Below are 144,179 nucleotides of genomic sequence, written 5' to 3'. Positions count from 1 at the left end.
TATGAACAACTGTTATCCTAGCAAAATCCTATATTTTCCTAAAAGTTGGTTACCAATCTGAAATGTAATGTAAAAGATGTATACTGAAAACCTGGTTATCTTTGTGAAAGGTATTAGTTTTAACACGTATATAAAACTAATAAGTACAAAGTAAACTAGTTACTAAATCCATTATTACGAACAAGTAAATCTCTGTTATCCAAATTGCGAGTTCCATAACCATACGATAGACTAGATATGTCAATAAGTAGTCCACATCACTTTATGACTTTTGTCACCCTTGAACCTTTCGGTTCGGCTGTAGCTAGCAGCCAGGTGTGGTGTATTCAGCCCCGTATAGATCTATACACTCAAGTCACGCTCCCTATCTAAGTGATTCTGGTTACAGAAACGGTCCTACACTCGCGTATCTCTGTGGAGTGTTCCCAAGGACGTGTCTCCAATTTATAGGAATAACAAATTTACTAGTAATAATACAGAAAGATCCTGTTACAAACGATGATCCTCCACTCGCGTATCTCTGTGGAGTGTTACCGAGGACAAAACATTGTACTAAGTTCATGTTCAAAGTTCAAAGGTTATGCTTTTAACTGTTATAATGTGGAAAACCATTTGTGAAATATAAAAGATAACATTTTATAAAGTTTTTCACAAATAATACGATAAAGTGTTCTGCAAATTCAAATGGTTGTTTGTTACGATTGTCAGTGTTAAAAGCATATGAAATATGAAACATAACACACATAAAACAAGTTTTGAGTAGTATTCCTTGTACTTTGCTTGTATTCCCCCCCTGAAAGCATTGAAAAACACTGAAAAAAGGGTTGGGGTATGAACTCACCAAGCGAGAAAACGTGACAGTTTGGATGCTAAGTGTCGGTTCGGGGCTTGATAACGCACGAGGTTCCTATATAATATGAAATGATATACAATTGTATCTAATTAGACTTTAAATCACTAATTAGATATGATAATACACTCCAAGACGCGAAAATACTTCAAATCAAGTGTTTGGAGTGACCCGGGTGACATCTACGGGCGTATAGGGCTTTGGATAATGTGTTTACTCTTCAAGAGTAAACTCCTCATGGAGTTTTCAGCCCTAAGATCAACTCCACATGAGTTCACAGCCATGAACTCATCGACGAGGGGTTTTATCGTGCTAAATGGTCAAATAACACTTGGGAAAAGTTGCTATGATTTAATCTAAGGCATAGGAATGAGTCTAACCATTAAGGACATTACCAAATGGAGTTTACGGCTGTAAACTAGGTGTTTACAGCCGTAAGCTCCTATGTGACCATTCCTTTCATGAATTTGTGGCCCTAGATCAGTCACGTATGATTCAAACCAATTATACAAGCCTTAGAATGAATTTAGGGCATCATTTGACTTGTATATGTGAGTTTACGGCCCAGGAACCCATTCTTGGGGGGTTTACAGCCGTGAACTCCAAAAGGGAAGGTTTTCATCATGTTTAGGGCGTCTAAATCGATTGTGGTTGGTTCTAGACTTTAATCCTAGGCTATTGGTGTGTTTAAGTGGCATTTAAACACTTGAAATTGAGTTTACTACCCATGATAATGTGTTCACGGCCCAAGAGTGTTCCAGGGCTGTAAACACATGAATATGGTCCTTTTCATAGATAAAACACGAATTTGAAGGCTAAGGATTTTAATCTATGAGTTAGGGTAGTTACCTTGATGATTTGGAGCCTTAATTTGATGATTTTGGACCTAAATCTTGGGTTTGAGGAGAGAGGTTAGAGAGAGAGTAGTGAGAGAGTGCAAAAGCTTCAAAATAAAGTCTTTTGGGCTTTAAATAGGTTCTATGTTCGGGAAACGGTGGAATTCTACCTGATACCGACGTTAGACGTGGCTTTTGGTCGTACCCGATTAAGTTGCCGTAACCCGATATGGTCGATTCTAAAAAATTTTCCGATTACTAAAATGGGGTGTTATTATGAGTTCTAATTGTGTTTGGACACCCATTAAGTCATATTAGCAAATCTCAATTTATGACTTAATTTAATGACGTAAACGGAACGAATTCAAAAACGACGAATTTATTAACGGAAAGGGTTACAAATGTTGAAACGAACTTCGGGTTGTCACATTATCCCCCCGTTAGAGGGAATTTCATCCCGAAATTCAGAATTAAGATACAAATCATGGATCTGGGAAGAGATGCGGATACTTTTGTTTCATCGAGTCTTCACGCTCCCAAATGAATTCTGGTCCCCGCTTGGCATTCCAGCGAAACTATCGGGATGCGAGTTTGTTTCGTGCGTTTGATCTCTCGATCCATGATTTCGATCGGTTCCTCCACGAAGTTCAATTTTTCGTTGATCTCGATCTCATCTAGGGGAATCACGAGGTTTTCATCGGAGAAGCACTTCTTAAGATTAGAGACATGGAAGACGGGATGGATGTTGCTGAGTTTATGGGGTAATCGAAGTTTATAGGCTACCAGACTGATCCTGTCGAGGATCTCGAAGGGTCCAATGTACCTCGGATTAAGTTTCCCATGCTTTACGAAGCGTATCATGCCTTTCCAGGGCGAGACCTTCAACAGGACACGGTCTCCAACCTGGAACTCCAGAGGTTTCCGTCGGTTATCAGCATAACTCTTTTGGCGATCTCGTGAAGCTTTCAATCGTTCCCGGATTTGGACGATCTTTTCGGTGGTTTTGAGGATGATTTCAGGACCAGTGAGAGCACTGTCGGGGACTTGACTCTTAGCTAGCTGCGTGTCCCCTACCTCGGCCCAGCACAGAGGGGATCTGCACTTGCGACCGTAGAGGGCTTCAAACGGGGCAGCCTTGATGCTAGTGTGGTAACTGTTGTTGTACGAGAACTCGATCAAAGGCAAATGTGTGTCCCACGACTTCCCGAAATCGATGACACATGCTCTAAGCATGTCTTCCAGGATTTGGATAGTTCTCTCACTCTGTCCATCGGTCTGAGGATAATAGGTCGTGCTCATGTCTAGTTTAGTTCCAAGAGCCTTCTGGAGAGACTGCCAAAATCTGGAGGTAAACCTGCTATCTCGATCAGAGATAATGAACGCAGGTATACCGTGCAGTCGGACTACCTCTTGGATGTAAAGTCGCGTGAGTCTTTCCATCTTGAATGATTCTTTGATCGGAATGAAGTGAGCGGATTTTGTCAAACGATCAACAATTACCCAAATGGTATCGTACCCACTCGGACATTTGGGTAACTTGGTGATGAAATCCATGGTAATCATCTCCCATTTCCACTCAGGTATCTCGGGTTGCTGGAGCAAACTCGAGGGTTTCTGATACTCAACTTTCACTATGGCGCAAGTCAAGCACTTGCCCACGAATGTAGCGATCTCGGCTTTCATGTTTGCCAACCGGTATTGTTTCTTGAGTGAGATCCAGGTACATCTTATCCGAACCTAGGTGAACAGAGTATCTAGTCTTGTGCGCTTCCTCCATGACAATCTCCCTGAATCCTCCGAACTTTGGGATCCAGATTCGGTCCATGAAACAGTAGACTCCGTCACCTCTGATCTCAAGTTTCTTATCCATTCCCCTCAAGGCTTCGCTTAACAAGTTCTCGGGTTTGAGGGCTTCCAATTGGGCTTCTCGGATTTGCATGGATAAATGGGAATGGATAGTCATCGTCAGGGTCTTCACTTTGCGGCTCGAACTTTCCTTTCGGCTAAGGGCATCTGCTACCACATTGGCCTTGCAGGGATGGTAACGGATCTCGCACTCATAGTCACCGAGTAGCTCTACCCATCGCCGTTGCCTCATGTTTAAGTCTTTCTGATCGAAGATGTGTTGCAGGCTCTTATGGTCAGTGAAAATCATACACTTGGTTCCGTAGAGATAATGTCTCCAAATCTTCAGTGCAAAGACTACGGCACATAACTCCAGGTCGTGGGTGGTATAGTTGACCTCGTGTGCCTTCAGCTGTCTCGAGGCATAAGCAATTACTTTTCCTCTTTGCATAAGCACACAGACTAAGCCCTGATTAGACGCATCACAATAGACAACGAAGTCTTCTGTCCCTTCGAGTAGGGACAGAACGGGCGCCCTGCACAAGGCTTTCTTTAATGTTTGGAACACAGTCTCTTGCTTTTCACTCCAACAAAAGGGTACACCTTTCTGTGTCAGAGTGGCTAGAGGTTTGGCGATTCTGGAAAAATTCTGAATAAATCTTCGATAATAGCCGGCGAGACCCAAGAATTGACGGATTTCTATGGGTGGGTGTCTTCGGTGCCGACCGATTCTCTATCGCTTCGATCTTGGATGGATCCACGTGAATACCCTCCTCGCTTACCACGTGACCGAGGAAAGTTACCTTCCGAATCCAGAATTCACACTTGGAGAATTTCGTGTACAACTTCTCGGATCTAAGGGTTTCCAACACTAACCTCAAGTGTTGTTTGTGATCTTCTTCGCTTCTGGAGTAGACAAGTATGTCATCAATCAACACAATGACGAACTTGTCCAGAAAAGGGCGACACACCCGGTTCATCAGGTCCATGAACACCGTCGGTGCGTTGGTTAGACCGAAGGGCATCACTACGAACTCATAGTGTCCATATCGAGTCCCGAAAGTTGTTTTGGAAACATCACTCTCATGAACTCGTAGCTGATGGTACCCTGACCGAAGGTCTATCTTTGAGAAGTAGCTGGCTCCCTGGAGTTGATCGAAGAGGTCATCTATTCGTGGAAGAGGATATCGGTTCTTGACGGTCAACTTATTTAGCTCACGATAATCGATGCACATTCGGAAGGATCCATCTTTCTTCTTTACAAACAGAACTGGAGCTCCCCAGGGTGAGGAACTCGGTCGAATGAACCCTTTGCTGAGCAACTCGTTAAGTTGGTTAGATAACTCCTGTATTTCTGCTGGAGCTAAGCGATATGGAGACTTGGATACGGGGGTAGCTCCATGAATTAGGCCGATGCGAAACTTAACTTGACGTTCAGGAGGAATTCCCGGGAGCTCTGCGGGAAAGACGTCAGGAAAGTTGCAGACTTCGGGGATGCTCGCGAGGTCTTTAACTTCCTGTTTCTCATTGATTACGTTGGGCTAGGAATGCTTGGCACTCTTTTCGCAGGAGCTTTTGAGCTTTGATACAGGAAATGATGCGAAGATTGGAGCTGAGTTTATCGCCATAGATCATGAGAGTTTGACCAGAGGGGAGGTTGAGACAGATGGCTTTTTTGTAACAAAGGATATCAGCATGATTGGGACTCAACCAATCCATGCCAATGATAACATCAAAGCTCTTTATGGAGACTGGCATAAGATCAATGGGAAAAGAATGGTCGTTCAGGGTAAGGGTAACCTATGAATATATCGCTAGCGTTTTCTTTCTCACCGTTAGCCATCTCGACAGTAAATGTTTTGGTTAATGATTGGGGATTATGTTTAAAGTTATGCTTGAACGAATGACTAACAAAGCTTCTTTCGGCACCCGAATCGAAAAGAATACTAGCATAAGAGTTGTCGAGAAGGAACGTACCCGAGACAACGGTGGGATCGGCGACCGCCTCTTCTCGTCCCATGGTTAGGACTCTCCCGGTGTTGTCAGTTGTTGCCTTCTTGGGGCAGTTTCTCTTGAAATGCCCAACTTCTCCACAATTATAGCAGGTGTGACCAACACCTGCTCTAGAAGATTGATTGGCTGGTGCTTTGCAGAATCGGATCGTGTGCCCCTTTTTACCACAGTTGGTGCATGACAGATCACGGAAGGGGGTCGGGGTTATGGTGGTATTTGCACTTTTCACACTGGGGAAGGTTACCAGCATACCTACTAGTAGGTGTTTGAGCTGTGGATCCCATAGCAGAAACAGCAGCAACAGGGGTAGTAGTAGCATGGACTGCTACAGTCTGTTGTTTCTTTGAGGATCCTTGAGAAGGTTGACTCTTCTTCTTCTTCTAAAACTTTCTTTTCTCACCACTCCTCTTGGTCGGTTCAGGAGTGGTTGTTGTTTCCTCAACATCATCACTGTGGTCAATCCGGGTCCAGGCTAAATTTTTGGCGCTGTCATATGTATCCAGCCTTGCAGCTAAGACATTTCCTTTGGTCGGTTGGGTCAGCCCCCAGATAAATCTCTCGATCTTTTTACTCTCCGAGGTAACCAATCCCGGACAGAGTAGCGCTAGGTCATCGAATCTGGAAGTATAGGCTACGATATCGGAACCCTTCATCCTTAGATTCCATAGTTCATGTTTCAATTTCTGTATCTCGCCCCGCGGGCAGTACTCAGCTAGAAGAAGTTCCTTCATGGCCTCCCAACCCATAGCATTAGCTATAGGTAGAGTTAAGGATTAAACTCGGCCGTTCCACCAAGTCAAGGCTTTATTAGTGAAGGTACAAGCGGCGAACTTCACCTTATCAGACTCCAAACAAGCACAGATTTCAAAGATAGATTCGATTTTCTCGAACCATCGGGTGAGGGAAATGACACCTCCAGTGCCATCGAAGGACGTGGGTTTCGCGTTCATGAAATCTTTATAGGAACACTCCTTTCGGTGTCCCTGGCTACCTTCCTGGTTTTGGGGCTGGGGACCACCTCCTGAACCACCGGGGTTCATTTGCGACATGGCGGCTGCTACTGCGGCAGTAACAGCTGCCTGGAACATTACATGATCAAATTGGGGAGGAGGTGGTGGCGGAGGAGGATTGTTGTTCTTTGAACTGGGTCTTTTTCTTGGAGGCATCTTGATCTATAAAGATCAGGAAAGAGAGGATGGTAAGTCCTCTGAATTAAATCAAGAGATATGACAGATATTGAATTCTATTAAGCGATAAAGCAGGGATGAGCTATCAAAGCAGATAAATTATCGCTAAAAGAATGATCGAGGAGCAACGTTGAAATGAGGATTTCTCTAACGAAGCTGGCACTAGAAATACTCCCATAGTATTTCGTGATCGCTGCGACGACGGCTCATTGTTTGGGTATTGGGTAAGTTTTAGGCATGCTGAACACTACAGTTACTCCCAAGCACATGTTGGCCGTGTCTTGAATGAATATAGTTGGCCAGGCTATATTAATCCTAGAGACGACTACATAACTGCTCAGGTTTAACCTCAACATACAACACCCATTTACTTATGTTTTGTTCTACTTGTAGTTACGGATTTCGACAGTTAGGTATACTTATATACTTTTTGAAAATACTTATATTTTAGAGTATACTTTTAGTTCAGAGCACTTAGGCCCCTTAGTGTTTATAGTCTTATACCATGTAAGGTTTGGTATACTTAGTTCACTATAAACAAGGGTTCTGATACCAATCTGTCACACCCCGAAACCCAGGGCGGAAACGTTCCGGGGCGGAGGTGACTTCATGTTAAGTATCATAACCAATGTACATAGTAAGCGAAGTAATCATAACCATTACATTACATAATAGAATTTACATTTGTTTCAAAGTAAAGTGTTACGAACCCAAGAAAATCAACATAAAGCTGGTGAGTTCATAAGCGGTTTTGTTTTCTAAAAATGTACAAGTTTCCTTTCGGTTTCTGAAAAAGTTTTGAATCCAAGAAAATCCCATATTTTCTTATATGTAAAGTTTGGTTATCTATTTGTTACACAAATCTGGTTATGAACAACTGTTATCCCAGGAAAATCCCATATTTTCCCAAAAGTTGGTTACCAATCTGAAATGTAATGTAAAAGATGTATACTGAAAACCTGGTTATCTTTGTGAAAGGTATTATGAAATGATATACAATTGTATCTAATTAGACTTTAAATCACTAATTAGATATGATAATACACTCCAAGACACGAAAATACTTCAAATCAAGTGTTTGGAGTGACCCGGGTGACATCTACGGGCGTATAGGGCTTTGGATAATGTGTTTACTCTTCAAGAGTAAACTCCTCATGGAGTTTTCAGCCCTAAGACCAACTCCACATGAGTTCACAGCCATGAACTCATCGACGAGGGGTTTTATCGTGCTAAATGGTCAAATAACACTTGGGAAAGGTTGCTATGATTTAATCTAAGGCATAGGAATGAGTCTAACCATTAAGGACATTACCAAATGGAGTTTACGGCTGTAAACTAGGTGTTTACAGCCGTAATATCCTATGTGACCATTCCTTTCATGAATTTGTGGCCCTAGATCAGTCACGTATGATTCAAACCAATTATACAAGCCTTAGAATGAATTTAGGGCATCATTTGACTTGTATATGTGAGTTTACGGCCCAGGAACCCATTCTTGGGGGGTTTACGGCCGTGAAATCCAAAATGGCAGGTTTTCATCATGTTTAAGGCGTCTAAATCGATTGTGGTTGGTTCTAGACTTTAATCCTAGGCTATTGGTGTGTTTAAGTGGCATTTAAACACTTGAAATTGAGTTTACTACCCATGATAATGAGTTTACGGCCCAAGCATGTTCTTGGGAAGTAAATTCAAGTTTACTCCCCAAAAGTTAAGTTCAAGGTGTTCTAAGTCCGTTCCATTAATCCATTTAGCCATATCTAAGCTCCAAAGGTGGATTGGAAGGGTTTTAAGGCTCAAAAACCCCATCTGTGTGTGTTCACGGACCAAGAGTGTTCCAGGGCTGTAAACACATGAATATGGTCCTTTTTCATAGATAAAACACGAATTTGAAGGCTAAGGATGTTAATCTATGAGTTAGGGTAGTTAGCTTGATGATTTGGAGCCTTAATTTGATGATTTTGGAGCTAAATCTTAGGTTTGAGGAGAGAGGTTAGAGAGAGAGAGTAGTGAGAGAGTGCAAAAGCTTCAAAATGAGGTCTTTTGGGCTTTAAATAGGTTCTAAGTTCGGGACACGGTGGAATTCTACCCGATACCGACGTTAGACGTGGCTTTTGGTCGCACCCGATTAAGTTGTCGTAAACCGATATGGTCGATTCTAAAAATTTTTCCGATTACTAAAATGGGGTGTTATTATGAGTTCTAATTGTGTTTGGACACCCATTAAGTCATATTAGCAAATCTCAATTTATGACTTAATTTAATGACATAAACGGAACGAATTCAAAAACGACGAATTTATTAACGGAAAGGGATACAAATGTTGAAACGAACTTCGGGTTGTCACAGTTTCCTACTAAAAGTATCCTTCTACCAAGGCATCTAGTATCTGTTTGTGTCTCTTGTAAGTGTGTGTACTTTCCCAAATCTGACTATCATTAACCAAAAATATAGCTTCTACATTACCGTGTATCGTGTGAATGTTTACGAAGTGAATGTAATGGGAAAATGAAATAGTACTATGGTGTAGTATCAAATAACTACAACCATACTAACTACTTTAAATCTATTGTAATTTAAAGTAACATGTGATTGACCTGTATCTTGCTACCGACTCTAGTAAAACGACGATGTAAGACGTCGTAAGAAATGACATTTGACACCTGTAGACTTGCAAGTCCCACTGTGGCGAGCAGCAAGGTGTAGGATAGTCAATCCAGTATAGATCTATACGCAAACTCATACGCTCCCCAAATTAAGGAGATTCGGGATACAAAAACTATCATGGCAAGAAGTGCCATGACCCGTTTAATGGTTCACATAACTGCATGAATGTACATGTAATGAATGTGCTACTGTAAAGTGTACTCTTTCTCTGTCTAGCCTGTATGTACTGTAATGTTCTGTGTGTGCTAGCTGTAATGTGTGTTCTCTCTCTATCTAGCATGTATAGAAATGTATTGTAATGTTCTGCGTGTGCTAGTTGTAATGTGTGATCTATCTCTATCTAGCATGTATTGACTCATGAATGAACTGACTCATTGTATAATTTTGCGTTCTAGTAATAATTCTAGTATCTTCCTGAACTACCCCTATAGTAGCTTGCTAGTAATATGACTTGTATGTATGAACATGAAGGGTAGCTACCCAAGGGTATTGAACTGACCGATAGAACTTTTATGACTATGTATGTACACATGATATATAACTAATAATTAAACGACTGTCGGACGGATACCCGATACCCTACCAGACCACATCCCTACGGGGAAAAGGAAATAAAGCGGGCTAGCCTTCCTAAGTCCTTTAAGCATTACTTATATAACTATACATATTTAGGCATGCAATTGACAATATTAAATTATAAAAGAAGTTTTGTAAAAGTATTTGACAAGTATAAGAGTTTGTAAAACAGTTTGAAGTGAAACAGTTTAGTAAATAGTTTGAACAGTAAGAAAACTACTGGTTTGGTAGTTATTAATCACATGTGATTGATATAATAACTATAAGTATTCAACTTGTATCCACCCCCCCAATAAAAGCATTTAAAAACATTTAAACCATTGATTAAGGGGTATGAACTCACCTGTAGTTGGTGGTTTGGATGAACTGATGAAACCTGGTTGCTAGGTGTCTAGTGAGGACTTGAACACACTCTATGATCCTAGTTAACATATAATACCACATATATGTATCCAATTAGTCTTTAAATAACTAATAAACAAAGTTAAGACACCTAGGACATGCTAAACACCTTATACAAGTGTTATAAGTCCCAAGGATTGCATCTAAGTGTTGTAGGGAAGGGCTAGTGTGCTTGGGGTTTAAGGAAAACTCCATTAGGGAGTTTACGGTTTTGTGGTCACAACCAAAAGAGTTTACGGTCGTAAACACTTGAGTTTATGGCCGTAAGCTCACACACTTTTGATCATTTGTTGTTTGAAGCCTTAAAAAGTCCTTAGAAGCTTTATCTACTTGAAGTATGTGTCTAAGGAAGGAACTAGGGCACCATTTCACTCCAATTTGGAGTTTACGGTTCCTAAACCATTTTCCTTTAAGTTTACTACTGTAAACTCATAAGTTTTATGGTATTTTGGGGGTTTTCAAGTCCTTAGCTCATCAAAGAATGGATCCATGTTAGTTATTAAGGCATAGGAAGGAATATGGGTCATATATACATACTTTGCATGTTTACGGTTTTGGGAGATCCCCAAACCGTAAACACATATAAAATGGGAGATTTTGGTGCTTTTTAGGTGCTAAAGACATCAAGGAAGGATTTAGACATGTTCCTAAGGCTTGTGAAGGACTAAGGCACCCTTTGGTACCTTTATTTGGTGTTTACGGTTCAAGAACTTCTTGAACCGTAAACACCTTGTTCTTGGTGTTCTTGGGACATTTTCTTGATGTATAGAAGTGTAACAAAGCTTGTAAGACTCTTGGATAGAAGCACTTACAAGGTAGAAGCTCGAAAAGGTCCAAAAGGCGAAGAACACAAGTGTGTGTTCTTGGTGTAGATTGAAGATTGACCCTTTTGGAATGATTTCACGGTTAGAAGTGTGTTAAAACACTAGATTAAGTCATACAACAACTTAAGAAAGCTAGAAACACTTACTAGATTGAAGATCTTGAAAAACATTTGGATGATACTTGAGAGACAAAATGGATTTGGATCTTGAGATTTTGGAAAAATGTAAATAATGACTAAATCTCATATATATATACTCCCAAATTTTGGGTTTTTGGCTGAAAATATTTTATTCTGCCAGTAAACTCAAATTTCTTGAAGTTTTGGAATAACAGTGTTGTACCATAACCCTAGGGCATCCTCTCTCCTGATATCACCCGAAGTGTAAATCCTAAATTACTCAAACTTGTTCCAAAAAGTTTGAAACTTAGCAGCAACTTTTCTGGCTTCTATTGAATTGAAGGGTTGTACAGAGTAGAAATTTCGGGTTGTCACACTTGAGTTCCACATTAGAAGTCTATGCAATTTAACAATGCTTTGATGAGTATTGTTTAGTTCTTGAGTTCCACAATAGAAGTAGTCTTCGTAATTTAGCAAAGCTTTGATGAGCATTTCTTTATTCTTGAGTTTGTGACAACCCGAAATTTTCATTTGTATAATTTCCACATCCAAACACTCCAAATAGTAGTAAAAAAAATTTAATACATTTTTGGCCGGATTTAAGTCAATTTGGTGTTTTATTTTTATTTACGTGAAACGATTAAATAAAAATAAGTGTCGTCGTTAGTAAAGTTTACCCGAGCAAAACAACCCAAAACCTTAACTAGGTGTTTACGGCCAAACATGGGGTGTTTGGACCGTAAACACCATCTCTCTCAAGACTCATGCATATAGCATGAGTTTACTCCTCTTGCCCTCATTCTTACACCTCAAGAACACAAGGCTTTTCTCTCAACTATCATAAATTCATCCTTCCAAATCCGCCAAAATGTAAGTTTTCTTCCCTAAATTCGTTCATACAACACTAAATCTAGTGTTTCTACATCATTTTCATCCATGGATTTTGATTTTTACTTAGATCTTCAAGCATCTTCAAATGACCAAGAACACACTACTGTTTTTGGGTCCTCAAACACCCTTACAAGCTTCCTCTAAGTATACCATTCCTATCTAGTTATCTTCTTGTTGTGCTTGCAAATCCATGGAATGATGACCAAAATCCCCTAAGAACAAGGGTTTACGATTTGGGAATCTCCCAAAATCGTAAACACCCTAAAAAGGGGTTTTGATGCCCCAAACTCCGTCCAATGCTTGGCTATTGAACTAAGGACTTGCATGAATGATCTAAGAACCCTGAAACATGAAATGGATGGGGTAACCATGAGTTTACTACCATAAACTCATGGGTTTACGGTAGTAAAATCCCAATGAATGTTAAAAAACCATAAACTCCAAAAAGAGTACCATTTCGAGCCCTAACCACTTCATAAGCTCTTGAATCAACCCCAGAACCTTTCTTTGTGAAGCATGAAGCTTTGAAGCACATAAATAAACCATTCCCATGAGTTTACGGCCGTAAACTCATGGGGGAAATGGTCCCTCAACCGTAAACACATATAGGGTGGTTATTTGAGGAGTAAACTCCATAGTGAGGCCATACACTCCTTAGATGCAACCCGTAGCACTCCTAGCACTTGAAGCAAAGTGTTTTCATGCATTAGAGTGTCTTTACTTACTTAATTACTGATTAAATGTCTAAGTAGATACAATTATGTATCACTACCTGTTACATAGGGTCCGCGTGTGTGTTCAAGTCCTCGTTTGACACCTAGCATCCTACCCGGAAATCCCATCCACTCCACTCACTGCAGGTGAGTTCATACCCCTTAATTAACCTTTCAAATGTTTTTAAATGCTTTTATGGGGGGAATACAAGTTGAATGTAACCAATTATAGTATCAATCACATGTGATTTGTAACTTGCAATCAAAAAGGATTTCTATACTTTTAACCGCGTTGCCATCAAATCTGTTTTAGATGTTTATCAAACTCATTTTTCGTGTTAAAACGTTATAAAAACTATTTCCAAACTCTTTTAAACTTCTTATGTTCCCAAACTATATCTACACCAATATACTTATATAAGTAAGACTTGAAGGACTTAGGATTGATAGCTCGCCTTATTTCTTGTTCTTGTTTGATTGTGGTGTTAGGGTATATTGTTATCTGTCCGACTGTCGTTGAATTGTTAGTTATATATTGTATATATTGGTGTTGGATATGAACGTCTTCACTCAGTTCAATACCTTTGTGTATCAACGACAGGCTACCAACATACTATTTAACTATAATAGGTATAGTTAAGGTTTACCGCTCCTTACTACCATTACTATGATGCTTACTATAGTTAGTGATGTATGAGTCTCTACATGTTAAAGTACTATATAAGAAGAATACTATATACTATACAAGAGAACACTCGATACATAATACCAAGAGGTACACTATACACTATACAAGAGAACACTCAACACATAATACCAAGAGGTACACTATACACTAATACAAGAGAATGTACCAAAACAGAATGTGACACACTATTCCTCTATACGGCACTTCGCGGTGCCTACGCCGTGTAATCAGAGTCTCTTGGAGGGAGAGCAGGCACTACGTGTATAGATCTATACAGGAAAGACACTCCCACATCCCGACTGCTAGCTACAGTCTGACTCGACTAGGCCTAGGGATGATAAAATCTTACCACACTATGTGTGACCTGAAGAGTCATTAGACATTCGATTGCCTATCTGCATGGTTACATTTGAATTTACATTTGGATCCCTAAATTAACAAATTAAGAAATAAAGGTAGAACAGACTCCCCGAGGTGTATTATATACTTATCGCTACCTAGAGTCTACAGTTTATTTTTCCCTTCAGTCGGCAGTAACACTGCTGGAATAAACATTATCTTCCCATTTACTTTACATGAATGAAGTCTAAAACTATATTTTTATAACTGAGAGTCTCATTGGGAAAAATTTTACACACTCAAAGGATCAAACCTACAAATAACCAAGTCCTGGCAAAAGACTACTTTTACTGGAAAATAGAGGATTTTTTAGAGATTCATACTATTTTCATACTTGTTAACAACTTTTATATTACACGATTGAAAACACTTTTATACAAATAATGACACTAAATGCTTATGAACTCACCAGCTTTATGCTGATACTCGTTTTCAAAATAACTTGTAATCTCAGATAATCAGTAGACAGGTACAGATGCAGCTTTTGAGAAGACTGAGCACATACAAGACTCCTCTTTACTTTGATTATACTTTTTGGTGTCTAACAAACTGTACAGAACACACTTGTATTACAATTACTATATTAATGCAATGGATGTTGTTGCTTGTTTTTACTATTATGCATTGGTATAATACTGTACATGACGTCCTCCATCCCAGAACGTATTCCGCCGTTCTCGGTTTTGGGGTGTGACAGATTGGTATCAGAGCATTGTTTATAGTGAATCAAGTATATCAACCCATAAAAGATATACGAACTATAAACACATCGGGATTAAAACACTCTGACCAAGAATATATATACTTTTAAATAATAAGATATTTAACTAAGTATATATATATATATATATATATATATATATATACACACATCCATTAATACAAAGGGGTCAGTATCATACTAGAACAGAACAAAAGTATTAAGATTGTTGAACAGCACAGTTAGGCTTAGAGACATATAGTCAAATCTGGGTGAATGTAGCCTGATCAACTACATTTTCCTAGGAGTGACTAGCATGTGCCTAAGAGTGGTTGTGATGTTGCAACAAGTCTAAAAACTTACCAACACTACCATAAGAACATTAGAACAAGAATACTATAGGAGTATTCTGCAATTCTGTGATTTAACTAAAAGGGTTGTTACGAGTAGGACAATAGTTGCTAAGTGGATACCCTACGGTTACATGTCATTAACTCTTCTTTCCCCATTCTCGTGTAGATAGCATGGTTGGCTTCCACCTTCCCGGCGAACCGTACTATCCAAACCAAGGCATTGGAGGATGGCTTGATGAAGAGTCAGAAGATGATCACCTGATCCCTTTGGATGATCACCGTGCATAAGGCTTTTCGGATAGATCCGACTCCGAACCCGAATTCAACAACCTACCCCTAATAGCTCCAAACCCCAACCCCTGTCCAACATTCCAAGGTCCCACTCCCATGTGGGCAACAACCTTGAATTGATGGAGCGATGAATAGGGTCAGCCTTTACCTTTCAATAGAGACCAAAGCTTTTACAACATAAGTGAGGGTGGCTCGACTGATCGAGCCCTACCCGTCATGGTCCGGAGGATTGCTAGAAACGTCGAGCAAAGCCATGTAGCCATAGGCAGAGTTGTGGAAATTGATACTAACTCTAACCTTAACACTGCTCGTATCCGCCAACTTGAAGAAGCTATGGATAGGAATAGGAGGACCAATGAGGCTCTGCAGCAACAGCTAGCTGCATCTTGACCTGAAGTCAGGGAACTCCGAGCGCGTTAGAGGGCTCATGAACGACAACTTCAGGAAGTCATACGTTAACTGGCTGATCTTAGGATTCGCCCAAGGGATACCCGTCGCCATTAGAAGATGTCAACTTATCTTCCTCTTTTGTTTAAGGAATAGCTTTTCTTTTTCTATGCTCGGTAGAGCACTTGTCTGTAAACATTTCTAACTCTGAAAGTACCTTATCTTGGGTCCTAGGCTGCCAACGTTTTCCCTTATGGTTTGATCTAAGACCTACTGCTAGGTCACTTTTCCTATACTCATATTACATCACTAATACCAGTAATATTGGCAGTTACCTACTCCATAGGAAAGTTTATACCTTTGTGTTTCCCTACTCTGTTGCTATGACTCTATCTGATAGTTGGACTATGTCGATTTAGTCCTTGAAACACTCTCATCATGTTTGCAATTGACTCTTACTATTGTCATCATCTTTATAAACTTTCAGTAAAAGATGCCTCTCCACAAGCGCCCGAAACGAGGCATACCTGTGACGCAAACTCCACCTCCACCACCTCCTCCTACGTAGTTTGATGCAGTGATGTTATAAGTAGCTGTAACCGCAGCTATGGCCTAAATGAATTCCGGTGATGCAAGTGGAGCTGGAATGGGCATCAACTCTAGACATGGTGAAATCCACCCGCGTGCACAGGGGTGTACCTATAAGGATTTCATGAACTGCAAACCAGCATTCTTTAATGGGACTGGAGGGATCCTTGCTCTGTCCCAATGGATCGAAAGAACTGAAGCCGTCTTCGAAATGTGCTCGTGCCCCGAGGAAAGCAAGATCAAGTTCGCTGTTGCCACCTTCACTGAAAGGGCCCTGACATGGTGGAATGGCCATGTCAATTCACTCTCTTTGGTAACAGCCAACGCCATGTGTTGGGACACACTGAAGGACCTTCTGAGAAGGGAGTACTATCCTAGGGGTGAAGTTCAAAAACTCGAGGAAGAACTCTGGAACCTCAAGATGAAGGGGAAAGACATAGTGGCTTATACAGCCAGGTTCTGTGACCTGGTAACCCTATGTCCCAACATGGTCTCTTCTGAAAGCAAGAAAATTGAACGATACATCTAGGGTTTAGTGCCCCCGTATCGAGGGAACGTTCTAGCAGCACACCCTGCGACCTTTGACAGCACCAAGGAATTGGCCCACGGGTTGATTGATCATGAAGTTCCTTCCACTCCATCAACAACAACAGCAGCTGCCATGGCACCGACCAAGACATCCGACAACAAGAGGAAACGGTGGGACAAAAAGAAGGGCAATCCAACTCAATCCTCTTCCAAAAACCAACAAACTGTGGCTGTCCATGCTGCCACTACTCCTGCTACCCCTGTACCAGCCAAATCTTATGCTGGAAACCTGCCCAAGTGCCCCCAAGTACCCCTTCCATCATAATGGCCCCTGCCGTGAATTGCACTGCACTAACTGCGACCGGAAGGGCCATACCACCCGATTTTGCAGATCTCAACCCAAACCCATTTCTCAGGTCCCCGGCTCGGGAGTAAGCCAAGCCTGTTATGGTTGTGGCGAGGTAGGGCATTTCAAGAAAAACTACCCGAAAGCTAGGAATGCGGGAGGAAAAGGGAGACTACTTGCTATTGGCCATAATGAAGAAGTAGCAGACCTCACAGTAGTCACGGGTATGTTCCTTCTTGATAACTCTTATGCTTGTATCCTATTCGATAGTGGGGCAGAAAGAAGCTTCGTAAACCAAAACTTTAAACACTTACTTAAACAATCCCCGCAACCATTAGAAGAAACCTTCGTCGTAGAAATGGCTAACGGAAAGACAGAGAATTCTAACGAGATCTTCATAGGTTGTACCCTCACGCTAGATAATCATTCGTTCCCAATTGACCTTATACCAATATCGATCAAGAGTTTCGATGTCATCGTGGGCATGGACTGGTTAAGTCTCCATCATGCCGATATCCGGTGTTTCAACGAAGCAATCCGGCTAAATCTACCGAATAACGAAACCTTATTAATCTACGGAGACAAACCCAGTACGAGTCTTCGTATCATCTCGAGTATGCAAGCCTAGAAGTACTTGCGTAAGGAATATTGTGCATTCCTTGCACACGTCGTCGATACAAGCCAGAAAACAAAAGACCTAAAAGACTTCCCCGTAGAATGTGACTTCCCCGATGTCTTTCCAGAAGAGCTACCAGGTTTACCTCCCCAACGTCAGGTCAAGTTCAGGATCGACTTAACTCCAGGAGCTACCCCCGTAGTCTAATCGCCCTATCGTCTAGCGCCTGCTGAGATGCAAGAACTGTCCGGTCAACTTAACGAGCTGCTCAGCAAGGGCTTCATTAGACCAAGTTTCTCACCCTGGTGAGCACCGGTGTTGTTTGTAAAGAAGAAGTACGGATCGTTCCGTATGTGCATCAATTACAGAGAACTCAACAAGCTGACGGTCAAAAATCGCTACCCTCTTCCTCGTATAGACGACCTATTCGACCAACTGCAAGGGGTGAGTTACTTTTCCAAGATTGATCTTAGGTTCGGGTATCACCAGTTACGAGTGCTTGAGGAGGATGTCCCGAAAACAGCTTTCTGAACACGTTACGGACACTACGAGTTCGTAGTGATGCCGTTCGGACTGACCAACGCGCCCGCGGTATTCATGGATTTAATGAATAGGGTGTGCCATCCTTACTTGGACCAGTTCGTCATCGTCTTCATTGATGACAAACTTGTCTACACTCGAAGTAAGGAGGAGCATAGCGATCATCTACGACGAGTCCTAGAAACCCTACGATCGGAGAGGCTATACACGAAGTTCTCTAAGTGCGAATTTTGGATCCAAAGAGTCGAATTCTTAGGGTGCGTGGTTAGCAAAGAAGGGATCCACGTGGACCCATCCAAGATTAAAGCTATTAAGAATTGGTCAGCACCGAAGACGCCTACAGAAATTCGTCAATTTCTAGGCCTCGCTGGCTATTACCGCAGGTTCATACAGAACTTCCCTTGAATCACAAAACCCATTACAACATTGACCCAGAAAGGCGTGGCCTTTGACTGGGGAGAGAAACAAGAGAAGGCACTCCAAACCCTTAAACGAGCCTTATGCACCGCACCGATACTATCCCTCCCCGAAGGGACAGAAGATTTTGTGGTATAATGCGATGCATCCAATTAGGGGCTCGATTGTGTTCTGATGCAACGAGGTAAGGTCATCTCCCTAAAGATCTGGAGACACTACCTGTATGGTACGAAGAGCACGATATAGACTGACCACAAAAGCCTCCAACACATACTCAACAAGAAGGAGCTCAATATGAGACAACGACGGTGGGTCGAGCTACTCAATGATTACGACGGCAAGATTCGTTATCACCCAGGAAAAGCCAATGTAGTAGTAGACGCCTTAAGTCGGAAAGAATATTTTGGTTGAAGGGTCAAGTCCTTAACAATGACTATCCATTCGCATCTACGCACAAATTAAGGAGGCTCAGCTCGAAGCCTTGAAACCTGAAAATGTGGCGGGAGAATCCCTGCGAGGAATGGATAAGAATTTAGAAGTCAAGGGTGACGGAGCCTTATACCTCATGGACCGAATCTGGACACCGCGACACGGTGGCTTTAGAGACTTGGTCATGAAGGAAGCACACAACACTCGATATTCCGTTCACTCAGGTTCAGATAAGATGTATCTGGATCTCAAGAAATCATATTGGTGGCCTAACATGAAAGCAGAGATTGCTACCTTCGTGAGTAAATGCCTTACTTGTCCAAATGTCAAGGTTGAATACCAGAAGCCATCAGGTCTACTACAACAACCGGAGATACTTGAATGGAAGTGGGAGCAGATCACTATGGATTTCATAACCAAGTTACCCAAGACAACAGGTGGGCTTAATACCATATGGGTCATCGTCGACAGATTGACCAAGTCCGCACACTTCCTGCCCATCAAGGAAACAGATAAGATGGAGAAACTCACAAGAACATACATTAAGGAGATCGTACGACTGCATGGTGTCCTTATATTATTATCTCCGATAGAGATAGTAGGTTCACTTCAAGATTTTGGCAATCACTGCAAAACGCCTTAGGGACGAGGCTAGACATGAGTACAACCTACCATTCGTAGACCAACGGACAAAGTGAGAGGACCGTCCAAACCCTGGAAGATATGTTGCGAGCCTGTGTGATCGACTTTGGTAAGGCATGGGATACCCACTTACCTCTTGTTGAGTTTTCCTACAACAAAAGTTATCACACGAGCATCAAAGCAGCTCCATTCGAAGCCCTCTACGGCCGAAAGTGCAGGTCCCCTCTGTGCTGGGCTGAGGTGGGTGACACCCAGTTAGCTAAAGGACGAGTTCCTGACAGCGCTCTCACAGGTCCGGAGATCATTCGAGAAACGACCGAGAAGATCATGCAGATTCATGAACGATTGAAAGCCGCTAGAGAGCGACAGAAAAGCTACACAGACAAACAGAGAAAACCCTTGGAGTTCCAGGTGGGAGACCGAGTCCTTTTGAAAGTCTCACCCTGAAAAGGCATGATACGCATTGGGAAGCGTAGAAAGCTGAATCCAATATACATAGGGCCTTTCGAGACTCTCGCTACAATCGGCCCCGTAGCTTACAAACTCAATCTATCCCGCGAGCTCAGTAACATACACCCTACCTTCCACGTCTCGAACCTGAAAAAGTGCCTATCCGACGAGACTCTCGTAATCCCACTCGACGAGATCGAGATCAACGAGAGCCTCAACTTTGTGGAAGAACCTGTGGAGATTATGGACCGAGAGGTCAAACGAACGAAACTAAGCCGCATCCCAATTGTGAAGGTTCGCTGGAACGCCAAGCGAGGACCGGAGTACACTTGGGAACGCGGGGATCAAATGAAACTTAAATATCCCCATTTTTTGCTTAGTTTTTGTGTAATAACATAGTTGTTGAACTCTATATTCGGGACGAAATTCCCTCTAACGGGGGGATGATGTCACAACCCGAAATTTTCATTTGTATAATTTCCACATCCAAACACTCCAAATATTAGTCAAAAAAAATTTAATACATTTTTGGCCGGATTTAAGTCAATTTGGTTTTTTATTTTTATTTACGTGAAACGAGTAAATAAAAATAAGTGTCGTCGTTAGTAAAGTGTACCCGGGCAAAACAACCCAACACCTTAACTAAGTGTTTACGGCCAAACATGGGTTGTTTGGACCGTAAACACCATCTCCCTCAAGACTCATGCATATAGCATGAGTTTACTCCTCTTGCCCTCATTCTTACACTCCCCACTCAAGAACACAAGGCTTTTCACTCAACTATCATAAATTCATCCTTCCAAATCCGCCAAAATGTAAGTTTTCTTCCCTAAATTCGTTCATACAACACTAAATCTAGTGTTTCTACATCATTTTCATCCATGGATTTTGATTTTTACTTAGGTCTTCAAGCATCTTCAAATCATCAAGAACACACTAGTGTTTTTGTGTCCTAAAACACCCTTACAAGCTTCCTCTAAGTGAAGCATGAGGCTTTGAAACACACAAATACACCATTCCCATGAGTTTATGGCCTTAAACTCATGGGGGAAATGGTCCCTCAACCATAAACACATATAGGGTGGTTATTTGAGGAGTAAACTCCATAGTGAGGCCATACACTCCTTAGATGCAAACCGTAGCACTCCTATCACTTGAAGCAAAGTGTTTTCATGCATTAGAGTGTCTTTACTTACTTAATTAGTGATTAAATGTCTAAGTAGATACAATTATGTATCACTACCTGTTACATAGGGTCCGCGTGTGTGTTCAAGTCCTCGTTTGACACCTAGCATCCTACCCGGAAATCCCATCCACTCCACTCACTGCAGGTGAGTTCATACCCCTTAATTAACCTTTCAAATGTTTTTAAATGCTTTTATGGGCGGAATACAAGTTGAATGTAACTGTAACACCAAGATTTCCAAAAATAAAATTTTCATTTAATTAATCAGTTTAATATTAAAAACACTTGTATAAAATCTTATTCACATTCAAATTACAAAACGTAGTTTCATTTCCGTTATAAAAGAAGACCAGGATCCTCCAAAACACAACTCTTTCTTCGGTGTGTACAATCGAACCGTTGCCATCCCGCGTTACTGTGAGAACCTGAAACAACGTAACATAAACAACGTAAGCACGAAGCTTAGTGAGTTCCCCAATATACCTTACACACATACGCCATCCGGCCCGGACCGTTCGGTCCACATAACATTGCCTTCCGGCCCGGATCTTTCGATCCACATAACATTGCCTTCCGGCCCGGATCTTTCGATCCACATAACAATTGCCTTCCGGCCCATACACATATATAACACATAATACAAATACTCTAACACATAAAGCACATATATCATATATCCCACCTGACCTTTCTGTCACATAATACCTTGCCTTCCGGCCCATATATAAGCATGTATATCACGCGTAGCAACTAACTTTCCATTCATAGCATATAAACATAACACACAACATACTTGACCTTCCGGTCACACAATCATACCCTTCCGGGTGAGGTATAGTGAGAAGACTCACCTCGCGGACACTAGAAGATAGCAACTCCTAAAAACCCTTGCACTTGATCCTCCGAGCTACAAGCTCCCTGTAACATCATATATCCCTTATTTAATACTTCTATCTTCCACGTTAACTGACCCTAAGAATCACACCAGTCAACTCTGGTCAACAGTCCAATGTCAGCTCGACTGGACTCGGCGAGTTCCCTGGCGACTCGGCGAGTCTGGTCGTCCTTCAATCCTCTGAGATTCCCCTTCTACTCGTCGAGTATCCTCTTTGACTCGACGAGTCACTCCTGGAAGAATCGCGGGGCCACCCCGACTCCACTCGCCGAGTCTGAAGAACAACTCGGCGAGTCCCAGTGAATCTTCAAGCTACTCGCCGAGTCTGATCATCCGACTCGGCGAGTCCACGCCATGCAGTCGATCCAACTGCTTCCTGAGATACGTTTTTCCCGAGATACACACTCATGGGACTTCTGGACCTCTAATCATCCTATTACTAGGGTAGAGACCTTTGTATAACAACATAATAATCCATCAAATCTCCAAATGGGTTTCATAAACCCTAAATTCGTGTACACATCAAAATAACAGGAATGATCCGAAACCTTACCTGAAAACATACTCTCTGTGTCCCCAAACCTCAGAACTCGACCTCCTTGCTCTTCCTTTGGCCAAAACCCTTCCTCTTCTTGCACCACAATTCCTTCAAGGTCAATAATGGCCTTCAAGTTTTGCTCCAGATGCCACAGTCGTCTAGGGTTCTCCACAATCGGCCAAAAGACGTGAAATGACGACATACAACCCTTAAATACGACCCAATACGAAACGGCTAGGGTTTCTGCTGAACAGCGTCGACTCGCCGAGTCCATACCTGGACCCGTCGAGTCCAGTCGCGAACCCGCGACCAAATCTGCGACCCTACTCGGCGAGTCTGGCTCCAACTCGCCGAGTCTCCCCTTTAAAACACCCCAAAATGCAATTTAACAATACTTGAGATTTTGGGCTGTTACAATTCTCCCCCACTAGAATTAGACTTCGCCCTCGAAGTCTCACTCTGAAAATAGTTCTGGATGCTGCTCCCGCATCACACGTTTCGGCTTCCCTAAACACTTCCGATATCTTCCGATCTCCGACGGCCACTGGCCTCCCGACGTAACACAGGTGCGCATCCACCTAATCGTTCTCTAGCAGAACCACTGCTGACCCATCCGCTATACACCTCTTCAACTGCGGCACATGAAAAGAATATATCATGGATTTGTCCCAATTCCGTTGACAGCTCCAAACGATAGGCCACCCTTCCTACCTTCGCACCTTCACGAAAAGACCCAACATACCGGGGCCCCCCATTTACCCCTCTTCCTAAATCGAAGCACCCGTCAGAAATACGAAGTCGCTGACCTGAATCACATACTCGTAACGGCGTCTGCCTGCATAACTTTCCTGTTAACTCTAAACGATCACTAACTCTCCTTAACCTGCTGAGTCTGCTCTGTCGACTGAAGCCCAAACTCTGTACTGTCCATCTCTCTCTGTAACCGAGAACCACCCAAGATGCAACTCTGCTCTTAAACCCCAACAATCACTCGACCAATAAGGGTTAGGAAGCCCTGAACCACCGGATCCCCGATCCAAAGCCCACTTTATCCATCCCAGACCAACTGAGAGATCCATTCTCACTCCCAGAGTAACTCTCACAAATTCTCCTCTTGCCATCATATACACATGCTGAACTAGCCCCAACACTCGTAGGTTGGAAGACCCGATACACTGATGATATCCTCGAACATCTCCCAAGATGAACCACTACATCCACCCTACACTCTGATCAGATTCACACTGAAAATTTAAAATTTTCTCTCTCCATGCATCCCTTCTGAGCCTCAACAGACATCCCAACCGGATGGGTTCCTACTCCACTGCCGCGAACACGATGCTCAGAACCATACTCGAAATACTCTAACCATAACTCTGCTCTGCAGCTTTCACTTTCGTGATCTTGCACCCCCTTCGGAGTTACATACCCTCCTCTTTTCCTTTTCCATGGAACTCTCTTGAACATAATGCCACTCCAACCGGTGCCACGGTGCTCGCCCCAAGCGACACCACCCTTTTTGCGTAACTGCTATTCACATACTCTGGTTCTCATTGCAGGGGCTCTCAATCCCATGCACTCTCTCCACTCATCAAAATCACTGCCTCCGCTAAACAAGATCAATAACCCAGGGCCAGACCTTCCAATGCAATCACACTGCAACATACGTGATCCGCAAATCTCAAACTAATCCAGCAATACCAACAGAGTCTCCAGTATGACTGGACCGACTCTCATAACACTTACTAGCCACTCGAGGCTATATCTCTGTGGGTCCGTACACCCAACTCTGCGAACCCTCAGGTTCTAACTCTAGGAACCTTCCGGTTCCAGCTCTAGAAACATGCACAACATAATCCCGTGGGATTAATGCAGTACCACCATCACGTACCTCAAACGTACCAATACTCTGATCGCAAAATTCCGTTTACTTACTCAAGCTCGATCCCGACCTCCTCTCAGGCCTCCACAATCAAATGCCCCAGGTCTGTATTTCGCCCTGCATACCCAACACTCGCTCTCGTCGGCCTATACTTTGCGCTGACAAACACTGCTGAACCCCGGCAGCTAAGCACCCTCACATACTCATCGATCTCCCGGAGAATTTTCTAATTCTCCCCCACTAAAGCACTGACTAACTGTCACCGATCGTCATTAACGACCTCTCAGAACAATCCTGCACAAAGAGAACATTTACCCACTGACTGCTTCCCACAAGCGTAAGCAACCCTCAGCAAAAACACATCTCCTCCCTGATCAATCCGCTCAAAAGAATCCGATCTTTCAATTATCCACTCCACAACTGCAGATGCTACCCGTCATTCAACCCAGTGCCGCACCTCCACTATCAACCCTCACGAACGATGACCAACGGATTTCCCAAGCAATAACCCATAACCAAACCCACAACCTGCCAAAGGTTGAATATCGCATCGAAAACCGCACAAAGTTACCGGCACTAAAACACCAGACTATAACCATACCAAACCATCAGGGAACAGCGAATGCCAAAACGAAACCTGAAGCACCAATCCATAACCATGCCAATCCCGCGAAACAACGACTACCGCATCGAAATCCACACTACCAGCACAAACAATACGCCACAAACAATGCAAGCTAATCAAGACATCAAGACAGCATCATACCCGCAGCTGCCTCCGGCACTGCTCCGTCTCCCTCTGCCGCAAGACGATAAGCACAACCCTGAGCCCTTGGGCTCTACTCCATCCTGTCCTCCTCCTGAACTCCTCAAGGTGGCCGGTGCTAGAGCCTGCACCGATCCTGCAAAAGCTGTGGACAGTTGACCCTCAAATGTCCAACCTGCCGACACTGATAACAAATCCTGGAATCCCGAATTGGCACTGACTGCCGACCACCCCGTGCACCATGCCCCTCCTTTCCGCACTCGCGGCATGCACCATTGGGCCAACAAGCTCCGGTGCCATCTCTCTCACACTTCCCACAAGTGTGACCGCTCCGATCCCCCATTTCAACGTCTACGGTCCTGAACCGTTTCGGCGCCGACTGCGACTGCATCGGGGCCTGTCCCAGCTCACGCAACTGCAACTTAACCTCTAACTCACGCCACATGGCGGCCTTCTGCAACTCCAACAGGGTCTCGCACCTCCGCGCAGACACGAACTGTCTGATACCCCCTTGAGCTTACTCGAATATCGGGCATCTGAGCCTGCTCCGGAGCGAACTCAGGGCGAAACATCGCCCTCCCAATAAACATCCTGGTGATCTCAGTCACCGACTCCAAATCCTGCTTCAGCTCAAGGAATTCCCGAGCCAATCTCTCCTTTTCATCTCGCGGAACATAGCGAGTACTGAACATCCCTCTGAATTGATCCCATGAAACCGCAGCCCTCTGCGCATCGGAAAATGACCTCGTGGTCAACCTCCACCAATCCTTCGCCCCGAGCCCCAATAGGTTCAGAGCACACCCCACCCTCTTATTAGCAGGGCATAAACTCGTGGAGAAACACCCCTCCATGTCTGGTAACCATCTCATAGCAACAATCGAGTCCTGAACTCCATCGAATGTGGGAGGCTTCGCATAATAGAAGTCCCGATACTGAAACCCCGACTAGTCCCTTTCTTTGCCGTTGCTACAGCCGCTGTAACCGCCGCGGCAGCCGTCTCTGCGAAAGCCGCATATCGCTCATCAAACTACTTCAATCATAGTGGTCCTGATCGACCCAAACAATTCTGGCGACTCAACCCGCAACAATGCAGCAACCTCATCACGCCGGATCTCGCGAATCCTCGCATCCCGCTCGCTCGTGCTCGTCCGATCGATAACCGGATAACAAGATAGCCACAAGCATCATCCACTACGAACCATGGTACTCATCCCATGACATCCTTCCTCAACATGCTTTGGTGTATGGTACCTGAACCATAGCACCATTCCTCAACCTGCTCCAATGTATAGCACTCGAACCACAACATCTATCTCAATCTGTTCCGATGTATGGTGCCCTGACCATAACATCACTCTGTATCCGCTCCGATGTATGGTATCCGAACCATAACATCACCCCTCAATCTGTTCCTTAGGACCTTCAGAATGCCCCCTGTATCAAGTATGGGTCCTCTGCTTTCAGTAGTACGGGCCCATACTACCTGCCACATCTACCCATACTTTCCACACGGACCATTCCAGAGTTCCTAAGTAGCTGATAAACCTGCTCTTTCACCAATCTCATCGCGCGTGCTCGCTTTCCAGCGAAATCCTCTACTCTACCAGCGCACTCATCTGACTAGGTTTACTCCCTAGTCCCTTCCGCTATCCTCCCACTTCTTTGCTATCAGCTGCTGAAGAGTTCCCAATGATGCCAGCCCTCTACCTCCTGAGTATCGTCATACTCACTTGGTAGCTGACTCCCATCATCGATAACTCCACAAAGCACAAAGCAAGCAGCATTCGAGCATTGAAGCATACATAGGACTCCCCATCTGTGGTAGCTCCACCTTCTCGGCTCATCCTCGGAAGTACCTCTGTACCCCGTAGCTTTACCCCTTGAGCGTTCTAACTAGATACTCTCACTCATCACATACACATAAAAGCATAACGCACATATAACAGCAAACCCTAGACTAAGGCATCACAAATCAGGCCACTCTAGTCCTAAGATGTGAGGTACCTAGCCTGTCTCTAGCATGCAATAATGTCTCATAAAGTGCATAATAGATATTTCATAATACAAAAGTAAGGGTATTTTGGGAAATCACCGTTTGGCTCTGGCTGATTGTACACACTGCTCTTTCTTGCTTTCTCTTTGAACTCTTATTCACTTTTAGAAAACCATTTATTTGGAAAACTTTTTCTTACTTCCTCAGTTTGAGTCCAGATTTACCCGTAGGCGCGTCCGAATCCCTCAAACCAAGGCTCTGATACCAATTTGTAACACCAAGATTTCCAAAAATAAAATTTTCATTTAATTAATCAGTTTAATATTAAAAACACTTGTATAAAATCTTATTCACATTCAAATTACAAAACGTAGTTTCATTTCCGTTATAAAAGAAGACCAGGATCCTCCAAAACACAACTCTTTCTTCGGTGTGTACAATCGAACCGTTGCCATCCCGCGTTACTGTGAGAACCTGAAACAACGTAACATAAACAACGTAAGCACGAAGCTTAGTGAGTTCCCCAATATACCTTACACACATACGCCATCCGGCCCGGACCGTTCGGTCCACATAACATTGCCTTCCGGCCCGGATCTTTCGATCCACATAACATTGCCTTCCGGCCCGGATCTTTCGATCCACATAACAATTGCCTTCCGGCCCATACACATATATAACACATAATACAAATACTCTAACACATAAAGCACATATATCATATATCCCACCTGACCTTTCTGTCACATAATACCTTGCCTTCCGGCCCATATATAAGCATGTATATCACGCGTAGCAACTAACTTTCCATTCATAGCATATAAACATAACACACAACATACTTGACCTTCCGGTCACACAATCATACCCTTTCGGGTGAGGTATAGTGAGAAGACTCACCTCGCGGACACTAGAAGATAGCAACTCCTAAAAACCCTTGCACTTGATCCTCCGAGCTACAAGCTCCCTATAACATCATATATCCCTTATTTAATACTTCTATCTTCCACGTTAACTGACCCTAAGAATCACACCAGTCAACTCTGGTCAATAGTCCAATGTCAGCTCGACTGGACTCGGCGAGTTCCCTGGCGACTCGGCGAGTCTGGTCGTCCTTCAATCCTCTGAGATTCCCCTTCTACTCGTCGAGTATCCTCTTTGACTCGACGAGTCACTCCTGGAAGAATCGCGGGGCCACCCCGACTCCACTCGCCGAGTCTGAAGAACAACTCGGCGAGTCCCAGTGAATCTTCAAGCTACTCGCCGAGTCTGATCATCCGACTCGACGAGTCCACGCCATGCAGTCGATCCAACTGCTTCCTGAGATACGTTTTTCCCGAGATACACACTCATGGGACTTCTGGACCTCTAATCATCCTATTACTAGGGTAGAGACCTTTGTATAACAACATAATAATCCATCAAATCTCCAAATGGGTTTCATAAACCCTAAATTCGTGTACACATCAAAATAACAGGAATGATCCGAAACCTTACCTGAAAACATACTCTCTGTGTCCCCAAACCTCAGAACTCGACCTCCTTGCTCTTCCTTTGGCCAAAACCCTTCCTCTTCTTGCACCACAATTCCTTCAAGGTCAATAATGGCCTTCAAGTTTTGCTCCAGATGCCACAGTCGTCTAGGGTTCTCCACAATCGGCCAAAAGACGTGAAATGACGACATACAACCCTTAAATACGACCCAATACGAAACGGCTAGGGTTTCTGCTGAACAGCGTCGACTCGCCGAGTCCATACCTGGACCCGTCGAGTCCAGTCGCGAACCCGCGACCAAATCTGCGACCCTACTCGGCGAGTCTGGCTCCAACTCGCCGAGTCTCCCCTTTAAAACACCCCAAAATGCAATTTAACAATACTTGAGATTTTGGGCTGTTACAATTCTCCCCCACTAGAATTAGACTTCGCCCTCGAAGTCTCACTCTGAAAATAGTTCTGGATGCTGCTCCCGCATCACACGTTTCGGCTTCCCTAAACACTTCCGATATCTTCCGATCTCCGACGGCCACTGGCCTCCCGACGTAACACAGGTGCGCATCCACCTAATCGTTCTCTAGCAGAACCACTGCTGACCCATCCGCTATACACCTCTTCAACTGCGGCACATGAAAAGAATATATCATGGATTTGTCCCAATTCCGTTGACAGCTCCAAACGATAGGCCACCCTTCCTACCTTCGCACCTTCACGAAAAGACCCAACATACCGGGGCCCCCCATTTACCCCTCTTCCTAAATCGAAGCACCCGTCAGAAATACGAAGTCGCTGACCTGAATCACATACTCGTAACGGCGTCTGCCTGCATAACTTTCCTGTTAACTCTAAACGATCACTAACTCTCCTTAACCTGCTGAGTCTGCTCTGTCGACTGAAGCCCAAACTCTGTACTGTCCATCTCTCTCTGTAACCGAGAACCACCCAAGATGCAACTCTGCTCTTAAACCCCAACAATCACTCGACCAATAAGGGTTAGGAAGCCCTGAACCACCGGATCCCCGATCCAAAGCCCACTTTATCCATCCCAGACCAACTGAGAGATCCATTCTCACTCCCAGAGTAACTCTCACAAATTCTCCTCTTGCCATCATATACACATGCTGAACTAGCCCCAACACTCGTAGGTTGGAAGACCCGATACACTGATGATATCCTCGAACATCTCCCAAGATGAACCACTACATCCACCCTACACTCTGATCAGATTCACACTGAAAATTTAAAATTTTCTCTCTCCATGCATCCCTTCTGAGCCTCAACAGACATCCCAACCGGATGGGTTCCTACTCCACTGCCGCGAACACGATGCTCAGAACCATACTCGAAATACTCTAACCATAACTCTGCTCTGCAGCTTTCACTTTCGTGATCTTGCACCCCCTTCGGAGTTACATACCCTCCTCTTTTCCTTTTCCATGGAACTCTCTTGAACATAATGCCACTCCAACCGGTGCCACGGTGCTCGCCCCAAGCGACACCACCCTTTTTGCGTAACTGCTATTCACATACTCTGGTTCTCATTGCAGGGGCTCTCAATCCCATGCACTCTCTCCACTCATCAAAATCACTGCCTCCGCTAAACAAGATCAATAACCCAGGGCCAGACCTTCCAATGCAATCACACTGCAACATACGTGATCCGCAAATCTCAAACTAATCCAGCAATACCAACAGAGTCTCCAGTATGACTGGACCGACTCTCATAACACTTACTAGCCACTCGAGGCTATATCTCTGTGGGTCCGTACACCCAACTCTGCGAACCCTCAGGTTCTAACTCTAGGAACCTTCCGGTTCCAGCTCTAGAAACATGCACAACATAATCCCGTGGGATTAATGCAGTACCACCATCACGTACCTCAAACGTACCAATACTCTGATCGCAAAATTCCGTTTACTTACTCAAGCTCGATCCCGACCTCCTCTCAGGCCTCCACAATCAAATGCCCCAGGTCTGTATTTCGCCCTGCATACCCAACACTCGCTCTCGTCGGCCTATACTTTGCGCTGACAAACACTGCTGAACCCCGGCAGCTAAGCACCCTCACATACTCATCGATCTCCCGGAGAATTTTCTAATTCTCCCCCACTAAAGCACTGACTAACTGTCACCGATCGTCATTAACGACCTCTCAGAACAATCCTGCACAAAGAGAACATTTACCCACTGACTGCTTCCCACAAGCGTAAGCAACCCTCAGCAAAAACACATCTCCTCCCTGATCAATCCGCTCAAAAGAATCCGATCTTTCAATTATCCACTCCACAACTGCAGATGCTACCCGTCATTCAACCCAGTGCCGCACCTCCACTATCAACCCTCACGAACGATGACCAACGGAATTCCCAAGCAATAACCCATAACCAAACCCACAACCTGCCAAAGGTTGAATATCGCATCGAAAACCGCACAAAGTTACCGGCACTAAAACACCAGACTATAACCATACCAAACCATCAGGGAACAGCGAATGCCAAAACACTTGAGGAAACTCTTGAAATAACACAAAAAAAAATGTCCAAGACACTTGAGGATGAAGAAAAAATGTCTATGCTTCATTAAGGAGCCATAAGAAGCATTAGTGAGCCATCAGAAGCATTAAAGTGTAACCCTAATCCACCAAAGAGTGATAAAAACGGCTAGGAGGCTTTATGAAGCAAAAAAGTAACGTTTTTAGCACTTATGAAGCCTTAAAATGTTGCCCTAGCTTTCATGAAACCCTAATTCAATTTGTGGGTTACCATGCACAACCTAACCATTGAGCCCAATCCACCTGCTAGCCCACTAGTAATCACTACTCCATCACATTTTGGGCTTTCATGATCCATGCATGGATCATCCCCTCCCCCTTTGAAAGGAATTGACCTCAATTCATCAAGTCCATCATCATCAAGATAAGGTGAAAGATCTCCCATATTAAAGGTAGCATGCACTCCATGGTCTCCTCCTAAATCTACCTTGTAAGCATTATCATTGACACGTGACACCACTTTATAAGGACCTTCAGCTCTTGGCATTAACTTGTTTTTCCTTTTGTTAGGAAAACGTTCTTTCCTCATATGCACCCACACCAAGTCACCATCTTGAAAGATACGTGGTTTCCTATGCTTTTTTAACTTCTGTTTGTACAACTCATTCACAACTTCAATCTTCTCACGAACTTGTTGGTGTAGTTTCATCATGGCCTTCAACTTGTCATTAGCATCCTTGTGAACCAATTCATCCTTTGGCAATGGAATCAAATCCAAAGGCATGTAAGGATTCACACCATACACCACCTCAAAAGGAGAGTGACCTGTAGCATAAGTAGGAGAACGATTATAGGCAAATTCAGCATGTGCAAGTTTGACGTCCCAATCTTTTTGAGTTTTGCTAACCAACCCTCTCAACAAAATACCCAAAGTTCTATTAGTCACCTCCATTTTCCCATCCGTTTGTGGATGATGGGATGTACTAAAAAGTAACTTAGTACCCACTTTCCTCCATAAAGTGTTCCAAAAGTAACTTAGAAACTTGGAATCCCTATATATTGTGGAACTGAAGAATCAAACAATGCTCATCAAAGCTTTGCTTAAATTGCATAGACTTCTATTGTGGAACTCAAGAATTAAAGATGGTCATCAAGGCTTTGATAAATTGCATAGACTTCTAATGTGGAATGCAAGAATGAAACAATGCTCATGAAAACTTTGCTAAATTGCATAGACTTCTATTGTGGAACTCAAGAATCAAACAATGCTCATCAAAGCTTTTCTTAAATTGCATAGACTTCTAGTGTGGAACACAAGAATTAAATGATGCTCATCAAAGCTTTGCTAAATTGCATGGACTTCTAATGTTGAACTCAAGAATTAAACAATGCTCGTAAAAGCTTTGCTTAAATTGCATAGACTTCTATTGTGGAACTCAAGAATAAAGAAATGCTCATCAAAGCTTTGCTAAATTGCGAAGACTCCTTCTATTGTGGAACTCAAGAATTAAACAATGCTCATCAAAGCTTTGCTAAATTTAATAGAATTCTAATGTGGAACTCAAGATGAAACAATGCTCATGAAAGCTTTTCTTAAATTGCATACACTTCTATTGTGGAACTCAAGAATTAAACAATGCTCATCAAAGCTTTGATAAATTGCAAAGACTACTTCTATTATGGAACTAAAGAACTAATCAATACTCGTCAATGCTTTGCTAAATTGCATAGACTTCTAATGTGGAACCCAAGAATGAAACATTGCTCATGAAAGCTTTGCTAAATTGCATAGACTTCTATTGTGGAACTCAAGAATCAAACAATGCTCATCAAAGCTTTGCTTAAATTGCATAGACTTCTATTGTGGAACACAAGAATTAAACGATGCTCAACAAAGCTTTGCTAAATTGCGTAGACTTCTAATGTGGAAATCAAGAATGAAACTATTCTTGTCAAAGGTTTGCTTAAATTGCATACACTTCTATTGTGGAACTCAAGAATTAAACAATGCTCATCAATGCTTTGATAAATTGCAAAGACTACTTCTATTGTGAAACTCAAGAACTAATCAATGCTCATCAATGTTTTTCTAAATTGCATAGACTTCTAATGTGGAACCAAAGAATGAAACAATGCCCCTGCAAGCTTTGCTAAATTGCATAGACTTCTATTGTGGAACTCAAGAATCAAACAATGCTGATCAATGCTTTGCTGATATTGCATAGACTTCTATTGTGGAACTCAAGAATGAAACGATTGTGACAACCTGAAATTTTCAATTGTATAAACTCTGCAATCAAGCACATCAAAATTTGCCAAATTCATCTCAAAACATTTTTGGCCGGATTTAAGCCCGTTCGAGTATTTTATTTTATATTCGTTAAGCAAACAAAAATAAGGAAGTATACTTTAGAGTTTGCCGTATATCACGTATGTCGCGAAACTCCAAAAGTTTGGAGTATACAGACGTAAAAATGGAGCTTACGGCCGTAAACCCCAAAGAGTATAAATATGACACTTAGTCATTTTTAGCTCATTTTTCACTTCCTAGCCCAAGAACACCCAAGATTCTCTCTCAAGTATCATATCACTTTTCCGTCAAATCTACCAAAATTTAATTGTTTTCTTCCTAGATTCATTCATATAACACTTAATCTAGTGTTTTTACACGATTTCATCCATGAAATCTTGTCTTTTTCATAGATCTTCAAGTGTTCATCAAGAACACCAAGAACACACACTAGTGTTCTTGGCCAAAATCGATCATTCAAGCTCCTAGATCGTAAGTACACTTGCCCTAGCTTCTTGTGTACTTAATATGAACTTGTTTACACTCAAAAATCATCAAAATCCCCATGTTCATAAGGCTTGGGGAGACCTTCCAAAACCATAAACACCTTCAAAGGGTGTTTAAGTGCCCTTAACACTTTCTATGGCTTGTATAAGTGAATAAAACCTTGCATGCATAAGATAGAACCACCAAAACACAAAGGAAATGGGCAAACATGAGTTCACGGCCGTAAACCCATGTGTTTACGACCGTAAACTCCCAAGGAGTGGTCCAAGGACCGCAAACTCCAAAGGGAGGTCATATCGAGCCCTAGTCACTTCATAAGCCCTTGATTCGAGTCTAGCATAATTCCTTGAGTGGTATAATACCTTTGAACACCCAATGGCACCACTTCCATGAGTTTACGGCCGTAAACTCATGGGGGAAGTGGTCTAGAAACCATAAACACCCCTAAGGGCCACCATGTGAGGAGTAAACCTGTGAGGCCATACTCTCTTTATATGCAACCCTTGGTACTCCTAACACTTGTAGCAAAGTGTTTTCATGCTTTTGGATGTCCTTACTTGCATAATTAGTTGTTAAATGACTAATTTGATACTTAAATGTATCATTACATGTTAAATAGGATTTGCATGTGAGTTCAAGTCCTCACTTGACACTTAGCATCCTATACCGTCTGTTCATCCGAGTCACCCACGTCAAGTGAGTTCATACCCCTGAATTAACCTTTAAATGATTTTAAATGCTTTTCTGGGGGGGAATACAAGTTAAACTATAGAGTTATTATATCAATCACATGTGATTAATAACTGTATAGCAAATAGATTTATGCATGTTAAACTATCCAACTAAAGGTTTTCAAAGCTTGTTTTATAAATTGACATCAAGTCATAAATCCATATTTATAAGTTTTTCCAAAGGTTTACCAAAACTTCTTTTTATACTCTTGTATTGTTAAATGCATGCCTGTATATGTATAGTTATATAAGTAATGTTTAAGGGACTTAGGAAGGCTAACTCGCTTTAATTCCATTTCCTTGTTTGGATGTGGCTTTAGGTTATCGGTTATCCGTCCGAATGTCGTTTAAATATTAGTTATATATCATGTATACATACGTAGTCATAAAGGTTCCATCAGCCAGATCATCATCCTTTGGGTAGCAAAGGCATCTAGGTAACTTCTCACATAAACTATAATATGTATAGTTTAGAAACCAACCATAACATTCATGAACGAGAACTTAGTTATAACTATATTCTAAACACTTATACTTTTTAATAAAGAGAAAGGTTATAGAATTCGAACCACGAGATACATCCTCATGACACAGATTCCACCATTGTCAAGTTGGTAACCAGAGCCTCCTAGAGGCAGGGCAGGCATTGTGTGTATAGATCTATACGGGACAGACACTCCCACATTGTGACATCCTCAAAATCATGGCCAAAAAAGACCGATTTTGTTTATGCTTTATAAAAATCAGAGTACTTCATTTTATAAAAAGGTTGCGGAATTTGTTCCCAGAAAAACATGGTAAATACGTTATTAAAACATTTTCGAAGAAACGTATTTATTTCATTTAAAAATGTTTGGGATGTCATCGTTAATACCGAAACATAAGCATAAACAGAACTTACAATGATTTACACTAGTGATCTACATCTCTTTTAAATCTCTCAGTGTAATGTCACTTCACTTCGTCACCTGTGATATACATAAACTGAGTGGGTCAGGTTGGGAAACCTGGTGAGTACATAGGGTTTTCAACCCACAATAATATAATTATCATGTTCAATCAAACAATCAACCCAATTACCCATCCTTATTATCTTCTTTACACTTTAAGGATTTAACCTAAGAGTCATCTATCCTGCATTCGTTTATTCCGAAGTCCCTTACTTCCAGGGTTATGGGACTGGCACTAAATCCATAGCTGCCAATGTTCGTTCATAAAGCACTAATTCCATAGCTGCTATAGTCTATTCATCGGGTACTAAATCCATAGCTACCAGTCTTTATCTAATAGGTACTAAGTCCATAGCTACCAATGTTCAACAGGTACTAAGTCCATAGCTACTAATTCCTACAGGTACTAAATCCTTAGCTACCAGTGTCTAACTAATAGGTACTAAGTCCATAGCTACCAATTCCCAACAGGTACTAAATCCATAGCTACCAACGTCTAAAAGGTACTAAGTCCATAGCTACCGGTGTTTGTCCCATAGGCATTAAGTCTATAGCTGCCAATGTATACTCACGTCATCTTCTATCTCTCATCATTCATCTACCCATCTCATACCCAACATTTTCGTATATATAAAATACATATACAGTTTAAGTCCTTTAAAACATGTATAAAACGTTCAACCAGCATAGACAACAAGTATTCAGATAATGTGCACACATAGCACGTAGTTTATATAAAATACTTCATATCTATGTGTAAGATGAAAGGGACTATGCACTCACCTGAAAGGTGGTGAGTCGGCACTCGGACAGCACTTCGTTACTCTTAAAACAATTATCCCTTGACGAAACCTAGTATCATTACCACTAGAGTTTAGTCTAACGCTTGACGAGACTAATTTAATAGTCTAGCTATTATTACTATTATATAAGCGTTAAATAACACTCAATATAACTCATAATAATAGCCTAAATAATTATTTTAAGGTCCTAACAATGTTACTATAATTAAATAAAATCTATATTAAATATACTATAGGCGTAGCTCACTTACAGCGGGTTTTTATTAAAAATCGGGCTTTGCTGGAGCAACGTTTCCAAGCCGAAAGCTTTTCTTCTTGGAGCCGTCGGGCGCTCCGGGGCCTTCTTCTCGTGCTAGGGAGGTTCCGTAGACTTGGGAGGGGTTTAGGGAGGCTAGAGAGAAGTTAGAGAGAGAAATAAAGGCTTATGGTGCGAAGAAAATATGAGGAGTTCACCCTTGTATTTATAGGAAGTGTATAGTAAAGTAGTCTCCAAGCTTCGTCCGTAACTTTTGCATACGAGCTCCGTTTTTGTCTGTCTTTTTACTGTTGAGTTCCTATTAATGAGATCTTCAACTTTCATTTAGACCTCGTTGGCTAATTCTCATTCTATCTCGGATTTACAAAACTGTATCAAATCCGCCGCGCTCGAAAAGTAGGGACTAAGCTTCGTCCATAACTTTCGCATACGAGTTCCGTTTTTGTCTGTCTTTTTACCGTTGAGTTCCTATTAATGAAATATTCAACTTTCATTTAGACCTCGTTGGCTAATTCTCATTCTATCTCGGATTTACAAAACTGTATCAAATTCGCCGCGCTCGAAAAGTAGGGACTAAGCTTCGTCCATAACTTTCGCATACGAGTTCCGTTTTTGTCTGTCTTTTTACCGTTGAGTTCCTATTAATGAGATCTTCAACTTTCATTTAGACCTCGTCGGCTAAAAATCGACCGCTCTAAAATTCAGATTTCGGGCTGTGCACTGCTATGCTAAATCTTAGAAAAATCATAACTTCCTCATACGAAGTCAGATTTGGGCGTTCTTTTTATCGATGTTCTTAGTTTAACATATTCTACGACTTTCGTTTAGATCGCTAAGGCTAAATCTTGCTCTATCGTAAATTCACTATTTACGCTTCTCGGTATCGTGCCGGTTCCGTCGCGAAACTTCAACGGGTCATAACTTCTTCGTTATAACTCGGATTTCGGCGTTCTTTATATGTAAGAAAACCTTGTAACATACTCTACAACTTGATTAAGATTATTTATTATAAATAATCTTTTGTCGAAAAGTCGTTTTCGACCCCTATTGCCTCTAATTTGACTAGCCCAGATTTGCGGGCGTTACAATTATCTCCCCCTTAGGATGATTACGTCCCGGAATCATCAACGAAACAGGGTCGTATAATGACTCCATACGTCATCTCTTCATCCTAGGTAATAATTATAACTTCTAAATTCCTTCGATTCTATCTCTTAAACTCATTGACTGTAAGAGTACTCGATCGTGCACCTGCTCTCTACCTTAGGTTAGACTCCAAATTATGACCTTCAAGTCACAATCTCGATCCTTGCTGGATACGGACTTGAGATAAGTTCTTTTATTGCTACTATAGATCGATGTGTCATATTCTAATGACCTATCATCGTATGTTGCAACACTTAGACTTAGGTCTCTTAGAGTTAAATTCTAAAACAGACTATGCCTTCCTTCATGTTCTAATGTGATATAATCACACTTTAACATTAGGCATTTCTAGCCACCAACTTCTTTAACAACGAGTGTGATACTTCTATTGATCGCTTTGATTTCAACCGTTTGGTTTAAGTCGGACGCTACATCAAACTTGGTTCTCTGAACCACACAACATACTCATCGTAGTCGGACTCGATTCGATATGACCACTAGGGTCGGAATATCAACAATCTTCTTAGTCATTACTGAAACGATGGTAACAACACACTTGAATAAAACGAAATCAATTACTAGCTTCTTGGTAACCTTGTGACTTTCCCTGATCCAAGTGTGAGTCCTGTGCTTCCGGTAGTATAGGCCTCTACTACCATTCACACCTACTCATACTCGTCCCAAGTATTGTCTCGTAGTTTCCCAAGTCACCATGCAGCGAATCAACTTAACACATCAGATAACGAAACAAAGGTTTTATATTATTTCTTGAAATGATTACATAGGTGTTCAAGTTCACCCTAGGCTATGCCTCTAATAGGCTACATCATACAATACTATGGCTACTGCATAACTTGATCTTCGGATATGAAGTCCTCATCCTTTATTCCTCGCACGGTTTTCTGCTTCGTCGAGGATCATGTGAAATGCCCTTGGTTTCGGCGGTGCATTTGGTCTTGCAGCTTCGTTTTTCTTTGGACAGTTCTTTGAAATATGCCCATCATTTCCACATTCGTAGCACTTCTTGTTTTCGAATGTACAATCTCTGGAATAGTGACCGGTCCTACCACACTTATAGCACGTCACTTCACCATCGCATCTTCCGAAGTGTTTCTTCTTGCACTTCTCACACCACTTGGCTTCATTCCTTCGGTCGTCCAGGTTAGACTTCGAGAACTTTCCCTTATTATCAGGTCTTGAGGATCCTTCCGACTTCCTCTTCTCACCAACTTCAACTTTCTCCAGACCCTTTTCCCTTATTTGGGTCTCAACATTCTTGGCTGCCCAGATGGAGGCTTTCAAAGTGGTTGCTTGTTTGACCATTGGACCAAAGTCTGCTGGTAATCCATGGGCAAACTTATTGACCTTGGAGAGTTCAGTTGGAACTAGATAAGGAACAAGCTTCATTTTCTCCGTAAAACTTGCAGCATACTCGATGACACTCATCTTTCCCTTCTTTAGATTCTGAAACTCGTTGTTGATTTCCAGAAGATCCTGTTCAGAGCAGTACTGCATTTTTAGCTGCACCAGAAAATCCTCCCATGACATCTTGTTCGCTTCTCCTTTGGGCATCGAATCAGCTAGTAGCTTCCACCAGCTTAGTACTCCAGATTTCAACAGAGGAACCGCGAGAGCGGTCTTTTGCCTGTTGCTACACTCACAACTCTCAAACATCGTCTCCATCTCGGAGTTCCAGTTTATGACTTCCACCGGCGTCGGGCTTCCAGATAGACTCGGTGGTTTGGACGCCATGAAATCCTTGTATTTGCATCCACGTCCATCATTTCCTCCATCCTGGTGGTTTTGCTTAACCATTGGTGGGTTGGCTTAACCAACAGTCCCACTGTAGTTTCCCTCCTCAGTCTGCCCCTCGTTCAACTCGGGCCGTTCGATCTGAATGGTCGCTTCCTCTCGATTTTGCTGGAGCAAACGTCTGGTTTCCTCCATTTGACGATCCAACATCGCTTGGATCATCGCTTGCACTCCGGCCATTGTGACTGGCTCAGCAGTGGCTTCCATCACCGGTATTTGCTCAATCACTGGGGGTTGGTTTCTGTTCCCATTTGCATTTACGTTTCCACTACGGGTTCTTACCATCTTGATCTATACACCTAATGAGGTGAATCTAGACCTTTACTTAGGATTGACGTTTAAATCATCCTTATCACTCCGAAACGTTTACATGCTAGTTCTAATATCGTAGTCGTACGTTTAGAATCCTAAACACATAAGGTTTCCAGATCCGGTCGGCAATAGACCATAGATCCGATCAAACTATAGCATAACAAATCATTTAGCACATAAAAGCAATTTAGGCATCATTCCTAAAATAAGCTAGTGCTCACACCTCACAATCATCGCTTAGCATTCTAAGTTTAAGTCTAGAAATAAATCCATATTCCTAGTTCGCTTAAACTAATGCTCTGATACCAACTGTGACATCCTCAAAATCATGGCCAAAAAAGACCGATTTTGTTTATGCTTTATAAAAATCAGAGTACTTCATTTTATAAAAAGGTTGCGGAATTTGTTCCCAGAAAAACATGGTAAATACGTTATTAAAACATTTTCGAAGAAACGTATTTATTTCATTTAAAAATGTTTGGGATGTCATCGTTAATACCGAAACATAAGCATAAACAGAACTTACAATGATTTACACTAGTGATCTACATCTCTTTTAAATCTCTCAGTGTAATGTCACTTCACTTCGTCACCTGTGATATACATAAACTGAGTGGGTCAGGTTGGGAAACCTGGTGAGTACATAGGGTTTTCAACCCACAATAATATAATTATTATGTTCAATCAAACAATCAACCCAATTACCCATCCCTATTATCTTCTTTACACTTTAAGGATTTAACCTAAGAGTCATCTATCCTGCATTCGTTTATTCCGAAGTCCCTTACTTCCAGGGTTATGGGACTGGCACTAAATCCATAGCTGCCAATGTTCGTTCATAAAGCACTAATTCCATAGCTGCTATAGTCTATTCATCGGGTACTAAATCCATAGCTACCAGTCTTTATCTAATAGGTACTAAGTCCATAGCTACCAATGTTCAACAGGTACTAAGTCCATAGCTACTAATTCCTACAGGTACTAAATCCTTAGCTACCAGTGTCTAACTAATAGGTACTAAGTCCATAGCTACCAATTCCCAACAGGTACTAAATCCATAGCTACCAACGTCTAAAAGGTACTAAGTCCATAGCTACCGGTGTTTGTCCCATAGGCATTAAGTCTATAGCTGCAAAGTATACTCACGTCATCTTCTATCTCTCATCATTCATCTACCCATCTCATACCCAACATTTTCGTATATATAAAATACATATACAGTTTAAGTCCTTTAAAACATGTATAAAACGTTCAACCAGCATAGACAACAAGTATTCAGATAATGTGCACACATAACACGTAGTTTATATAAAATACTTCATATCTATGTGTAAGATGAAAGGGACTATGCACTCACCTGAAAGGTGGTGAGTCGGCACTCGGATAGCACTTCGTTACTCTTAAAACAATTATCCCTTGACGAAACCTAGTATCATTACCACTAGAGTTTAGTCTAACGCTTGACGAGACTAATTTAATAGTCTAGCTATTATTACTATTATATAAGCGTTAAATAACACTCAATATAACTCATAATAATAGCCTAAATAATTATTTTAAGGTCCTAACAATGTTACTATAATTAAATAAAATCTATATTAAATATACTATAGGCGTAGCTCACTTACAGCGGGTTTTTATTAAAAATCGGGCTTTGCTGGAGCAACGTTTCCAAGCCGAAAGCTTTTCTTCTTGGAGCCGTCGGGCGCTCCGGGGCCTTCTTCTCGTGCTAGGGAGGTTCCGTAGACTTGGGAGGGGTTTAGGGAGGCTAGAGAGAAGTTAGAGAGAGAAAGAAAGGCTTATGGTGCGAAGAAAATATGAGGAGTTCACCCTTGTATTTATAGGAAGTGTATAGTAAAGTAGTCTCCAAGCTTCGTCCGTAACTTTTGCATACGAGCTCCGTTTTTGTCTGTCTTTTTACTGTTGAGTTCCTATTAATGAGATCTTCAACTTTCATTTAGACCTCGTTGGCTAATTCTCATTCTATCTCGGATTTACAAAACTGTATCAAATTCGCCGCGCTCGAAAAGTAGGGACTAAGCTTCGTCCATAACTTTCGCATACGAGTTCCGTTTTTGTCTGTCTTTTTACCGTTGAGTTCCTATTAATGAGATCTTCAACTTTCATTTAGACCTCGTTGGCTAATTCTCATTCTATCTCGGATTTACAAAACTGTATCAAATTCGCCGCGCTCGAAAAGTAGGGACTAAGCTTCGTCCATAACTTTCGCATACGAGTTCCGTTTTTGTCTGTCTTTTTACCGTTGAGTTCCTATTAATGAGATCTTCAACTTTCATTTAGACCTCGTGGGCTAAAAATCGACCGCTCTAAAATTCAGATTTCGGGCTGTGCACTGCTATGCTAAATCTTAGAAAAATCATAACTTCCTCATACGAAGTCAGATTTGGGCGTTCTTTTTATCGATGTTCTTAGTTTAACATATTCTACGACTTTCGTTTAGATCGCTAAGGCTAAATCTCGCTCTATCGTAAATTCACTATTTACGCTTCTCGGTATCGTGCCGGTTCCGTCGCGAAACTTCAACGGGTCATAACTTCTTCGTTATAACTCGGATTTCGGCGTTCTTTATATGTACGAAAACCTTGTAACATACTCTACAACTTGATTAAGATTATTTATTCTAAATAATCTTTTGTCGAAAAGTCGTTTTCGAACCCTATTGCCTCTAATTTGACTAGCCCAGATTTGCGGGCGTTACACACATCCCGACTGCTAGCTATAGTCCCGACCGACCAATCCAAGGGGTGAAAAATGTCACATTCATTCCGACGCCAGCAGGTCGTCAAGTATTCGATTGTCAATCAGTATGGTTACGAGTATCTTTACGTTTACCTTATAATTCAAGGCTTTAAGGTAATAAGTGTCATCATGGTATTTGCTATATATATATATATATATATATATATATATATATATATATATATATATATATATATATATCTTCCTAGTTATACACTAGGCCACGTTTAAATCTTTAAATAAACCTACTTAGGATTAAAGATTCTTTTAGACTTTGCAAGATGTATCGCTCCGTTGATACTTTCTGGGGTCTGTACTTCTTTCTTTTAGACTTTGCTAGACATATCGCTCATTTGATACTGTCTGGAGTCTGTACCTCTTTCTTTTAGACTTTGCTAGAAGTATTGTTCATTCGATACCGTCTGGAGTCTGTACTTTATCCTTTTTGACCCTCCGAGGCGTGTTGTTCATTCAATACCACCCTGGGGTCTGTATTTATCCTTTTAGACTTTCCTAGGCGTGTTGTTCATTCAATACCACCTAGAGTGTGTATTTACTTACCCTTTTAGACTTTGCGAGGCGTCCCACCTGGAGTCTATGTTTTGTTTACCTTTAGACTTTGCTAGGCGTGTTGTTCATTCAATGATACCCGAAGTCTATGTTTTATTTACTTCTAGCCAGCAGCGTTACCGCTGAGGTAAAAATATTATATTCCCCTATTACTTGTGATTATGATTTTCTCACATATTCTTTAAAGTATAAATCATATTTTGATAATGATAATACCTTTAAAGGGAAAATGTTTCTTAAACATAAAACAGATGGGTCTTGGTAGAAGACTGCTTTTAAATAGAGATACTCCTTGGTTTAAACATAAAAGAATTGGGTCTTGGTAGAAGACTACTTGTATTTGAAAATATAGGATTTTCTAGGAAGGATTCTAATACTCTGTAAATTAAATCACCATCATTGTGTGAGATCATTTTAGAAGTAAAACATGTATTTATACCAATGTCATTAAATACTTATGAACTCACCAGCATTTAAAAATGCTGATACTCACCTTCAAAAATAACTTGTATTCTCAGGTCATTGGTAGACAGGTACACTCCGAGAGCTTTTGTGAAGACAGCCTTGTACCGAGCTGCATTATATGTTTTTCTCTGTATTTACTTTGATGTTTTTGCTAAATGTAACCTATGTAAAATTATTACTATTAATGCAATGATTGTTGTACTTTGATTACTATAATGCATATGTTGTGATACTGGACATGACGTCCTCCACCCCAAAACGTTTCCACCGTTCCATTTTTGGGGTGTGACAGATTGGTATCAGAGCATTGTTTATAGTGAGCTCAGTATATCTAATCATAAAAGAAATACAACCTATAAATACATTGGGGATAAAACACTCTGACCAAGAATTATACTTTAAAATAAAACTATATTTTACAAAAGTATAAGAACATCCAGAATCTAAACACCCGAACAAAGTATCACAAGAAGAATAAGAATAAAAGTCTTTGGATGTTGACCACTACCGTCAAACCTGGGTAGTTATGTAATCGTAAGCTGGAATAAATATAACCTAATCAACTATATTTATTTGAGATGCGACTAACATGTGCTTGGGAGTGATGGTGGTGTTGCAACAAGTCTGAAACTTACCAAATACGAATGCTAGAGCCATACAAAAAGTTTAAAAATACTATAGGAGTATTTTATGATACCAAGAGATTCACAATAAACCTAGAAGCATGTTCAGAAAATAAGAATCAAGCAAGTAATTAAAATACTATAGGAGTATTTTAGGAACCATAAATAACCTTGTGTGAAAAACTAAAATAGATCCTTATTGATAGACTTACGATTACAAAGTGTATACTTCCAAGATTATATATAGTAAGGATCTCATAGGCTAAGAATGTGTGGTTTCACTCTACTTCCTTTTCCTTGTATGGATGTAGATATAGAGTAGTATTACATATTTGAAGGCCTATCAGATCTAAGTTATATATGATTTGTATACACTATGAAATTGTAGCAGGACTCGATATGGATCACCTAGTGATTTGTATACACTATCGCGGGGATTTCGAAAAGTCCGATGTATCACGGGTGAAGTATTTCGCGCTTCCCAAAGCATATCACGCTTTTCTGGGATAAGGCCTTCAACAGAACACAAACTCCAACAAGAAGGTACATCTTCATGTGGCAGAGTAGCTAAGGATCTGATGATTCTAAAGGAAATTTCTAGGTGGTTCTGCGATAATAGACGGCGAGACCCAAGAATTGACGGGTTTCTATGGGTATCTCTGGTGCCGACTAATTCCCTATCGCCTTAGTGTTTAGAAAGGTCCACATGATGACTGCTTTGCTTATCTATGTGACCAGGGAAACTGGTTTGACCAAAGGGCACCACTACGAACTCGTGGTGATCATATCAGGCCCTGATTGCATGCTTAGTCACATCATCCTTACTAAGGTTTGGCTACAAGATAGTTCCAGGGATTAAGTCGATGCGAGACTTGACTAAACGTTCGGAAGGAATTCTCGGAAAATCTTCGGGGAAAGGCATCAGGAAAGAGTTGCAGACTTCCCGTTTCCCGATGATCACAGGAACGAGGAATGCATGGGAAAACTTTTTAGGCTTTGATGCACGATGATTCGAAGGTTGGATATAGGTTTGATGCCGAAGATCATGAGAGTCGGGTCAGAGGAAAGATTATTATGGTAATAATTTGGGATTTTCATTACTTGTTTCACAGATTCGAATTTCATGCAAAGTCAATATATAAACTATGTCTGATTTAGTTTATCCATTGTTAACCTAGAGTATCTTGCTAAATAATTATTTTATATATAATTATTTATACTCTGCATCATTCCAAATGATTTCGAAACTCGATAATGACCAAGTATCCCGTGAATTATTTATTACTAGCTTCTGAGACTTACCTTCGTTATACCCTTCCGGGTACCATTAAATCCTCTCTGGTAGTATAACCAGAGTCTCCTGGAGGGAGAGCGTGAAATTTATGGATGGATCTATTCGGGACTGACAATCCCACACCCGAACTGCTAGCTACAGTTAGGCGGGCACGCTTGGGGTGACAAATTTTGGAAATCATGCGGCGCCTGAAGAAATGTCAAGGAGGTCATCAGTCAGATTAGTATGGTTATACGACTCACAATATGTATAAACTAACTTCGTTCACCGATTTCTTTCTTTCTTCTATAATTTTATTTATGTAATAAAACTACCTACCTACTTACTGGAGGGTATTCCACGGACACCACTTATGGTTTTATCTTAAGTAGTAAAACTACTATACATACTGGTGGTAACCAGGGTTTTCAAATTGAACATGCCTTTCATTCAGGAATCAACAAACATGTTAGAAAATACGGGATTTTCTTGGAAAACATGCATTCGTATTTCTTATCTCGGTAACAATGGTTTTCGATACTAACCTCATAAAAACAAAGTATTTTCATAAGTCCAGTGACCAGCTTTCATTACAAAAATCATGCTTATGAACTCACCAGCTTTATGCTGATATTTCTAAAAATTCTTGTATTCTCAGGTCAACGTTAGACAGGTACTTCGATCACTTTTGGAGAAGACGGAGCGTTTTTTTTGGAAGTCACATCTTTTACTTTTTATTATACTAATGTTATAACTATGTTATCAATGTTTTTAAACAAATGTAAATATTCTTATTGTAATGTAATGGTTGTGTTTACTATGCTTACCATATACAATGGGTGTGATACTACGCATGACGTCCTCCGCCCCGGAACATTTCCGCCGTTGGTTTCGGGGTGTGACAGATTGGTATCAGAGCTTTTGTTTATAGTGAACTAAGTATACCATACCTTACATGGTATATACTATAAACACTAAGTGGCTGAAGCGCTCTGAACTAAAAGTATACTTTAAAATACAAGTATATTACAAAAAGTATACAAGAATACCTAAATATCAGAAACAGTAACCACGAGTAGAACAAAACAAAAGTAATTGGGTGTTGGGCACTGCGGTTAAACCTGGGCAGTTATGTAATCGTGTCTAGGGTCAATATAGCCTGATCAACTATATTCATTCGAGACACGGCCAACATGTGCTTGTGAGTGACTGTGGTGTACAACAGGCCTAAAACTTACCAAAATATCCAAACAACCAGTCATCGTCGTAACAAAACACAAAATACTATAGGAGTATTTTAGTCAGAGCCGAATACGTTGTAGAAATTCATTCCAAGTGTTGCTACTCATTCTTCCTTAGCGATAGTTTACTTTCTTTAGTAACTTTTTCCTGTTTTATCGCTTAGTAGAACTCTCTATCTGCCATAATGAGATATCTCTTGATTCTATCCAGTGGACTTACCATCCTCTCTTTCCTTATCATTTTAGAACGAGATGGCTCCAAAGAAAAGACTCAGCTCAAAGAACAACAATTCTCCGCCACCACCTCCTCCTCAATTCGATCCTGTCATGTTTCAGGCAGCTGTTACAGCCGCAGTGGCAGGTGCAATGTCATAGATGAACCCGGCGGTTCTGGCAGGCCAGGAGGTGGTACCCAACCCCAAAACCAAGAAGGTGGTCAGGGACACCAGAAGGAGTGTTCCTATAAAGACTTCATGAACGCAAAACCCACATCCTTCGACGGCACTGGAGGTGTTATTGCCCTGACTCAATGGATCGAGAAAATTGAGTCCATTTTCGAAATCTGTTCCTGTTCCGAGGTCAACAAAGTAAAATTTGCCGCTTGCACCTTTGCCAACAGGGCGCTGACCTGGTGGAATGGTCGGGTCAAATCGCTAACCCTACCAGTGGCAAACGCTATGGGTTGGGAGAGCTTGAAAGAGCTCATGATTGCTGAGTACTGCCCGCGGGGCGAAATGCAGAAATTGGAGCACGAACTTTGGAACCTAAAGATGAAGGGTTCCGAAATTGCTTCCTACACTTCTAGGTTTGAAGACCTAGCGCTCCTTTGCCCCGGGATGGTCACCCTGGAAAGCAAAAAGATTGAAAGATACATTTGGGGGCTGACCCAGCTGACCAAAGGAAATGTCTTGGCGGCTAGCCCAAACACCTTTGACAGCACCAAGTGCCTGGCACAGACCCTTATAGACCATGGGGTCGATCTGGATAAAGTAACAACCACTTCGGAACCAAAAAAGGAGAGTGGGGAGAATAAAAAGAAATTCTGGAACAAGCGAAAGGGTAAGAGTTCGCAAGGGTCCTCCAAGAAGCAACAAACGGTGGCATTCCACGCTGCTACTACTCCTGTCGCCACTCCTACATCTCAAACACCTACTAGTGGATATACCGGTACCCTCACGTGGTGCAATAAGTGCAGTTACTACCATCGTATCCCCGACCCATGTCGTGAAATGCTTTGCAACAACTGTGGCAAGAAGTGTCACATTACTCAAAGCTGCAGAGCACCTGCCCAACCAACCAATCAAGCATTTGGGGCAAGTGTTAGTCAAGCCTGCTATGGTTGTGGTGAGGTCGGGCATTACAAGAGGAACTGCCCAAAAGCAAAAACTGGGAAAACTGGGAGAGTTCTAACGATGAGGCAAGAGGATGCAGTCGTCGATCCCACCGTTGTCACGGGTACATTCCTTCTCGACAACTCTTATGCATGCATCCTTTTCGATTCTGGTGCTGAAAGAAGTTTTGTTAGTCAGGCATTAAAGCATCTTCTTAAACATAGTCCTCAACCACTAACCGAAACGTTCACCATCGAGATGGCTAACGGCGAGAAAGAGAACGCTAACGATATATTCATAGGCTGCACCCTTACCCTAAATGACCAGTATTTTCCCATCGACCTTATGCCAGTCTCTATAAAGAGCTTTGATATTATCATTGGCATGGATTGGTTGAGCCCCAATCATGCTGAAATTCTTTGTTACGAAAAAGCTATCCGTCTCAATCTTCCCTCTGGCCAGACCCTCATGATCTACGACGATAAACTTAGTTCCAATCTTCGCATCATATCATGCATCAAAGCTCAAAAACTTCTACGAAAGGAGTGCCATGCATTCCTAGCTCATGTAATTAATGAAAACAGGAAGTTAAAGACATCGAGAGCATCCCCGAAGTCTGCAACTTTCCTAATGTCTTTCTCGAAGAGCTCCCGGGAATTCCTCCCGAACGCCAAGTCGAGTTTTGCATTAACTTAATTCCCGGAGCTACCCCCGTAGCCAAGTCTCCATATCGCTTAGCACCAGTAGAAATGCAGGAGTTATCCAGTCAGCTTAATGAGCTACTCAGCAAAGGGTTCATCAGACCGAGTTCCTCACCCTGGGGAGCCCCAGTGTTATTTGTGAAGAAGAAAGATGTATCCTTTCAGATGTGTATAGATTATCGGGAACTGAACAAGTTGACCGTCAAAAATCGTTATCCTCTTCCTCGAATAGATGACCTTTTCGATCAACTTCAGGGAGCCAGTTACTTCTCGAAAATAGACCTTAGATCAGGGTACCATCAGCTGCGAGTTCATATGGGTGATGTTTCCAAGACAACATTCAAGACTCGATATGGTCACTACAAGTTTGTAGTGATGCCCTTTGGTCTAACCAACGCACCGGTAGTGTTCATGTACCTGATGAACTGGGTGTGCCGTCCTTTTTTGGAAAAGTTCGTTATTATGTTCATTGACGATATACTTGTGTATTCCAAAAGCGAGGAAAATCACAAACAACACTTGAGATTAGTGCTGGAAACACTTACATCGGAGAAGATGTACGCAAAATTCTCCAAGTATGAATTTTGGATTCGGAAGGTAACTTTCCTAGGTCACGTGGTAAGCGAGGAGGACATACACGTGGATCCTTCCAAAATCAAGGCGATAGAGAATTGGTCGGCACCGAAGACACCCACAGAAATCCGTCAATTCTTGGGTCTTGTCGGCTATTATCATAGGTTCATCCAGAATTTTTCGAGAATTGCCAAACCCTTAACTACTCTGACACAGAAAGGTCTACCCTTTTGTTGGAGTGAAAAGCAAGACGCTGAATTCCAAACGTTGAAGCGAGCCTTGTGTAGCGCACCTATCCTGTCACACCCCAAAACCATGAATGGTGGAAACATTCTAGGGCGGAGGACGCCATGTATAGTATCACAAACAATGAATAATAGTAAACAAGAAACAACATCATCCATTGCATTAATAGTATAATTTCATACATGTGTGTTCTGTCAAAGTGTAGACACCAAAATATACATATCAAGAATAAAAGATGAGTCTTGAACGAACTCCATCTTCTCAAAAGCCTGGCACCTGTTCCTGTCTATTGGTGACCTAAGAATACAAGTTATTTTGAAAGCGAGTATCAGCTTAATGTTGCTGAGATCATAAGTATATTAATGTATGTTTTTGTATGAAAACATTTGTAAGATGTTTTGTACAATGTTTTGTAAAATTTTTGAACTTTCCTAGAAAACCCTATGTTTCCTACTAATTGTAGCCTCCTATCAAGGCATCTAGTGTCTATGTGTATGTCTCTTGTTAGAGTGTGTGTTTTCCCAATTCTGACTATCATTAACAAAAATATAGTTACTACATTACCGTGCATCGTGTGAATATTCACGAAGTGAATGTAAATGGGAAAATATCAAAGTACCATAGTATTTGTAATAAGTGACTACCGCTGTACTATCTACCTTAAAACAAAAGGTATTCAATGTAACATGTGATCGACCTGTATCCTGCTACCGACTCTAGTAAAACAACGATGTAAGACGCCGTAAGAAATGACATTTGGTACCCGTAGACTTGCAAGTCAATCCAGTATAGATCTATACGCAAACTCATACGCTCCCCAATTAAGGAGATTCGGGATACAAAAACGATCATGGCAGGAAGTGCCACGCACCGCTTAATGGTTCACATAACTGCATAAATGTATAAGTAATGAATGTGCTAACTAAAAAGTGTACTCTTTCTCTGTCTAGCCTGTATGTACTGAAATGTTCTGTGTGTGCTAGCTGTAATGTATGTTCTCTCTATCTAGCATGTATAGTAATGTACTGAAATGTTCTGCGTATGCTAGCTGTAATGTATGTTCTCTCTATCTAGCACGTATAGTAATGTATTGTGCGTACTAGCTGTAATGTACTGTATGTATTACTCGTACTGACTCATGAATGAACTGACTCATTGTATGTTTCATTTTTCTAGTAATAGTAATTGTATCTTCCTGTGCTACCCCTATGGTAGCTTACTAGTAATGTGACTGGTACGTATTGACATGGAAGTATACCCTTGCCACCCAAGGATATCGAACTGAATCGAAGAACCTTTATGACTATGTATGTACACATGATATATAACTAATGATTAAACGACCTTCAGACGGATACCCGATACCCCACCAGACCACATCTTGACGGCGAAAAGGAAATAAGGCGGGCAGGCCTTCCTAAGCCTTTTAAACATTGCTTATATAACTATACATACATAGACATGCAATTGGTAATAAGTATAACAGAGCTTAAGTAAATGTATTTGATAAGTATAAGAATTTGTAAAACAGTTTGAAGCAAAACAGTTTAATAAACAGTTTGAACAGTAAGAAAATCACTGGTTTTGTAGTTATTAATCACATGTGATTGATGTAATAACTATAAGTATTTGACTTGTATCCCCCTCCCTATTGTAACAACTCAAATTTTTCAAACAAATTTTTCATTTTTAAAACATAATTATTTCCATTAAAAACAAGGCATAAACAGTTCAATTATTCGGTCAATACAATTATTCAAACTCCCAAGATCATAAAACAATCTTCAGTGTGTATCGATCATGCCGGCGCCTTCCCACGGTCCTCACTAGTACCTGAAATACATGCACAACAACTGTAAGCATAAATGCTTAGTGAGTTCCCCAATATACAACTTACGCACATACGCCTTTCCAGGCCCGACCTTCCGGTCCATGTGTCTCAGGGGACTTCCGTCCCTGCTGGGTAAACCTTCCGGCCTTACCCACGCCGACCTTCCGGTCCATCACACATCATATCGCCTTCCGGCCCATAACATAATCGCCTTCCGGCCCATAACATACATAGCACATATAACATATAACATACCACATATAGCATACATATCACATATCATATCCGACCTTCCGGTCACACAGTCAAACCCTTCCGGGTACAGTATAGTGAGAAGACTCACCTCGTAAATGCTGAAAGCTAGCAACTCCTGAAATCACTCGTGCACAAACCAACGAGCTACAACCCCCCTATAACATTACATAACTCATTAGCACTCATATCATCTAAGTGTGACTATCCCTAATAAGTCAGACTTAGGTCAACTCTGGTCAACGGTCAACGGTCAACTCGACTGGACTCGGCGAGTACCATGGCGACTCGGCGAGTCTAGTCGTCCTCACAAATTCCTGAATATTCCCTTTCTACTCGTCGAGTATCCCTCTTGACTCGACGAGGTCCTCGTGGAAGAATCGCGGGGCCACCCCGACTCCACTCGCCGAGTCTGATGAACAACTCGGCGAGTCCCAGTAAATCTTCAAGCTACTCGCCGAGTCTGAAGAACAACTCGGCGAGTCCATGCCATGCAGACGAGTAACTGCTTCCTGAGATAAGTCTCGTCCCGAAGTACACATGCATGGGACCTTCTGGACCTCTAAAGGTCCTAATACAAGATTATAGTCGTGGGGTAACAAGGCATTACTTCATCAATTCACTAAATGGGTTCTATAAACCCTAATTTCATAAATACATCAATATAGCAGAGCATACACGAATTCTTACCTGGATGATGTATTCTCTGTATTCCCAATCCTCAGAATGTGACCCCTTGCTGCTCTTTTAGCCAATCCTTCCTCTTCCTTGCACACCCACTCTTCTATAACCAACAATGGCCTAAGATCCTTGCTCCTGCTGCACTAATCGATTTAGGGTTCTTCTCAGAAGGCTAAAACGAACAATGACGGCCAATGGACCCCTTTTATACGTCCCAAACCTGAACGGTTAGGGTTTCCGCTAAACAGCGTCGACTCGCCGAGTCCATATCTGGACTCGTCGAGTCCAGTCGCGGACCCGCGACCAAGTCTGCGATCCTACTCGGCGAGTCTAGGCTCCAACTCGCCGAGTCCCCTCTTAAATCACCCCAAAAACATAATTTTAATAATACCTGAGATTCCGGGCTGTTACAACTCTCCCCCACTTGGATTAGACTTCGCCCTCGAAGTCTCACTCTGCAAATAGTTCCGGATGCTGCTCCCGCATTTCGCGCTCCGGTTCCCAAGTCATTTCTGATCCCTTACGGTGTTGCCATTGAACCAACACCAGAGGTACCTCCTTGTTCCTCAGAACCTTGATCTTCCGATCCCTGATAGCCACTGGTCTCTCCGCGTAATTCAGACTCGCATCCACCTGAATATCCTCCAATGGAATCACTGCCGACTCATCGGCTATGCACTTCCTCAACTGCGACACATGAAAAGTGTCATGGATCTGACCCAACTCCGCTGGCAACTCCAACCGGTAGGCTACCCGACCTATCCTTGCAATCACACGAAATGGCCCAATATACCGGGGCCCCAACTTGCCTCTCTTCCTGAACCGAATCACTCCTTTCCAAGGAGAGACCTTCAGGAGAACGAAGTCGCCGACTTGAAATTCAAGCTCGGATCGGCGCCTGTCTGCATAACTCTTCTGTCGGCTCTGGGCAGTCAATAATCTTTGTCTCACTTGTTGAATCTGCTCTGTCGTCTGGAGTATGATCTCCGTGCTGCCCATCACTCTCTGTCCCACCTCTCCCCAGCAAATGGGAGTCTGACACCTCCTACCATACAACAGCTCGAAAGGCGGCGTACCAATGCTCGAATGATGGCTGTTGTTGTAGGAAAACTCTGCCAATGGTAAATACGCATCCCAACCACCCCCGAAGTCTAACACACACGCTCGGAGCATGTCCTCCAGTGTCTGAATTGTCCGCTCGCTCTGACCGTCTGTCTGGGGATGGTATGCGGTACTAAAATGCAATTTAGTACCCAGCTCCTCATGGAATTTCTTCCAGAATCTGGAAGTAAAGCGCACATCACGGTCTGACACAATCGAGATCGGCACCCCGTGCCGAGATACCACCTCTCTCACGTATATCTCCGCCAATTTCTCCGCCGAAGAACTCTCACTGATGGCAAGGAAGTGTGCACTCTTTGTCAACCTATCCACGATCACCCAAATTGCGTCAACTCCCCTAGCAGTCCTCGGCAATTTGGTGATAAAATCCATAGTAATCTGTTCCCACTTCCACTCGGGGATCTCCAATGGCTGTAACTTGCCATGCGGTCTCTGATGCTCAGCCTTAACCCTACGGCAGGTCAAGCACCTCTCAACGAACCATGCCACGTCCCTCTTCATACAGGGCCACCAATATTCCTTCTTTAAATCCAAATACATCTTTGTAGCACCAGGATGGATCGAGAATTTCGATCTATGAGCCTCTTCCATCAAAGTAGTACGCGTACCGCCCACGAACGGTACCCAAATCCGACCCTGAAACGTCATAAGGCCTCGACTATCCTTGACAAACTCTGAGATTAACCCCACAACCCGCTCTTTCTTCTGCATTTCTGGTCGCACAGCCTCTGCCTGGGCCCCACGAATAGTGTCCAATACTGGAGTCATCACAGTCAGTCTCAAGCATACGTCTCGCAATGGAGTGCTCTCCGCCCTGCGACTCAATGCATCGGCTACCACATTAGCCTTGCCTGGGTGGTACAGGATCTCACAATCATAATCCTTGACCACATCCAACCACCTCCTCTGACGCATATTTAGGTTGGGTTGATCCATCAAATACTTCAAGCTCTTATGGTCCGTGTATATCGTACATCGAACCCCATACAAGTAGTGACGCCAAATCTTGAGAGCGAACACTACTGCCCCCAACTCTAAATCATGCGTGGGATATCTCGCCTCATGAGGCTTCAGCTGCCTCGACGCATAAGCTATCACATGACCCCTCTGCATTAACACTGCGCCCAGTCCCGAAATCGATGCGTCGCAATATACCACGAAATCTTCCATCCCTTCTGGAAGAGCTAATACCGGGGCTTCGCACAATCTTTGGCGAAGTGTCTCAAAGGAGGTTTGCTGTTCGGGCCCCCATGAGAACGTAACACCCTTCCGGGTCAATCTGGTGAGTGGCACTGCGATCTTGGAGAAATCCTTGATAAATCTCCGATAATACCCTGCCAACCCAAGGAAACTTCTGATCTCAGAGGGTGACTTCGGCACCTCCCAACTCATCACCGCCTCAACCTTGGCCGGATCGACCAATATCCCTTTCTGATTAACCACATGTCCTAGAAACTGGACTTCCCGCAACCAGAAGTCACATTTGGAGAACTTTGCATAAAGTTTCTCCGACCTCAATACCTCAAGGACCTCCCTCAAATGCTCCTCATGCTGCTCTCTCGATCTCGAATACACCAGAATGTCGTCGATAAATACGATCACCGACCGATCCAACATCGGCCTGCATACCCTGTTCATGAGATCCATGAACACAGCCGGGGCATTGGTGAGTCCAAAAGGCATCACCACAAACTCATAATGTCCATATCGCGTCCTAAACGCTGTCTTCTGGACGTCTTCATCCCGTACTCTCACCTGATGGTATCCTGACCTCAGATCGATCTTGGAAAACCAAGATGCTCCCTGCAACTGATCGAATAAATCATCGATCCTCGGCAACGGGTAACGGTTCTTGACCGTTAGCTTGTTCAACTCCCGGTAATCAATGCACATCCGGTGTGAACCATCCTTCTTTTTGACGAACAGAATAGGTGCTCCCCATGGCGAGCTGCTTGGCCGAATGAATCCCTTTCCCAGCAACTCCTGGAGTTGCGAGGACAACTCTTGCATCTCTGGAGGTGCAAGACGATAGGGCACTTTGGCAATAGGCGCTGCCCCCGGAACCAGATCGATACTAAACTCTACTTGCCTCACAGGCGGTACTCCCGGCAACTCCTCGGGAAAGACATCTGAAAACTCGCGCACCACCGGAACTTCCTCAACTGAATTCGGTTTCTCAGAAACCTCCCGCGTATCCATCACATACGCTACGAAACCCTTACAGCCCTGCCGTAGACACTGCCTCGCCCTAGCGGCCGAACAAAAAGCTGACCCCGAACGGGTACCCTCGCCGTATACCGAAAGAACTCCCCCTCTAGGGTCTCGTATAGTCACCAACTGACGCTCACAGTCGATGACAGCGCCGAACCGGCTCAGCCAGTCCATGCCCACGATGACACAGACATCCCCCATCGCGATAGGAATCAGATCAATCGGGAATCCAACCCCGAAAATCTCTAGTACACATCCCCGAAGAACCTCCGTAGCACAAATCACCTTCTCGTCAGCTATAGAGACTCTCAAAGGTCGACTCAACGACTCACGACTAACGCCAATATGCTGACTAAAGGCCAAGGACACAAAGGACCTACTCGCACCCGAGTCAAATAACACTAAGGCAGGCACTGAGTTCACAAGGAAAGTACCTACGCGCATAATAACATAAGCATAACATATCGACATTAAAATAATTACATGAATTACAACATACCTGCCACAACATCGGGCGCAGCGCGGACCTCTTCCGCTGTCAGCTGAAAGGCTCTTCCCCGAGCCCTCGGGGCCTCGGCCTTCACCGGTCGAGTCGCAGGAACTCCGGCAGCAGGTGCAGATCCCTGAAGAAGCTGAGGGCACTCGGCCTTCCTATGGCCAGTCTGGTTGCAATGAAAGCAAACCGAAAATCCCTTGGGGCACTCCCTAGCAATGTGCCCCTCCTTGCCACACTTGTAGCAAGCACCAGATCGACATACTCCATCATGACTCTTGCCGCACTTCCCGCAAGTGCGACCCTTCGAACCTCCTGTCCTCGAATCAGCGGACTTGGTCCGCTTGGCTGCCGGCTGGAACTGAGCCGGTCGCCGATCCACCCGCTGAGACTCGGCCTCCTCCCTAGCCTGGGTCTCCAACTCGATCTCGCGCTTCCTGGCATTCGCCTGAAGCTCAGCAAAAGTATGGTAAGTGGAGTTTGACACAAACTCCCGAATATCCCTCCTCAAGACACCCAAGTATCGGCTCATCCGAGCCTGCTCTGAGGACACCAGCTCGGGGCAAAACATCGCCCTCTCATGAAACTTCCGTGTAATCACCGCAACAGAATCGGTACCCTGCTTGAGGGTTAAGAACTCCTGCACCAATCGTTCCCTCTCCACTGGGGGAACGTACTCATCCCTGAACATGGCAGTAAACCCCTCCCATGTCACCGCTGTAGTCTCTGCCAAAGTGAAATTCGCTGTCACGAACTTCCACCAGTCCTTCGCTCCCAGACGGAGCTGGTTCAAAGCGAACCGTACCCTCAGGTGCTCCGGGCATGAACAAGTATAGAAGCACCCCTCTATATCTGCGATCCACCTCATCGCAGCAATCGGATCCTGCGTCCCATCGAACTCTGGTGGCTTCGTGTTGCTGAACTCTCGGAACAGCAATGAATCACCCCTCTGTGGCCTAGCAGCGGCCACAGCTGCGGTAGCTGCAGCGGTTGCAGCCTCAGTCAATGCGGCGTACCGCTCGTCGAACGTCTCCATCAGGGTGGTCTTGATAGACCCTAACATCTCCGGGATCTCAGCCCGGATCGCCGCCGCCACCTCCTCGTGGATCATCTGACGAATATCCTCGTCACTCACACCGCTCGTACTTGCCCCGTGCCGCGGTCTAACCATGATATCTCTGAAATACAACATAAAACTATCAGAGATTCTACCGAGTATAATCGTACTCGTCACGCAACCCTACTCAGTCCCAGATATCCAGGGATTCTTACTTGGGCCTCCCACTGACCCGGTGTCCTCGGTAGTACGGGCCCAATACTACCGACCACACCGCATCAATGTTCATCCCAAGTCCTCCTCCCCAAACTCCAGATAGTGAGTACTCTACTTCTGATACGCTCTATCTACCCGCATACTAGCAAAGCATCTCATATAAGCAACTTCCCTAGACTAAGGCATCACAAATCAGGCCACTCTAGTCCTATCATGAATACCTAGTCTTCTAGCATGCATAACAATTCATATCATATAATATTGTAAGGTATTTTGGGGATCTTTACCGTTCGGGCGCTGACTGATCGTACACACTGCTTCTTTCTTGCTTACCACAAAACCATTTACAAAAGTTTATGCCTTTATTTGAAAAGTTTCCTCAAATCCTCGGTTTGAGTTCAGTTACCCCCGAAGGTGCACCCGAATCCCTCAAACCAAGGCTCTGATACCAATTGTAACAACTCAAATTTTTCAAACAAATTTTTCATTTTTAAAACATAATTATTTCCATTAAAAACAAGGCATAAACAGTTCAATTATTCGGTCAATACAATTATTCAAACTCCCAAGATCATAAAACAATCTTCAGTGTGTATCGATCATGCCGGCGCCTTCCCACGGTCCTCACTAGTACCTGAAATACATGCACAACAACTGTAAGCATAAATGCTTAGTGAGTTCCCCAATATACAACTTACGCACATACGCCTTTCCAGGCCCGACCTTCCGGTCCATGTGTCTCAGGGGACTTCCGTCCCTGCTGGGTAAACCTTCCGGCCTTACCCACGCCGACCTTCCGGTCCATCACACATCATATCGCCTTCCGGCCCATAACATAATCGCCTTCCGGCCCATAACATACATAGCACATATAACATATAACATACCACATATAGCATACATATCACATATCATATCCGACCTTCCGGTCACACAGTCAAACCCTTCCGGGTACAGTATAGTGAGAAGACTCACCTCGTAAATGCTGAAAGCTAGCAACTCCTGAAATCACTCGTGCACAAACCAACGAGCTACAACCCTCCTATAACATTACATAACTCATTAGCACTCATATCATCTAAGTGTGACTATCCCTAATAAGTCAGACTTAGGTCAACTCTGGTCAACGGTCAACGGTCAACTCGACTGGACTCGGCGAGTACCATGGCGACTCGGCGAGTCTAGTCGTCCTCACAAATTCCTGAATATTCCCTTTCTACTCGTCGAGTATCCCTCTTGACTCGACGAGGTCCTCGTGGAAGAATCGCGGGGCCACCCCGACTCCACTCGCCGAGTCTGATGAACAACTCGGCGAGTCCCAGTAAATCTTCAAGCTACTCGCCGAGTCTGAAGAACAACTCGGCGAGTCCATGCCATGCAGACGAGTAACTGCTTCCTGAGATAAGTCTCGTCCCGAAGTACACATGCATGGGACCTTCTGGACCTCTAAAGGTCCTAATACAAGATTATAGTCGTGGGGTAACAAGGCATTACTTCATCAATTCACTAAATGGGTTCTATAAACCCTAATTTCATAAATACATCAATATAGCAGAGCATACACGAATTCTTACCTGGATGATGTATTCTCTGTATTCCCAATCCTCAGAATGTGACCCCTTGCTGCTCTTTTAGCCAATCCTTCCTCTTCCTTGCACACCCACTCTTCTATAACCAACAATGGCCTAAGATCCTTGCTCCTGCTGCACTGATCGATTTAGGGTTCTTCTCAGAAGGCTAAAACGAACAATGACGGCCAATGGACCCCTTTTATACGTCCCAAACCTGAACGGTTAGGGTTTCCGCTAAACAACGTCGACTCGCCGAGTCCATATCTGGACTCGTCGAGTCCAGTCGCGGACCCGCGACCAAGTCTGCGATCCTACTCGGCGAGTCTAGGCTCCAACTCGCCGAGTCCCCTCTTAAATCACCCCAAAAACATAATTTTAATAATACCTGAGATTCCGGGCTGTTACACCTATAAAAGCATTTAAAAACATTTAAACCATTGATTAAGGGGTATGAACTTACCTGTAGTGAGTGGTACGGATGTACTGAATATGTAGGATTGCTAGGTGTCAAGTGAAGTCTTGAACACACTCTATGATCCTAGTTAGCATATAATCACACATATATGTACCCAATTAGATTTAAACTACTAATTGAAAATGTTTAGACCTCTTAGAACATGTTAAACACTTATAATAAGTGCTATTAGCCCTAAGGATTGCATCTAATTTGTTGTAGGACACGGCTAATGAGTTTAGGGTTCCAAAGGACCCCATTCTTGAGTTTACTCTCCAAGAATCATCACACAAGGAGTTTATGTTCGTAAACCCTTGAGATTACGGCCGTAAGCTCCTAAGCTTTTGTTTGTTTGGTGTGTTGAAGCTCTAAATGTTCCCTCGAAGCATTCCTACTTGATGGTTTAGTCCGTGGAAGAGATTTGGGCACCTTTTAACTCCTTTGAGGAGTTCACGGCCCTGGGACCAATTCCCTTAGAGATTATGGCCGTAATCTTTCATAAGGATGGGTTTTTGGTGATTCCAAGTCTCTAAATTAACTAGGAGTGAATCTAGGCTCGTGCCCAAGGCTTTTGGAGGGTTTAAAGCACCTTTTGGCCCTTGAGTTTGGAGTTCAGGGTCCAAGAACTTCTTGGGCCGTGAACACCTTACTCTTGGTGTTCTTGAGTGTTTTCTAGTCCTACATACACTAAGATACAAGCCTAGCATATTTTCATTGCAAGAGGAAGGGACTACGGCACTCTTTGCCTCTTAAAGAAGGGTTTACGGTCCAATATGTTCTTGGGCCGTAAACTCTTAAATCTTGTTGTTTTGATATGATTTCTAGGTTATTAAGCACATAATAAGCCTTATAATACAACTAGATAGAGGTACTGACGTTTTGGGACGAAATTTCGAAGATCCGTGAGAGAGAATTTGGCTTTTCTCTAGTTGGAAATGTAACAAATGAATAATTATGGCTCAGAATCATATATATACTACTGGGGTTTTTGGCAGAAAATATTTTATTCAAGCAATGAACTCTAATATCATAGGGTTTTGAAATAACAGAGTTGCACAAAACCCTAATGCATCCTCTCTCCTGATATCTCTTTAAGTGTAAATCCTGAAATACTCAAACTTATACCAAAAGTCAGAAAATTTACTGCTACTGTTCTAACTTCTATTGACTTGAGATTATTTGTACAGTTGACAAATTTCGGGTAGTCACATCATCCCCTCCTTAGAAGGAATTTCGTCTCGAAATTAGAATTTAATCAAATAAGTAGTTACAAATAACTAAGTAAAAAGACGAGGATATTTCAGTTTCATCTGATCCTCACGCTCCCAAGTGAATTTCGGTCCTCGCTTTGCGTTCCAGCGAACCTTCACTATCGGGATATGACTTTGTTTCGTTTGCTTGACCTCTCGGTCCATGATCTCTACCGGTTCCTCCACGAAGTTGAGGCTCTCGTTGATCTTGATCTCGTCGAGTGGAATAACAAGAGTCTCGTCAGATAGACACTTTTTCAAGTTCGATACGTGGAAGGTAGAATGTACGTTACCGAGTTCGCGTGGTAAGTTAAGCTCATAAGCTACTGGGCCGATTCTTGCGAGAATCTCGAAAGGCCCAACGTACCTTGGATTTAGCTTTCCACACTTTCCGAAGCGTATTAAGCCCTTCTAGGGTGAGACCTTCAATAGAACACGGTCGCCCACCTGGAATTCCAACGGTTTCCTACGTTTGTCAGCGTAGCTTTTCTGTCGGTCTCTAGAGGCTTTCAATTGTTCACGGATTTGAACGATCTTCTCCGTCGTTGCCCGTATGATCTTCGGACCTGTGAGAGTGCTTTCAGGAACTCGTCCTTTAGCTAACTGGGTATCACCCACCTCAGCCCAGCACATAGGGGATCTGCACTTTCGGCCATAGAGGGCCTAGAATGGAGCGACCTTTATGCTTGTGTGATAACTGTTGTTTTAGGAAAATTCGACATGGGGTAAATGAGTATCACAAGCTTTCCCAAAGTCAATCACACAGGCTCGCAACATATCTTCCAAGGTTTGGATAGTTCTCTCACTTTTCCCGTGTGTCTGTGGATGGTAGGCTGTACTCATGTCCAACCTAGTTCCTAAGGAACTTTGTAACGACTTCCAGAACCTCGAAGTGAACCTACTATCTCTATCCGAGGTAATGGATAAGGGAACACCGTGCAATCTTACAATCTCCCTAATGTAAGTTCTTGTAAGTTTCTCCATCTTGTCTGTTTCTTTGATCGGTAGGAAGTGTGCAGACTTGGTCAGTCTATTGACGATGACCCATATGGAATCAAGTCCACCCGTCGTCTTGGGAAACTTGGTTATGAAATCCATAGTTATCCACTACCACTTCCATTCCGGTATCTCAGGCTGTTGTAGCAGACCGGAGGGTTTCTAGTATTCGACCTTCACCTTTGTGCAAGTAAGGCATTTACTCACGAAGGTAGCAATCTCTGCTTTCATGTTTGGCCACCAGTATAACTTTTTGAGGTCCAGATATATCATATCTGATCCCGGGTGCACGGAATAATAAGTGTTGTGCACCTCGTTCATGAACAAGTCTCTGAAACCACCGAGTTTCAGGGTCCGGATCTGGTCCATGAAATAACAAGCTCCGCTACCCTTAACCACAAAGTTCTTATCCATCCCTCTTAGGGATTCACCCGCCACATTTTCAGGCTTCAAAGCGTCGAGCTGAGCTGCCTTAATTTGCGTGGACAAGTGTGAATGGATAGACATAGTGAATGATTTGACTCTACGACCAGAATATTCTTTCCGACTCAGGGCGTCAGCTACTATGTTGGCTTTACCCGGATGATAAGGAATTTCGCATTTGTAATCAGTGAGTAGCTCGACCCACCGTCATTGTCTCATGTTGAGCTCCTTCTAGTCGAATATGTGTTGTAAGCTCTTGTGGTCTGTGAAGATAGTGCTTTTCGTTCCATACAAGTAATGTCTCCAGATCTTCAGAGCAAACACAACTGTTCCTAGTTCAAGATCGTGGGTCATGTAGTTGACCTCATGTGTCTTTAGTTGTCTCGAGGCATAGGCGATGACCTTACCTCACTGCATCAGAACACATCTGAGTTCTTGATTCGAAGCATCGCAATAGACAATGAAGTCTTCTATTCCTTTGGGAAGGGATAGTATTGGCGCGGTGCACAAGGCTCGCTTGAGCGTTTGTAATGCTCTTTCCTGTTTCTCTTCCCAGTCAAAAGGCCACGCCCTTCTGGGTCAGTGTTGTAAGAGGTTTCGCTATGCGGGAGAAGTTCTGAATGAACCTACGATAGTAGCCAGCGAGGCCTAGAAATTGACGAATTTCCGTAGGCGTCTTTGGTGCTGACCAGTTCTCAATGGCCTTGATTTTGGAAAGGTCCACGTGTATACCCTCTTTGCTAACCACGTGCCCTAAGAATTCGACTCGCCGAATCCAAAATTCGCATTTCGAGAACTTCGCGTAGAGCTTCTCCGAACGTAATGTTTCAAGGACTTGACGCACATGTTGACTATGCTCCTCCTTACTTCGAGAGTAGATAAGTATGTCATCAATGAAGACGATGACGAACTGATCCAAGTAAGGACAACACATCCTATTCATTAAGTCCATGAATATTGTGGGCGCGTTTGTCAATCCGAACGGCATCACTACGAATTCGTAGTGCCCATAAAGAGTTCGGTATGTTGTCTTTGGAACATCCTCCCCTAGCACTTGTAGTTGGTGATATCTGGATCTCAAGTCAATTTTTGAAAAGAAGTTCGCCCCTTGAAGTTGGTCAAATAAATCGTCGATACGAGGCAACGGATAACGATTTTTGACCGTCAGCTTGTTGAGCTCCCTATAGTCGATGCACATACGAAACGATCCGCCTTTCTTCTTGACGAACAAGACTGGAGCTCCCCAGGGTGAGAAGCTTGGTCTTATAAAGCCCTTGCTGAGCAGTTCGTTAAGTTGACCGGACAATTCTTGCATCTCTGCAGGTGCTAGACGATAGGGCAATTTGGCTACTGGGGTAGCTCCTGGAACTAAGTCGATTCGGAACTCGACTTGATGTTGCGGAGGTAATCCTGGGAGTTCTTCTGGAAAGATGTCAGGAAATTCGTGTACTACTGGAATGTTCTGAATGTCCTTCGTTTCTTGGCTCACGTCGACCACATGAGCAAGGAATGCACGACATTCCTTTCGCAAGAATTTCTGAGCCTAGATGCTCGAGATGATATGAAGGATCATGCCAGATTTGTCGCCATAAACTACTAAGGTTTCGCCAGACAGCAGGTTAAGGCGTACAGCCTTTTCGTAACACATGATATCGGCACGATGGAGACTCAACCAATCCATGCCGATAATGGCGTCGAAACTTTTAATTGAGACCGGCATAAGATCGATAGAAAATGAATGGCTATCTAAAGTTAGAGTACAACCTATGAATACACTGCTAGTGCTCTCTGTCTTCCCATTAGCCATTTCTACAGTGAACGGTTCATTACGTGCTCGTGATTTTTGCCTAAGTAAATGAGCAAATTTTTGGTTCACGAAACTCCTCTCCGCTCCACTATCAAATAGAATGCATGCATAAGAGTTATCGAGGAGGAACGTACCAGTGACCACTGTGGGGTCGATTACCGCTTCCTCATGGCCTATGGCCAGAATTCTTGCCGCTCCACCGGCAAACCCTACCTTCGGGCAGTTTCTTTAGAAGTAGCCTACTTCGCCACATCCGTAGCAAGTTTGGCCCGCTCCAGCACCGGGGGCTTCGTTGATTGGCTTCGCAAGTGCTTTACAGAAATGGACAGTGTGCTCCTTTCCATTGCAGTTCAGACACTGCATCTCCTGGCAGGCGCCGACATGATGGAAGTTTCACTTGTTGCACTTAGGCAAACTTCCAGAGTACTGCTTTACCGGAGCAGCAGCGGCAGGTGCTATCACAACATGTACTGCCACGACCTGCCTCTTCTTGGCAGCCTTAGCCTTCTTCTTGTCATCCTAAAACTTCTGCTTGGGGTCAGTAGTTCTTGCAGGTTCTGAGATGGCCAGGGTAGTTGTGGCGATCGGGGTACGAACCTCATGGTCTATGAGTCGTTGTGCCAATCGCTTGGCACTATCAACTGTAGTGGGGTGTGATGCGAAAACATTTCCCTGGTATGGGGCACTAGTCCCCATATGTATCTCTCGATCTTCTTTCCCTCTGAAGGAATCATGTTGGGACAGAGGGCCACCAGTTCACAGAACTCGGCGGTGTAGGCGACTACGTTGGAGCCCTTCATGGTTAGGCCCCATAGTTCTTCCTCCAGCTATTGGATCTTGCCCCTCGGCCAGTATTCCTCAATCATGAGGTCTCTCAAAGTTTCCCAGCCCATAGCATTAGCCACTATAAGAGATAGTGACTTAACATGGCCATTCCACCATGTTAGGGCTTTGGTTTCGAAGGTCCAAGCAGCATACTTCACCTTGCTCTCCTCGGGACAAGAGCAGATTTCGAAAACCGATTTGGTTTTCTCGAACCATTGCGAGAGGGCAATGACTCCGCCAGTCCCCTTGAAGGACAATGGCTTGCAGTTCGTGAAGTCCTTATAGGAGCACAAGAGCTTCAACCTGAATAGAATGAACAGGGGTTCCTCCTCCAGTGGAACCAGATGAATGATATTGAGCCATAGCTTTAGCCACAGCTGCAGCTACAACAGCATTTAAGGTTGTCGAGTCGAACTGAGGAGTAGGTGGTTGAGGAGGTGGTGTTTCGTTATTTCGGTTTCTCCTTGGATTTCTGCGAGGTGGCATCTTTGATCTATAGTTTATGAAGATGAAAAATATTGATAAGATTTCAATGGAGAAATTGATGAGAATGACTCATGGACTAACTCTCCATAGCCCAATGATACGATTGAATGGAAATCTAGGACTAATAGACGATCACATTTGGATAATAATTCCCATAAGATTCGGTACCTATCAATATTACTGGGATTACAGATGTAATAAGTTCGGGAAAAACGGCCAACTGAAAGAGGCCTTACATCAACCAAAATGGGAAAAATTTGACAGCATTACAACCTAACCAAGACCTAACAGGCCTATGATTTACAAAGATAGGGAATTTGACCAGAGTTTTACAAAACTAGTTTATATCCAAAAGAGAGAAATTGGTGAGAATCTACCGGCGACGAGAACTACCAGTGAGTTCTTGATCCCGACAGAAGACGTTCCATGTCCCTCATGCGCCTATCAGCTCTTGGTTGTTGAGCTTGAAGTTCTCTGACTACAGCTCGGGTTTCAGTGAGTTCCCTCTGAAGAGCTACATTGTGAACCAGAGCCCTTTCCTGAGCAGACTCTAGTTGGCGAATATGGACAGTGTTGACACCAGAGTTGGCATCAATTTCCATGATTTGATCGATGGCTTCTCGACCCTACTCAACATTACGAGCTATTCTGCGAACCATGAAGGGCAGAGCTCGATCAGTAGAGCCACCTTCGTTGAGGTTGTAAAAGCTTCGGTCCCCAAAGTAAGGTAAGGGTTGTCCCTGCTCGTTGCTCCAGCGGTCCAGGTTGGTTGCCCACAAGGGTGTGGGTCCTAGAAATGTTGGGCGAGGGTTTTTGTTAGGGGCTTGACCTACTGGTGATAGGTTGTTGACTTCTGGCTCTGATTCAGAACCATCAGAAAAGCCTTCAACTTCATGATCATCCAAAGGAATTGGGTGATCATCTTCTGGTTCATCTTCTAGCCATCCTGCATTGCCGTGGTTGGGATAGTACGGGTCTCCGGGAAGGTGGAATCCAGCCATTAAATCTACACGAGAAGGGAGGTATAAGAATCTAGCACATAAGTAATTTATAGTAATGCAAAATACTCTTATAGTATTTTAAGTTTAGGTTCTATTGTTCTCATTGTGGTATTGTGGGTAAGTTTTTAGACTTGTTGCAACCTCACAACCATACTTAGGAACATGCTAGTCAACCATCGGATAACATAGTTGATCAGGCTATATCTTCCCAGTTTTGACTATATATCTCTAAGTCTACTTGTGTTGCCCAACAATCGTAATACTTTTGTACTGTCTTAGTGACATTGATTTTAGTATGAATGCAGGCACGTACACTTAATTAAATATTTTAATATTTAAAGTAAAAACTCTTGGTTAGAGTATTTTAATCCCAATGTATTTATAGTTAGTATATCTTTTATGGGTTGATATACTCAATTCACTATAAACAATGCTCTGATACCAATCTATCACACCCCAAAACCATGAATGGCGGAAACATTCTGGGGCGGAGGACGTCATGTACAGTATCACAAACAATGAATAATAGTAAACAAGCAACAACATCATCCATTGCATTAATAGTATAATTTCATACATGTGTGTTCTATCAAAAATAAAAGATGAGTCTTGAACGAACTCCATCTTCTCAAAAGCCTGGCACCTGTTGCTGTCTATTGGTGACCTGAGAATACAAGTTATTTTGAAAGCGAGTATCAGCTTAATGTTGCTGAGATCATCAGTATATTAATGTATGTTTTTGTATGAAAACATTTGTAAGATGTTTTGTACAAAGTTTTGTAAAATTTTTGAAATTTCCTAGAAAACCCTATGTTTCCTACTAATTGTAGCCTCCTACCAAGGCATCTAGTGTCTGTGTGTATGTCTCTTGTTAGAGTGTGTGTTTTCCCAATTATGACTATCATTAACCAAAATATAGTTACTACATTACCGTGCATCGTGTGAATATTCACGAAGTGAATGTAAATGGGAAAATATCAAAGTACCATAGTATTTGTAATAAGTGACTACCGCTGTACTAACTACCTTAAAACAAAAGGTATTCAATGTAACATGTGATCGACCTGTATCCTGCTACCGACTCTAGTAAAACGACGATGTAAGACGCCGTAAGAAATGACATTTGGCACCCGTAGACTTGCAAGTCCCACTGTAGCGAGCAGCAAGGTGTAGGATAGTCAATCTAGTATAGATCTATACACAAACTCATACGCTCCCTAATTAAGGAGATTCGGGATACAAAAACGGTCATGGCAGGAAGTGCCATGCACCGCTTAATGGTTCACATAACTGCATAAATGTATACGTAATGAATGTGCTAACTAAAAAGTGTACTCTTTCTCTGTCTAGCCTGTATGTACTGAAATGTTCTGTGTGTGCTAGTTGTAATGAATGTTCTCTCTATCTAGCATGTATAGTAATGTACTGAAATGTTCTGCGTGTGCTAGCTATAATGTATGTTCTCTCTATCTAGCATGTATAGTAATGTACTGTGCATACTGGCTATAATGTACTGTATGTATTACTCGTACTGACTCATGAATGAACTGACTCACTGTATGTTTCATTTTTCTAGTAATAGTAATTGTATCTTCCTGTGCTACCCCTATGGTAGCTTACTAGTAATGTGATTGGTACGTATTGACATAGAAGTATACCCTTGCCACCTAAGGATATCGAACTGAATCGAAGAACCTTTATGACTATGTATGTACACATGATATATAACTAATGATTAAACGACCTTCAGACGGATACCCGATACCCCACCAGACCACATCTCAACGGCGAAAAGGAAATAAGGCGGACAGGCCTTCCTAAACCTTTTAAACATTGCTTATATAACTATACATACATAGACATGCAATTGGTAATAAGTATAACAAAGCTTAAGTAAATGTATTTGATAAGTATAAGAATTTGTAAAACAGTTTGAAGCAAAACAGTTTAATAAACAGTTTGAACAGTAAGAAAATCACTGGTTTTATAGTTATTAATCACATGTGATTGATGTAATAACTATAAGTATTTGACTTGTATCCCCTCCCCTATAAAAGCATTTAAAAACATTTAAACCATTGATTAAGGGGTATGAACTTACCTGTAGTGAGTGGTACGGATGTACTGAATATGTAGGATTGCTAGGTGTCAAGTGAAGTCTTGAACACACTCTATGATCCTAGTTAACATATAATCACACATATATGTACCCAGTTAGCTTTAAAATACTAATTGAAAATGTTTAGACCTCTTAGAACATGTTAAACACCTATAATAAGTGTTATTAGCCCTAAGGATTGCATCTAATTTGTTGTAGGACACGGCTAGTGATTTTAGGGTTCCAAAGGACCCCATTCTTGAGTTTACTCTCCAAGAATCATCACACAAGGAGTTTACGGTCGTAAAACCTTGATTTTACGGTCGTAAGCTCCTAAGCCTTTGTTTGTTTGGAGTTTTGAAGTTCTAAATGTTCCCTAGAAGCATTCCTACTTGATGGTTTAGTCTGTGGAAGAGATTTGGGCACCTTTCAATTCCTTTGAGGAGTTCACGGCACTGGGACAAATTCCCTTAGAGATTACGACCGTAATCTCTCATGGGGATGGGTTTTTGGTGATTCCAAGTCTCTAAATTAACTAGGAGTGAATCTAGGCTAGTGCCCAAGGCTTTTGGAAGGTTTAAAGCACCTTTTGGCCCTTGAGTTTGGAGTTCAGGGTCCAAGAACTTCTTGGGCCGTGAACACCTTACTCTTGGTGTTCTTGGGTGTTTTCTACTCCTACATACACTAAGATACAAGCCTAGCATAGTTTCATTGCAAGAGGAAGGGACTAGGGCACTATTTGCCCCTTAAAGAAGGGTTTACGGTCCAAGATGTTCTTGGGCCGTAAACTCTTAAATCTTTTTGTTTTGATATGATTTCTGGGTTATTAAGCACATAATAAGCTTTATAATACAACTAGATAGAGGTACTCATGTTTTAGGACAAAAGTACGAAGATCCGTGAGAGAGAATTTGGCTTTTCTCTAGTTGGAAATATAACAAATGAATAATTATGGCTCAGAATCATATATATACTCCTGGGGTTTTTTGCAGAAAATATTTTATTCAAGCAATGAACTCTAATATCATAGAGTTTTGGAATAACAGAGTTGCACAAAACCCTAATGCATCCTCTCTCTTGATATCTCTTTAAGTGTAAATCCTGAAATACTCAAACTTCTACCAAAAGTCTGAAAATTTACTGCAACTGTTCTAACTTCTATTGACTTGAGATTGTTTGTACAGAATAGAAATTTCGGGTTGTCACATATCCTATCCCTGCTCGAACGGACGGAAGACTTCGTTGTCTACTGCGATGCGTCCAATCAGAGCTTACGCTGTGTGCTCATGCAGCGAGGAAAAGTTATTGCTTATGCCTCAAGACAGCTGAAAGCACATGAAGTCAACTATATGACTCACGAACTGGAGTTAGGAGCAGTGGTCTTCGCACTGAAGATTTGGAGACATTACCTTTACGGGACCAAGTGCACGATTTTCACCAACCATAAATGCCTACAACACATCTTCGATCAGAAAGACTTAAACATGAGACAACAGCGATGGGTAGAGCTGCTCAACGACTATGAGTGCGAAATCCGAGTCAAATCCCTAACTTTACCTGTAGCCAACGCCATGGGTTGGGAAGCCATGAAGGAACTTCTGCTACCTGAGTACTGTCCTCGGGGCGAAATGCAGAAATTAGAGCACGAACTCTGGAACCTGAAGATGAAGGGTTTCGATATTGTCGCTTACACTTCCAGGTTCGATGACTTGGTGCTACTCTGCCCGAGAATGGTTACCCCGGAGAGTAAGAAGATAGAGAGATTCATCTGGTGGCTGACCCAGCCAACAAAAGGAAATGTTTTAGCTGCGAGGTTGAATACATACGATAGCGCCAAATGCTTAGCACAAACCTTAATCGACCATAGTGATGACCTTGAGGAAACAGCTACCACTCCTGAGCCGACAGAGAGGAGTGGCGAGAAAAGAAAAATTAGGGAAAAGAAAAGTTAGACATCGCAGGAGTCTTCAAAGAGGCAGCAAACTATGGCAGTTCACGCTGCTACTACCCCTGCAGCTGTTTCTGTTGTTGGATCCTCAGCTCGAAAACCTACCAGTAGGTATGCTGGAACCCTCCCTAGTTGTGACAAGTGTAACTATCATCACCTCACTTCCAGCCCATGTCTAGAGGTGTTTTGCAACAGTTGTGGCAAAAAGGGTCACACTGCGAAAAACTGTAAGACACCGACTCAATCAACCAGTCAAGCTTCTAGAGCGGACATTGGTCAGGCCTGCTATGGTTGCGGAGAAGTCGGGCATTTTAAGCGAAACTGCCCCAAGGCAACAACGACTGGCAACACCGGAAGAGTTCTAGCAATAGGACGAGAGGAGACAGCCGCTGATCCCACCGTCGCCCCAGGTATATTCCTCCTTAACAACTCTTACGCCTGCAATCCTTTTCGATTCTATGGCTAAAAGAAAATTTTATTAACTATTCATTCAGACATCTTCTTAATCTTAGCCCTCCACTAGTAAATGAAACATTCACCATCGAGACGAATAACAGTGGGAAAAAAAACTTTATCGATACATCCATAGGTTGTACCCTTACTCTGAACAACCATCCTTCATCCATTAATCTTATGCCAGTTTCCATAAATAGTTTTGATGTTATCTGTGGCATGGACTGGTTGAGTCCCAATCGTGCTGATACCCTCGCATTGAAAAATCCATCCGTCCCAATCTCCTCTCTGATCAGACCCTCATGAGCTACGACGATAAATTCGGTTCCAACCTTCATATCAATTTGTGCATCAAAAATCAAGAGTTTTCCCCGAAAGGAGTGCCATGCGTTCCTAGCCCATGTGATCCGTGAGAAAAAGGAAGTTAGAGACCTCGAGAACGTCCCCAAAGTCTGTGAATTTCCTGATGTATTTCCTGTGTAGCTTCCGGGAATTCTTTCCGAACATCAGGTTGAAATTTTCGTATCAACTTAATTCCTGGAACTACCCCAGTAGCTAAATCTCCGTATCGCTTAGCTCCAGCAGAAATGCAGGAGTTATCCAGTCAGTATGCCGAAGATACCCACAAAAAACCCGTCAATTCTTGGGTCTCGCTGGCTACTATTGCAAGTTCATCCAGAATTTTTCCTGAATCGTCAAAACCCTAACCATTCTGACACAGAAAGATGTACCCTCTTGTTGGAGGTCTTACTCTGGGAAGACATGGTCCGCCTTGGAAAGCGTGGAAAACTTAACTCGTGGTACATTAGACCCATCGAAATCCTCATTAGGATCGATTCCATAACCTTCAAACTCTGACTACTTTCAGAACTTAGCAACATCCATCTGGTATTCCATGTCTTTATTCATAAGAAGTGCCTACCTGATGAAACCCTAGTAACCCCTTTGATGAGATCGAAATCAACGGAAGTATGAACCCTATGGAAGAACCAAACGAAATCATAGATCGAAAGGTTAAACATACGAAACAAAATCGCATCTCGATAGTGAGGGTTCGCTGGAATGTCAAGCGGAGACCCGATTCCACTTAGGAGCGTGAAGACCCGAAGCAGTAGATTCATCCGCATCCCTCTTTTCAATTAATGAACTGTATCCTAATCTTTGAATTTCGGGACGAAATTCCCTCTAACGGGGGGATAATGTGACAACCCGAAGTTTGTCCCTCGCCGTAACCCATTTCGTCCGTAAAACCCGTCTTTAGCGATTCGTTCTGATTTCGTTTTTGGGCAAAGTTATTTAAATTTATATGATTTTTAAAAACTCATGAGTGTCCAAACCCCTTAGGAACTCATGATATTGGCCCAAATTATTGATTTGAAAATTTTTAGATTCGATACCGCCGGGTTACGACAACTTAATCGGGTGCGACGAAAAGCCCCGTTTAACGTCGGTATCGGGTAGAATTCCACCGTGTCCGAAACTTAGAACATATTTAAAGCTCAAAAGACTTCATTTTGAAGTTTTACACTCTCTCACTACTCTCTCTCTCTAACCTCTCTCCGCAAATCCAAGTCTTTGATCCAAAATCACTCAATTCAAGCCCCATTTCATCAAGGTAACCTTCCTAACTTGTTGTACAACCTCTCTAGCTTCCAAATTCGTGGTCAAACTATGGAATAGGACCATTATCATGAGTTTACGGCCCTAGAACAGTCCTAGGCCGTGAACTCATATAAAATGGGTTTTGGAGCCCAAAAACCCTTCCAATCGACCTTTGGAGCTTAGATATGGCTAGATGGCTTAATGGAACGGACTTAGAACACCTTAAACTTAACTTTTGAGGAGTAAACATTAGTTTACTGCCCAGGAACATGCTTGGGCCATAAACTCATTATCATGGAGAGTAAACTCATTTCCATGTGTTTAAATGCCACTTAAACACACCAATAGCCTTGGATTAAAGTCTAGAACCAACCCCAATCGAATTAGAAGCCTTAAAATTGATGAAAACAACTCCCTTAGGAGTTCACAGCCGTAAAACCCCCAAGGATGGGTTCCTGGGCCGTAAACTCCTAAAACATGGTCAATTGATGCCCTAAATTCCATCCAAGGCTTGTAAAAGGAGTTTAAATCACATGTGATTGACCTTACACCACCAAAACATATAAGGAATGGATATGGGGGAGCTTAAGGACTTAAACTCCTAGTTTACTGCCATAAACTCCTTTAAGTGGTCCATATGGTGGTTTAATCCCTTTCCAATGCTCTAGAACCAAACCTAGCATCAACCCTAAAATGATATAAGGCCATTTAGCACCCAAAAGCACCACCCATGAGCTTACGGCCGTAAACTCATGGGGATGTGGTCTTTAGGGCCGTGAACTCTCTTGGGAGTTTACTCTTGAATAGTAAACTCCATATCCAAACCATATACGTCGATAGATGTCACCCGGGTCACTCCAAACACTTTATTTGAAGTGTTTTCGTGTCTTGGAGTGTTTAATCATGTCTAATTATTGATTTAAAGTCTAATTAGATACATTTGTGTATCATTTAATATTACATAGGAACCTCGCGTGTTATCAAGCCCCGAAACGACACTTAGCATCCAATCGATCACGTTTTCTCGCCTGGTGAGTTCATACCCCTACCCTTTTTTCAATGTTTTTCAATGTTTTCAGGGGGGAATACAAGCAAAAGTACAAGAATATCTTGTACTTAAATTCATTATTTCATTTGAATGGTTTCATAATCCGTACACTTTTAAGAATTGAAAACATATTAACAAACTGTTTGACTTGAGAGTTGTTTTTCAAACTGATTTCAATTCTTATTATATAGTGCTATACTTTTTACTACGAAATTGATTGTTCACACTTTTACTATTAGAAACCATAGAACTTTTGCGTTGTCCTTAATAAAACACCCCTAGATACGAGTGTGAAGGACATGTATCATTAGAACTTAGTTAGTCTTAGATAGTACTCCCCTAGATACGAGAGTAAAGAGTAATCTTAGGATTGGAGACACGTCCTTTGTAACACTTCCCCTTGATACGAGAGTGGAGGAATATCCCTGTAATTAGAATCTCCGGAAAGGGAGAGCGTGACTTGAGTGTATAGATCTATACGGGACTGACTATCCCGCACCTGGCTGCTACCTATAGCCAAACCGAACGGTTCAAGGGTGACAAAAGTCATAAAAAGATATTGGCCCCGATCCGAGTCATATCTAGTCTGAAGTATGGTTAAGGAACTCGCAATCAAGATTATGAAAGCTTTATACTTATTTATTAGTTTTATATACGTGTTAAAACTAATGTACATTTAAAGGTAACCAAATCTTCAGGAAACTTCACACACACACTTAAAGTATGGTGGATACTTGTACGTTACTTTCAGATCCGATAACACTTCACAAACATTTTAGGAAAATAAGGGTTTTTCTTGGGATAACTGGACTTATTCTTAATCAGAGTGTGTAAAAATCAGATAACAACCTGTTCTTAATCAAACTGGGTAACAAACGGGTAACTATACTTTACTTTTAAGAAAATATGGGATTTTCTTGGGTTCGTAACTTTTTCAGAAAACTAGAAGGAAACATGTTCATTTTCAGAAAACAAACCGCTTATGAACTCACCGACTTTATGCTGATTTTCAAACTGCTTGTATTCTCAGGTCCATATTAGACAGGTACCCAGCGATCATTTTGGTGAAGACGGAGTACGTAGAAGACACGACTTTACTTTTGTTCATATGATATGTATATGTATAACTCATGTAACTCTTGTTTTCAGACAATGTAAATGAATCTATGTAATGTAAAGTTTTGTGTTTACTATGCTTACTATGTACATTGGTTGTGATATTCATGACGTCCTCCGCCCCAGAATGTTTTCGCCCTGGGTTTCGGGGTATGACAGATTGGTATCAGAGCCCTTGTTTGTAGTGAACCAGGATACCAAACCTTACATGGTATAAGACTATAAACACTAAGGGGCCTAAGTGCTCTGAACTAAAAGTATACCTTAAAATATAAGTATTTTCAAAAGTATACAAGTATAACTAACCGTCGAGATCCGTAACTACAAGTAGAACAAAACATAAGTAAATGGGTGTTGTACGCTGCGATTAAACCTGGGCAGTTATGTAGTCGTGTCTAGGATCAATATAGCCTGGCCAACTATATTCATTCGAGACACGGCCAACATGTGCTTGGGAGTGACTGTGGTATGCAACATACCTAAAACTTACCCAAATACCCAAACTGCGAGCCGTCGCTGCAGCGAATCATGAAATACTATGGGAGTATTTCTCAAGCTAAATCCGTTATAGAAATTGTAATTTTAGTGTTGTTCCTCAATCATTCCTTTAGCGATAGTTTATCTGCTTTGATAACTCTTTCCTGCTTTATCGCTTAATAGAATACCGTATATCTGTCTTAATGAGATATCCCCTGTTCCATATCTCATGATTCAATTCAGATGACTTATGATCCTCTCTTTCTTGATCTTTTTAGATCAAGATGCCTCCAAGAAAGAGACCCAGCTCAAAGAACAACAACAATCCTCCTCTGCCACCACCTCCTCCCCAATTTGATCCTGTAATGTTTCAGGCGGCTGTTGCTGCCGCAGTGGCAGCTGCCATGTCTCAAAGGAACCCCGGTGGTTCAGAAGGTCCCATCCCCAAAACCAAGAAGGCAGTCAGGGACACCAAAAAGAGGGTTCCTATAAAGATTTCATGAACGCAAAACCCACGTCCTTTGATGGCACTGGAGGTGTCATTTCCCTCACCCGATGGTTCGAGAAGATTGAATCTATCTTTGAAATTTGTGCCTGTTCAGAATCTGATAAGGTGAAGTTCGCCGCCTGCACCTTCATCGACAAAGCTCTGACATGGTGGAACGGCCGAGTCAAATCCCTAACTTTACCTGTAGCCAACACCATGGGGTTGGGAAGCCATGAAGGAACTTCTGCTGGCTGAGTATTGTCCTCGGGGCGAAATGCAGAAATTAGAGCACAAACTCTGGAACCTGAAGATGAAGGGTTCCGATATTGTCGCTCACACTTCCAGGTTCGATGACTTGGCGCTACTCTGCCCGGGAATGGTTACCCCGGAGATTAAGAAGATAGAGAGATTCATCTGGGGGCTGACCCAGCCAACAAAAGGAAATGTTTTAGCTGCGAGGCCGGATACATACGATAGCGCCGAATGCTTAGCACGAACCTTAATCGACCATAGTGATGACCTTGAGGAAACAACTACCACTCCTGAGCCGACAGAGAGGAGTGGCGAGAAAAGAAAAATTGGGGAAAAGAAAAGTCAGACATCGCAGGAGTCTTCGAAGAGGCAACAAACTGTGGCAGTTCACGCTGCTACTACCCTTGCAGCTGTTTCTGTTGTTGGATCCTCAGCTCGAAAACCTACCAGTAGGTATGCTGGAACCCTCCCTAGTTGTGACAAGTGCAACTATCATCACCTCACTTCCAGCCCATGTCTAGAGGTGTTTTGCAACAGTTGTGGCAAAATGGGTCACACTGCGAAAAACTGTAAGACACCAACTCAAGCAACCAGTCAAGCTTCTGGAGCGGGCATTGGTCAGGCCTGCTATGGTTGCGGAGAAGTCGGGCATTTTAAGCGAAACTGCCCCAAGGCAACAACGACTGGCAACACCGGAAGAGTTCTAGCAATAGGACGAGAGGAGACAGCCGCTAATCCCACCGTCGCCCCAGGTATATTCCTCCTCAACAACTCTTACGCCTGCAATCCTTTTCAATTCTATGGCTAAAAGAAAATTTTATTAACTATTCATTCAGACATCTTCTTAATCTTAGCCCTCCACTAGTAAATGAAACATTCACCATCGAGACGAATAACAATGGGAAAAAAAACTTTACCGATACATACATAGGTTGTACCCTTACTCTGAACAACCATCCTTCATCCATTGATCTTATGCCAGTTTCCGTAAATAGTTTTGACGTTATCTGTGGCATGGACTGGTTGAGTCCCAATCGTGCTGATACCCTCGCATTGAAAAATCCATCCGTCCCAATCTCCTCTCTGATCAGACCCTCATGAGCTACGACGATAAATTCGGTTCCAACCTTCATATCAATTTGTGCATCAAAAATCAAGAGTTTTCCCAGAAAGGAGTGCCATGCGTTCCTAGCCCATGTGATCCGTGAGAAAAAGGAAGTTAGAGACCTCGAGAACGTCCCCAAAGTCTGTGAATTTCCTGATGTATTTCCTGTGTAGCTTCCGGGAATTCTTTCCAAACATCAGGTTGAAATTTTCGTATCAACTTAATTCCTGGAACTACCCCAGTAGCCAAATCTCCGTATCGCTTAGCTCCAGCAGAAATGCAGGAGTTATCCAGTCAGTATGCCGAACTCGATATGGTCACTATAAGTTCGTAGTGATGCCCATCGGTCAAACCATTTTCCTTTGTCATGTAGTAGACCATGAAGACATACGTGTGGAATCCTCCTAAGATCAAAGCAATAGAGAATTATTCGGCACCGAAGATACCCACAGAAAACCCGTCAATTCTTGGGTCTCGCTGGCTACTATTGCAAGTTCATCTAGAATTTTTCCTGAATCGTCAAAACCCTAACCATTCTGACACAGAAAGATGTACCCTCTTGTTGGAGGTCTTACTCTGGGAAGACATGGTCCGCCTTGGAAAGCGTGGAAAACTTAACTCGTGGTACATTAGACCCATCGAAATCCTCATTAGGATCGATTCCATAACCTTCAAACTCTGACTACTTTCAGAACTTAGCAACATCCATCTGGTATTCCATGTCTTTATTCATAAGAAGTGCCTACCTGATGAAACCCTAGTAACCCCTTTGATGAGATCGAAATCAACGGAAGTATGAACCCTATGGAAGAACCAAACGAAATCATAGATCGAAAGGTTAAACATACGAAACAAAATCGCATCTCGATAGTGAGGGTTCGCTGGAATGTCAAGCGGAGACCCGATTCCACTTAGGAGCGTGAAGACCCGAAGCAGTAGATTCATCCGCATCCCTCTTTTCAATTCATGAACTGTATCCTAATCTTTGAATTTCGGGACGAAATTCCCTCTAACGGGGGGATAATGTGACAACCCGAAGTTTGTCCCTCGCCGTAACCCATTTCGTCCGTAAAACCCGTCTTTAGCGATTCGTTCTGATTTCGTTTTTGGGCAAAGTTATTTAAATTTATATGATTTTTAAAAACTCATGAGTGTCCAAACCCCTTAGGAACTCATGATATTGGCCCAAATTATTGATTTGAAAATTTTTAGATTCGATACCGCCGGGTTACGACAACTTAATCGGGTGCGACGAAAAGCCCCGTTTAACGTCGGTATCGGGTAGAATTCCACCGTGTCCGAAACTTAGAACATATTTAAAGCTCAAAAGACTTCATTTTGAAGTTTTACACTCTCTCACTACTCTCTCTCTCTAACCTCTCTCCGCAAATCCAAGTCTTTGATCCAAAATCACTCAATTCAAGCCCCATTTCATCAAGGTAACCTTCCTAACTTGTTGTACAACCTCTCTAGCTTCCAAATTCGTGGTCAAACTATGGAATAGGACCATTATCATGAGTTTACGGCCCTAGAACAGTCCTAGGCCGTGAACTCATATAAAATGGGTTTTGGAGCCCAAAAACCCTTCCAATCGACCTTTGGAGCTTAGATATGGCTAGATGGCTTAATGGAACGGACTTAGAACACCTTAAACTTAACTTTTGAGGAGTAAACATTAGTTTACTGCCCAGGAACATGCTTGGGCCATAAACTCATTATCATGGAGAGTAAACTCATTTCCATGTGTTTAAATGCCACTTAAACACACCAATAGCCTTTGATTAAAGTCTAGAACCAACCCCAATCGAATTAGAAGCCTTAAAATTGATGAAAACAACTCCCTTAGGAGTTCACAGCCGTAAAACCCCCAAGGATGGGTTCCTGGGCCGTAAACTCCTAAAACATGGTCAATTGATGCCCTAAATTCCATCCAAGGCTTGTAAAAGGAGTTTAAATCACATGTGATTGACCTTACACCACCAAAACATATAAGGAATGGATATGGGGGAGCTTAAGGACTTAAACTCCTAGTTTACTGCCATAAACTCCTTTAAGTGGTCCATATGGTGGTTTAATCCCTTTCCAATGCTCTAGAACCAAACCTAGCATCAACCCTAAAATGATATAAGGCCATTTAGCACCCAAAAGCACCACCCATGAGCTTACGGCCGTAAACTCATGGGGATGTGGTCTTTAGGGCCGTGAACTCTCTTGGGAGTTTACTCTTGAATAGTAAACTCCATATCCAAACCATATACGTCGATAGATGTCACCCGGGTCACTCCAAACACTTTATTTGAAGTGTTTTCGTGTCTTGGAGTGTTTAATCATGTCTAATTATTGATTTAAAGTCTAATTAGATACATTTGTGTATCATTTAATATTACATAGGAACCTCGCGTGTTATCAAGCCCCGAAACGACACTTAGCATCCAATCGATCACGTTTTCTCGCCTGGTGAGTTCATACCCCTACCCTTTTTTCAATGTTTTTCAATGTTTTCAGGGGGGAATACAAGCAAAAGTACAAGAATATCTTGTACTTAAATTCATTATTTCATTTGAATGGTTTCATAATCCGTACACTTTTAAGAATTGAAAACATATTAACAAACTGTTTGACTTGAGAGTTGTTTTTCAAACTGATTTCAATTCTTATTATATAGTGCTATACTTTTTACTACGAAATTGATTGTTCACACTTTTACTATTAGAAACCATAGAACTTTTGCGTTGTCCTTAATAAAACACCCCTAGATACGAGTGTGAAGGACATGTATCATTAGAACTTAGTTAGTCTTAGATAGTACTCCCCTAGATACGAGAGTAAAGAGTAATCTTAGGATTGGAGACACGTCCTTTGTAACACTTCCCCTTGATACGAGAGTGGAGGAATATCCCTGTAATTAGAATCTCCGGAAAGGGAGAGCGTGACTTGAGTGTATAGATCTATACGGGACTGACTATCCCGCACCTGGCTGCTACCTATAGCCAAACCGAACGGTTCAAGGGTGACAAAAGTCATAAAAAGATATTGGCCCCGATCCGAGTCATATCTAGTCTGAAGTATGGTTAAGGAACTCGCAATCAAGATTATGAAAGCTTTATACTTATTTATTAGTTTTATATACGTGTTAAAACTAATGTACATTTAAAGGTAACCAAATCTTCAGGAAACTTCACACACACACTTAAAGTATGGTGGATACTTGTACGTTACTTTCAGATCCGATAACACTTCACAAACATTTTAGGAAAATAAGGGTTTTTCTTGGGATAACTGGACATATTCTTAATCAGAGTGTGTAAAAATCAGATAACAACCTGTTGTTAATCAAACTGGGTAACAAACGGGTAACTATACTTTACTTTTAAGAAAATATGGGATTTTCTTGGGTTCGTAACTTTTTCAGAAAACTAGAAGGAAACATGTTCATTTTCAGAAAACAAACCGCTTATGAACTCACCGGCTTTATGCTGATTTTCAAACTGCTTGTATTCTCAGGTCCATATTAGACAGGTACCCAACGATCATTTTGGTGAAGACGGAGTACGTAGAAGACACGACTTTACTTTTGTTCATATGATATGTATATGTATAACTCATGTAACTCTTGTTTTCAGACAATGTAAATGAATCTATGTAATGTAAAGTTTTGTGTTTACTATGCTTACTATGTACATTGGTTGTGATATTCATGACGTCCTCCGCCCCAGAATGTTTTCGCCCTGGGTTTCGGGGTGTGACAGATTGGTATCAGAGCCCTTGTTTGTAGTGAACCAGGATACCAAACCTTACATGGTATAAGACTATAAACACTAAGGGGCCTAAGTGCTCTGAACTAAAAGTATACCTTAAAATATAAGTATTTTCAAAAGTATACAAGTATAACTAACCGTCGAGATCCGTAACTACAAGTAGAACAAAACATAAGTAAATGGGTGTTGTACGCTGCGGTTAAACCTGGGCAGTTATGTAGTCGTGTCTAGGATCAACATAGCTTGGCCAACTATATTCATTCGAGACACGGCCAACATGTGCTTGGGAGTGACTGTGGTATGCAACATACCTAAAACTTACCCAAATACCCAAACTGCGAGCCGTCGCTGCAGCGAATCATGAAATACTATGGGAGTATTTCTCAAGCTAAATCCGTTATAGAAATTGTAATTTTAGTGTTGTTCCTCAATCATTCCTTTAGCGATAGTTTATCTGCTTTGATAACTCTTTCCTGCTTTATCGCTTAATAGAATACCGTATATCTGTCTTAATGAGATATCCCCTGTTCCATATCTCATGATTCAATTCAGATGACTTATGATCCTCTCTTTCTTGATCTTTTTAGATCAAGATGCCTCCAAGAAAGAGACCCAGCTCAAAGAACAACAACAATCCTCCTCTGCCACCACCTCCTCCCCAATTTGATCCTGTAATGTTTCAGGCGGCTGTTGCTGCCGCAGTGGCAGCTGCCATGTCTCAAAGGAACCCCGGTGGTTCAGAAGGTCCCATCCCCAAAACCAAGAAGGTAGTCAGGGACACCGAAAAGAGGGTTCCTATAAAGATTTCATGAACGCAAAACCCACGTCCTTTGATGGCACTGGAGGTGTCATTTCCCTCACCCGATGGTTCGAGAAGATTGAATCTATCTTTGAAATTTGTGCCTGTTCAGAATCTGATAAGGTGAAGTTCGCCGCCTGCACCTTCATCGACAAAGCTCTGACATGGTGGAACGGCCGAGTCAAATCCCTAACTTTACCTGTAGCCAACACCATGGGGTTGGGAAGCCATGAAGGAACTTCTGCTGGCTGAGTATTGTCCTCGGGGCGAAATGCAGAAATTAGAGCACAAACTCTGGAACCTGAAGATGAAGGGTTCCGATATTGTCGCTCACACTTCCAGGTTCGATGACTTGGCGCTACTCTGCCCGGGAATGGTTACCCCGGAGATTAAGAAGATAGAGAGATTCATCTGGGGGCTGACCCAGCCAACAAAAGGAAATGTTTTAGCTGCGAGGCCGGATACATACGATAGCGCCGAATGCTTAGCACGAACCTTAATCGACCATAGTGATGACCTTGAGGAAACAAATACCACTCCTGAGCCGACAGAGAGGAGTGGCGAGAAAAGAAAAATTGGGGAAAAGAAAAGTCAGACATCGCAGGAGTCTTCGAAGAGGCAACAAACTGTGGCAGTTCGCGCTGCTACTACCCTTGCAGTTGTTTCTGTTGTTGGATCCTCAGCTCGAAAACCTACCAGTAGGTATGCTGGAACCCTCCCTAGTTGTGACAAGTGCAACTATCATCACCTCACTTCCAGCCCATGTCTAGAGGTGTTTTGCAACAGTTGTGGCAAAATGGGTCACACTGCGAAAAACTGTAAGACACCAACTCAAGCAACCAGTCAAGCTTCTGGAGCGGGCATTGGTCAGGCCTGCTATGGTTGCGGAGAAGTCGGGCATTTTAAGCGAAACTGCCCCAAGGCAACAACGACTGGCAACACCGGAAGAGTTCTAGCAATAGGACGAGAGGAGACAGCCGCTAATCCCACCGTCGCCCCAGGTATATTCCTCCTCAACAACTCTTACGCCTGCAATCCTTTTCAATTCTATGGCTAAAAGAAAATTTTATTAACTATTCATTCAGACATCTTCTTAATCTTAGCCCTCCACTAGTAAATGAAACATTCACCATCGAGACGAATAACAGTGGGAAAAAAATCTTTATCGATACATACATAGGTTGTACCCTTACTCTGAACAACCATCCTTCATCCATAGATCTTATGCCAGTTTCCATAAATAGTTTTGATGTTATCTGTGGCATGGACTGGTTGAGTCCCAATCGTGTTGATACACTCGCATTGAAAAATCCATCCGTCCTAATCTCCTCTCTGATCAGACCCTCATGATCTACGGCGATAAATTCGGTTCCAACCTTCATATCAATTCGTGCATCAAAAATCAAGAGTTTTCCCCGAAAGGAGTGCCATGCGTTCCTAGCCCATGTGATCCGTGAGAAAAAGGAAGTTAGAGACCTCGAGAACGTCCCCAAACTCTGTGACTTTCCTGATGTATTTCCTGTGTAGCTTCCGGGAATTCTTTCCGAACATCAGGTTGAAATTTTTGTATCAACTTAATTCCTGGTACTACCCCAGTAGCCAAATTTCCGTATCGCTTAGCTCCAGCAGAAATGCAGGAGTTATCCAGTCAGCTTGATGAGTTGACCGTCAAAACCGATATCCTCTTCCATCGAATATATGAAGTTTTCAATCCACTTCAGAGAGCCAACCACTTCTCAAAGATAAACCTTAGGTCAATGTACCATCAGCTATAAATCCATGAGAGGGATGTTCCTTAGACAGTATGTCGGACTCGATATGGTCACTATACGTTCGTAGTGATGCCCATCGGTCAAACCATTTTCCTTAGTCATGTAGTAGGCGATGAAGACATACGTGTGGAATCCTCCTAAGATCAAAGCAATAGAGAATTAGTCGGCACCGAAGATACCCACAGAAAACCCGTCAATTCTTAGGTCTCGCTGGCTACTATTGCAAGTTCATCCAGAATTTTACCTTAATCGTCAAAACCCTAACCATTCTGACACAGAAATATGTACCCTCTTGTTGGAGGTCTTACTCTGGGAAGACATGGTCTGCCTTGGAAAGCATGGAAAACTTAACTCGTGGTACATTAGACCCTTCGAAATCCTCGTTAGGGTCGATTCCGTAGCCTTCAAACTCCGACTACTTTCAAAACTTAGCAGCATCCATCTGGTATTCCACGTCTTTATTCATAATAAGTGCCTACCCGATGAAACCCTAGTAACCCCTTTGATGAGATTGAAATCAACGGATGTATGAACCCTATGGAAGAACCAAACGAAATCATAGATCGAAAGGTTAAACGTACGAAACAAAGCCGCATCCCGATAGTAGGGGTTCGCTGGAATGTCAAGCGGAGACCCGATTCCACTTAGGAGCGTGAAGACCCGAAGCAGTAGATTCATCCACATCCCTCTTTTCAATTCATGAACTGTATCCTAATCTTTGAATTTCCAGACGAAATTCCCTCTAACGGGGGGGATAATGTGACAACCCGAAGTTTGTCCATCACCGTAACCCATTTCGTCCGTAAAACCCGTCTTTAGCGATTCGTTATGATTTCGTTTTTGGGCAAAGTTATTTAAATTTATATGATTTTTAAAAACTCATGAGTGTCCAAACCCCTTAGGAACTCATGATATTGGCCCAAATTATTAATTTGAAAATTTTTAGATTCGATCCCGCCGGGTTACGACAACTTAATCGGGTGCGACCAAAAGCCCCGTTTAACGTCGGTATCAGGTAGAATTCTACCGTGTCCGAAACTTAGAACATATTTAAAGCTCAAAAGACTTCATTTTGAAGTTTTACACTCTCTCACTACTCTCTCTCTCTCTCTCTAACCTCTCTCCTCAAATCCAAGTCTTTGATCCAAAATCACTCAATTCAAGCCCCATTTCATCAAGGTAACCTTCCTAACTTGTTGTACAACCTCTCTAGCTTCCAAATTCGTGGTCAAACTAGGGAATAGGACCATTATCATGAGTTTATGGCCCTAGAACAGTCCTAGGCCGTGAACTCTTATAAAATGGGTTTTGGAGCCCAAAAACCCTTCCTATCGACCTTTAGAGCTTAGATATGGCTAGATGGCTTAATGGAACGGACTTAGAACACCTTAAACTTAACTTTTGAGGAGTAAACATGAGTTTACTGCCCAGGAACATTCTTGGTCCGTAAACTCATTATCATGGAGAGTAAACTCATTTCCAAGTGTTTAAATGCCACTTAAACACACCAATAGCCTTGGATTAAAGTCTAGAACCAACCACAATCGAATTATAAGCCTTAAAATTGATGAAAACAACTCCCTTAGGAGTTCACAGCCGTAAAACCACCAAGGATGGATTCCTGGGCCGTAAACTCCTAAAACATGGTCAATTGATGCCGTAAATTCCATCCAAGGCTTGTAAAAGGAGTTTAAAAAACATGTGATTGACCTTACACCACCAAAACATATAAGGAATGGATATGGGGGAGCTTAAGGACTTAAACTCCTAGTTTACTGCCATAAACTCCTTTAAGTGGTCCATATGGTGGTTTAATCCCTTTCCAATGCTCTAGAACCAAACCTAGCATCAACCCTAAAATGATATAAAGCCATTTAGCACCCAAAAGCACCACCCATGAGCTTACGGCCGTAAACTCATGGGGATGTGGTCTTTAGGGCCGTGAACTCTCTTGGGAGTTTACTCTTGAATAGTAAACTCCATATCCAAACCATATACGTCGATAGATGTCACCCGGGTCACTCCAAACACTTTATTTGAAGTGTTTTCGTGTCTTGGAGTGTTTAATCATGTCTAATTATTGATTTAAAGTCTAATTAGATACATTTGTGTATCATTTAATATTACATAGGAACCTCGCGTGTTATCAAGCCCCAAAACGACACTTAGCATCCAATCGATCACGTTTTCTCGCCTGGTGAGTTCATACCCCTACCCTTTTTTCAATGTTTTTCAATGTTTTCAGGGGGGAATACAAGCAAAAGTACAAGAATATCTTGTACTTAAATTCATTATTTCATTTGAATGGTTTCATAATCCGTACACTTTTAAGAATTGAAAACATATTAACAAACTGTTTGACTTGAGAGATGTTTTTCAAACTGATTTCAATTCTTATTATATAGTGCTATACTTTTTACTACGAAATTGATTGTTCACACTTTTACTATTAGAAACCATAGAACTTTTGCGTTGTCCTTAATAAAACACCCCTAGATACGAGTGTGAAGGACATGTATCATTAGAACTTAGTTAGTCTTAGATAGTACTCCCCTAGATACGAGAGTAAAGAGTAATCTTAGGATTGGAGACACGTCCTTTGTAACACTTCCCCTTGATACGAGAGTGGAGGACTATCCCTGTAACCAGAATCTCCAGAAAGGGAGAGCGTGACTTGAGTGTATAGATCTATACGAGACTAACTATCCCGCACCTGGCTGCTACCTACAGCCAAACCGAACGGTTCAAGGGTGACAAAAGTCATAAAAAGATACTGGCCCCGATCCGAGTCATATCTAGTCTGAAGTATGGTTAAGGAACTCGCAATCAAGATTATGAAAGCTTTATACTTATTTATTAGTTTTATATACGTGTTAAAACTAATGTACATTTAAAGGTAACCAAATCTTCAAGAAACTTCACACACACACTTAAAGTATGGTAGATACTTTTACGTTACTTTCAGATCCGATAACACTTCACAAACATTTTTGGAAAATAAGGGTTTTTCCTGGGATAACTGGACTTATTCTTAATCAGAGTGTGTAAAAATGAGATAACAAACTGTTCTTAATCAAACTGGGTAACAAACGGGTAACTAAACTTTACTTTTAAGAAAATATGGGATTTTCTTGGGTTCGTAACTTTTTCAGAAAACCGGAAGGAAACATGTTCTTTTTCAGAAAACAAACCGCTTATGCACTCACCAGCTTTATGCTGATTTTCAAACTGCTTGTATTCTCAGGTCCATATTAGACAGGTACCCAGCGATCATTTTGGTGAAAACGGAGTACATAGAAGACACGACTTTACTTTTGTTCATATGATATGTATATGTATAACTCACGTAACTCTTGTTTTCAGACAATGTAAATGAATCTATGTAATGTAAAGTTTTGTGTTTACTATGCTTACTATGTACATTGGTTGTCATATTCATGATGTCCTCCGCCCTGGAACGTTTCCCTCCTGGGTTTCGGGGTGTAACACCGAAATACCAGAGTGGAAATGGGAGATGATTACTATGGATTTCATTACCAAATTACCCAAATCTCTGAGTGGGTACGATACCATTTGGGTAATTGTCGACCGATTGACAAAATCCGCTCACTTCCTACCGATTAAAGAAACATTCAAGATGGAAAGACTCACGTGAATCTACATTCAAGAAGTAGTCCGACTGCATGGTGTGCCTGTGTCCATTATCTCCGATCGAGATAGTAGGTTTACCTCGAGATTTTGGCAGTCCCTACAGAAGGCTCTTGGAACTAAGCTAGACATGAGCACAGCTTATCATCCTCAGACAGATGGGCAGAGTGTGAGAACTATCCAGACCTTGGAAGACATGTTGAGAGCATGTGTCATCGATTTCAGAAAGTCGTGGGACATCCATTTACCTTTGGTTGAGTTCTCATATAACAACAGTTACCACACCAGTATCAAGACTGCCTCGTTCGAAGCCCTCTACGGTCGCAAGTGTAGATCCCCACTGTGTTGGGCTGAGGTAAGGGACACACAGCTAGCCAGGGGTCGAGTCCCCGACAGCGCTCTCACTGGCCCTGAAATCATCCGTGAAACCACCAAAAAGATCATCCAAATCCGAGACTGATTGAAAGCCTCTAGAGACAGACAAAAGAGCTATGCCGATAAACGACGAAAACCCCTAGAATTCCAGGTTGGAGATCGTGTCCTGTTGAAGGTCTCGCCATAGAAAGGCATGATCCGCTTTGGAAAGCGCGGGAAATTGAACCCAAGGTATATAGGACCTTTCGAGATCCTCGCTAGGATCAGTCCCGTAGCCTATAAACTCCGATTACCCCAAGAACTTAGCAACATCCATCTTGTATTCCACGTCTCTAATCTTAAGAAGTGTTTGTCCGATGAAACCCTTGTGACACCTCTTGATGAGATCGAAATCAACGAAAATCTGAACTTCATGGAAGAACCAATCAAAATCATGGATCGGGAGATCAAACAAACAAAACAAAGCCGCATCCCAATTGTGAAGGTTCGTTGGAATGCCAAACAAGGACCGGAGTTCACATGGGAGCGCAAGTATCAAATGAAACTTAAATACCCTCGTCTTTTTGCTTAATTATTGTATAATAACTTAGTTGTTTGAACTCTAATTTCAGGACGAAATTCCCTCTAACGGGGGGATGATGTGACAACCCGAATATTTCGTATATATAATTTCATCAGTCTATCATTTCATTTAAAAATCAAATTCATTTCCGCCATCTTTTAGCGCAAATTAAAGTCCGTATTAGTATTCCAAGCCGACTACACTTAAGGATCATGTGTTAGAAAACCACCACTAAAGTCCTAACATCAAAATTCATGCCATAAACTCCATAAGATGGAGTTTACGGCCGCAAACATGGAGTTTACGGCGGTAAACTCCGGCTGTAAACTCCGGGCGGTAAACTCATTATGTTCGTGAATTCACACCTATAAAGGTGAGTCTTGACCAATTGTAAAACCACCACTAAAGTCCTAACATCAAAAGTCATGCCATAAACTCCCTTCAAACTCAGTTTTGGATCAAGAAATCATCAAAGTGTAAGTGTTTACTCCCTAATTTGCTCATTCAACACTTATTCTAGTGATCTTATACCATTCAATCCATGAATTCATTCTAGTTAAGTTGCTATTCAAGTGTTCTTGATTCATCAAGAACACACTAGAGTTCTTTGCCTAAATCATCCATTTCAAGCTCCTAGATTGTAAGTATTCCTATCATAACTCATTGTACACTAGGATTAACATGTTTTGGACTTAGAAAACACCATGAATCAAGGATGAATAAGAGTTTACAGCCAAAGAATGTTCTTGGGCCGTGAACTCCCTTTAAGGGTGTGCCTAGAACTTAACATATAATCAACCACCATCGAAGTAGGGATCTTAAACATCATAGAAACCAAGTCCTCATAGAGTTTACGACCGTAAACCCCCAAGGAATTGGTCCTTTGGCCGTAAACTCCCTAAAGGGGTCATATGGTGCCCTAACTTCCCCCTATGGCTTGTATAAATGACTAGAAATTAGTATGCTTAACCTAGAACCACCAAAGCATGAAATGAAGGGTCAAATATGAGTTTATGTTCATAAACTCATATGTTTACAGCCGTGAACTCCCCCAAAGATCCATTTGGAGCCCTAGTCACTTCCTATGCCCTAGAATGGAGTCTAGCTTGTTTCCCTAAGTGATATAAGATCTTTAAGCAACCAAGAACACCACTACCATGAGTTTACGACCGTAAACTCATGGGGAAGTGGTCGTTGGGCCGTAAACACCCCTAAGGACTACCACTTGAAGAGTAAACTCCATAATGAGGCCATACACTCCTTAGATGCAACCCGTATCATTCCTAACACTTGAAATAAAGTGTTTTCATGCATTAGAGTGTATTTACTTACTTAATTAGTGATTAAATAACTAATTAGATACAATTATGTATCACTTCATGTTACATAGGATCCTCGCGTGTGTTCAAGTCCTCACTTAACACCTAACATCCTACCCGACACTTCCATCCATTCACTACAGGTGAGTTCATACCCATACGCTTTTCTGAGTTTTTCATGTTTTCAGGGGGGAATACAAGCAAAACATAAAGGATTTCGTAATTTAAAAGCTGATGTAATTATAACGACTTTCTATCAAACTTTTAGATACCTTTATCCCTTTTGTAATATGCGGAGCATAAGGGACACTTTCTAAATATAATTACATAGTTTTCAAAACAGCGTGGGAACTTATCAAACCATTCAAATTATTATGGGAATAATTTGGGATTTTCATTACTTGTTTCACGGATTCGAATTTCATGCAAAGTCAATATATAAACTATGTCTGATTTAGTTTATCCATTGTTAACCTAGAGTATCTTGCTAAATAATTATTTTATATATAATTATTTATACTCTGCATCATTCCAAACGATTTCGAAACTCGATAACGACCAATTATCCCGTGAATTAGTTATTACTAGCTTGTGAGACTTATCTTCGTTATAGCCTTCGGGGTACCATTAAATCCTCTCCGGTAGTATAACCAGAGTCTCCTAGAGGGAGAGCGTGAAATTTGTGGATGGATCTATTTGGGACTGACATTCCCACACCGGAACTGCTAGCTAAAGTTAGGCGGGCACGCCTGGGGTGACAAATTTTGGAAATCATGCAGCGCCTGAAGAAACGTCAAGGAGGTCATCAGTCAGATTAGTATGGTTATACGACTCACAATACGTATAAACTAAGTTCGTTCATGGATTTCTTTCTTTCTTCTATAATTTTATTTATGTAATAAAACTACCTACCTCCTTACTGGAGGGTATTCCAGGGACATGACTTATGGTTTTATCTTAAGTAATACATACTGGTGGTAACCAGGGTTTTCAAATAGAACATGCCTTTTATTCAGGAATCAACAAACATGTTAGAAAATATGGGATTTTCTTGGAAAAACATGCATTCGTATTTCTTGTCTCGGTAACAATGGTTTTCGATACTAACCTCATAAAAACGAAGTGTTTTCATAAGTTCAGTGACCAGTTTTCATTACAAAAATCATGCTTATGAACTCACCAGCTTTATGCTGATATTTCTAAAACTGCTTGTATTCTCAGGTCAACGTTAGACATGTACTTCGATCACTTTTGGAGAAGACGGAGCGTTTTTTTTGGAAGTCACATCTTTTACTTTTGATTATACTGATGTATATAACTATGTTATCAATGTTTTTAAACAAATGTAAATATTCTAATTGTAATGTAATGGTTGAGTTTACTATGCTTACTATGTACAATGGTTGTGATACTACGCATGACGTCTTCCGCCCCGGAACGTTTCCGCCGTCGGTTTCGGGGTGTGACAGTCTTTCCCGTCGCGATAAATACGAACAGATCGGATCTCAAGACCTCGATTTAGAGTGTTGAGCCCTATGTTTTCATGAGCCTTTTCTTCTGTGGCCTTTGTTCCGAACTTCTCTCAGATATTTTCAAAGACGGAGAGTGAACCTCTCCAATGTAAAGATAACTTAGTTTAAGAACGCTAACAACGCCAATGTTAGCAGGAGCCCTATCGGGAATCCCGATCAAAGCAACGGACAACAACAACCAACACCGGTGTGTACAGCCACCCAACTACCCCAATCAAACCCACTGAAAAGAAAGTTTAAGAACGAGGAGGGAAGTACCTCGACTCAAGAACCTTCCAAAGGGCAACGAGCTAAGGTAGTCAATACCCCTGTCAACCTGTCCGTTCCGACTCCAAAAAGACCATACCTAGGAAACCTCCCCCGTTGCAGCAATTGTAGCTACCATCATCATGGTATCTGTCGAGAACTCTTTTGTGTTAAGTATGACATGAAGGGGCATACCGCTCGCTTCTGTAAAACCCCAGTTGAGTTCATTACATCAACCACCAATGTGGAGACTAGTCCAGTATGCCATCTATGTGGAAAAATTGGGCACTTCAAAAGGGACTGCCCAACTGAAGGAAATGACAAAGGCACAGGAGGAGTCTAACCCTAATGCCTAAGGGAAACGTCAAGGAACCCAATAGAAATTTTGGTACGTCTCTCGATCCTGAGTAACTAACCGAAAACATTAAATGATTAATTCTAATTGTAATTACTCTCTTGTTAAGGCGAAAGTCGTAGCACTATTGTAAATTTTAAAAATCCATCAGGTAAAACTATGATGGCTTGATATATACGTTAAGGCCATTTATAATTAAGATTGATAAACCTCGAGTGAGTGATGCTGCCTCATCTTTTGTTCCTTGGTTTGTTGTGGATTTAGGGCGGAGTCGCTCGGTCAACAGTCCTTATAATCTTAATTATGTCTGGCTAGTGTATACTAGGCGATTATGGAGAGGCCTCTTGAGAAATCAATTCTTGAAAAGTACATTATTCCGAAACATTAGAACCCCCTGGAGTTCCGCATCAATTCCATCGGTCCAAGTATCCGCGGTAGTGATACCATGAACGAAACCCGAGACGCTGAGAACTTGTGTTCCCTGTTCAGCACATGGTCCTATCGATCTTCATTACATATCATGTCGATGTTTGTTAAATTCGACACTGCCGTCAATCATGGTTCGACTTGGTCGACCATGTGAAAATTCCTAGTGATGTGTAAAGAGAACTTTCACCATAGCATGTGCATCAAATAAAGATTCTTCCGAAACTAATAAGAAAACCTAATGCGAATCGTCAGTCATCTCTCTTATCCAAGCCTTCCGAAGTACCCAGGAGAAGGGTACCACGCGGTGTTAACCAACCCCTCCATAGACATTAAAAACAGAAGCGGAAGACACAGCAGATTCTCCAGAAGACAATAACCGCCCGAAACCTATTCAATAGATTCCCCCAGAAAGGTTGTCCGCATCACGCAACCAGGTTCGTGAATCAAGAGAAAGAACTCATGGGATTAACTTACTATTATTGAGTATATGCATTAGAGTGGTATATAATTTAGATCAATAAGATTTAAGATGTGTGCTTCCTCCCTACTCCCTGTTCCTCGTTTGGTTGTGGGTCTAGGGTGATGTGACAACCCGAAATTTCTATTCTCTACAACATATCAAATCAATAGAAGTCAGAACAGTTACTGTTAATTTTCAGACTTTTTGGAATAAGTTTGAGTATTTTAGGATTAACACTTTAAGAGATATCAGGAGAGAGGATGCACTAGGGTTTATTGTGCAACAATAAAGTCCCGACACATCAAAATATTGGAGTTTACAGCCTAAACAATGGTTTTTACGGCCGTAAACCCCAAGGAAGGGGGTATATAAGTGACACTTAGTCATTTATATAATTTTCCATCTTTTCAAGAGCAAATCTCAAACTCTCTCAAGTATCATCCAAGTTTTCTTCAAGATCTTCAATCTAGTAAGTGTTTCTAGGCCTTTCAAGTTAGTATATCACTTAATCTAGTGATTTAACACACTTCCATCCGTGAAATTGTTCAAAAGGTTGATTCTTCAAGTTTCACCAAGAACACACACTAGTGTTCTTCGACTTTTAGCTCATTTAAAGCTTCTATATTGTAAGTACATCTATCCTAGAGTATCATAGATCTTGTTATACTTCTTTACATCAAGAAAACACAATGAAACACCAAGATCAAAGGTGTTTACAGTCCAAGAACACCTTGGACCGTAAACCCTTCTTTAAGGGTCCTATGCCTTAGTAACTAACATGGATCCCTTCATTGATATGTTAAGGACTTGAAAACACCAAAATACCATAGTCCATGAGGGTTTACGACCGTAAACCCAAAGGGAAATGGTCCTAAGGCCGTAAACTCCTCAAAGGAGGGAAATGGTGCCCTAACTTCTTCCATAGGCTTATACTTCAAGTGGAAACACCTCTAAGGACTTATAAGGCTTCAAATCATCAAATGGTTAAAAGAGTATGAGCTTATGGCCATAAACTCAAGGGTTTACGACCCACTCCTTGGGGCTTATAACACTTATATAAAGTGTTTATCTTGTCTTAAGATGTCTTAAACTTGTTAATTAGTTGTTTAAAGAATAATTGGATACATATATGTGTATTTATATGTTAACTAGGATCATTGTGTGTGTACAAGTCTCCACTTGACACCTAGAAATCCTATTTCTTCAGTTCATCCATACCACTCACTACAGGTGAGTTCATACCCCTTAATCAATGGTTTAAATGTTTTTAAATGCTTTTATGGGGGGGGGTGTGAATACAAGTTGAATACTTATAGTTATTATATGAATCGCATGTGAATAATAGCTACCAAACAAGTGGTTTTCTTACTTTTCAAACTGTGTTACCAAACTACTTTACTTCAAACTGTTTTACAAACTCTTTTACTTATCAAATACTTTTACTTAAACTCTTTTATGCTTATATATTGTCAAATGCATGTCTATGTATATATAGTTATATAAGCAATTTTTAAAAGACTTAGGAAGGCCAGCTCGCTTTAATTCCTTTTCCTTGTTTGGATGTGGCTTTAGGGCATCAGTTATCCGTCCGAAGGTTGTTTAAATATTAGTTGTATATCATGTATACATACATAGTCATAAAAGTTCCTTCAATCAGTTCTATACCTTTGGGTAGCAAGGGTATAGAAACATGATCATACATTGCTAGTAAGCTACCATAGGGGTAGTTTAAGAAGATACTAAAACTATTACTAGAACAATGAAACATATAATGAGTCAGTTCATTCATGAGTCAATACTTGCTAGATAGAGAAAGAACACATAATACAGCTAGTATACACAGTACATTACTATACATGCTAGATAGAGAGAGAACACACATTACAGCTAGTACACACAGTACATTACTATACATGCTAGACAGAGAAAGAACACACATTACAGCTAGCACACGCAGAACATTACAGTACATATAGGCTAGACAGAGAAACAACATACAATACAGCTAGCACATTCATTACATATACATTCATGCAGTTATGTGAACCGTTAACTGGGGCATGGCACTACCTGCCATGACTGTTTTTGTATCCGGAATCTCCTTAATTGGGGAGCGTATGAGTTTGCGTATAGATCTTTACTGGATTGACTATCCTACACCTTGTTGCTCGCTACAGTGGGACTTGCAAGTCTACGGGTGCCAAATGTCATTTCTTACGGCGTCTTACATCGTCGTTTTACTAGAGTCGGTAACAGGATACAAGTCGATCACATGTTACTTTAAATATCAATTGGTTTAAGGTAGTTAGTACAACAGTAGTCACTTATTACAAATACTACAATACTATGATATTTTCCCATTACATTCACTTCGTGAATATTCACACGATGCACGGTAATGTAAAAACTATATTTTTGGTTAATAATAGTCGGACTTAGGAAAATACACACTCTTACAAGAGACACACACAGATACTCGATGCCTTGGTAGAAGGCTACAATTAGTAGGAAACATAGGGTTTTCTAGGAGAGTTCAAACATTTTACAAAACATCTTACAAATGCTTTCATACAAACACAGACACTGATATACTTATGATCTCACCAGCTTTAAAACTGATACTCGCTTTCAAAATAATTTGTATTCTCAGGTCACCAGTAAACAGGTACAGGTGCTAGGTTTTGAGAAGATGGAGTTCGTTCAAGACTCGTCTTTTATTTTGATATGTATTTTTGGTGTCTATATAACTTGACAGAACACACTTGTATGAAATTATATTATTAATGCAATGGATGATGTTGTTGCTTGTTTACTACTATTCATTGTTGTGATACTGTACATGACGTCCTCCGCCCCAGAATGTTTCCGCCGTTCATGGTTTTGGGGTGTGACAAATTGCTATCAGAGCATTGTTTATAGTGAATTGAGTATATCAAACCATAAAAGATATACTCTGACCAAGAGTATATACTTTAAATATTAAAATATTTAATTAAGTATACGTGCCTGCATTTGTACTAAAATCAGTGTCACTAAGACAATACAAATGTATTACGATTATTGGGCAACACAAGTAGACTTAGAGACATATAGTCAAAACTGGGAAGATATAGCCTGATTAACTATATTATCTGAGGGTTGACTAGCATGTGCCTAAGTGTGATTGTGAGGTTGCAACAAGTCTAAAAACTTACCGACAATATCACAATGAGAACAATAGAACTTAAACCTAAAATATTATAAGAGTATTTTGCATTACTATAAGTTACTTATGTGCTAGATTCTTATACCTCTTTTCTCGCGTAGATTAAATGGCTGGATTCCACCTTCCCGGGGACCCGTACTATCCCAACCATGGCAATGCAGGATGGCTGGAAGAAGAACCAGAAGATGATTACCCAATTCCTTTGGATGATCATGAAGTCGAAGCCTTTTCTGATGGTTCTAACTCGGAGCCAGAAGTTAACAACCTACCTCCAGCTGATCAAAACCCAAACCCTCGTCCAGCATTTCAAGGACCCATACCTCTTTGGGCCACAAACTTGAATAGATGGAGTCAGGAACAAGGTCAACCCATTCCCAACAATGGAGACAGAAGTTTCTACAACCTCACTGAGGGAGGTTCTGCTGACAGAGTCCTACCAATCATATTTCATAGGATTGCTCAGAACACAGAGCAGGGTCGAGCAGCTATCAACCGAGTCATGGAGATTGACGCCAACTTTGGCGTTAACACTGTCCACATTCGCCAACTAGAGTCTGCTCATGAAAGGACTTTGGTCCACAATGCAGCTCTTCAGAGGGAACTCGCTGAAACCCAAGCTGAAGTCAGAGAACATCGAGCTCAGCAAGCTAGAGCTGATAGGCGCATGAGGGACATAGAAGGTCTTCTATCGGGATCAAAAACTCATGCTAGCTGTTCTCGTCGCCGATAGAATATCATCAACTTCTCTCTTTTGGATATAACCTAGTTATGTAAAACTCTAGTCTAATTCCCTATCTTTGTAAATCATAGGCCTGTTAGGTCTTGGTTAGGTTGTAATTCTGTCAAAAATTTCCCATTTTGGTTGATGTAAGGCCTCTTTCTGTTGGCCATTTTTCCCGAACTTGTTACATCTGTAATTCCAGTAATATCGACAGGTACCTAATCTTATGGGAATTATTATCCAAATATGATCATCTGTTAGTTCTAGATCTGCATTCAGTCGTACTGTTGGGCTATGAAGAGTTAGTCCATGAGTCATTTTCATCAATTCTTCCATTAAATTCTTATCAATGTTTTCATCTTCATAAACTTGTAGATCAAAGATGCTGCCTCGCAGAAATCCAAGGCGTACCCTTAATAACGAAACACCGACACCACCACCTCAACCACCTACTCCTCAGTTCGACACGACAACCCTAAATGTTGTTGTAGCTGCAGGTGTGGCTACAGCCATGGCTCAATATCATTCATCTGGTTCCACTGGAGGAGGAACCCCTGTCCTGTCCACTCATGGTGAAATCCATGTGCGCTTGAAAGAGTGCTCCTACAAGGACTTCACCAACTGCAAGCCATTGTCCTTCAAAGGGACTGGCAGAGTCATTGCCCTCTCGCAATGGTTCGAGAAAACCGAATCGGTTTTCGAAATCTGCTCCTGCCCGGTGGAGAGCAAGGTCAAGTTTGCTGCTTGCACCTTTGAAACAAAAGCTCTAACATGGTGAAATAGCCATGTTAAGTCACTATCTCTCATAGTGGCTAATTCTATGGGCTGGGAAACCTTGAAATACCTCATGATTAGGGAGTACTTCCCGAGGGGCAAGATCCAGAAGCTAGAGGAAGAACTATGTAGCCTAACCATGAAGGGCTCCAACGTAGTCGCCTACACCACCAGGTTCTGCAAACTGGTGGCCTGTCCCAACATGGTTCCTACAGAGGGAAAGACAATTGAGAGGTATATATGGGGGCTGATGCCACCATACCAGGAAAATGTATTGGCATCACACCCCACTACATTTGATAGTGCCAAGCGATTGGCACAGCGGCTCATAGTCCATGGGATTCGTACCCCGGCCGCAACAACTACCCTGGCCATCTCAGAACCCGCAAGAACCGCTGATTCCAAGCGGAAGTTTTGGGATGACAAAAAGAAGGCTAAGGCTGCCAAAAAGCAGTAGGTCGTGGCAGTACATGCTGCGATAGCACCTGCCGCTGCTGCTCCGGTAAAGCAGTATGCTGGAAGTTTGCCCAAATACAACAAATGCAACTTCCATCACGTTGGTGCTTGTCGGGAGATGCAGTGCCTAAACTATAACAGGAAGGGGCACACTGCCTATTTCTGTAAAGCTCCGGGGAAGCCAATCAACCAAGCCCCCGATGTTGGAGTGGGCCAAACTTGCTACGGATGTGGCGAGGCAGACCACTTCAAAAGGAACCGCCCGAAGGAAGGGTTTGCCAGTGGAGCGGCAAGAGTTCTGGCCATAGGCCATGAGGAAGCGGTTGCCGACCCCACAGTGGTCACTGGTACGTTCCTCCTTGATAACTCTTATGCATGCATTCTATTTGATAGTAGAGCAGAGAGGAGTTTCGTGAATCAAAAATTTGCTCATTACTTAAGCAAAAATCACGAGCACTTAGAGAATCGTTCACTATAGAAATGCCTAATGGAAAGACAGAGAGCACTAGCAGTATATTCATAGGGTGTACCCTAACTTTAAATAGCCATTCATTTTCGATTGATCTCATGCCAGTCTCAATTAAAAGTTTTGACATCATTATCGGCATGGATTGGTTGAGTTTACATCGTGTCGATATCATGTGTTACAAAAAGGCTGTTCGCCTTAATCTGCTGTCTGGTGAAACCCTAGTAGTTTATGGCAACAAACCCGACACGAACCTTCATATCATTTCGAGCATTCAAGCTCAGAAATTCTTGCGAAAGGAATGTCGAACATTCCTTGCTTATGTGGTTGATGTGAGCCAAGAAACGAAGGACATTCAGAACATTCTAGTAGTACGCGACTTTCCCAACATCTTTCCAGAAGAACTCCCAGGATTACCTCCACAACACCAAGTCGAGTTCCGAATCGACTTAGTTCTAGGGGCTACCCCCGTAGCCAAATCGCCCTATCGTCTAGCACCTGCAGAGATGCAAGAATTGTCCTATCAACTTAACGAACTGCTCAGCAAGGGCTTTATAAGACCAGGCTTCTCAACCTAGGGAGCTCCAGTCTTGTTCGTCAAGAAGAAAGACGGATTGTTTCGTATGTGCATCGACTACAGGGAGCTCAACAAACTGACCGTCAAAAATCGTTATCCGTTGCCTCGTATTGACAATTTATTTGACCAACTTCAAGGGGCGAACTTCTTTTCTAAAATCGAATTAAGATCCGGATATCACCAACTACGAGTGCTAGGGGAGGATGTTCCAAAGACAGCCTTCCGGAATCATTATTGGCACTACGAATTCATAGTGATGTCGTTCGGATTAACACACGCGCCCACGGTATTCATGGACTTAATGAATAGGGTGTGTTGTCCTTACTTGCATCAGTTCGTCATTGTCTTTATCGATGACATACTTATCTACTCTTGTAGTAAGGAGGAGCATAGTTAACATCTGCGACAGGTCTTAGAAACATTACGTTCGGAGAAGCTCTACGCGAAGTTCTCGAAATGCGAATTACAGGTTGGAGACCGTGTCCTGTTGAAGGTCTCGCCCTGGAAAGGCACGGTACGCTTTGGAAAGCGTGGGAAACTTAACCCTAGGTACATTGGACCCTTCAATATCCTTGCCAGGATCGGTCCGGTAGCCTATAAACTTTGTTTACCCCAGGAGCTCAGAACATCCATCCCGTCTTCCATGTTTAAAATCTCAAGAAGTGCCTATCCGATGAAACCCTAGTGATTCCTTTAGACGAGATCGAGATCAATGAAAACCTCAACTTCGTGGAGGAACCGATCGAAATCATGGATCGAGAAGTCAAACGTACAAAGCAAAGCCACATCCCGTTAGTGAAGGTCCGCTGGAATGTCAAGCGGGGACCGGAGTTCACTTGGGAGCGTGAAGACTCGATGAAACAGAAGTATATGCATCTCTTTCCAGATCCATGATTTGTATCTTGACTTGTATCTTCATTTTGAATTTCGGGACAAAATTCCCTCTAACAGGGGGATAATGTGACAACCCGAAACTTCTAACCCATGTAATTGATCTAGCACTAAAACTTGAGTTCATTGTCTTTTTATTAAATCTTGTGGTTTCATTGAGTGCTCTAGACTTAGTATAATCTAAGATATGAGTCTTAGGAAGGGTTGGAGAGTGTTTAGTATCACAATATCGGGCCAAGCTCACTAAATAAGGTGTGTGCGGCCACACACCTATGTGTACGGCCACACACCCAACTGCAAACACCCTCAACCTCACACCCAATTCAATTTATGGATGGATACCCCTTCATTCATTCATTTAGATGTTCTCTTCCCTCTCTCTACTTTCTCTCTCTAAATCATCAACCAAGAACACTTGGAAGGCTTCATAATCGTGATCTACTCCATCTTCAAGCTAAGTATAGTGGTAAACACTTGGATCCCAAGCTTAAAACTCATTATGTTCATCATATTCATCATCCCATGAAGGTGTACGGCCGCACACCTTCATATGGGGGCAACACACATTCAAAACTCCCAAGTATGAAGAGCATACACTTCAGAAATCAACATATGGACTCAAATGAGGAGTGTACGGCCGCACACTCTTGTGTGCTGCCTCACATACACTCCTGGCCGCACTCCCCAGCCGCACACTCATTTTCAAGACCATACACCCACTCTAATACCCATATTTGGCCCTAAACTTGCATAAATCATTAAGTTTGGATATTATTTCATATTACATAGGAACCTCGCGTGTAATCAAGCCCCGAACCAACGTTTTGTGTCTGAAACAGTCGCATTTCCTCGTCTGGTGAGTTCATACCCCTACCCTTTTTCACTGTTTTCACTGTTTTCAGGGGGAATACAAGCAAAGTACAATGGAAAATTGTAATTAAAACTTGTTTTACATGTGTATGTTTCAAAACTTATATGCTTTTAATACTGATAACCACAACTGATAACTGTTTGAAACTTGCAGGGTAATCATATACATCATTTGTGAAATTAGTTGTAAACTGTTATGTTTTATTTATTTCACAAATGGTTTTCCACATTTTACCAGTTAAAAGCATGTCATTAGAACCTTTGAGCATAAAACTTCATACACTGTTTTGTCCTCGGTAACACTCCACAGAGATACGCGTGTAACAACCCGAAGTTGTCACACCCCAAAAACCAAAGGCGGAAACATTTCCGGGGTTGACTCCACGTTGAGTATCAAATCCAATGCACATAGTAAAGCAATAATCACAAAACATTACATTACATAATATTGTTTACATCTGTTTGAAAGTAAAGTTATACAAGTGTATTACATATGTAATATGAACAAAAGTAAAGACGAGTCTTCGGAACGCTCCGTCTTCTCCAAACGGTGGCGGTGTACCTGTCTAACGCTGACCTGAGAATACAAGCGGTTTGAAAATCAGCATAAAGCTGGTGAGTTCATAAGCGGTTTAGTTTTGAAAAGATCGAGTTTCCTTTGTTACAATTTCAAAAACGGTTGGTTATGTCATTCCAGGAAAATCCCATATTTTCCTTATAGTTTTAGTTATTCGTTTGTTACTTTATCCGTTTATGAGTTAATGTGCTACCCAGGAAAATCCCATATTTTCCTATGTGTTGATTTGCCTATTTGTATCTAAGTTCGTTACTAGTTGTTATGTTATCCCAGGAAAATCCCATATTTTCCTATGTGCTGAGTTGCCTATTTGTATCTAAGTTCGTTACTGGTTGGTTCTTAGGTTTGATTTCGAAGTACTAGTAATTACCATGTGTATAGTATTAGTTAAGTATTCTAAACCCTTAGATATTCTACATTCGAAAATACAATTAAGTTAGTAGATAATAGTCATTCGAACACTCCACAAAGATACGTGAGTGGAGTACTGCACCCGTAACCAGAATCTCTTAGATAGGGAGCGTGACTTGAGTGTATAGATGTATAAGGGGCTGACTACCCCACACCTGGCTACTAGTTACAGCCGAACCGAAATAGTTCAAGGGTGACGAAAGTCATAAGGTGATGTGGACTACTTATTTTCATATCTAGTCTATCGTCTGGTTATGGAACTCGCAATTAGGATAACATAAATTTACTTAATAGTAATAATGAATAAAGTAATCAATTTACTTAGTAAATATTAGTTTTATATACGTGTTAAAACTAATACATTTCACAAGATAACTAGGTTTTCAGAATACATCTTTCACATTTGGTAACCAACATTCAGGAAAATATGGGATTTTCCTGGGGAACATTGTACATAACCAGAAAAGTGTAACAAACCAGATAACATACATTAATAAGGGTAAACATGTTTTTAGTGTACAACTTTACATTACATTTTGGGAATCTATAACTAACCTTTTAAGAAAATATGGGATTTTCTTGGTATGTGTAACATTTTCAGAAACGGAAAGGAAACTTGTATAGTTTTCCACAAAACAAAAACCGCTTATGAACTCACCAGCGTTATGCTGATTTTCAAACCGCTTGTATTCCCAGGTCAGCGTTAGACAGGTACCCGAAGATCCTTTTGTTCGAAGACGGTGTGCACAGAAGACTTGTCTCGTTTTGTTTATATATATTATGTATCACAACTGTACAACTTACTTTTGAAACAAATGTAAACTTTTCTATATGTAATGTAATGGTTGTTTTACTTTACTTACTATGTGCATTGGATTTGATACTCAACGTGGAGTCAACCCCGGAAATGTTTCCGCCTTCGGTTTTCGGGGTGTGACAGATTGGTATCAGAGCCCTTGTTTATAGTGAATAAAGTATACCAAACCTTACATGGTATAAAACTATAAACACTAAAGGGCCTACGTGCTCTAAATTAAAAGTATCTTCAAACTATAAGTATTTTCAAAAGTATACAAGTATACCGAACCGTCGAGATCCGTAACTACAAGTAGAACAAAACATAAGTAAATGGGTGTTTGTGTACTGCGGTTAAACCTGGGCAGTTATGTAGTCGTTTCTAGGATCAATATAGCCTAGCTAACTATATTCATTCGATACACGGCCAACATGTGCTTAGGAGTGACTGTGGTATGCGGCATGCCTAAAACTTACCCTAATACCACAAACATTGAGCCAGTGTCGTAGTGAATCATAAAATACTATGGGAGTATTTCTCGAGCCAATCCTTTGTAGAAATCATCGTTCACGTATAGATCCTTGATCATTCCGTTAGCGATAGTTTACTTGCTTTGATAACTCTTTCCTGCTTTATCGCTTATTCGGAATATATATCTGTCATATCTCTCGATTCGATTCAGAGGACTTATCATCCTCTCTTTCTTGATCTTATTAGATCAAGATACCTCCAAGAAAGAGACCCATCTCAAAGACCAACAACCCTCCGCCACCACCTCCTCCTGAATTTGACCCCGTGGTATTTCAGGCAGCTGTTACCACCTCGGTGGCAGCTGCTATGTCTCAATTGAACACCGGTGGTTCCGGTGGTTCGGGAGGCAGTACTCAAACTCAGGATCAAGAAAGCAATCAGGGACACCGAAAGGAGGTTTCCTATAAGGACTTCATGAATGCGAAACCAACATCCTTCGATGGCACTGGAGGTGTCATTTCCTTATCCCGATGGTTCGAGAAAATCGAATCCATCTTTGACATCTGTGCCTATGCGGAATCTGATAAGGTCAAGTTCGCAGCCTGTACCTTCATTGATAAAGCCTTGACTTGGTGGAATGGCCAAGTCAAATCTTTGACCCTACCCGTAGCGAACGCCATGGGCTGGGAAGCCATGAAAGAACTCCTGATAGTCGAATATTGTCCCCGTGGTGAAATGCAGAAACTAGAACATGAGCTCTGGAACCTGAAGATGAAGGGTTCCGATATTGCTGCATACACTTCTCGATTCGATGACCTCGCACTTCTCTGCCCGGGATTGGTCACTCCTGAAAGTAAAAAGATAGAAAAGTTCATCTGGGGGCTGACCCAGCCAACTAAGGGAAACGTCTTAGCTGCACGTCCGGATACCTATGATAGTGCCAAGAGTTTAGCCCAAACCCTAATTGATCACAGTGATGACGTCGAGGAAACCACCACCGCTCCTGAACCGACCAAGAGGAGTGGTGAGAAAAGAAAGTTTTGGAAGAAGAAGAAGGATCAATCTTCCCAAGGATCCTCCAAGAGACAGCAGACTGTAGCAAATCATGCTGCTACTACCCTCATTGCTGCTGCTTCTGTTGTGGGATCCACAACTCCAACTCCTACTAGCAGATATGCTAGTAATCTCCCTCTGTGTGACAAGTGCAAATATCACCACAACCCCGGCCCCTGCCGAGAACTATCTTGTACCAATTATGGTAAGAAGAGGCACACGGTCCGATTCTGCAAAGCTCCGACCCAATCGGCCAATCAATCATCTGGAGTAGGCGTTGGTCAAGCCTGCTATAACTGTGGAGAGGTTGGGCAATTTAAAAGGAACTGCCCCAAGAAGTCAACAACTAATAATACCGGGAGGGTTCTAGCCATAGGACGGGAGGAAGCAGTCGCCGATCCCACTGTAGTCTCGGGTACGTTCCTTCTCGACAACTCATATGCTACTATTCTTTTCGATTTAGTTGCTGAAAGAAGCTTTGTTAGTCATTCGTTCAAACATAACCTAAAACATAATCCCCAACCTTTAACTGAAATGTTTACCGTCGAGATGGCTAACGGTGAGAAAGAAAGCGCCAGCGAGGTGTTCATAGGTTGTACTCTTACCCTAAATGACCATTCATTTCCCATTGATCAGATGCCAGTTTCCATAAAGAGCTTTGATGTCATCATTGGCATGGATTGGTTGAGTCCCAATCATGCTGATATCCTCTGTTTCGAAAAAGCCATCCGTCTCAACCTTCCTTCGGATCAAACTCTCGTAATCTATGGCGATAAACTCAGTCCCAATCTTCGTATCATTTCCTGCATCAAAGCTCAAAAGCTCTTGCGAAAGGAGTGCATTGCATTCTTAGCCCATGTAATCAACGAGAAACAGGAAGTTAAAAACCTCGCGAGCATCCCCGAAGTCTGTAACTTTCCTGATGTATTTCCCGAAGAGCTTCCAGGAATTTCTCCCGAGCGTCAGGTCGAGTTCCGTATTGACCTAATTCCTGGAGCTACCCATGTGGCAAAATCTCCGTATCGCTTAGCTCCAGCAGAAATGCAGGAGTTATCCAGCCAACTCAATGAGTTGCTCAGTAAAGGATTCATTAGATCGAGTTCCTCGCCCTGGGGAGCTCCGGTATTGTTCGTTAAGAAGAAAGATGGATCCTTTCGGATGTGTATCGACTACCGTGAGCTGAACAAGTTGACCGTCAAAAACCGATATCCTCTTCCACGAATAGATGACCTCTTCGATCAACTCCAGGGAGCCAGTTACTTCTCCAAGATAGACCTTCAGTCAGGGTACCATCAGCTACGAGTTCATGAGAGTGATGTATCCAAAACAACTTTCAGAACTCGGTATGGACATTATGAATTCGTAGTGATGCCCTTCGGTCTAACCAACGCACCGGTAGTGTTCATGGACCAGATGAACCGGGTGTGTCGTCCTTATCTGGATAAGTTCGTCATTGTATTCATTGATGACATACTTGTCTACTCCAGAAGCGAAGAAGATCACAAACAGCACTTGAGGCTAGTGTTGGAAACCCTTAGATCCGAGAAGTTGTACGCGAAATTTTCCAAGTGTGAGTTCTGGATTTGGAAGGTAACTTTCCTCGGTCACGTGGTAAGCAAGAGGGTATTCATGTAGATCCTTCCAAGATTAAAGCGATAGAGAATTGGTCGGCACCGAAGACACCCACAGAAATCCGACAATTCTTGGGTCTCGCCGGCTATTATCGGAGATTTATCTAGAGCTTTTCCAGAATCGCCAAACCCTTAACCACTCTAACACAGAAAGGTGTACCCTTTTGTTGGAGTGATTAGCAAGAAACTACATTCCAGACGTTGAAGAAAGCCTTGTGCAGCGCGCCTGTTCTGTCCCTACCCGAAGGGACAGAGGACTTCGTTGTCTTCTGCGATGCGTCTAATCAAGGCTTAGGCTGTGTGCTTATGCAAAGAGGAAAAGTAATTTCTTATGCCTCTGGACAGCTGAAGCACACGAGGTCTACTATACCACAGATGACTTGGAATTAGGAGCCATAGTCTTTGCATTGAAGATTTGGAGACATTATCTCTACGGAACCAAGTGTACGATCTTCACTGACCATAAGAGCCTGCAGCACATCTTTGATCAGAAAGACTTGAACATGAGGCAACGGCGATGGGTAGAACTACTCAGTGATTATGAGTGTGAAATCCGTTACCATCCCGCCAAGGCCAATGTGGTAGCAGATGTCCTTAGCCGAAAGGAGAGTTCAAGCCAAAAGGTGAAGACCCTGACGATGACCATCCATTCCAACTTATCCATGCAAATCCAAGAAGCCTATTTAGAAGCCCTCAAACCCGAGAACGTGTCAAACGAAGCCTTGAGAGGAATGGAAAAGAAACTTGAGATCAGAGGTGACAGAGTCTACTACTTCATGGATCGAATCTGGATTCCAAAGTCCGAAGGATTCGGGGAGATTGTCATGGAGGAAGCGCAAAAGACCAGATACTCTGTTCACCCAGGTTCGGACAAACTGACCGTCAAAAATCGTTATCCGTTGCCTCGTATCGACAATTTATTTGACCAACTTCAAGGGGCGAACTTCTTTTCTAAAATCGAATTAAGATCCGGATATCACCAACTACGAGTGCTAGGGGAGGATGTTCCAAAGACAGCCTTCCGGAATCATTATTGGCACTACGAATTCATAGTGATGTCGTTCGGATTAACACACGCGCCCACGGTATTCATGGACTTAATGAATAGGGTGTGTTGTCCTTACTTGCATCAGTTCGTCATTGTCTTTATCGATGACATACTTATCTACTCTCGTAGTAAGGAGGAGCATAGTCAACATCTGCGACAGGTCTTAGAAACATTACGTTCGGAGAAGCTCTACGCGAAGTTCTCGAAATGCGAATTACAGGTTGGAGACCGTGTCCTGTTGAAGGTCTCGCCCTGGAAAGGCACGGTACGCTTTGGAAAGCGTGAGAAACTTAACCCTAGGTACATTGGACCCTTCAATATCCTCGCCAGGATCGGTCCGGTAGCCAATAAACTTTGTTTACCCCAGGAGCTCAGAACATCCATCCCGTCTTCCATGTTTCAAATCTCAAGAAGTGCCTATCCGATGAAACCCTAGTGATTCCTTTAGATGAGATCGAGATCAATGAAAACCTCAACTTCGTGGAGGAACCGATCGAAATCATGGATCGAGAAGTCAAACGTACAAAGCAAAGCCGCATCCCGTTAGTGAAGGTCCGCTGGAATGCCAAGCGGGGACCGGAGTTCACTTGGGAGCGTGAAGACTCGATGAAACAGAAGTATCTGCATATCTTTCCAGATCCATGATTTGTATCTTGACTTGTATCTTCATTTTGAATTTAGGGACGAAATTCCCTCTAACAGGGGGATAATGTGACAACCCGAAACTTCTAACCCATGTAATTGATCTAGCACTAAAACTTGAGTTCATTGTCTTTTTATTAAATCTTGTGGTTTCATTGAGTGCTCTAGACTTAGTATAATCTAAGATATGAGTCTTAGGAAGGGTTGGAGAGTGTTTAGTATCACAATATCGGGCCAAGCTCACTAAATAAGGTGTGTGCGGCCACACACCTGTGTGTATGGCCACACACCCAACTGCAAACACCCTCAACCTCACACCCAATTCAATTTATGGATGGATACCCCTTCATTCATTCATTTAGATGTTCTCTTCCCTCTCTCTACTTTCTCTCTCTAAATCATCAACCAAGAACACTTGGAAGGCTTCATAATCGTGATCTACTCCATCTTCAAGCTAAGTATAGTGGTAAACACTTAGATCCCAAGCTTAAAACTCATTATGTTCATCATATTCATCATCCCATGAAGGTGTACGGCCGCACACCTTCATATTGGGGCAGCACACATTCAAAACTCCCAAGTATGAAGAGCATACACTTCAAAAATCAACATATGGACTCAAATGAGGAGTGTACGGCCGCACACTCTTGTGTGCTGCCTCACACACACTCCTGGCCGCACTCCCCAGCCGCACACTCATTTTCAAGACCATACACCCACTCTAATACCCATATTTGGCCCTAAACTTGCATAAATCATTAAGTTTGGATATTATTTCATATTACATAGGAACCTCGCGTGTAATCAAGCCCCGAACCAATGTTTTGTGTCCGAAACAGTCGCATTTCCTTGTCTGGTGAGTTCATACCCCTATCCTTTTTCATTGTTTTCACTGTTTTCAGGGGAGAATACAAGCAAAGTACAATGGAAAATTGTACTTAAAACTTGTTTTACATGTGTATGTTTCAAAACTTATATGCTTTTAATACTGATAACCACAACTGATAACTGTTTGAAACTTGCAGGGTAATCATATACATCATTTGTGAAATTAGTTGTAAACTGTTATGTTTTATTTATTTCACAAATGGTTTTCCACATTTTACCAGTTAAAAGCATGTCATTAGAACCTTTGAACATAAAACTTCGTACACTGTTTTGTCCTCGGTAACACTCCACAAAGATACGCGAGTCGAGGATTATCATATTATTACTAGTAAATTTGTTAGTCCTATATAATTGGAGACATGTCCTCGGCGAACACTCCACAGAGATACGCGAGTGGAGTACTGCACCCGTAACCAGAATCTCTTAGTAGGGAGCGTGACTTTAGTGTATAGATCTATATGGAGCTGACTACCCCACACCTGGCTGCTAGCTACAGCCGAACCGAAATGGTTCAAGGGTGACGAATGTCATAAGGTGATGTGGACTACTTATTGTCATATCTAGTCTATCGTATGGTTATGGAACTCGCAATTAGGATAACAGAAATTTACTTAATAGTAATAATGAATAAAGTAATCAACTTACTTACTAAATATTAGTTTTATATACATGTTAAAACTAATACATTTCACAAGATAACCAGGTTTTCAGAATACATGCTTCACATTTGGTAACCAACATTTAGGAAAATATGGGATTTTCCTGGGGAACATTGTACATAACCAGAAAAGTGTAACAAACCAGATAACATAAATTAATAAGGGTAAACATGTTTTCATTGTACAACTTTACATTACATTTTGGGAATCTATAACTAACCTTTTAAGAAAATATGGGATTTTCTTGGTATGTGTAACATTTTCAGAAACGGAAAGGAAACTTGTACATTTTTCCACAAAACAAAAACCGCTTATGAACTCACCAGCGTTATGCTGATTTTCAAACCGCTTGTATTCCCAAGTCAACGTTAGACAGGTACCCGAAGATCCTTTTGTTCGAAGACGGTGTGCACAGAAAACTTGTCTCGTTTTGTTTATATATACAACTGTACAACTTACTTTTGAAACAAATGTAAACTTTTCTATATGTAATGTAATGGTTGTTTTACTTTACTTATTATGTGCATTGGATTTCATACTCAACGCGGAGTCATCCCCGGAAATGTTTCCGCCTTCGGTTTTCAGGGTGTGACATGTTATTCCGTACACTCGGGTTCAGATAAGATGTATCTAGATCTTAAAAAGTTATACTGGTGGCCTAACATGAAAGCAGAGATTGCTACCTTCGTGAGTAAATGCCTTACTTGTGCAAAGGTCAAGGTCGAATAACAGAAACCCTCCGGTCTACTACAACAGCCTGAGATACCGGAATGGAAGTGGGAGCAGATCACTATGGATTTGATAACCAAGTTGCCCAGGACAACGGGTGGACTTGATAACATATGGGTCATCATCGACAGATTGACCAAGTCTGCATACTTCCTACCTATCAAGGAAACAGACAAGATGGAGAAACTTAAAAGAACTTCAATTAGAGAGATTGTATGACTGCACGGTGTTCCCTTATCCATTATCTCGGACAGAGATAGTAGATTCACTTTGAGGTTTTGGCGGTCATTACAAAGTTCCTTAGGAACTAGGCTGGACATGAATACAGCCTACCATCCACAGACCGACGGGCAAAGTGAGAGAACTATCCAAACCTTGGAAGATATGTTGCGAGCCTGTGTGATCGAATTTGGGAAGACATGGGATAATCATTTACCCCTTGTCGAATTTTCCTACAATAACAGTTATCACACGAGCATAAAGGCTGCTCCATTCAAGGCCCTTTATGGCCGAAAGTGCAGATCCCCTCTGTGCTGGGTTGAGGTGGGTGATACCCAGTTAGCTAAAGGATGAGTTCCTGACAGCACTCTCACAGGTCCGGAGATCATACGGGAAACGACGGAGAAGATCGTTTAGATCCATGAACGATTGAAAGCCTCCAGAGACCGACAAAAAAGCTATGCTGATAAACACAGGACATCGTTGGAAGTCCAGGTGGGTGGTCGTGTTCTATTGAAGGTCTCACCCTGGAAGGGCTTGATACACTTTGGAAATCGTGGGAAGCTCAATCCAAGATACATAGGGCCTTTCGAGATTCTTGCCCAAATCGGCCCCGTAGCTTACAAACTCAATCTACTGCGCGAACTCAGTAACGTACATTCTACCTTCCACGTCTCGAACTTGAAAAAGTGTCTGTCCGACGAGACTCTTGTAATCCCACTCGATGAGATCGAGATCAACGATAGCCTCAACTTCGTGGAAGAACTTGTAGAGATCATGGACCGAGAGGTCAAGCAAACGAAGCAAAGCCGTATCCCGATAGTGAAGGTTCGCTGGAACGCCAAGCGAGGACCAGAATTCACTTGGGAGCGAGAGGATCACATGAAACTGAAATATCCTCATCTTTTTGCTAAGTTATTTATAACTACTTATTTGCTTAAATTCTAATTTCAGGACGAAATTCCTTCTAACGGGGGGATGATGTGACAACCCGAAATTTCCATTCTGTACAACATACCAAGTCAATAGAAGTCAAAACAGTTACTGTTAATTTTAAGACTATTTGGGATAAGTTTGAGTATTATATTATTAACACTTTAGGAGATGCCACGAGAGGGGATGCCCTAGGGTTTATTGTGCAACAATAAAGTCCCGAAACATCAAAATATTGGAGTTTACAACCTAAACAATGGTGTTTACGCCATAAACCCCAAGGAAGGGGGTATATAAGTGACACTTAGTCATTTATATCATTTTCCACCTTTTCAAAAGAAAATCTCAAACTCTCTCAAGTATCATCCAAGTTTTCTTCAAGATCTTCAATCTAGTAAGTGTTTCTAGCCCTTTCAAGTTAGTATATAACTTAATCTAGTGATTTAACTCACTTCCATCCGTGAAATTGTTCAAAAGGTTGATTCTTCAAGTTTCACCAAGAACACCAAGAACACACACTAGTATTCTTGGACTTTTAGCTCATTTCAAGTTTCTATATTGTAAGTACTTCTATCCTAGAGTATCATAGAGCTTGTTATACTTCTTTACATCAAGAAAACACAAGGAAACACCAAGATCAAAGGTGTTTACGATCCAAGAACACCTTGGACCGTAAACCCTTCTTTAAGGGCCAAAGTGACCCTAGTCCCTTCCTATGCCTTAGTAACTAACATGGATCCCTTCATTGATATGTTAAGGACTTGAAAACACCAAAATACCATATTCCATGAGGTTTTACAACCGTAAACCCAAAGGGAAATGGTCTTAGGGCCGTAAACTCCTTAAAGCAGGGAAAATGGTGCCCTAACTTCTTCCTTAGGCTTATACTTCAAGTGGAAACACTTCTAAGGACTTATAAGGCTTCAAATCATCAAATGGTCAAAAGAGTATGAGCTTACGGCCATAAACTCAAGCGTTTATGACTGTAAACCCAATGAGTTGAGGTCACAAAACCGTAAACTCAAGAAACGGGTTCTTTTGAACCCTAAACCCAATAGCTTTGTCCTACAACACTTAGATGCACTCCTTGGGGCTTATAACACTTATATAAAGTATTTATCTTGTCTTAGGATGTCTTAACATTGTTAATTAGTTGTTTACAGACTAATTTGATACATATATGTGTATTTATATGTTAACTAGGATCATTGTGTGTGTACAAGTCTCCACTTGACACCTAGCAATCCTATTTCTTCGGTTCATTTATACCACTCACTACATGTCAGTTCATACCCCTTAATTAATGGTTTAAATGTTTTTAATGCTTTTATGGGGGGGGTATACAAGTTGAATACTTATAGTTATTATATCAATCGCATGTGATTAATAGCTACCAAACAAGTGGTTTTCTTACTTTTCAAATTGTGTTACCAAACTGCTTTACTTCAAACTGTTTTACAAACTCTTTTACTTATCGAATACTTTTACTTAAACTCTTTCATACTTATATATTGTCAAATGCATGTCTATGTATGTATAGTTATATAAGCAATGTTTAAAAGACTTAGGAAGGCCAGCTCGCTTTAATTCCTTTTCCTTGTTTGGATGTGGCTTTAGGGCATCGGTTATCCGTCCGAAGGTTGTTTAAATATTAGTTGTATATCATGTATACATACATAGTCATAAAAGTTCCTTCAATCAGTTCTATACCTTTGGGTAGCAAGGGTATACAAACATGATCATACATTGCTAGTAAGCTACCATAGGGGTAGTTTAGGAAGATACTTAAACTATTACTAGAACAATGAAACATACAATGAGTCAGTTCATTCATGAGTCAATACTTGCTAGATAGAGAAAGAACACACTATACAGCTAGTACACATAGTACATTACTATACATGCTAGATAGAGAGAGAACACACATTACAACTAGTACACACAGTACATTACTATACATGCTAGATAGAGAAAGAACACACATTACAGCTAGCACACGCAGAACATTACAGTACATACAGGCTAGACAGAGAAAGAACACACAATACAGCTAGCACATTCATTACATATACATTCATGCAGTTATGTGAACCGTTAAACGGGGCATGGGACTACCTGCCATGACCGTTTTTGTATCCAGAATCTCCTTAATTGGGGAGCGTTTGTGTATAGATCTATACTGGATTGACTATCCTAGACCTTGCTGCTCGCTACAGTGGGACTTGCAAGTCTACGGGTGCCAAATTTCATTTCTTACGGCGTCTTACATCGTCGTTTTACTAGAGTCGGTAGTAGGATACAGGTCGATCACATGTTACTTTAGATATCAATTGGTTTAAGGTAGTTAGTACAACAGTAGTCACTTATTACAAATACTACAATACTATGATATTTTCCCATTACATTCACTTCGTGAATATTCACACGATACATGGTAATATAAAAACTATATTTTTGGTTAATAATAGTCGGACTTGGGGAAAATACACACTCTTACAAGAGACACACACACACAGATACTCGATGCCTTGGTAGAAGGCTATAATTAGTAGGAAACATAAGGTTTTCTAGGAGAGTTCAAACATTTTACAAAACATCTTACAAATGCTTTCATACAAACACAGACACTAATATACTTATGATCTCACCAGCTTTAAAGCTGATACTCGCTTTCAAAATAACTTGTATTCTCAGGTCACCAGTAGACAGGTACAGGTGCCAAGTTTTGAGAAGATGGAGTTCGTTCAAGACTCGTCTTTTATTTTTATACGTATTTTTGGTGTCTATATAACTTGACAGAACACACTTGTATGAAATTATATTATTAATGCAATGGATGATGTTGTTGCTTGTTTACTACTATTCATTGTTGTGATACTATACATGACGTCCTCTGCCCCAGAACGTTTCCACCGTTCATGGTTTTGGGGTGTGACAGGTGGGGCCACACATCTGAACATCCCATCAAATCTCAATTATATACGACTTGCATACACCGAGTATTAGTGATTAAGCCGGGTATGAGGTCTACCACGAACCGTATAATAAGACCCTTCATCCTATCCCATACAAAAGGAGCTGGAGTCGAGAGAACCACTGCGGGTCGAGCTACTAAAATGACTACAAATTCGAAATTTGTTGTTATCCCGGTTAAGCCAACATAGTGGCTAACGCCCTCAGTTAGGAAGATAACCCAAGTCGTAAGAGTCAAAGCATTGACTACGACCATCCATTCATGCTTAATCCCACGAATGACAGGTTAAACTCTCAACAGAAATCCCAGGAACCTGGAAGCGATGGCAGGTTAAACTCTGAGAAGAGTGGATGAGGAAATTGGAAGTTCCGAGTGACGGGACCCTATACTCTCTAGACTTAATCTAGATCGAGGAAACTTTGAAACACCGGAAGAGTAGTTGCAAGGGATACTCGCACTACTCAGGCACTTCGTCCATCCAGTTACAAACGAGAAGTGCCTAGGACTCACCTCCTCCTCATGCGAGAGAAGTCACCGTCGCCCTATAGACGATAGACTGCGCTCTCCAAAGTTAATACTAGGATGCCAAGAACCACATGACCACCTCCGCAACCAAGAATACTTGAATAAAGTAAAATGGTATGTTGCGTTAAGCCTTATAACCCAGATCATAAAGAGATTATAGACTCGATGCCGGTCTAGGTGTTAGACGATGGGTTGTACAAGATCACACGCTTCCTACAAACTGGAGGGAGCCGACTCATTGAGTATAGGGCATGTCTTAGAGATTTATTAGACTACTAGGTGTTCCAAGGAATAATATCCCTAAAGAAATAGTAGAACCACCTCCTGAAATGGTCCAACACTTCAGAAAATCACTAAGGGCTGAGTTAATGATGCGTGTATGGGCTGGATTTGGTGAGTAGGGTAGTGTTTAGGTAAATTAAGAGAGAATAGTAACCACAAATGATATATGAATGGAAAGAAATGGATAGATTAGTAACAACTCAAGACCTATTAAGTTGTATACCGGTGAAAACAATCCAAGACCTATTGGATTGAGTTCGTATCAAGTCAAGAACACGTCCTAACAAGATAATTTGTGAATTATAACAATAATTCCAATTGAACAAAGATTTTTTTCTTAAAAATTCGTCTATTCCTTTTTCCATGCATAAACTTGGCTTTATATGAAGCCTTTATTACAAATTTGGTGGTTACAAGCCAACCAACCAATTATTCATTAAAACTAGTAAATGAAAATTAAGGAAACTCTTGAAATAACACAAAAAAACGTGCAAGACACTTGAGGATGAAGAAAAAACGTCTATGCTTCATTAAGGAGCCATAAGAAGCATTAATGAGCCATCAGAAGCATTAAAGTGTAACCCTAATGCACCAAAGAGTGATAAAAACGGCTAGGAGGCTTTATGAAGCAAAAAGTAACGTTTGTAGCACTTATGAATCCTTAAAAATGTTGCCCTAGCCTTCATGCAACCCTAATTCAATTTTTGGGTTACCATGCATAACCCAACCATTGAGCCCAAGCCACCTTCTAGCCCACTAGTAATCACTAATCCATCACCTTTTGGGCTTTCATAATCCATGCATGGATCATCCCCTCCCCCTTTGAAAGGAATTGACCTCAATTCATCAAGTCCATCATCATCAAGATAAGGTGAAAGCTCTCCCACATTAAAGGTAGCATGCATTCCATGGTCTCCTCCCAAATCCACCTTGTAACCATTATCATTTTCAGAATTTGTCACTTCCACACATGTATCATTCCCTCCTTCTTCGAAAGGAATTGTCCTCAATTCAGTAAGAACCAAATTGTGTTGTTCTCCCATGCAAACCTTCCATGACAACAGGTCTTGAAAACAATTTTTTATTGCAGAATGTGACATTTTATTTACTCCAAGCTGGTTTCTTCTCCAAATACACATGTTCTTCAAACAACTCAAAGAACTCATAGAATTGAATCCTAACCGTATCTTCAATTTGTGGATCAAAAACCATTTTCGTACCTTCCCATGAACTCGACCCTGCAAATTAACCTTGCAATAATTTAAATGGTTAATTGCAGTCATTTTAACAAATGGAACATCATTTGTATTTCTAAGTTGATGAGCAGCACGCCCCAATATCACGACTTCCCAATTAAAGAGACACCAAAAGAATATCAGTCCAAACATCACGAGCTCCTTCCTATGTAAATAATTAGGACTTGTATCTTCATATTTTCTCTTAGAAAGATGGTTTGTAAAAAGATGGATACCATCCTTCTTCTTTCGTTCCCAATAAACTTCACGCCATCGGTCTTGGTGTTTTTGAACAATGAATGAAGAATTAACGAAAATATGTTTTGTTTGTGGACAACATAGAAAATTGGCATAAGAATTGCCACACAATGCTTCTTTTGGTGACTGGTTGCTACCACCATGAACACATATTGTTTTGGAAATCATCATATTGTCTTTTGGAGAGTACAAAATTCTACCATCATCCAAAAATAATTCGTCTTCTTGTTTTTGAGCCACGAATGAAAAGTCTTCATCTCTAATTGCACAAAACTTTTTATCAAAAGTAATACGCAAGTCGTTTTTCTCCTTTTGATCAATGAATGAAGACAAAACAAAAACATCATTATTAAGATCATAATTAGTAAAATCCAACATCTCACCATGCTTCCTCCTCTCACCAAGGTCTTCAAAATGTAAAATATAAGCATTCCATGGTCTCCAAAGTGTAAAAATTTCCCACACTTTGAAACGAACATGAAGATGAAAAACAAATAAATCTTCTTGATCAATGAAGCTTCCAATTTGGATTTCTTTAAGATCTTTAGAACAGGAGTTATGTTCATAAAAGATATGAGAACATGAACTTTTGTGGCACTTATAGTCATTGGTTCTCGTGGTTGTAAGCTCTTGGAATGAAATTTGTTGTTCAACAAAAATCACAATTTCTTCAATAATTTTGTCCATATCAACAAAATTGATTTCCTCCACAATTGCTTCAGCAAATTCATCTCCGATCACGAAATTAGTTTCTTCGTCAAGTTCTTCAATAAATTCCTCTTCAACCAAGAAACTTATTTTTTCACAAAATTCCCCTTCTCCATCGGTGTCGTAGATGGAACCAAAATCTTCTACCTCCTCTTCTTCATCATATAGCTTGCGCAACATTTTTGAACAACAACTGAAATCAGAACAAGAACTAAGTTACACCCAATCGGAACTAGGCTCTGATACCACTTATGATGCATGTATGGGCTTGATTTGGTGAGTAGGGTAGTGTTTAGGTAAATTAAGAGAGAATAGTAACCACAAATGATATATGAATGGAAAGAAATGGATAGATTAGTAACAACTCAAGACCTATTAAGTTGTATACCGGTGAAAACAATCCAAGACCTATTGGATTGAGTTCGTATCAAGTCAAGAACACGTCCTAACAAGATAATTTGTGAGTTATAACAATAATTCCAATTGGACAAAGGTTTTTTCTTAAAAATTCGTCTATTCCTTTTTTCCATGCATAAACTTGGCTTTATATGAAGCCTTTATTACAAATTTGGTGGTTACAAGCCAACCAACCAATTATTCATTAAAACTAGTAAATGAAAATTAAGGAAACTCTTGAAATAACACAAAAAAAAACGTCCAAGACACTTGAGGATGAAAAAAAACGTCTATGCTTCATTAAGGAGCCATAAGAAGCATTAATGAGCCATCAGAAGCATTAAAGTGTAACCCTAATGCACCAAAGAGTGATAAAAACGGCTAGGAGGCTTTATGAAGCAAAAAGTAACGTTTGTAGCACTTATGAATCCTTAAAAATGTTGCCCTAGCCTTCATGCAACCCTAATTCAATTTTTGGGTTACCATGCATAACCCAACCATTGAGCCCAAGCCACCTTCTAGCCCACTAGTAATCACTAATCCATCACCTTTTGGGCTTTCATAATCCATGCATGGATCATCCCCTCCCCCTTTGAAAGGAATTGACCTCAATTCATCAAGTCCATCATCATCAAGATAAGGTGAAAGCTCTCCCACATTAAAGGTAGCATGCATTCCATGGTCTCCTCCCAAATCCACCTTGTAACCATTATCATTTTCAGAATTTGTCACTTCCACACATGTATCATTCCCTCCTTCTTCGAAAGGAATTGTCCTCAATTCAGTATGAACCAAATTGTGTTGTTCTCCCATGCAAACCTTCCATGACAACAGGTCTTGAAAACAATTTTTTATTGCAGAATGTGACATTTTATTTACTCCAAGCTGGTTTCTTCTCCAAATACACATGTTCTTCAAACAACTCAATGAACTCATAGAATTGAATCCTAACCGTATCTTCAATTTGTGGATCAAAAACCATTTTTGTACCTTCCCATGAACTCGACCCTGCAAATTAACCTTGCAATAATTTAAATGGTTAATTGCAGTCATTTTAACAAATGGAACATCATTTGTATTTGTAAGTTGATGAGCAGCACGCCCCAATATCACGACTTCCCAATTAAAGAGACACCAAAAGAATATCAGTCCAAACATCACGAGCTCCCTCCTATGTAAATAATTAGGACTTGTATCTTCATATTTTCTCTTAGAAAGATGGTTTGTAAAAAAATAGATACCATCCTTCTTCTTTCGTTCCCAATAAACTTCACGCCATCGGTCTTGGTGTTTTTGAACAATGAATGAAGAATTAACGAAAATATGTTTTGTTTGTGGACAACATAGAAAATTGGCATAAGAATTGCCACACAATGCCTCTTTTGGTGACTGGTTGCTACCACCATGAACACATATTGTTTTGGAAATCATCATATCGTCTTTTGGAGGGTACAAAATTCTACCATCATCCAAAAATAATTCGTCTTCTTGTTTTTGAGCCACGAATGAAAAGTCTTCATCTCTAATTGCACAAAACTTTTTATCATAAGTAATACGCAAGTCATTTTTCTCCTTTTGATCAATGAATGAAGACAAAACAAAAACATCATTATTAAGATCATAATTAGTAAAATCCAACATCTCACCATGCTTCCTCCTCTCACCAAGGTCTTCAAAATGTAAGATATAAGCATTCCATGGTCTCCAAAGTGTAAAAATTTCCCACACTTTGAAACGAACATGAAGATGAAAAACAAATAAATATTCTTGATCAATGAAACTTCCAATTTGGATTTCTTTAAGATCTTTAGAAAAAGAGTTATGTTCATAAAAGATATGAGAACATGAACTTTTGTGGCACTTATAGTCATTGGTTCTCGTGGTTGTAAGCTCTTGGAATGAAATTTGTTGTTCAACAAAAATCACAATTTCTTCAATAATTTTGTCCATATCAACAAAATTGATTTCCTCCACAATTGCTTCAGCAAATTCATCTCCGATCACGAAATTAGTTTCTTCGTCAAGTTCTTCAATAAATTCCTCTTCAACCAAGAAACTTATTCTTTCACAAAATTCCCCCTCTCCATCGGTGTCGTAGATGGGACCAGAATCTTCTACCTCCTCTTCTTCATCATATAGCTTGCGCAACATTTTTGGACAACAACTGAATTCAGAACAAGAACTTAGTTACACCCAATCGGAACTAGGCTCTGATACCACTTATGATGCATGTATGGGCTTGATTTGGTGAGTAGGGTAGTGTTTAGGTAAATTAAGAGAGAATAGTAACCACAAATGATATATGAATGGAAAGAAATGGATAGATTAGTAACAACTCAAGACCTATTAAGTTGTATACCGGTGAAAACAATCCAAGACCTATTGGATTGAGTTCGTATCAAGTCAAGAACACGTCCTAACAAGATAATTTGTGAATTATAACAATAATTCCAATTGAACAAAGGTTTTTTTCTTAAAAATTCGTCTATTCCTTTTTCCATTCATAAACTTGGCTTTATATGAAGCCTTTATTACAAATTTGGTGGTTACAAGCCAACCAAGCAATTATTCATTAAAACTAGTAAATGAAAATTAAGGAAACTCTTGAAATAACACAAAAAAACGTGCAAGACACTTGAGGATGAAGAAAAAACGTCTATGCTTCATTAAGGAGCCATAAGAAGCATTAATGAGCCATCAGAAGCATTAAAGTGTAACCATAATGCACCAAAGAGTGATAAAAACGGCTAGGAGGCTTTATGAAGCAAAAAGTAACGTTTGTAGCACTTATGAATCCTTAAAAATGTTGCCCTAGCCTTCATGCAACCCTAATTCAATTTTTGGGTTACCATGCATAACCCAACCATTGAGCCCAAGCCACCTTCTAGCCCACTAGTAATCACTAATCCATCACCTTTTGGGCTTTCATAATCCATGCATGGATCATCCCCTCCCCCTTTGAAAGGAATTGACCTCAATTCATCAAGTCCATCATCATCAAGATAAGGTGAAAGCTCTCCCACATTAAAGGTAGCATGCATTCCATGGTCTCCTCCCAAATCCACCTTGTAACCATTATCATTTTCAGAATTTGTCACTTCCACACATGTATCATTCCCTCCTTCTTCGAAAGGAATTGTCCTCAATTCAGTATGAACCAAATTGTGTTGTTCTCCCATGCAAACCTTCCATGACAACAGGTCTTGAAAACAATTTTTTATTGCAGAATGTGACATTTTATTTACTCCAAGCTGGTTTCTTCACCAAATACACATGTTCTTCAAACAACTCAAAGAACTCATAGAATTGAATCCTAGCCGTATCTTCAATTTGTGGATCAAAAACCATTTTCGTACTTTCCCATGAACTCGACCCTGCAAATTAACCTTGCAATAATTTAAATGGTTAATTGCAGTCATTTTAACAAATGGAACATCATTTGTATTTGTAAGTTGATGAGCAGCACGCCCCAATATCACGACTTCCCAATTAAAGAGACACCAAAAGAATATCAGTCCAAACATCACGAGCTCCCTCCTATGTAAATAATTAGGACTTGTATCTTCATATTTTCTCTTAGAAAGATGGTTTGTAAAAAGATGGATACCATCCTTCTTCTTTCGTTCCCAATAAACTTCACGCCATCGGTCTTGGTGTTTTTGAACAATGAATGAAGAATTAACGAAAATATGTTTTGTTTGTGGACAACATAGAAAATTGGCATAAGAATTGCCACACAATGCTTCTTTTGGTGACTGGTTGCTACCACCATGAACACATATTGTTTTGGAAATCATCATATCGTCTTATGGAGGGTACAAAATTCTACCATCATCCAAAACTAATTCGTCTTCTTGTTTTTGAGCCACCAATGAAAAGTCTTCATCTCTAATTGCACAAAACTTTTTATCAAAAGTAATACGCAAGTCATTTTTCTCCTTTTGATCAATGAATGAAGACAAAACAAAAACATCATTATTAAGATCATAATTAGTAAAATCCAACATCTCACCATGCTTCCTCCTCTCACCAAGGTCTTCAAAATGTAAAATATAAGCATTCCATGGTCTCCAAAGTGTAAAAATTTCCCACACTTTGAAACGAACATGAAGATGAAAAACAAATAAATCTTCTTGATCAATGAAGCTTCCAATTTGGATTTCTTTAAGATCTTTAGAAAATGAGTTATGTTCATAAAAGATATGAGAACATGAACTTTTGTGGCACTTATAGTCATTGGTTCTCGTGGTTGTAAGCTCTTGGAATGAAATTTGTTGTTCAACAAAAATCACAATTTCTTCAATAATTTTGTCCATATCAACAAAATTGATTTCCTCCACAATTGCTTCAGCAAATTCATCTCCGATCACGAAATTAGTTTCTTCGTCAAGTTCTTCAATAAATTCCTCTTCAACCAAGAAACTTATTCTTTCACAAAATTCCCCCTCTCCATCGGTGTCGTAGATGGGTCCAGAATCTTCTACCTCCTCTTCTTCATCATATAGCTTGCGCAACATTTTTGGACAACAAGTGAAATCAGAACAAGAACTAAGTTACACCCAATCGGAACTAGGCTCTGATACCACTTATGATGCATGTATGGGCTTGATTTGGTGAGTAGGGTAGTGTTTAGGTAAATTAAGAGAGAATAGTAACCACAAATGATATATGAATGGAAAGAAATGGATAGATTAGTAACAACTCAAGACCTATTAAGTTGTATACCAGTGAAAACAATCCAAGACCTATTGGATTGAGTTCGTATCAAGTCAAGAACACGTCCTAACAAGATAATTTGTGAATTATAACAATAATTCCAATTGAACAAAGGTTTTTTTCTTAAAAATTCGTCTATTCCTTTTTCCATGCATAAACTTGGCTTTATATGAAGCCTTTATTACAAATTTGGTGGTTACAAGCCAACCAACCAATTATTCATTAAAACTAGTAAATGAAAATTAAGGAAACTCTTGAAATAACACAAAAAAACGTGCAAGACACTTGAGGATGAAGAAAAAACGTCTATGCTTCATTAAGGAGCCATAAGAAGCATTAATGAGCCATCAGAAGCATTAAAGTGTAACTCTAATGCACCAAAGAGTGATAAAAACGGCTAGGAGGCTTTATGAAGCAAAAAGTAACGTTTGTAGCACTTATGAATCCTTAAAAATGTTGCCGTAGCCTTCATGCAACCCTAATTCAATTTTTGGATTACCATGCATAACCCAACCATTGAGCCCAAGCCACCTTCTAGCCCACTAGTAATCACTAATCCATCACCTTTTGGGCTTTCATAATCCATGCATGGATCATCCCCTCCCCCTTTGAAAGTAATTGACCTCAATTCATCAAGTCCATCATCATCAAGATAAGGTGAAAGCTCTCCCACATTAAAGGTAGCATGCATTCCATGGTCTCCTCCCAAATCCACCTTGTAACCATTATCATTTTCAGAATTTGTCACTTCCACACATGTATCATTCCCTCCTTCTTCGAAAGGAATTGTCCTCAATTCAGTAAGAACCAAATTGTGTTGTTCTCCCATGCAAACCTTCCATGACAACAGGTCTTGAAAACAATTTTTTATTGCAGAATGTGACATTTTATTTACTCCAAGCTGGTTTCTTCTCCAAATACACATGTTCTTCAAACAACTCAAAGAACTCATAGAATTGAATCATAACCGTATCTTCAATTTGTGGATCAAAAACCATTTTCGTACCTTCCCATGAACTCGACCCTGCAAATTAACCTTGCAATAATTTAAATGGTTAATTGCAGTCATTTTAACAAATGGAACATCATTTGTATTTCTAAGTTGATGAGCAGCACGCCCCAATATCACGACTTCCCAATTAAAGAGACACCAAAAGAATATCAGTCCAAACATCACGAGCTCCCTCCTATGTAAATAATTAGGACTTGTATCTTCATATTTTCTCTTAGAAAGATGGTTTGTAAAAAGATGGATACCATCCTTCTTCTTTCGTTCCCAATAAACTTCACGCCATCGGTCTTGATGTTTTTGAACAATGAATGAAGAATTAACGAAAATATGTTTTGTTTGTGGACAACATAGAAAATTGGCATAAGAATTGCCACACAATGCCTCTTTTGGTGACTGGTTGCTACCACCATGAACACATATTGTTTTGGAAATCATCATATCGTCTTTTGGAGGGTACAAAATTCTACCATCATCCAAAAATAATTCGTCTTCTTGTTTTTGAGCCACGAATGAAAAGTCTTCATCTCTAATTGCACAAAACTTTTTATCAAAAGTAATACGCAAGTCATTTTTCTCCTTTTGATCAATGAATGAAGACAAAACAAAAACATCATTATTAAGATCATAATTAGTAAAATCCAACATCTCACCATGCTTCCTCCTCTCACCAAGGTCTTCAAAATGTAAAATATAAGCATTCCATGGTCTCGAAAGTGTAAAAATTTCCCACACTTTGAAACGAACATGAAGATGAAAAACAAATAAATCTTCTTGATCAATGAAGCTTCCAATTTGGATTTCTTTAAGATCTTTAGAAAAGGAGTTATGTTCATAAAAGATATGAGAACATGAACTTTTGTGGCACTTATAGTCATTGGTTCTCGTGGTTGTAAGCTCTTGGAATGAAATTTGTTGTTCAACAAAAATCACAATTTCTTCAATAATTTTGTCCATATCAACAAAATTGATTTCCTCCACAATTGCTTCAGCAAATTCATCTCCGATCACGAAATTAGTTTCTTCGTCAAGTTCTTCAATAAATTCCTCTTCAACCAAGAAACTTATTCTTTCACAAAATTCCCCTTCTCCATCGTTGTCGTAGATGGGACCAGAATCTTCTACCTCCTCTTCTTCATCATATAGCTTGCGCAACATTTTTGGACAACAACTGAAATCAGAACAAGAACTAAGTTACACCCAATCGGAACTAGGCTCTGATACCACTTATGATGCATGTATGGGCTTGATTTGGTGAGTAGGTTAGTGTTTAGGTAAATTAAGAGAGAATAGTAACCACAAATGATATATGAATGGAAAGAAATGGATAGATTAGTAACAACTCAAGACCTATTAAGTTGTATACCGGTGAAAACAATCCAAGACCTATTGGATTGAGTTCGTATCAAGTCAAGAACACGTCCTAACAAGATAATTTGTGAACTATAACAATAATTCCAATTGAACAAAGGTTTTTTTCTTAAAAATTCGTCTATTCCTTTTTCCATGCATAAACTTGGCTTTATATGAAGCCTTTATTACAAATTTGGTGGTTACAAGCCAACCAACCAATTATTCATTAAAACTAGTAAATGAAAATTAAGGAAACTCTTGAAATAACACAAAAAAAACGTGCAAGACACTTGAGGATGAAGAAAAAACGTCTATGCTTCATTAAGGAGCCATAAGAAGCATTAATGAGCCATCAGAAGCATTAAAGTGTAACCCTAATGCACCAAAGAGTGATAAAAACGGCCAGGAGGCTTTATGAAGCAAAAAGTAACGTTTGTAGCACTTATGAATCCTTAAAAATGTTGCCCTAGCCTTCATGCAACCCTAATTCAATTTCTGGGTTACCATGCATAACCCAAGCATTGAGCCCAAGCCACCTTCTAGCCCACTAGTAATCACTAATCCATCACCTTTTGGGCTTTCATAATCCATGCATGGATCATCCCCTCCCCCTTTGAAAGGAATTGACCTCAATTCATCAAGTCCATCATCATCAAGATAAGGTGAAAGCTCTCCCACATTAAAGGTAGCATGCATTCCATGGTCTCCTCCCAAATCCACCTTGTAACCATTATCATTTTCAGAATTTGTCACTTCCACACATGTATCATTCCCTCCTTCTTCGAAAGGAATTGTCCTCAATTCGGTAAGAACCAAATTGTGTTGTTCTCCCATGCAAACCTTCCATGACAACAGGTCTTGAAAACAATTTTTTATTGCAGAATGTGACATTTTATTTACTCCAAGATGGTTTCTTCTCCAAATACACATGTTCTTCAAACAACTCAAAGAACTCATAGAATTGAATCCTAACCGTATCTTCAATTTGTGGATCAAAAACCATTTTCGTACCTTCCCATGAACTCGACCCTCCAAATTAACCTTGCAATAATTTAAATGGTTAATTGCAGTCATTTTAACAAATGGAACATCATTTGTATTTGTAACTTGATGAGCAGCACGCCCCAATATCACGACTTCCCAATTAAAGAGACACCAAAAGAATATCAGTCCAAACATCACGAGCTCCCTCCTATGTAAATAATTAGGACTTGTATCTTCAAATTTTCTCTTAGAAAGATGGTTTGTAAAAAGATGGATACCATCCTTCTTCTTTCGTTCCCAATAAACTTCACGCCATCGGTCTTGATGTTTTTGAACAATGAATGAAGAATTAACGAAAATATGTTTTGTTTGTGGACAACATAGAAAATTGGCATAAGAATTGCCACACAATGCTTCTTTTGGTGACTGGTTGCTACCACCATGAACACATATTGTTTTGGAAATCATCATATCGTCTTTTGGAGGGTACAAAATTCTACCATCATCCAAAAATAATTCGTCTTCTTGTTTTTGAGCCACGAATGAAAAGTCTTCATCTCTAATTGCACAAAACTTTTTATCAAAAGTAATACGCAAGTCATTTTTCTCCTTTTGATCAATGAATGAAGACAAAACAAAAACATCATTATTAAGATCATAATTAGTAAAATCCAACATCTCACCATGCTTCCTCCTCTCACCAAGGTCTTCAAAATGTAAAATATAAGCATTCCATGGTCTCCAAAGTGTAAAAATTTCCCACACTTTGAAACGAACATGAAGATGAAAAACAAATAAATCTTCTTGATCAATGAAGCTTCCAATTTGGATTTCTTTAAGATCTTTAGAAAAGGAGTTATGTTCATAAAAGATATGAGAACATGAACTTTTGTGGCACTTATAGTCATTGGTTCTCGTGGTTGTAAGCTCTTGGAATGAAATTTGTTGTTCAACAAAAATCACAATTTCTTCAATAATTTTGTCCATATCAACAAAATTGATTTCCTCCACAATTGCTTCAGCAAATTCATCTCCGATCACGAAATTAGTTTCTTCGTCAAGTTCTTCAATAAATTCCTCTTCAACCAAGAAACTTATTTTTTCACAAAATTCCCCTTCTCCATCGGTGTCGTAGATGGGACCAGAATCTTCTACCTCCTCTTCTTCATCATATAGCTTGCGCAACATTTTTGGACAACAATTGAAATCAGAACAAGAACTAAGTTACACCCAATCGGAACTAGGCTCTGATACCACTTATGATGCATGTATGGGCTTGATTTGGTGAGTAGGGTAGTGTTTAGGTAAATTAAGAGAGAATAGTAACCACAAATGATATATGAATGGAAAGAAATGGATAGATTAGTAACAACTCAAGACCTATTAAGTTGTATACCGGTGAAAACAATCCAAGACCTATTGGATTGAGTTCGTATCAAGTCAAGAACACGTCCTAACAAGATAATTTGTGAACTATAACAATAATTCCAATTGAACAAAGGTTTTTTTCTTAAAAATTCGTCTATTCCTTTTTCCATGCATAAACTTGGCTTTATATGAAGCCTTTATTACAAATTTGGTGGTTACAAGCCAACCAACCAATTATTCATTAAAACTAGTAAATGAAAATTAAGGAAACTCTTGAAATAACACAAAAAAAACGTGCAAGACACTTGAGGATGAAGAAAAAACGTCTATGCTTCATTAAGGAGCCATAAGAAGCATTAATGAGCCATCAGAAGCATTAAAGTGTAACCCTAATGCACCAAAGAGTGATAAAAACGGCTAGGAGGCTTTATGAAGCAAAAAGTAACGTTTGTAGCACTTATGAATCCTTAAAAATGTTGCCCTAGCCTTCATGCAAACCTAATTCAATTTTTGGGTTACCATGCATAACCCAACCATTGAGCCCAAGCCACCCTCTAGCCCACTAGTAATCACTAATCTATCATCTTTTGGGCTTTCATAATCCATGCATGGATCATCCCCTCCCCCTTTGAAAGGAATTGACCTCAATTCATCAAGTCCATCATCATCAAGATAAGGTGAAAGCTCTCCCACATTAAAGGTAGCATGCATTCCATGGTCTCCTCCCAAATCCACCTTGTAACCATTATCATTTTCAGAATTTGTCACTTCCACACATGTATCATTCCCTCCTTCTTCGAAAGGAATTGTCCTCAATTCAGTAAGAACCAAACTGTGTTGTTCTCCCATGCAAACCTTCCATGACAACAGGTCTTGAAAACAATTTTTTATTGCAGAATGTGACATTTTATTTACTCCAAGCTGGTTTCTTCTCCAAATACACATGTTCTTCAAACAACTCAAAGAACTCATAGAATTGAATCCTAACCATATCTTCAATTTGTGGATCAAAAACCATTTTCGTACCTTCCCATGAACTCGACCCTGCAAATTAACCTTGCAATAATTTAATTGGTTAATTGCAGTCATTTTAACAAATGGAACATCATTTGTATTTGTAAGTTGATGAGCAGCACGCCCCAATATCACGACTTCCTAATTAAAGAGACACCAAAAGAATATCAGTCCAAACATCACGAGCTCCCTGCTATGTAAATAATTAGGACTTGTATCTTCATATTTTCTCTTAGAAAGATGGTTTGTAAAAAGATGGATACCATCCTTCTTCTTTCGTTCCCAATAAACTTCACGCCATCGGTCTTGGTGTTTTTGAACAATGAATGAAGAATTAACGAAAATATGTTTTGTTTGTGGACAACATAGAAAATTGGCATAAGAATTGCCACACAATGCCTCTTTTGGTGACTGGTTGCTACCACCATGAACACATATTGTTTTGGAAATCATCATATCGTCTTTTGGAGGGTACAAAATTCTACCATCATCCAAAAATAATTCGTCTTCTTGTTTTTGAGCCACGAATGAAAAGTCTTCATCTCTAATTGCACAAAACTTTTTATCAAAAGTAATACGCAAGTCATTTTTCTCCTTTTGATCAATGAATGAAGACAAAACAAAAACATCATTATTAAGATCATAATTAGTAAAATCCAACATCTCACCATGCTTCCTCCTCTCACCAAGGTCTTCAAAATGTAAAATATAAGCATTCCATGGTCTCCAAAGTGTAAAAATTTCCCACACTTTGAAACGAACATGAAGATGAAAAACAAATAAATCTTCTTGATCAATGAAGCTTCCAATTTGGATTTCTTTAAGATCTTTAGAAAATGAGTTATGTTCATAAAAGATATGAGAACATGAACTTTTGTGGCACTTATAGTCATTGGTTCTCGTGGTTGTAAGCTCTTGGAATGAAATTTGTTGTTCAACAAAAATCACAATTTCTTCAATAATTTTGTCCATATCAACAAAATTGATTTCCTCCACAATTGCTTCAGCAAATTCATCTCCGATCACGAAATTAGTTTCTTCGTCAAGTTCTTCAATAAATTCCTCTTCAACCAAGAAACTTATTCTTTCACAAAATTCCCCCTCTCCATCGGTGTCGTAGATGGGACCAGAATCTTCTACCTCCTCTTCTTCATCATATAGCTTGCGCAACATTTTTGGACAACAACTGAATTCAGAACAAGAACTTAGTTACACCCAATCGGAACTAGGCTCTGATACCACTTATGATGCATGTATGGGCTTGATTTGGTGAGTAGGGTAGTGTTTAGGTAAATTAAGAGAGAATAGTAACCACAAATGATATATGAATGGAAAGAAATGGATAGATTAGTAACAACTCAAGACCTATTAAGTTGTATACCGGTGAAAACAATCCAAGACCTATTGGATTGAGTTCGTATCAAGTCAAGAACACGTCCTAACAAGATAATTTGTGAATTATAACAATAATTCCAATTGAACAAATGTTTTTTTCTTAAAAATTCGTCTATTCCTTTTTCCATGCATAAACTTGGCTTTATATGAAGCCTTTATTACAAATTTGGTGGTTACAAGCCAACCAACCAATTATTCATTAAAACTAGTAAATGAAAATTAAGGAAACTCTTGAAATAACACAAAAAAAACGTGCAAGACACTTGAGGATGAAGAAAAAACGTCTATGCTTCATTAAGGAGCCATAAGAAGCATTAATGAGCCATCAGAAGCATTAAAGTGTAACCCTAATGCACCAAAGAGTGATAAAAACGGCTAGGAGGCTTTATGAAGCAAAAAGTAACGTTTGTAGCACTTATGAATCCTTAAAAATGTTGCCCTAGCCTTCATGCAACCCTAATTCAATTTGTGGGTTACCATGCATAACCCAACCATTGAGCCCAAGCCACCCTCTAGCCCACTAGTAATCACTAATCCATCACCTTTTGGGCTTTCATAATCCATGCATGGATCATCCCCTCCCCCTTTGAAAGGAATTGACCTCAATTCATCAAGTCCATCATCATCAAGATAAGGTGAAAGCTCTCCCACATTAAAGGTAGCATGCATTCCATGGTCTCCTCCCAAATCCACCTTGTAACCATTATCATTTTCAGAATTTGTCACTTCCACACATGTATCATTCCCTCCTTCTTCGAAAGGAATTGTCCTCAATTCAGTAAGAACCAAATTGTGTTGTTCTCCCATGCAAACCTTCCATGACAACCGGTCTTGAAAACAATTTTTTATTGCAGAATGTGACATTTTATTTACTCCAAGCTGGTTTCTTCTCCAAATACACATGATCTTCAAACAACTCAAAGAACTCATAGAATTGAATCCTAACCGTATCTTCAATTTGTGGATCAAAAACCATTTTCGTACCTTCCCATGAACTCGACCCTGCAAATTAACCTTGCAATAATTTAAATGGTTAATTGCAGTCATTTTAACAAATGGAACATCATTTGTATTTGTAACTTGATGAGCAGCACGCCCCAATATCACGACTTCCCAATTAAAGAGACACCAAAAGAATATCAGTCCAAACATCACGAGCTCCCTCCTATGTAAATAATTAGGACTTGTATCTTCATATTTTCTCTTAGAAAGATGGTTTGTAAAAAGATGGATACCATCCTTCTTCTTTCGTTCCCAATAAACTTCACGCCATCGGTCTTGATGTTTTTGAACAATGAATGAAGAATTAACGAAAATATGTTTTGTTTGTGGACAACATAGAAAATTGGCATAAGAATTGCCACACAATGCTTCTTTTGGTGACTGGTTGCTACCACCATGAACACATATTGTTTTGGAAATCATCATATCGTCTTTTGGAGGGTACAAAATTCTACCGTCATCCAAAAATAATTCGTCTTCTTGTTTTTGAGCCACGAATGAAAAGTCTTCATCTCTAATTGCACAAAACTTTTTATCAAAAGTAATACGCAAGTCATTTTTCTCCTTTTGATCAATGAATGAAGACAAAACAAAAACATCATTATTAAGATCATAATTAGTAAAATCCAACATCTCACCATGCTTCCTCCTCTCACCAAGGTCTTCAAAATGTAAAATATAAGCATTCCATGGTCTCGAAAGTGTAAAAATTTCCCACACTTTGAAACGAACATGAAGATGAAAAACAAATAAATCTTCTTGATCAATGAAGCTTCCATGGATTTCTTTAAGATCTTTAGAAAAGGAGTTATGTTCATAAAAGATATGAGAACATGAACTTTTGTGGCACTTATAGTCATTGGTTCTCGTGGTTGTAAGCTCTTGGAATGAAATTTGTTGTTCAACAAAAATCACAATTTCTTCAATAATTTTGTCCATATCAACAAAATTGATTTCCTCCACAATTGCTTCAGCAAATTCATCTCCGATCACGAAATTAGTTTCTTCGTCAAGTTCTTCAATAAATTCCTCTTCAACCAAGAAACTTATTTTTTCACAAAATTCCCCTTCTCCATCGGTGTCGTAGATGGGACCAGAATCTTCTACCTCCTCTTCTTCATCATATAGCTTGCGCAACATTTTTGGACAACAACTGAAATCAGAACAAGAACTAAGTTACACCCAATCGGAACTAGGCTCTGATACCACTTATGATGCATGTATGGGCTTGATTTGGTGAGTAGGGTAGTGTTTAGGTAAATTAAGAGAGAATAGTAACCACAAATGATATATGAATGGAAAGAAATGGATAGATTAGTAACAACTCAAGACCTATTAAGTTGTATACCGGTGAAAACAATCCAAGACCTATTGGATTGAGTTCGTATCAAGTCAAGAACACGTCCTAACAAGATAATTTGTGAACTATAACAATAATTCCAATTGAACAAAGGTTTTTTTCTTAAAAATTCGTCTATTCCTTTTTCCATGCATAAACTTGGCTTTATATGAAGCCTTTATTACAAATTTGGTGGTTACAAGCCAACCAACCAATTATTCATTAAAACTAGTAAATGAAAATTAAGGAAACTCTTGAAATAACACAAAAAAAACGTGCAAGACACTTGAGGATGAAGAAAAAACGTCTATGCTTCATTAAGGAGCCATAAGAAGCATTAATGAGCCATCAGAAGCATTAAAGTGTAACCCTAATGCACCAAAGAGTGATAAAAACGGCCAGGAGGCTTTATGAAGCAAAAAGTAACGTTTGTAGCACTTATGAATCCTTAAAAATGTTGCCCTAGCCTTCATGCAACCCTAATTCAATTTTTGGGTTACCATGCATAACCTAAGCATTGAGCCCAAGACACCTTCTAGCCCACTAGTAATCACTAATCCATCACCTTTTAGGCTTTCATAATCCATGCATGGATCATCCCCTCCCCCTTTGAAAGGAATTGACCTCAATTCATCAAGTCCATCATCATCAAGATAAGGTGAAAGCTCTCCCACATTAAAGGTAGCATCCATTCCATGGTCTCCTCCCAAATCCACCTTGTAACCATTATCATTTTCAGAATTTGTCACTTCCACACATGTATCATTCCCTCCTTCTTCGAAAGGAATTGTCCTCAATTCAGTAAGAACCAAATTGTGTTGTTCTCCCATGCAAACCTTCCATGACAACAGGTCTTGAAAACAATTTTTTATTGCAGAATGTGACATTTTATTTACTCCAAGCTGGTTTCTTCTCCAAATACACATGTTCTTCAAACAACTCAATGAACTCATAGAATTGAATCCTAACCGTATCTTCAATTTGTGGATCAAAAACCATTTTCGTACCTTCCCATGAACTCGACCCTGAAAATTAACCTTGCAATAATTTAAATGGTTAATTGCAGTCATTTTAACAAATGGAACATCATTTGTATTTGTAAGTTGATGAGCAGCACGCCCCAATATCACGACTTCCCAATTAAAGAGACACCAAAAGAATATCAGTCCAAACATCACGAGCTCCCTCCTATGTAAATAATAATTAGGACTTGTATCTTCATATTTTCTCTTAGAAAGATGGTTTGTAAAAAGATGGATACCATACTTCTTCTTTCGTTCCCAATAAACTTCACGCCATCGGTCTTGGTGTTTTTGAACAATGAATGAAGAATTAACGAAAATATGTTTTGTTTGTGGACAACATAGAAAATTGGCATAAGAATTGCCACACAATGCCTCTTTTGGTGACTGGTTGCTACCACCATGAACACATATTGTTTTGGAAATCATCATATCGTCTTTTGGAGGGTACAAAATTCTACCATCATCCAAAAATAATTCGTCTTCTTGTTTTTGAGCCACGAATGAAAAGTCTTCATCTCTAATTGCACAAAACTTTTTATCAAAAGTAATACGCAAGTCATTTTTCTCCTTTTGATCAATGAATGAAGACAAAACAAAAACATCATTATTAAGATCATAATTAGTAAAATCCAACATCTCACCATGCTTCCTCCTCTCACCAAGGTCTTCAAAATGTAAAATATAAGCATTCCATGGTCTCCAAAGTGTAAAAATTTCCCACACTTTGAAACGAACATGAAGATGAAAAACAAATAAATCTTCTTGATCAATGAAGCTTCCAATTTGGATTTCTTTAAGATCTTTAGAAAATGAGTTATGTTCATAAAAGATATGAGAACATGAACTTTTGTGGCACTTATAGTCATTGGTTCTCGTGGTTGTAAGCTCTTGGAATGAAATTTGTTGTTCAACAAAAATCACAATTTCTTCAATAATTTTGTCCATATCAACAAAATTGATTTCCTCCACAATTGCTTCAGCAAATTCATCTCCGATCACGAAATTAGTTTCTTCGTCAAGTTCTTCAATAAATTCCTCTTCAACCAAGAAACTTATTCTTTCACAAAATTCCCCCTCTCCATCGGTGTCGTAGATGGGACCAGAATCTTCTACCTCCTCTTCTTCATCATATAGCTTGCGCAACATTTTTGGACAACAACTGAATTCAGAACAAGAACTTAGTTACACCCAATCGGAACTAGGCTCTGATACCACTTATGATGCATGTATGGGCTTGATTTGGTGAGTAGGGTAGTGTTTAGGTAAATTAAGAGAGAATAGTAACCACAAATGATATATGAATGGAAAGAAATGGATAGATTAGTAACAACTCAAGACCTATTAAGTTGTATACCGGTGAAAACAATCCAAGACCTATTGGATTGAGTTCGTATCAAGTCAAGAACACGTCCTAACAAGATAATTTGTGAATTATAACAATAATTCCAATTGAACAAATGTTTTTTTCTTAAAAATTCGTCTATTCCTTTTTCCATGCATAAACTTGGCTTTATATGAAGCCTTTATTACAAATTTGGTGGTTACAAGCCAACCAACCAATTATTCATTAAAACTAGTAAATGAAAATTAAGGAAACTCTTGAAATAACACAAAAAAAACGTGCAAGACACTTGAGGATGAAGAAAAAACGTCTATGCTTCATTAAGGAGCCATAAGAAGCATTAATGAGCCATCAGAAGCATTAAAGTGTAACCCTAATGCACCAAAGAGTGATAAAAACGGCTAGGAGGCTTTATGAAGCAAAAAGTAACGTTTGTAGCACTTATGAATCCTTAAAAATGTTGCCCTAGCCTTCATGCAACCCTAATTCAATTTGTGGGTTACCATGCATAACCCAACCATTGAGCCCAAGCCACCTTCTAGCCCACTAGTAATCACTAATCCATCACCTTTTGGGCTTTCATAATCCATGCATGGATCATCCCCTCCCCCTTTGAAAGGAATTGACCTCAATTCATCAAGTCCATCATCATCAAGATAAGGTGAAAGCTCTCCCACATTAAAGGTAGCATGCATTCCATGGTCTCCTCCCAAATCCACCTTGTAACCATTATCATTTTCAGAATTTGTCACTTCCACACAAGTATCATTCCCTCCTTCTTCGAAAGGAATTGTCCTCAATTCGGTAAGAACCAAATTGTGTTGTTCTCCCATGCAAACCTTCCATGACAACAGGTCTTGAAAACAATTTTTTATTGTAGAATGTGACATTTTATTTACTCCAAGCTGGTTTCTTCTCCAAATACACATGTTCTTCAAACAACTCAAAGAACTCATAGAATTGAATCCTAACCGTATCTTCAGTTTGTGGATCAAAACCCATTTTCGTACTTTCCCATGAACTCGACCCTGCAAATTAACCTTGCAATAATTTAAATGGTTAATTGCAGTCATTTTAACAAATGGAACATCATTTGTATTTGTAAGTTGATGAGCAGCACGCCCCAATATCACGACTTCCCAATTAAAGAGACACCAAAAGAATATCAGTCCAAACATCACGAGCTCCCTCCTATGTAAATAATTAGGACTTGTATCTTCATATTTTCTCATAGAAAGATGGTTTGTAAAAAGATGGATACCATCCTTCTTCTTTCGTTCCCAATAAACTTCACGCCATCGGTCTTGGTGTTTTTGAACAATGAATGAAGAATTAACGAAAATATGTTTTGTTTGTGGACAACATAGAAAATTGGCATAAGAATTGCCACACAATGCTTCTTTTGGTGACTGGTTGCTACCACCATGAACACATATTGTTTTGGAAATCATCATATCGTCTTTTGGAGGGTACAAAATTCTACCATCATCCAAAAATAATTCGTCTTCTTGTTTTTGAGCCACGAATGAAAAGTCTTCATCTCTAATTGCACAAAACTTTTTATCAAAAGTAATACGCAAGTCATTTTTCTCCTTTTGATCAATGAATGAAGACAAAACAAAAACATCATTATTAAGATCATAATTAGTAAAATCCAACATCTCACCATGCTTCCTCCTCTCACCAAGGTCTTCAAAATGTAAAATATAAGCATTCCATGGTCTCCAAAGTGTAAAAATTTCCCACACTTTGAAACGAACATGAAGATGAAAAACAAATAAATCTTCTTGATCAATGAAGCTTCCAATTTGGATTTCTTTAAGATCTTTAGAAAATGAGTTATGTTCATAAAAGATATGAGAACATGAACTTTTGTGGCACTTATAGTCATTGGTTCTCGTGGTTGTAAGCTCTTGGAATGAAATTTGTTGTTCAACAAAAATCACAATTTCTTCAATAATTTTGTCCATATCAACAAAATTGATTTCCTCCACAATTGCTTCAGCAAATTCATCTCCGATCACGAAATTAGTTTCTTCGTCAAGTTCTTCAATAAATTCCTCTTCAACCAAGAAACTTATTCTTTCACAAAATTCCCCCTCTCCATCGGTGTCGTAGATGGGACCAGAATCTTCTACCTCCTCTTCTTCATCATATAGCTTGCGCAACATTTTTGGACAACAACTGAATTCAGAACAAGAACTTAGTTACACCCAATCGGAACTAGGCTCTGATACCACTTATGATGCATGTATGGGCTTGATTTGGTGAGTAGGGTAGTGTTTAGGTAAATTAAGAGAGAATAGTAACCACAAATGATATATGAATGGAAAGAAATGGATAGATTAGTAACAACTCAAGACCTATTAAGTTGTATACCGGTGAAAACAATCCGAGACCTATTGGATTGAGTTGGTATCAAGTCAAGAACACGTCCTAACAAGATAATTTGTGAATTATAACAATAATTCCAATTGAACAAAGGTTTTTTTCTTAAAAATTCGTCTATTCCTTTTTCCATGCATAAACTTGGCTTTATATGAAGCCTTTATTACAAATTTGGTGGTTACAAGCCAACCAACCAATTATTCATTAAAACTAGTAAATGAAAATTAAGGAAACTCTTGAAATAACACAAAAAAAAACGTCCAAGACACTTGAGGATGAAGAAAAAACGTCTATGCTTCATTAAGGAGCCATAAGAAGCATTAATGAGCCATCAGAAGCATTAAAGTGTAACCCTAATGCACCAAAGAGTGATAAAAACGGCCAGGAGGCTTTATGAAGCAAAAAGTAACGTTTGTAGCACTTATGAATCCTTAAAAATGTTGCCCTAGCCTTCATGCAACCCTAATTCAATTTTTGGGTTACCATGCATAACCCAACCATTGAGCCCAAGACACCTTCTAGCCCACTAGTAATCACTAATCCATCACCTTTTGGGCTTTCATAATCCATGCATGGATCATCCCCTCCCCCTTTGAAAGGAATTGACCTCAATTCATTAAGTCCATCATCATCAAGATAAGGTGAAAGCTCTCCCACATTAAAGGTAGCCTGCATTCCATGGTCTCCTCCCAAATCCACCTTGTAACCATTATCATTTTCAGAATTTGTCACTTCCACACATGTATCATTCCCTCCTTCTTCGAAAGGAATTGTCCTCAATTCGGTAAGAACCAAACTGTGTTGTTCTCCCATGCAAACCTTCCATGACAACAGGTCTTGAAAACAATTTTTTATTGCAGAATGTGACATTTTATTTACTCCAAGCTGGTTTCTTCTCCAAATACACATGTTCTTCAAACAACTCAAAGAACTCATAGAATTGAATCCTAACCGTATCTTCAATTTGTGGATCAAAAACCATTTTCGTACCTTCCCATGAACTCGACCCTGCAAATTAACCTTGCAAGAATTTAAATGGTTAATTGCAGTCATTTTAACAAATGGAACATCATTTGTATTTGTAACTTGATGAGCAGCACGCCCCAATATCACGACTTCCCAATTAAAGAGACACCAAAAGAATATCAGTCCAAACATCACGAGCTCCCTCCTATGTAAATAATTAGGACTTGTATCTTCATATTTTCTCTTAGAAAAATGGTTTGTAAAAAGATGGATACCATACTTCTTCTTTCGTTCCCAATAAACTTCACGCCATCGGTCTTGGTGTTTTTGAACAATGAATGAAGAATTAACGAAAATATGTTTTGTTTGTGGACAACATAGAAAATTGGCATAAGAATTGCCACACAATGCTTCTTTTGGTGACTGGTTGCTACCACCATGAACACATATTGTTTTGGAAATCATCATATCGTCTTTTGGAGGGTACAAAATTCTACCATCATCCAAAAATAATTCGTCTTCTTGTTTTTGAGCCACGAATGAAAAGTCTTCATCTCTAATTGCACAAAACTTTTTATCAAAAGTAATACGCAAGTCATTTTTCTCCTTTTGATCAATGAATGAAGACAAAACAAAAACATCATTATTAAGATCATAATTAGTAAAATCCAACATCTCACCATGCTTCCTCCTCTCACCAAGGTCTTCAAAATGTAAGATATAAGCATTCCATGGTCTCCAAAGTGTAAAAATTTCCCACACTTTGAAACGAACATGAAGATGAAAAACAAATAAATCTTCTTGATCAATGAAGCTTCCAATTTGGATTTCTTTAAGTGATTTAGAAAAAGAGTTATGTTCATAAAAGATATGAGAACATGAACTTTTGTGGCACTTATAGTCATTGGTTCTCGTGGTTGTAAGCTCTTGGAATGAAATTTGTTGTTCAACAAAAATCACAATTTCTTCAATAATTTTGTCCATATCAACAAAATTGATTTCCTCCACAATTGCTTCAGCAAATTCATCTCCGATCACGAAATTAGTTTCTTCGTCAAGTTCTTCAATAAATTCCTCTTCAACCAAGAAACTTATTCTTTCACAAAATTCCCCCTCTCCATCGGTGTCGTAGATGGGACCAGAATCTTCTACCTCCTCTTCTTCATCATATAGCTTGCGCAACATTTTTGGACAACAACTGAATTCAGAACAAGAACTTAGTTACACCCAATCGGAACTAGGCTCTGATACCACTTATGATGCATGTATGGGCTTGATTTGGTGAGTAGGGTAGTGTTTAGGTAAATTAAGAGAGAATAGTAACCACAAATGATATATGAATGGAAAGAAATGGATAGATTAGTAACAACTCAAGACCTATTAAGTTGTATACCGGTGAAAACAATCCAAGACCTATTGGATTGAGTTCGTATCAAGTCAAGAACACGTCCTAACAAGATAATTTGTGAATTATAACAATAATTCCAATTGAACAAAGGTTTTTTTCTTAAAAATTCGTCTATTCCTTTTTCCATGCATAAACTTGGCTTTATATGAAGCCTTTATTACAAATTTGGTGGTTACAAGCCAACCAACCAATTATTCATTAAAACTAGTAAATGAAAATTAAGGAAACTCTTGAAATAACACAAAAAAAAACGTCCAAGACACTTGAGGATGAAGAAAAAACGTCTATGCTTCATTAAGGAGCCATACGAAGCATTAATGAGCCATCAGAAGCATTAAAGTGTAACCCTAATGCACCAAAGAGTGATAAAAACGGCCAGGAGGCTTTATGAAGCAAAAAGTAACGTTTGTAGCACTTATGAATCCTTAAAAATGTTGCCCTAGCCTTCATGCAACCCTAATTCAATTTTTGGGTTACCATGCATAACCCAACCATTGTGCCCAAGACACCTTCTAGCCCACTAGTAATCACTAATCCATCACCTTTTGGGCTTTCATAATCCATGCATGGATCATCCCCTCCCCCTTTGAAAGGAATTGACCTCAATTCATTAAGTCCATCATCATCAAGATAAGGTGAAAGCTCTCCCACATTAAAGGTAGCATGCATTCCATGGTCTCCTCCCAAATCCACCTTGTAACCATTATCATTTTCAGAATTTGTCACTTCCACACATGTATCATTCCCTCCTTCTTCGAAAGGAATTGTCCTCAATTCGGTAAGAACCAAACTGTGTTGTTCTCCCATGCAAACCTTCCATGACAACAGGTCTTGAAAACAATTTTTTATTGCAGAATGTGACATTTTATTTACTCCAAGCTGGTTTCTTCTCCAAATACACATGTTCTTCAAACAACTCAAAGAACTCATAGAATTGAATCCTAACCGTATCTTCAATTTGTGGATCAAAAACCATTTTCGTACCTTCCCATGAACTCGACCCTGCAAATTAACCTTGCAAGAATTTAAATGGTTAATTGCAGTCATTTTAACAAATGGAACATCATTTGTATTTGTAACTTGATGAGCAGCACGCCCCAATATCACGACTTCCCAATTAAAGAGACACCAAAAGAATATCAGTCCAAACATCACGAGCTCCCTCCTATGTAAATAATTAGGACTTGTATCTTCATATTTTCTCTTAGAAAAATGGTTTGTAAAAAGATGGATACCATACTTCTTCTTTCGTTCCCAATAAACTTCACGCCATCGGTCTTGGTGTTTTTGAACAATGAATGAAGAATTAACGAAAATATGTTTTGTTTGTGGACAACATAGAAAATTGGCATAAGAATTGCCACACAATGCTTCTTTTGGTGACTGGTTGCTACCACCATGAACACATATTGTTTTGGAAATCATCATATCGTCTTTTGGAGGGTACAAAATTCTACCATCATCCAAAAATAATTCGTCTTCTTGTTTTTGAGCCACGAATGAAAAGTCTTCATCTCTAATTGCACAAAACTTTTTATCAAAAGTAATACGCAAGTCATTTTTCTCCTTTTGATCAATGAATGAAGACAAAACAAAAACATCATTATTAAGATCATAATTAGTAAAATCCAACATCTCACCATGCTTCCTCCTCTCACCAAGGTCTTCAAAATGTAAGATATAAGCATTCCATGGTCTCCAAAGTGTAAAAATTTCCCACACTTTGAAACGAACATGAAGATGAAAAACAAATAAATCTTCTTGATCAATGAAGCTTCCAATTTGGATTTCTTTAAGATCTTTAGAAAAAGAGTTATGTTCATAAAAGATATGAGAACATGAACTTTTGTGGCACTTATAGTCATTGGTTCTCGTGGTTGTAAGCTCTTGGAATGAAATTTGTTGTTCAACAAAAATCACAATTTCTTCAATAATTTTGTCCATATCAACAAAATTGATTTCCTCCACAATTGCTTCAGCAAATTCATCTCCGATCACGAAATTAGTTTCTTCGTCAAGTTCTTCAATAAATTCCTCTTCAACCAAGAAACTTATTCTTTCACAAAATTCCCCCTCTCCATCGGTGTCGTAGATGGGACCAGAATCTTCTACCTCCTCTTCTTCATCATATAGCTTGCGCAACATTTTTGGACAACAACTGAATTCAGAACAAGAACTTAGTTACACCCAATCGGAACTAGGCTCTGATACCACTTATGATGCATGTATGGGCTTGATTTGGTGAGTAGGGTAGTGTTTAGGTAAATTAAGAGAGAATAGTAACCACAAATGATATATGAATGGAAAGAAATGGATAGATTAGTAACAACTCAAGACCTATTAAGTTGTATACCGGTGAAAACAATCCAAGACCTATTGGATTGAGTTCGTATCAAGTCAAGAACACGTCCTAACAAGATAATTTGTGAATTATAACAATAATTCCAATTGAACAAAGGTTTTTTTCTTAAAAATTCGTCTATTCCTTTTTCCATGCATAAACTTGGCTTTATATGAAGCCTTTATTACAAATTTGGTGGTTACAAGCCAACCAACCAATTATTCATTAAAACTAGTAAATGAAAATTAAGGAAACTCTTGAAATAACACAAAAAAAAACGTCCAAGACACTTGAGGATGAAGAAAAAACGTCTATGCTTCATTAAGGAGCCATACGAAGCATTAATGAGCCATCAGAAGCATTAAAGTGTAACCCTAATGCACCAAAGAGTGATAAAAACGGCCAGGAGGCTTTATGAAGCAAAAAGTAACGTTTGTAGCACTTATGAATCCTTAAAAATGTTGCCCTAGCCTTCATGCAACCCTAATTCAATTTTTGGGTTACCATGCATAACCCAACCATTGAGCCCAAGACACCTTCTAGCCCACTAGTAATCACTAATCCATCACCTTTTGGGCTTTCATAATCCATGCATGGATCATCCCCTCCCCCTTTGAAAGGAATTGACCTCAATTCATTAAGTCCATCATCATCAAGATAAGGTGAAAGCTCTCCCACATTAAAGGTAGCATGCATTCCATGGTCTCCTCCCAAATCCACCTTGTAACCATTATCATTTTCAGAATTTGTCACTTCCACACATGTATCATTCCCTCCTTCTTCGAAAGGAATTGTCCTCAATTCGGTAAGAACCAAACTGTGTTGTTCTCCCATGCAAACCTTCCATGACAACAGGTCTTGAAAACAATTTTTTATTGCAGAATGTGACATTTTATTTACTCCAAGCTAGTTTCTTCTCCAAATACACATGTTCTTCAAACAACTCAAAGAACTCATAGAATTGAATCCTAACCGTATCTTCAATTTGTGGATCAAAAACCATTTTCGTACCTTCCCATGAACTCGACCCTGCAAATTAACCTTGCAAGAATTTAAATGGTTAATTGCAGTCATTTTAACAAATGGAACATCATTTGTATTTGTAACTTGATGAGCAGCACGCCCCAATATCACGGCTTCCCAATTAAAGAGACACCAAAAGAATATCAGTCCAAACATCACGAGCTCCCTCCTATGTAAATAATTAGGACTTGTATCTTCATATTTTCTCTTAGAAAGATGGTTTGTAAAAAGATGGATACCATACTTCTTCTTTCGTTCCCAATAAACTTCAGGCCATCGGTCTTGGTGTTTTTGAACAATGAATGAAGAATTAACGAAAATATGTTTTGTTTGTGGACAACATAGAAAATTGGCATAAGAATTGCCACACAATGCTTCTTTTGGTGACCGGTTGCTACCACCATGAACACATATTGTTTTGGAAATCATCATATCGTCTTTTGGAGGGTACAAAATTCTACCATCATCCAAAAATAATTCGTCTTCTTGTTTTTGAGCCACGAATGAAAAGTCTTCATCTCTAATTGCACAAAACTTTTTATCAAAAGTAATACACAAGTCATTTTTCTCCTTTTGATCAATGAATGAAGACAAAACAAAAACATCATTATTAAGATCATAATTAGTAAAATCCAACATCTCACCATGCTTCCTCCTCTCACCAAGGTCTTCAAAATGTAAGATATAAGCATTCCATGGTCTCCAAAGTGTAAAAATTTCCCACACTTTGAAACGAACATGAAGATGAAAAACAAATAAATCTTCTTGATCAATGAAGCTTCCAATTTGGATTTCTTTAAGATCTTTAGAAAAAGAGTTATGTTCATAAAAGATATGAGAACATGAACTTTTGTGGCACTTATAGTCATTGGTTCTCGTGGTTGTAAGCTCTTGGAATGAAATTTGTTGTTCAACAAAAATCACAATTTCTTCAATAATTTTGTCCATATCAACAAAATTGATTTCCTCCACAATTGCTTCAGCAAATTCATCTCCGATCACGAAATTAGTTTCTTCGTCAAGTTCTTCAATAAATTCCTCTTCAACCAAGAAACTTATTCTTTCACAAAATTCCCCCTCTCCATCGGTGTCGTAGATGGGACCAGAATCTTCTACCTCCTCTTCTTCATCATATAGCTTGCGCAACATTTTTGGACAACAACTGAATTCAGAACAAGAACTTAGTTACACCCAATCGGAACTAGGCTCTGATACCACTTATGATGCATGTATGGGCTTGATTTGGTGAGTAGGGTAGTGTTTAGGTAAATTAAGAGAGAATAGTAACCACAAATGATATATGAATGGAAAGAAATGGATAGATTAGTAACAACTCAAGACCTATTAAGTTGTATACCGGTGAAAACAATCCGAGACCTATTGGATTGAGTTCGTATCAAGTCAAGAACACGTCCTAACAAGATAATTTGTGAATTATAACAATAATTCCAATTGAACAAAGGTTTTTTTCTTAAAAATTCGTCTATTCCTTTTTCCATGCATAAACTTGGCTTTATATGAAGCCTTTATTACAAATTTGGTGGTTACAAGCCAACCAACCAATTATTCATTAAAACTAGTAAATGAAAATTAAGGAAACTCTTGAAATAACACAAAAAAAAACGTGCAAGACACTTGAGGATGAAGAAAAAACGTCTATGCTTCATTAAGGAGCCATAAGAAGCATTAATGAGCCATCAGAAGCATTAAAGTGTAACCCTAATGCACCAAAGAGTGATAAAAACGGCCAGGAGGCTTTATGAAGCAAAAAGTAACGTTTGTAGCACTTATGAATCCTTAAAAATGTTGCCCTAGCCTTCATGCAACCCTAATTCAATTTTTGGGTTACCATGCATAACCCAACCATTGAGCCCAAGACACCTTCTAGCCCACTAGTAATCACTAATCCATCACCTTTTGGGCTTTCATAATCCATGCATGGATCATCCCCTCCCCCTTTGAAAGGAATTGACCTCAATTCATTAAGTCCATCATCATTAAGATAAGGTGAAAGCTCTCCCACATTAAAGGTAGCATGCATTCCATGGTCTCCTCCCAAATCCACCTTGTAACCATTATCATTTTCAGAATTTGTCACTTCCACACATGTATCATTCCCTCCTTCTTCGAAAGGAATTGTCCTCAATTCGGTAAGAACCAAACTGTGTTGTTCTCCCATGCAAACCTTCCATGACAACAGGTCTTGAAAACAATTTTTTATTGCAGAATGTGACATTTTATTTACTCCAAGCTAGTTTCTTCTCCAAATACACATGTTCTTCAAACAACTCAAAGAACTCATAGAATTGAATCCTAACCGTATCTTCAATTTGTGGATCAAAAACCATTTTCGTACCTTCCCATGAACTCGACCCTGCAAATTAACCTTGCAAGAATTTAAATGGTTAATTGCAGTCATTTTAACAAATGGAACATCATTTGTATTTGTAACTTGATGAGCAGC

The sequence above is a fragment of the Lactuca sativa genome, chromosome 7, assembly GCF_002870075.4.
Source record: "Lactuca sativa cultivar Salinas chromosome 7, Lsat_Salinas_v11, whole genome shotgun sequence".
Classification (NCBI taxonomy): Eukaryota; Viridiplantae; Streptophyta; class Magnoliopsida; order Asterales; family Asteraceae; genus Lactuca; species Lactuca sativa.
This window is presented reverse-complemented; position numbering follows the sequence as displayed.